General features: G+C 42.4%; 2 protein-coding genes across 5 annotated transcripts; one reads left to right on the top strand and one right to left on the bottom strand.

The window, feature by feature from the left end:
* Window positions 1-3,825: 3,825 nt before the first annotated feature.
* LOC147437688 (UDP-glycosyltransferase 76E1-like) lies at window positions 3,826-113,890 on the top strand. 3 transcript variants are annotated; one of them, XM_086487188.1, is made up of 5 exons: window positions 4,298-4,436; window positions 4,722-5,045; window positions 5,164-5,244; window positions 5,391-5,553; window positions 111,859-113,890. In XM_086487188.1, the coding sequence occupies exons 2-4, from the start codon at window positions 4,754-4,756 to the stop codon at window positions 5,537-5,539; spliced, it is 522 nt and encodes a 173-aa protein (XP_086343314.1). In that variant the 5' UTR covers window positions 4,298-4,436; window positions 4,722-4,753; the 3' UTR covers window positions 5,540-5,553; window positions 111,859-113,890. The 3 variants fall into 3 exon arrangements, with proteins under 3 accessions (XP_086343312.1, XP_086343314.1, XP_086343313.1); XM_086487187.1 differs by lacking the exons at window positions 4,298-4,436; window positions 111,859-113,890 and adding an exon at window positions 4,464-4,643 and having other exon boundaries at window positions 4,722-5,244; window positions 5,391-5,526; XM_086487186.1 differs by lacking the exons at window positions 5,164-5,244; window positions 5,391-5,553; window positions 111,859-113,890 and having other exon boundaries at window positions 3,826-4,436; window positions 4,722-4,858.
* An 18,295-nt stretch (window positions 113,891-132,185) lies between these two features.
* LOC147437689 (DNA (cytosine-5)-methyltransferase 1B-like) lies at window positions 132,186-139,725 on the bottom strand. 2 transcript variants are annotated; one of them, XM_086487190.1, is made up of 12 exons: window positions 139,177-139,725; window positions 135,783-139,009; window positions 135,537-135,695; window positions 135,218-135,431; window positions 134,966-135,077; window positions 134,736-134,883; window positions 134,315-134,512; window positions 133,645-133,923; window positions 133,399-133,560; window positions 132,911-133,129; window positions 132,695-132,815; window positions 132,186-132,557 (listed from the first exon to the last, which is right to left on the bottom strand). In XM_086487190.1, exons 1-12 carry the CDS (start codon window positions 139,289-139,291, stop codon window positions 132,454-132,456), a joined length of 5,058 nt encoding a protein of 1,685 aa, XP_086343316.1. In that variant the 5' UTR covers window positions 139,292-139,725; the 3' UTR covers window positions 132,186-132,453. The 2 variants fall into 2 exon arrangements, with proteins under 2 accessions (XP_086343316.1, XP_086343315.1); XM_086487189.1 differs by having other exon boundaries at window positions 132,533-132,815; window positions 139,177-139,719.
* Between the last annotated feature and the right edge of the window lie 4,454 nt (window positions 139,726-144,179).

A 144,179-nucleotide genomic window follows, 5' to 3' on the forward strand; every position in this document is an offset into this window, starting at 1 on the left:
CTTTTAATCCTTCAACATCATTCCAAGATGGATGACTAATCCATTTGGTGCTTGGGAGACGTAGCTGCCGCAAGCATGTCTGCTCTTTAGTCCATATCATACTTCCAAAGTTGAGTGACAAGTTCTACTTGGTGTTTGGGAGACGTTGTCACCACAAACATGATCCTAAGCATGCATACTTCTTAAATTTGTGCACAATAAAAAGAGAACTAGCCTTATGAGACAAAAACATTGTTCATTTAAAATGCATTTTCATATGCTTACTCTAGTGCAGCATTGTCAGCATTGACAAGGTTCGTAATCGTTAAGCTAGGTTCTTTATATCCATCTAGCATCTTTAAAAGGATAATTCTTTAACTTAATAAGATAACGTCAGATAATCTTACCGTTTCTTAATAACTTGTCTTCATGTCATAAGATGGACTCAGATTGAAGTACTTCTTCTTGATCTTCGATTTTTGGAGGGTCTGCAACTATTGCTTCTTTTGATGGCGCTCCTTTGTAAGGCTTACGTAAGCTCTCATGGAAAGCATTGTGTATGAGCCAATGGTTGGGAAACTTTAATTGATAAGCCATCTCATTGATTGGCTTAAGAAGTTAAAAAGGACCACAATATCTTTTTGCTAGTTTAGCATAATACTCTTGGTGGCCAGAAGGATTCTTGCCTGTAGTAATCCTTAGATGAGCCTTGAGAAACTTTAGCAAGACCCAATGATTTTTCTTAAAGGCTAAGGCTCTTCTGTGCTTATTAGCAGCAGCCCTTTTTGCCTTTGCTTTGAGATGGATATAGCCTCTTTAATCTTTGGTAAAGATTCTTGTGAGTCTCTGTTATATTCATTAGTAGTAGTGAAGATCTTCCCATGTAGTTTAAGTAGTAAAAGACTTTTGGATCTTCCCTCTTTAACTTTGAAAGGTGCTTTCCCCATAGAAGTATGTACAATGTCATTGTACGCATACTCTATAAGAGGTAGGTACTTCTCTAATTGAGAACGTTGATCTACGTCCATGACATACGCTTTTAGTAGATTCAAAATTGTTAGATTACTTATTTCACTTTGGTCATCTGTTTGTGGATGATAGGCCAAAAAAGAAATTTAATCTAATTCCTAGATTCTCAAAGAGACCTTTCTAGAAATTACTGGTCATTCTAGGATCTTTGTCTGACACTATGGATGCTGGAAATCCATGATGCTAGAAAATTTGAGATCTAGAGAGGGTTGCCAATTGATGTGCCTTAATAGTCTTTTTGACAGGCATAGAGTGTGTTTTCTTGTTAAGCCTGTTGACTAAATAATCCAAGTTGCTTCCCTCGATCAAATCTCAACTTTTGGTATACCACACATTTTGAAACATACTCTTGTAAGTTTACTTTTCATAGTAGACCAACAGAAATACATTTCTACTCCTCGAAGAGTAGACTATGGAATCCCTCTTTGCCCCTCATAAGGAGAAGTATGGGATTCATACATGAATTTCTTATTGTATGGGTGATCAACACATAGCCTATTGCCATTTGAAAGATAACCATCCTTCAAGGTGAATGATTATTTTTTTCTTCCCTAATGCAAAGGCTGTAATTACATATTTAAAGTCTTGGTCAGTAGCATACTTATCTATCATAAAAGATAGATCATTTTGAGTTGCTATAGACACCACATTTACCCTTGGTCGTTGTGAAAGTGCATCGACCACTTGATTGTGCTTGCCGACAATGTGAGCAATATGAAATTTAAATTGCAAAAGAAAATTTGCCCACCTCATTTGTTTGTCCGAGAGCTTGGTTTGTATCATGAAGTTCTTGAGGCTGTGTGATCCATTCGTAGGATGAATGGAGTCCCCAAGTGATAGTGTTTCCATGTGTTTAGGGCATAGAATAGCTAGTAGCTCTTTTTCGTATTTGCCCAATACACACTTGTCGAAGTTGAGTCTTTGACTCTCATATGCTATGGTATGCCCTTCTTGAAGCAAAATAGCTCCAAGGCAATTACAACAAGCATCACATTGGACCTCAAATGGCTTTGAGAGATCTAGTAGTGTGAACACACGTTGAGAGATAGGATTCTCCTTAAGCTTCTTCAAAAGCTTCTTGCACTTTTGTAGTCCATGAATACTTAACGTTCTTTTGTTAAGTCATGTAATGGGCTTGCTTTTATCGAGATTTTTTTTTTTAATGAAGCACGTATAGTATGCACACATACCTATGAAGCTTCGTACCTCCTGTAGATTCCTTGGATTAGGCCATCCTTTTATTATCTCTAACTTTGTTGGATCCATACGGGTGCCATCTTTAGAGATAATGTGACCTAAATATTGAATCTCTTGTAGGAAAAATCACTTTTGTTTTGATTGATGAAAAGCTTTTTCTCTCTCACAACTTGGAAGATCACCTGGAGCTGTCGCTTGTACTCCTCAAGAGAATTTGAATGGCCTGAGATTTTTGTCCATCATGAGTTTGAATGCGTCTGGAGCATTTGTCAGGCCAAAACTTGTAAATTATCAAATAGATCTTCTACCCATGGCATAGAAAATCTATTTTTGATATTAATCTTATTTAGTGTTCCATAGTCGACCCCGGGAGATTCACTGTGTTTTTCTGTACGTGAGTGTACAATAGGGGGGTTTTTAGATTTTGTACATAAGCGTATACAATAGGGGTAGCCCCTCATTATTTCATACTCATACCGTACACATAATGAAGGGGGGGGGGGGGGGGGGGGGTTTACATTGGGGCTACATTGTTGCTAAATACACTAAAACTTATGTAAATTTCCTCGTTTTCTTAAAGCCAAGCTCAAACCCCTCTAACTTGTCTAAATTCCCAAAATACCTTTCAAAATTTTAAAATTCCCAAAGTACCTATGTATTTACTTTGGTATGATTGTTCAAGCTTTTCTACTTTTTATTCCTTTTTGACAATTGAGATGCATTTTTTAGTGCTTAGCATGTAATTTGTCACATATTACCTCACAAAACAGGCGATTATGTCCAAAATAGTGTTAGAAAAAAACCGGGGTCCAATGTATTTTAATCGACTGAAATCCTAAAATCCCTGTTAGATTTTGAGCTTGCCTTGAAGAAAACCGAGAAGTTTTCACAAACTTTAGTGTAACTACCAACAAAAGATTTAAATTTTGACCTAATAACCGGGAGAATTTCAAGCTTGCCCTTATTTTCTTCGGTTAGGAAAATTGTATTTTTCTAGCCTTGGTCCAAAAATAATGAAGTGATTCATCTCCAAAGCCTACATAACCAATCTACGGTACCCTAACAAACTTTCGGCGCCACCACTAGGATCTACGGCCATAATAAAAAGTAATCTAGGGTACCCTAATTTTCTTTCATCGTCGTCACTGGGATCTACAATCCACAAGCCCCTGTCGTAGATCCCACCCTCCCATGCTTGTGCCACTTAGGGTGAAGTCAGACGCGATGGCCGATCACGTCTGAGTTGGCATACCATGGCCTGAGTGTCCATAGAAGAAAATCTGCATGCTTCCACATAGCCTGTCACACAAGGCGGCACCTGTTGGAAGCTTTGCAATCGTATGCTGAGCACTGATTGACTGATCGAAGCCATGGGCGAGGATAGGCGACGATGACCCCTCGGATGTTTTTCTCCATCCCTGGTCGTGACTCAACAGTCCAACATGGACCTTTTTCTCCTTGGCCACCGCCTAGTGTGACTTGAAAAGCTGAAGGCAACGAATTTTATTGGCTGCTCTCCCTTTCATACGATGACCGCCGACCTAGTGTGACATGGGCCTTAGTCTTGAGAGAGGCCTACCCTGTGGGGGTGTTTGAAAATCGAGAAGGGGGTTTTGAAAATCGAGGATGAAAGTCATGGAGGGCATTGGAGCCCATGTGTAGACGGGCAAAGAAAGCAGCTGTGCGGAGAGGGAGTCGAGGAAACGGCAATGGCTCGTGAGAAGCAGGAGCAGCAACATGTGGTGGCGATGCCCTTGTTGACACCAGGACATCTCAACCCGCTCATGCGCCTCTGCAAGCTGCTAGCCAAGCAACAATCTGACATCATCATCACCACTTCCGACGCCGCCGATGCCTCGCCTCTGGCACAGGAGCACCACAATCCTTACCCAGCTATAACCCCTACGGCTGCTGCTGCCCCTCATTCACTTGTCCGCCGCATCCGCCTCCCGCTTTGTGGCATCGACCTCTCCAACGGCTTCAAGCTCTCCTTGCTGGAAGCCTATGATGCCTTGGTCTCCATTGCCCCCGATCTCGAGCAGCTCATCCTCTCTCTCAGCCGACATGGCCCTCGTGTCACCTGCCTCCTCTCCGACTTCAACATCACGTTCCCTACCCAAGATGTTGCTGACAAGCTCGACATTCCCCGCATTGTGCTCTACCTGTGCTGCGTTTCACGCCTTCTGTTCACCCATTACCTCACACTAGGGGAGCTCTATCCCTTGAAGAAGGTCTCTCTCTCTCTCTCTCTCTCTCTCTCTCTCACACACACACACACACACACACACACACGCGCGCATGCACGCACACACACGCACTCACGCACGCATGCAAAGTTCCTTCTAGTTTAGTGGCTACCATCGTATCCTCAAAAGGGCATCAACGTTTGTAAAGTCAAGTTTGCCTTTGCTGTCCTTGAGGTCTCAAGGACATTGAAGGTGAATATTTTCATTGTTTGTCTCTTAAGATTTTAAGGCCTAGGCCACCCTCAACATGTAGAATTTGGTGCCTTGCAGTGAAGGAGGCAACAATAGCAACAAGTGTAGAAATGCAAAAGCTTTTTTGGGAACTTGCTGGTCTACCAACATTACGCAACGAAGATATTCCTCATTTCAGGTATGTCACAAATGAAACAGTCTCTTTGTGGACCAACTCAACCAAGTCATGGCAAGTGTGCGACACTCGAGCCCACGCTGTCGTCGTCAACAGCTATGAAGATCTTGAGGCTTGTGCCATTGCCACTCTATCTAAATGTTGCAATGTTCCGATTTATGATGTGGGGTTTTGGGTAGAATCTCTCAATGAGGAGAGCGCCACTAGCTTGTGGGAAGAAGACAAAGGTTGCTTGGCTTGGCTAAATCAACATCCCATCTCATCTATTCTATACATCTCCTTTGGGAGCACAACTATCCTTTCCAAAACCCAATGTGAAGAGTTTCTGAATGGCCTCCTTGCCAGCCAACAACATTTTCTTTGGGTTCTTCGAGCTGGGATGGTGGATGACATCGACTACTCCTCTAAGGCCAAAATTTAGTACAGGTTAGCCAACATGCAACTTTGGACATTTAACTTCACTTTTCAAACAAATAAAATTTGATTTTCCGTGTTACAAAAGCTACTAGCTATTGTTTTTTGCTTAATTTTACAATGTCCTTGGGATTAATTGCACCCGGTTGTTGTGCCAGTTACGCTGCAGCCTGCTACGTCTACTGCAAGAGCTCCTGAGTCTGTTCTGAGCTGCTCGATGCTGCGTCTTGGAGGCTTGGAGCTTGCTGCGCGTGCTGCAGCCAAAGACACAAGAGGTTTCAAGCTCTGTCGAAATCTCGACGAGTGATATATAATAGCATTGTGAGTAATTAAATTATATCATGCCTTTGAGCTTCTCCATTTTAATCAATCATCTTGGTCTGCCTGTATGCATCGAGTGATTCCTCTAGCATAAGTTAGGTTGTCATTTGTGAGCAGCATGCTCCCATGATTGTGAGGAATTTGGTAGAGCAAGCAGCACTTGCATTGATCAATAGTGCCCTTTGCCAATTGAGCTTCCAGTAGACAAGTAGGAAAGCTATGTGTAAGGACTGATAGGACAAAAGACACCCTAGATTTATAAAATCTGGGTACTCTTCAATCTTATCACACTAACGACTCAAATGAATTTTAAACAAATTAACCTAGAATGATGCATTATGCCACTGAATTGAGTGTGATCTTCAAACTTCTCAATTTGCAACCTTTTTTCTTCCCCAATGGATGCTTCAGAACAGCTAGTTGAATAGGATTGTGCCCACGAACCCACCCACATCTACATTTTGTAGGGGTTGAACCATAACCCCTTGTCATTACCACAACCTAAACAATTGGTTTTCCAAAGAGGAACAATAAGATGCAGCTTAGAAAAGTTTGCCATTGGGGAAAAGCTTGTCTCAGCTTAGCCTTGAGTACATTACATAGCGAGAGAGAGAAACGCAAAGAGGGGAAGGCGGACAAAGATCAACAGGGGTAGCCCTTCAGCCCTTCAAAGGCATTTAAAAGTTTTGGGTGTGTATCATGCGTTTTTATCATACGTTTTTATCATAATGCATGATGGCCCAAAGTAAGCCACATCCGCATCCTAGATATTTCAAGCATCGACAAGTGTGGGCATGCAATGTTGGCTCGATGCTCATATTGGAGGTTAACTCACCTAAGAAGGTTGCCAACATAAAAGCCTTGAGCTAGGCCTTAATGGATTAACATTCGATACCCCCACATACTAGATCACATGCTTTACCTAGCCACTTGGTCAAGCCTTCCGCTCGACCACCTTAGTCGGTCTCGTAATTTCATGACCACTTTATCGTGAGATTGATTTCTCAATAGGGCATGCAAGAGATAGTCACATTAGCTTCAACATCGTACTATATATATATTAATAATCCTTTAAATAATCTATAAGAGGAAAGATAATTGTAGCTAAACTATTTGTGATGCGCTCTAACTAAGATATAGTTTTAGCAATCTCCAAAAATGGTATAATGGTAGGTACTTGAAAGAATCCAACACTTATTTTCTCTTGTGTGTTACATCACTGACGCACCTGTGCGTTTGATCTACATCTTGATGATGGCCCCAACGTAGGTGTCACTTTGCAGTGCCCTGGGGGTTTTGAAGGATCAGACTAGCATCTCCTTAGCCAAGGTAGCAAGTGCAGGTTTTGGTTGACCTTGAAGTAGCTATTGTGAAGGCTACGAGCCATAATGACACTCCGATGGAGGAAAAATACGTGCAAGAGGTTCTCCACTTGATGTCCTATTCAAGGTCGTATGTGAGTTCATGCGTCCAGGCTATTTCCAAGCGCGTGAGTAAGACTCATGGCTGGATTGTCGCCATCAAAGCCTAATGCTTTCCCATCACCTATTGAGAGATGGAAATTCTGCTTTTGAACAAGAGCTTACACTCTCTGGAAACGGGGTCTGCGTGTCGTGAATGCTTCAGATTTTTGAGATGAGGCTCATTCAAATGGTTGGGATTTTTTTGCATTTATTCATGCTTATGGCCTCTACTTAGATGAACGTCTGGATTGCACTCGATCGGTTCGTTTGCATCTTGGCAAAAGACACGTCTAGCATACCTTGGGTCTATGTGTCACACATACATAGTGTCTTTATTTTGTATATAATTACAAATATAGTCTCAATTTGTCACATGGTCATATGACTTGACCGGGTGTGCCATCTTGAGCTATCGATTTGCACCTTCAGTTCTTCTAGTTTCCAAAGTGAAATATGGTATACCAATGCCACATTAGGTTAATGCAGGAGCTTTGATGCAAATATAGTATCAATTTGTCACATGGTCATATGGCTTGACCGGGTGTGCCATCTTGAGCTATCGATTTTCACCTTCAGTTCTTCTAGTTTTCAAAGTGAAATATGGTATACCAATGTGTCACATTAGGTTAATGCAGGAGCTTTGATGCAAATATAGTCTCAATTTGCACATGGTCATATGGCTTGACTGGGTGTGCCATCTTGAGCTATCGATTTTCACCTTTAGTTCTTCTAGTTTTCAAAGTGAAATATGGTATACCAATGTGTCACATTAGGTTAATGCAGGAGCTTTGATGTGATAGTTTGACGTTGTTACGTGCAGCGGAATGATTGTTTGCGCTTTGCTCAAGATGAGTGCTCCGAACTGTGCTCAAGGTTCCTTTTAATTCTTATGGAAGGGAGAGCCTTCCGTTCTTAATGGAAAGTGCTATGATCATGAACAAAGTGAGTGGACAATGTGCATGCAAGTGTATGAGTCTGAGAGATAGAGAGAGATACGACACAAGAGACGTTGTAAAACCCTCCTCCGAAGGCTCCACTCTCGTCGGCGAGAGTAGTCTACTTATTGATTGCACAAAGTGGTACAATGCGTATGCAATGGACTGATGCAACTTAAGACTATGCGATGACGACGATGACTTTAGGGCTGAAATCTGTGATCTTCTAACTGCTGAATTTCGAGGCTGTTTCGGTGGCTGAAAATGATTGTTTTGGCTGCGTTTTTGAGGGTTGAAAATGGGGATCTTTCGTCCGAGTTACGACCAATTGATATTGTGCTAATTCTTTCTATCTTTTGTGGTGCATATGCGCTATCAACTACCTCATTTGTGTGCTAATTTTTTTGATTTAATGCTTCTTTTAGTGCTATGCTTCATTATGGCTGAGTCTGCCCTTGATCTCCGGAGTCATGACAAAAACTCAGTATGTTGAACTTTGTGTTTATGTATGCTCATGTGCGTGTGCGTGTGGTGTGTGTTGTGTTTGGGAGCATTTGTTAGTACCTAGTTCTACACCCACTATTGGGCACTGACGACGTTAGTGGGGATGTCGTGGTATTTAGTCAATACTATGCATGATGGAGTTGATGGTTATATTGTCTTGTGGGTGACTACCATAGGTCTATACCTTGCACTTTCCTTTAAGGGTGAATCTGGGCTTATCCTGGATTCATCTAGGTATATATATATATATGTAGGTTGACTTGAATGCTTCTTCTTTTTAATAGTATATCTATATAGTCATTATGGCAGAGGGTAAGAAGAAGGCATTTCTTTAGTCTCTAAGGTCAACTCTCTGCAAGGTGATTAGTCAATTACCGGAGAAGCAGGTACAAAGTATTGTGCAAAATGAGACGCTCATAGGCAAAATGCTTGAAAAAGAAATTGTAAGTGCGGTCTCCAAGGAAACCTTTGCTACAAGCAAAGACAAAGCTTGCCAGTTTGCGTATAGTTACATTGGTAACATGGAGAAGTACATCCATGATTTATATGAAGCTCTTCACAAAGGTGTTCATTCGATAAAGCTCAAAGGCTTGGGATTTGGCTTGGTGTGTAAAAAGAGAGAAGAGTAAGCATGCCAAAGATATAGATACACAATATGTGTTATCTGAAAAGATACGAAGGGAGCAAGTAAACCAATCAAGTGGCAAAGATGAGGGATGACTATGCTTTGAAAATATTGACTTAGAATTGTGCTCAGTACCTAGATAAAAGTATTTGCATAAAAAGATGATGTGCTCTATGAAAGATGTTTGTCCGACATGGCATGTGGACCAGTGAAATGTTGATTAAGGGATGCGCACTTCATTTAGGAAACTTTGTTTAGACATTTCATTTTGATGTTTTGATTTATGTATTTTATTTACACGGCAGCCATATGACATGGACATGCCATTTTGTTGATTGTGTAGTCTGAGAAGCATGAGATACTAATAGTTGGAATGTAGTTTGATTTTGAGGGTTCTTAAGTTAATTTGGTAGGCTACTTTTATGTTTCATTTTGTGTTTGCTTTGTACATGATCGCCTATCGATGTGGACGTGGCCTTTTGGTAATCATGTGATTAGACTTTGTGATTGGAGGTTTCCTATGTACTATGATATGCAGGTCATACTACCACTTTGAAGTTAGATTACTTTGACTCTATTGAAAATGTGCTTGATTTTAATGTGTAAGATAATCCTTAAATCCCATGTGGGAGCCCAAGATGAGGTGGACATTTTTTTTGGAAAAAGAAATTATGTGATGAAAATCCCATGTGGGAGCCCAAGAAAAGGGTGTACTGGTTTTTTTGGAGAAATAGGTCTCCGTACAAAGGAGACTTTGGCAAATCTTTTAAGATTTATATTTTATGTACAAACTCAAAATTAAATACAGATGGTGCTTTTTTAAAAGTTTCACTTTGCTTAAGCATAGACGTGCATTCATATCACATATAATTGTTTTTGTTCAAAAAGATTAATCTTTTAATGGGTTGTTTTGTAATGTGTTTTGATTTGATGAGTGAAGTTTTTCATGGTTGTTTAAGAGTATGCATTATTTGTTATTTAAAGAACAATCTATTTCAATGTGTGCCTTAAATCCCATGTGGGAAGCCTACTAAGTAGGTGGCTACTATCATATGTTATGAGATTGAGATTTGTATCAGTTTACCTATTCGTTTTTTGACAAATTACATTGAAAACGATTGGTTTATTTTAGTTTAGTATTCATTATATTTGTTGCTTTTCATGGTTTGTTCTCTTAACATCTATTGCAAATGAAAACACACTACACTATACACTTGTTGTTCATTTGTAGTTCATCATGTATTTTTACAATAGCATGTGCTTCTAAATTGTTATGTTACTAGTATACATAAAATAGTGGGTCATTACATTCCGTACAAAATCCGTATGAGGGGGGATGGCTCATTGCGAGAATGTCCGTATCTTGTCCGTATGTAGGGGGGTACGTTAGCATGTAAGATACCGTACATAGGGAGGTTTCTCTAATTTTGAAGCACGCAGGTGACATCCCCCCATTACTAATAGTGAATCCCCCGGGAAGTCGACACACATGTGATATGTGTCATCTTTCCTTTGCACTAAAAGCAACGGTGAACAAAATGGAGAGGAACTAGAGCTCACCATCCCTTTTTCCACCAATTCATGCACTTGCCTCATGCTCTCCTCTTGTTGAGCTTGTGAAACTCGATAAGGAGGCTTGTTAGGCAGTGAGCTTTTTGGTAGGAGCTCAATTACATGGTCATCATCCCTCATTTTAGAGGTAGCTCACTAGGGATGTCATCAATGAAAACATCTTGGGATCCATTTAGGAAATTAGACAACTCTAATTCCTCTTGATTCCCTTTATTGCAAGGATATGGTGTTCCCCGACTCATTAGCACCTATGTACATGCTCTTTTCCCTGTAGGTTAATTAGATTCTCCTTTCAAGGAACTTCATGTTGAAAGCCATGCAGTTAAACCATGGTGCCCCAACGATAACATTCTCATGTTTGAGAGGGGAGATGAAGAATTCCTTTTTGTCCACATAGCTTTGGACATGAAGCCTTAATTTTCCAATTAAGGAAGTAACCGAGATGTCTTGTCCCTTGATAGCTCCATTGGCTTTCAATGCATCTCCCATCTCGTGGGCTTGTATGCTTAGCTTAGTGGTCAACTCCGTGGGTATGAAGTTGGTAGTTGAACTAGGGTCAAACAAAATAAAGGCATCATGCTCTTGCATCTTTCCCCAAGCATAGGAAAGGGAGAAATCCTTGGCAATGAGCATCCTCTTTTGGAGCTTCAAACATAGAGACTCTAGGAGTCTCATTACGGGCAATTCTCTTGGGGCAAGGACGATAACCATGGCCTTGCTCCCCACACTTAAAATGTTTGTGGTCCTTATGAAAAGATTCTAGCTCTTTAGGAGAGAGTTTATATTTACCTTTGTAAACTCCCTTCTCCTTGGACCGATTGTTGTTTTTGTTGGAATAGCATTGGTAAGAATTTTGAGCATTGGTTTTCCCCTTGGCATCACTTTTGTCTTTATTTTCCATGGGCTTGACATTCTGTCCAGCCCCTTGTTGGAAATTGATGCACGAAGAAACCATGGTGTAGTGGATTATTTTGGTGATAGAACCAGGCCGTTGAGAGTTGACATACTTGGCCATCTCTTTGGGTAATCCCGTACAGAATGATTGCTTTTGCTCGACAAAGTATATCTTTTGAAAGATAGTAGCCTTGAGATATAAATCCCAAAACTTGTCCACATATTTGTGGATATACTCATGAGAGAGAAGCTTTAAACTTCATCATTTGGTAAGCACTTTGTCCTTTGCATCACTTGCAAGGAATTGCTTCATGATGGAAACTCGTAGAGTTTTCCATGTCTTTGGGGCTTTGCCATTTCCACGAAGGCTAGCCCACCATTGACGAGCTGATTTTTGGAAGTGCATAGGTACATGGCGTAGCTTGGAGGAATCCATGAAGCCCTCGTCACCAAAGGCCGCATGAGAATGTTGGATGAAGGCCAATACTTTGTCGGTAGCATCAAAGGTGCCATCACATATGAGAAAAGAGATACTATGTCCTCCCTCTTTGAACTTCTTTAGCTTTTGTGACCTTCGCCATGCAGGGTAAAATTTGCGATGTCCTCCCCTCTTGTATTCTCTAGGAGGATAGCCATAGCTTTCATCGGTAGAGGAGGAAGGTGAAGAAGAAGGAGAAGAGGGTGACCTATTTCTTGCCCTTTTCTTCCTTTTTGTTTCCTCTCTTCCCCTTTGGAGTGACGAGGAGAAGGACTATGGGTTAATCGTTTCCTCTTGGGAGGAGTTGGCAACTGTTTAGTCCGCCTTCTTCGAGGAGCCACATCTTTGGAGGAACTTAGGGATTCATTACTTACTTGATCTTTGGATCCCTCCTCTCGTATGGGAGAGAGTCTTCTTTTGGGGGTCTCATCAAGAGGCTTCCTAAGCTCTCTCTCCTCTTGGAGAGGAAAGGAAATCCCATAAGCACGAAGTTGTTGAGCAACTTCGGCTTGCAAAGCGGGGTTTGCCCATAGCTTGTTGCAACCTAGTAACAAGATAATTAACAAACATGGGGGCATCATCATTAGCACCTTCATGTGCAAAATCAAAGTTATCATGTTCATCCTACTCTCTTGGATATTGTCAACCATGTTAATTAAACTTATGTGTTTACTTAGTGAATGTTTTGGCAATTCAAAACCTTAGTTGCTACTCCTCTTAGCCTTTGAAAATAGGCACTTAAGTATCTACACCCATGGCTCGAATTGGTTAATTATAGAGAGTAGTGGAGTGGGTCTAACATAGCGAACTTGTCGAGGGATAGCTCCTTTCGGACTTCTTATGGCTCAATAATGGTAAAGCCGTAGGCAAGTCTAAGAAGACTCCATTATTAAGACCAAAGCTCCCGAGGTGTGCACTATATCCCACATAGTGAGCTCAACAAAACCGATAATAGATACTAGTCCCACTTACCTTAATATAATTAACAAAATCAACCATTTATAGGCTACTTAAGGACCTCTCTTCTTAAGCAAGAAAAGAAAAACCAAATGCTCTGATACCAATGTAATGGAAATGGTCTATGAACTTTGAGAGTAGCGGAATTAGAAAATTAGATAAAGCACTTTTGTGAGATTACTTTGTGAGCATAGCGGGTGGACTTAATTGATGGTACCAACATAAACATGGTACTTAGTTAACTTGACATGAACAATTCTTTTGCAAGAGAGAGAGTTTAGAGAATATGACAATAGTTGAGGACCGGATTCATATGGATCCGGTTCCCCCTCCAATAGGCGTTTGTATTATAGTTTCTCCCATCAAGAGAGACTTGGTACAATACAATTTTTGTGTTCCTTGTGACCTAGGTGATGCAATGAAGATGTAAAGCTTCATGCATCACAAGCATAACATAAACTTTGTAGAAATCATTAACTATCCCAAGCCTCACTCCCAAGGCCTCAAACACCTTCGAAGGTGGAGAGAGCTAGCAGGGAATGAGGGTAGGGAAGAGGAAGAAGAAACATTCCATAGGAGAAAGAAATAATTCCGCACTTATCATCACTCTTCTTGCCAGCATACATAATAGCATAGTAGTGAAGATGGAGAAGACGGCAAGCTTAAGCATTGAAGCATGGCTCTTGGTTGGATTTGCATTCCATAGCCAAGAGTGTTGGTGTAGGCTCTCACTTCTCACAAGCTTGGAGAAGGAGGTGGAGTTCCTCAACTTTCACCAAGTGAGAATGGATCCACAAAATGAGTGTGTGTGTGGTGTATAGCCCCCTAGCACCCCCCTTGCTTGCTTGGGGCGAGTTGCAACTTTTCCACATGGTGCAAGCTCATTGGACCCCTCTCCCCCTAGACAATCACATGTAGCATGCAGTCAAGTACATGGGTAGTCTTTTGACAAGTGTCCTCCTTACCCTTTAGAGAGAGAGAGAGCTTGAAAATATCTAGATATTTGATGGATGGAACTAGAAGCTCATTGGATGGCTCTTTAGCCCAACCGATAGCATTCAAGCACACCAAGTGGTTAAGCTTAGTGAGAGTCTGACATGTGTCCCATGTGCCCTTCTAGAAAAGGGGTGCCCTTTGGGTGAGTGGAAGGTAAGGTCAAAGATTCCCCTAACTTTGGGACTTTCATGCATAGGAAGCTTCTCAAGCAACTTCCTCATTAAGTTTGTAGGGTCTCTTTTTCACTCAAGCACCTTACCCCCCATGCATAGAAAGCTTCTCAAGCAACTTCCTCATTAAGTACGATAAGTACCTCAAGTACCTTAGTCATCAAGCATGACAAGCACCTTAGGTGGAGTTCCCACCTCAAGCTCAACCCTAGCTTGCCTAAGGTCAAAGGCAAGTTTAGGTCGGATTCCCACCTCAAGCTCAGCCCTAGCTTGCCTAGGGTCAAAGGTAAGTTTAGGTCAGGTTCCTACCTCAAGCTCAGCCCTAGCTTGCCTAAGGTCAAAGGACTTTTAAACACTAACCATTGGAGGTGTTTAATGAAGCTAACCCTAAGGTATTTTAAGCTCCATTAATTGCATGTTGTTCTTTGATAGACTACCTCCTTTTGGACCCGTATTGAGATGTAACCATCTCTCCTCTTGGTCCCCTGCTGAGATAAGTCTAGAAGCACTTATTGCACATTGCTCTTTGGTAGACCATATCCTTTTGGACCCGTATTGAGATGCAACCATCTCTCCTTTTGGTCCCATGCTGAGATAGGTCTAGAGGCACATGTCTCAATTCTAACTCTTGTTCCTGTTTATTCTCCCACATTAAATGATCAGTTTAATATGAGAAAATCATTTGGGTAAGCTAGATATTAGATTTTATGACAAAAGTCAAGCTTTACCGCATTCATTTTGGCTTGAGGCCATCATGTGTGCCACTTATGTACTTAACACGTGTCTTACAAAAGCTTTACAATCTATGACTCCTTATGAAGCATGGCATGATAGAAAGCCTTCTATTGAGCACATGTGCGTTTTTTGTTATTTGGCTTATGCTTTGGTGCCACAAACGTAGTGCAAAAAATTGGATGATAAGTCTTTCAAATGCATTTTTGTTGGTTATAGTGCTGAAAGAAAAGGTTACATGTTGTATCATCCGCAAACAAAGCGTATCTTGGTCTCACGGGATGTTGCATTGGTGGAAGATTCTATGCAGCCCTTGTTGTCATGTACTAGAGACAATAATGTAAGCTAACATGACATTTATGACACTTTGTTGCCGTGGTGAAAGTTTGAATGTAAATTCCAATGAGGCAAATGTACAACCTATGGGGGTTTCTAAAAATGTTACAGATCAACCTTTTATTGATGCAAATGTACATGATATACTTGATGAGGCAAGGGATGAGAATGAGCGGGCTAGAGGTATGCCAAAGTGGATGGTGCATACTTTGCATGACAATAAATTGGATGCACCTTTGACTAGTTGTACTCGTTCATGTTCTCACCATGCATCTTATGCATCAAATTATTATGCTTTGGTTGTGTCTAGCTTTTGTGATGTTGAGAATGTTGGAATTAGGGTTGCAGGGAAACGCACACAACTTGGAGAAGACGAAGGAAGCTCAAGGCATACAACAGAGAGTGTATTACTTAGTGTGCAATGGAAAGATAGATAGCCCTAGAGTAATGGGCGTATATACAATGCACGGGGGGAAAAACCTCCTAAATGGGAAAAAATCCCCCGGCGGTCCTAGTGTGTTCACACACATCACTACCACATGTATATAGTAACAAATCCCCCTGGGAGTGATGCGGTGAACGAGGGCTAGCACGAAGAAAAAAGAGAAGTGCCAGGCCCTAAGGACAGGATCAATCCACAAAGGGGAGCACGCCCAAAACTTTGCCGTAAGCTTTGAACTTCTCACAAGACAATGCCTTTGTGAAAAGATCTGCAAGGTTGTACTGTCTTGGCACTAAGCCAAGCTAATCTCTCCTGCTGAGAGCCTCTCCCTGACATAGTGGTAATGCACCTCTCAATTTTCATTGTGCGAGCATGAAAAATTGGATTCCTTACAACTGCCAATGTGCTATGATTGTCAGTGTAGATGATGTTGGCAATGTATTGTCCAACACCCAAATTAGCCATAAGGCGTCTGAGCCATACACACTCAATCGTAGCTGTGAAGACTGCCCTGTACTTAGCATCACAATTGGAAGTGTCCATAGTAGGTTGCTTCTTGCTCAACCATGAAATACATGAACTGCCAAGCATGAAACAAAAACCACTTGTGGACACTCGCGTGTCATAACAACCAGCCCATTCTGAGTCGAAAAAAGCATGTAAATCTAGAGGTAATGACCCCCCCTTGAGATAAAACAAGCCAAGATGCAAAGTGACACTCAAGTATCAAAAACTCCTCTTGATTGCCAGCCAATGCTTAGACCCTGGGCTATGCATAAATCTGCTGACCTGTGAGATTGCAACTGGAATATCCGGCCTTATGTTGCATACATAAATGAGGCAGCCAGCAACAGTTTGGTAAAGAGTGACATCAACAAGATCACCATCATCATGTAGACTCAACTTCAAACCTTTTTCCATGGGAGTGGCTATAGTTTTGCAATCCTCAAGTCCAAACTTACATAGCAATGTCTATATGTAACTTTTCTGACAACACAAGGCAATACCACCATCACACTACTTAAATTGTGTGCCCAAGTAATGACGCAACAACCCCAAATCTTTCATCTTGAAAGTAGCATTCAAATCAGCCTTAAATTCAACATTATGTGCCTCATTGGGACCAACGATCAGCAAATCATCCACATAAAGAACAACAATGAAAAGTACATCACCCTCATGCTTGACGCACAATGTGCTTTCTGTTGGACTGTTATTAAAGCCTCGTTTGACCAAATGAGTGTCAGCTTTCTCATACCAAGCATGAGGAGATTGCTTCAACCCATACGAATCCTTGTTACATCTGCACACTTTGTCCTCTTGTCCTTTCTTGACAAAACCGTGAGGCTGCGTTACATAGACTTCCTAAAAAATGTCACCATTTAAGAAAGCAGTAACAATATCGGATTGATGTACATCCCAACAAAAAATGAGCTGCCAATTCACATAGAAAACGAACAATAGTAATACAACAAGTGGGAGCAAAAGTTTCTTTATAATCTATGCCATTCTACTGTGCATAGCCTTTTGCAACAAGTCGAGCCTTATGGCGATCAACCTCACAATCCGGCTTGCTTTCATCTTGTAGACCCACTTTGTACCAATGGCCTTTTTGCCAGGAGGCAAATCATGTAAATTCCATGTGTCATTTTCTATAAGTGCATCATATTCTGATTGCATGGCAACCATCCAATTTTTTGAATTATGTGCTTGATCAAAAGATAGAGGTTCCTCTATATCACATAAGCTAGACACAGCCAAAGCATAACAATCTGATGCATAAGAGGCATGGCGAGAACCTGAATGAGTACAACTAGACAAAGGTGCATCCAATTTACTGTCACGCAAAGTGTGCACCAGCCATTTTGGCATACCTCTAGCCTGCTCATTTCCAGCCCTTTCCTCATCAAGTACATCATGTACATTTGCATCAATAATAGGCTGATCTATAACATTTTCAAAAACCCCCATAGGCTGTAAATTTCCCTCATTTGAATTTACATTCAAACTTTCACCGTTGAAAAGAGGCAATAAACTCATAAATGTCCTATGAGCTTACGTTACTATCTCTAGTACATGACAATAAATCTTCCACAAACACAACACCACGTGAGACAAAAATATGGTTTGTTTGCGGATGGTGCAACCAGTAACTTTTCAGCACTATAACCAACAAAAATACATTTGACAGCCTTATCATCCAATTTTTTGCACTATTCTTGTGGCACTAAACCATAGCCAAACAACCAAAAACACGCACGCACTCAATAAATGGCTTTTTATCATGCCATGCTTCATATGGAGTCATAGACTGCAACACTTTTTTAGGACACGTGTTGAGTACATAAGTGGCACACATGAAAGCTTCGAGCCAAAACAAATGTGGTAAAGCTTGACTCTTGACCATACATCATGCCATTTTTGTAAGAGACTTGTTTTTCCTATCAACAACACCATTTTGTTGAGGTGTATTCAGCACTGTACATTGGTGTTTTATCCCACAACTAGTAAAAAATGCATTAAATTCATGAGACATATACCCCCCCCCCCCCCCCGACCGAAACGGAGGGTGCCCATAGTACATTTCGTACATTTTCAGTCATAGCAAGAAATTGCTTGAAGCACATAAACACTTCGGGCTTAGCTTTCAACGGATATACCCATGCATGCCTAGAGTGGTCATCAATGAAAATCACAAAGTACAAGTAATTTCCCAAGGATGGAGTTTGCATAGGCCTACGAACATCACTATGCACAAGTTGCAATCTGCATGTAGCACGAACTGACCCATCCTTTGGAAACTTAGCATGTTGCATTTTACCCAAAATACAGCCTTCACAAACATGTTTTACAAGTGCTTCAAGAGGCAAAAAAGAAGCAACCGTATTAGAGTATTGCAAACAAGCATAGCAAACTGGTAAAATTCGGATGCCCAAAATGTGCTTGCCATAGTTTTGCAGTTGAAACAACCCTTGAATCTGCACAAAATTTTATCCACACTTGTGATACAAAGTGAGTTTATACAGCCCATGATGCAAAAGGCCAGATGCAACAATTTCATCACCAAAATTGAGATAATGAATTGTACATCTGTCATCCACAAATTTGACTAGGAGACCAAGTCTGGCTAGTGCAGATAGAGACAAAAGGTTCTTTTTTATCTCAAGTACATACAATGCATCAACAAGTGTGAAAGAACTGCCATTTGTAGTAGTACGCACAATCTTTCCAACTTTTTGAATAGGATAAGAGGCATTGTTGGCACAAGTCACCGTATTCCCATGAGGGACAGACTCAATAGAGGTAAACAAATCATGGTGTGAGGTAATGTGCTTTGTAGCACCATTGTAAAAATTCCACACATATGAATCTGCAGAGCAACTGACATACATGCATCATGGACAAAAGGATCATAAGTGCACTCTGCACTAAATGCCCATTTTGCATATCACAATCTCCTTTGACTGAAGAATCTACAATCATTGCACTTGTATTGCACCCCGTAGATCTAGCCTCTTTCTTCTTAGCCTCTTTTGCCTTCAATTTTGGACACTGCTTGATCAAGTGATCATTAGCTTTACAATAATGGCAACACATCTTCTTTTGCCCCTTATCGCTATAATTGCTAGAGGAAGTGCTGCTAGCAAAAGCATTAGAAAGAGAAGTTTTGCCACTCGTAGCAGAACCATAAGAAGCGATTACATTGCTGTCCCACCTTTCCTTTGAGCTGCAATAAAAGCATGTCCAACTGCACGCTGCCTAGTCTTGTTTTTATTAGAAGGTGACTCTTGCAACAACAATGTGCATAATGCATCAAACTTGACAACTTCAGGATTTCCTTGGGTCATAAGTCTCCATGTACTAGCAAAAGTCTTCAGGATTTCCTTGGGTCATAAGTCTCCATGTACTAGCAAAAGTCTAGTAAGAATCTGGCAAAGCATCAAGAACAGCCTGCACAAAGGAACTGTCAAAAATGACTTCTCTTGCAGAAATTGGCTTCTCATGAACATCCTTGACACCAACAAGGAAAGTGTCCATTTCATCTTCCTCATGCATAATCTTTGATTCCAGCTCTTTACGTAGCAAAGCAATTTTAGCCCCATCGTGGCTTGCATAAAGACCTGCTAGAATATCCCAATCTTGTTTTTGCAGATTTTGTTGAACGGATGTGAGGAGTGATAGTGCGCTTCATAAACAATGCAATCAATGCATGAGCCCACGCATCTCTTACATCCTAACGAGCATGCTCAGCCGTAGGCAATCAGCTCAGCTCTGACAGCAGCAACCCTGACAACAAAACCTGGAGCATCCTCAACATCGCCCATATCCACAGTACCAGGACGTACATCAATGCCCCGCACAATGTTCCAAACTCCCTTTGACACAAGTACATGTTGCATCACGTACCCACATAGGGTAATTGTCCCCATCCAATTTGTCCTCAGCAGGCAAACATCTTGAACACATCTGTGTTGTTGTCAGCCATGGAAAATGCATGCACCTGATGTGAAAACTACCCAAAATGAAGAGAAACTGAGTGAGATCAGCACGTGCTATACAACACAACCTGCAATAGATTGCATGGGACATGTTATGTAGTAATTGGCATTGACAAAAAATCTGCACAAAATGACAAAATTGCCTGTGCAGACTTAGTTGTAGTGGAAACAGAGATCAAAATGAGCCCAAAATGAAATTTTGAGCAAGAAACCTCTTGCTTTCAGGCACTCTACTTTATTAACTTGACATTTTTGGCAATGTAAGACATAGTCTTGAACATACCTGTATAAACCTCGCCAGTAAAACTGGTGTCATATGAGTGCATGTTTTCTTTATGCCTGGATGCCTTGCACTAGGATTGTAATGACATTCATAAATAATTTGGCACCAAATATATGCATCCATTGGTACACAAACTCTCCTTTTGTGGAGTAGGACCCATTATCTATGGAAAAAATCTTCCATCTCTACAACTCATCACTCAAAAGAGGAGAATTGAGTGTGCAGGAAAAAGACACATTGCCAACATTGGAGTGAGAAGAATCCCTCATTTTCACATGGCTTCACACTTTACTTTGGAGTATGTTTAATCATGTACATATCTTCCCTTAAGAGATTCCAAAAACTCACTTCAAAGTTCTTTAAAGAGGAGAGTTAATCTCAGGCATACGGCTAGAGCATTAGCTACCACATTGTATCTTCCTTTACGATGCCAAACCTTAGCATAGAATCTTAGCCCACTTGGCCTTTTGACCCTTCAAATTGGTTTATTGTGTAAACCATTTTATACTTTTATGGTCAAACACAATCTCAAATTGAGCCCCATACAACTAAGGTTGCCACATTTTCAAAGCAGACACTATGCATAGAGTTCTCATTCGGACGCATAATAATTTTGTTGTGCAGAATCAAGTTTCTTGCTTTCAAATGCAATTGGTCATCCCTCTTGCAAAAGGATTGCTCCAATAGGACAATTACTAGCATCTGTTTCTAGCACAAACAGTTTCATATGGTCCATAATAGCTAAAATAGAAGTTGTATGTCATGCAGAGGGACTGCTCCAATAGCACAATTACTAGCATCCATTTCTAGCACAAACAACTACTTATAGCATTTGTTTCTAGCACAAACAATTTCATAGGGTCCACAATAGCTAATAAGAGTTGTATGGCATGCCAAGGGTAGGTCTAGGAGGGCACGACCCTGGAAAAGTGCCAGACACACTTGCAGTACAGGGGTCTATATATACCTAAGAGCGAGAGGGCCAAGGGCTTATATATAGGATTTGGTTGGGTGGTTATTAGCAAGTCCATCTCCCCTCTATCTTACATTGGTATCATAGCTTAGGGAAAAGGGGAGCTATGGAGGAGGGGGAAAAGTCTTGCATGAGCTTTGCATGGTGCATGCTTGAATTCTCTCTCTCTCTCTCTCTCTCTCTCTCTCTCTCTCTCTCTCTCTCTCTCTCTCTCTCAGCTTTCATGGTGGATGGGGTGAGCTGAGAAAGTTTTTGAGAAAGGTGCACGAAAGTACCCTTGTATACACAACGGCTAGGCGACCTGCAAGTTTTTGACTACGAGTGGTACCATATCTATATGCTTCTTAATGGGGAGCAACTTTTGCTTCAGCAACAACTCGTTTTGCCACTTGCTTTGCTCAAAGCAAGAAGATTTCTCTCTTGTTGCACCTTCTGTGTGCTGCCATCACTGGAGTTGGGAGTTTTTTGAGTTCAAACTCAAAGAGCACCCTCAACGCAATAAAATTTTGGGTCCTTTAGGGAGGTAATAGGTGGTTTCCACCCCCTGTCTGTAGAGCGGTACATGGTACACAACAAGCTTTGAAAAACTTCCCCAATATCGACATGAAGTTTTGCTTTTGAGTATGGATGTTCAAAGCTTGGCAATATCACAATCTTGCTGAGGAAAACACACAGCATCTTCACAAAGGGAACTACTTACGATCAAAGTAGCAGAATCCCAAGGCTTTTCACAATGGAAATTGGCAAGGTGATGAACCGACGATATGATAAGGCAAGGGAATTTGATTTTGATGTTGGAAATTGCATTTCAACACTTGGTATTTTTGCATCGACAAGGTGCCGAAGGCCGAGAAGCGACCATGCAAAAGTTATCGATTTCTTTTTTATTAAAATTTGTCGGATTAATATGATGACAAGGCACGTCGTCACGGGTTATTCACAAGATATGTAGTTGGATTTTATTTTTATTTTTGAGATTGTGCTCGTTAGTTATGGCATGCAAAAGATGTGTGTGCACTCTAAGCACTCAAAGCTCAAGCACGCCTTGTGACATTTACCATAAGAACCGCATGTTTACTGAATACATTGTTAGCAAAGACCAACGACTATTTTGAAGACCAGAGTCAAGCATGGCTTGAGTACAAACTGCATTGATCTGAAGCGTGGCTAGACTTGATGAAGGATGCAAAGTTTCTCGGCATGGTCGCCTACTTGTCACCGTTTCTAGAAGTTGGCGGAGAATACTTACCACGTGGCACTATTGGCCAATTTTAGTTGAAAGGGTTTGTGACGGTTGATTCTCTTTGCCAGCTTATTTGTGTCGGTAGGCACATCTTTTGGCTATGAGCACAAAAGTACTTGTATGAAACATGGCTTCAATTTTAGGCATCTTGCATTGAGGCTTCCAAGAGGGGAGATTTTGCAACGGGCCTGAGTGAGGGTGTCAATATGACACAAGCCAAGAGGGAATACAAGGTACATACGATAGCTCTCCCTTTATCGATATACATGGCTATGAGCTAGATTCCAACAAGACAACAAAATCACGCTAAAATTTACTCTCAAGTGATTTTTTACCTCAAAAATTCAGGACAACTAGCAACAACAAGGCGCCTAGGTTAGAAATTTCAAGTTTTCTTGTTTGTTTATGTTTAAACCTTTGATTTGGAAAATATTGTCTGTATTCCTGAGAAGCTAGGCTTCTAACTTGTGCCAAGGTACTACCTATTGACTTGAGATTAAGGGACACTAGTACACATGTTTGGGAATTTGGCAATGTAGGGATATAAGTTTACATTTTATGTAGGAGGATGTTGAATTGTGATACATCCATGCTGTTGGACAGATACGCCGCGACGGACGTCAGCACATCGAGAACTCACCTAACAAGATTTGTCAGCTAAGGACGAAGCTCGACCCGCAGGCCCGTGGAAGCAAGCATAGGGTGTCAACCTACACTCGACCGACTCCTAACTAATTCCTACAGAGGTCTCTACCCAATGTCTAAGCTACAGCCTTCATGAGTGCATAAGAGGAAACTTCCTACAATGCTTTCTAGAGCCGAATACCCATCAAACAATCTCGAAACGCCATAGAACCTAAAGGAGACCCTACTAACACCAATAGGTCGCTCTCCCTAAGGTCTATGAACCAAAACCCCAACCCAAAACACCCGGTGCAAAATCACGTAAGATGTCTGGCCGAAATTTGCAGGTCGTCGTTTCTAAAAAAACTAAAGTGCCTAATGTGTAGCTCTACTCAATGCGAACACGTGGATATGCTGCAATGCAAAAATGGACAACGTATGCTCACCGAATCACCGGATGAAGCTTGTAGATGGAGCTCGCAAAACCGGACCGTACGCGCGCAATGTAGGTATTGGCACGTAGCTCTCGTTGGGGGCAACACACTGCACTTCTCTGCACTCGATTTCGACCACCGGTGCGCGCGTAGCGTCAAGATGAAGCTCTCACTCTCTCTCGTACACAGTACGCTCACTCACAGACTTTAAACTTTTTTTTTAAAATGACAAAAGGTTTTTCATTAAGGTCAAAAAGTGGTATAAATACCTTACAATTCTGAAACCCTAATGTTTCAATTTAACCATCTACTCAATCTAAATGTCAAAAGTGGGATACAATTTGGAAACTTTTATAAGCCCCAATATTTACAAAGGTGAAATGTTTGGTTTTCTCAATAAATGATTAATTACAAAAACTAATAATCCGCCAAGCAGTCATTTTCCGTAGGGTGTGTCCAGCTTCTAACACTTCCCCCCTCCTTGTTTATGTCGTCTTTGACATGGTTGTTGAGCTGCTTCTTCATCGTAGGCTTTCTCTCATCTTGAGCAGTGATTCATATCTTGCATGTGGAGCCAATAGCGTCGGGCCGAATATATCTGTGCTGATTGTGAAGAAGCCGGTGTAGAAAGCTTCTTCAAAGGCCTGGAGGTGATAGGATGGCAAAAACATGATTTTTTGATACAATGCATGTATCACCTCCTTGGAAGGCTGACCAGACAGATCGTATGCACATCTATATGTATCTTGAAAGAAGAAGATACTGTCTGTCGCCTGGCCTGGTTTGAACGTCTCAAAGACTACCAAAAGTATTTTGCAAATCTTTCTCATCATAATGCAAGATAGGTCAGGCGAGCCAGTGAACAATTTGATGCCACTCGTTAGGGTTTTCACCATGTATTGCTCACTTATTCTCTCGCCCGCCTTCACATCTGGCAGCTTCGGGTAATTTAGCCAAGTAGGTTGGCTTCTTTGCAATAGTTCATGGGCCTTCCACGTCCGCATCCTTGGTAGTGGGCCAAAACTTAGGGTGCCTCTACCAGATGGATTAGATATTGTGGATACTTTGTCAGCCATTCCTTTCTCCACCTAGGTTGAGAGTCGACTATCAACTTTACCCCTTCAGGCTTGGAGATGTCTGCTTTGTACATTGGCACCGTTGGCTCCTCTCTGATCTGCTTGTTGATTGTGGGAGCTTCATATTTCAGTAGAGGATATGCGAGAGAGGGCTGTAGCCATTCACGCCGTAGGTTGCTGGCATCTATCTTCTCAATAGTCATTGATTTAAAGACCCTCTGCTCCCATTCTAAAGCTTCTCTAGCTGTGTCTTTGACTGCTGCTTCTATTGCCTTTTACATCTTCTCTTCTTCTTCTTGTGTCAGATCTTGTAGCTCTTGAGAGGGTCCTACAAGGATTTCCTCTTGCATGGTGGTGTCCACAGGATCTGCCACATTCTCTAAGTCTATTCCCTCCATGGCTGCTGGCCCTGTGCTAAACTGCTCTTCGGTTTGCTGTTGGCCTCTCAGCTCTTCTATTTGCTTCTGAAATGTCTTCTTTTCTGCTACAGCTTGTTCTCCCATATTCACAAGGAGGTCGTTTAGATCTGCATTTATCTTTTCCGCCTCTTCGAGTTTTCTCTTGATGGTTTCTAGCTCATTTTGCATTACTTTGTGCTCTTCTTCCATGTGGGTTTGCATGACCACTGAACCCTCGGCCATCATCAGCCTCTGCTTTCTCTCTAAGGTTAACTCGTTTTGGATCTCTTTCATTTGTTCTTCATAAAGCTCCGTCTCTGAAGTGGTGTGAGTCGAGCTAGCAGCTCTAACTCTGGCAGGAGATGCCCGTAGCCGCTGTGGATGGTTTGATCCTTGACTTTAATCTGGTCTTTTAATTCGATTACCTCATCCTGGCTAGCTTCCTGTTGTATCTCTGCCTTCTCTTTGGCATTCCGCATGGCTTCCACTTCCTTGGACTCTTCAGCCAGTTGTAGGGTTAGGTTGTCCCTTTCCCTCTCTGCATCTGTCAATGTCTTACTGAGTTTTGTGTATTCTTCTTCAGGTCTTTGTAGTCTTTGAGCTGCTGCCTGATTTTCTCTTTCCATCTCCCGACATCTTTACAATGCCGTGGCTAGACTGGCTTGCAGCTCTGCTTCTTCTCTATGTGCCCTTGGATTTGTTTTTGGAGAGAGTCAACTTCAGATTTGATCAGAACTTCATTGGCTTTGAGATTAGCCATCTCACTTTCCGTGGCCATTGATTATGCCTTGAGCCCGGCTAGCTTGTTCATCACCACATCTCAATAATTGGTGGGTGGCTACAGGTCCACTATATCAGTGGCCATCTCTTTTAGTTCCACTAACCGCAGGCTCTGCATCTGTTCTTGGGCCCTGTGCTTGCCAAGTCAAATGCTACTGTCGCTGCCTGTTCTCTTGAATATCCCGCAGCTAGTAGATCTTGACATGTGCTAAACCTTCTTTCCTCTGGATCTATCTTTTCCTCTTTCTGTTCATCTTCTTCTTGCTGCTCTTGCTCTTGGCTCTTTTCTTGCTGAAAATATTGTTGTTCATCCTCCTTTTGTTGGGTTTGTGGAGGGCTACTAGGAGGTGGTGACGGCGATGGGCTGGACTCCGGGCTTGACGGTGGATTCTTCTTGAAGTCCCGGTGAAGTCCCAGTCCGCCTTGGTTTTCCGCTCTCTTTCCTGGCCTTCCTGCTCTTCTAGCACTTGCCGTAGTACTTCATCCACTTCTTCTTCTGTAAATGGGATGTTTTCTGCCGTAGTATCCAGGATCTCAAAATTTTTGATGTAATCTTCAAACCTATCTCTGTGCACCCTTTGGGATGATCCCGACATGGCTTCCAAGGACGGCTTCCATAGCTTGCTCAAATCTCCCTCGAGGGCTCTTTCGCTCTGAAGCTTTCCATTAGCCGCTCTAGCCGTGCCGCTTTCTGTGATTTTGTCTCTTTGACCGGCACTTGTACATATTCTTTCTTTCCCTTCTTCAACTATGGTTGCTCCTCTTGCACAGTCTCTAACCGGCGCTTCAAACCTGTTGCTACCCTGGGTGCTTTGGGCGGTTCATCCTCTTTATCTTCCTTGAGCCTTAGCTAGTCATTCTGTGATGGAGGGTCAGGCTATCTTCGCTTGGCGTGCAATCCCATAAACCACTTTCGTGATCAGCTCACCCGACACAATGTAGGTGGGATTCTTGTTGCCCATATTCACCAGATTGTCATGGATATAAGTAGCATAGTTGATCACCTTTGGCTTGCTCTTCTGCATTGCCCAGGTGAAGATTGTGGCAATGGCTCCAGGCGGAATTTTGTACTTTTGTGGCCGCTTTGTACACATATGGAAGTACTGGTTATAAAGTTGGCTCATGATAGCCACTTTAGGGTTTGCAATGTCTTCAAAGGTGTAGTTGCTCTTCTTTTCAGAGTACACCTTGACTTCATCTCTTCTTTTGGTTACACTATCCCCTTTGTTGGAGAGGTCTAGTGCTGCTGCCACCACTCTCTTTGTGATTACAATCACAGTGTCTGGCTTGCCCTGCAAATCTGTAACTCTGGCCACTCCATCTTCTTTGATTATAGTCACAAACTCCCATACTCTTTTTATGTCAATTCCTGCCTGCACAGCTTCAAAATAGTTATGGAGATCTATTTTTTTCAGGTACTCTGCCATCTTGCTTCTGACAAACTCATTGAGCTCCCGAGGTAGCATGGGTAGCTCTATTGCATTTCCTTCCGTATCTTTGAACACGCCTTGGTAGATCTTCAGATCATTCGACTCTAGCAAGTCCTCTTGAATCCACGTGCTGGTTGGCTTTAGAGTTCCTTCTGGTATGACAAACGGCTCCACTTCTTCCAAGTAATCTTTTATCGTCATTCTCTTCTTCTTTGCCGGTGATTTTGTAGCTGCCATAGATCCTGTTGCACTCAATAGTCCGAAGTTAGCGTTTTTTCCAGATCAGCTGAGAAACTGAGTTTTAACTATCCAAATGACTTGAAAATTGAAAATAAAACTTAGAAGGAAGTTTGGAAACCCTGCATGTGCTCACAATATAATTCTGGCCAAATTTTATCATTTAGACATCCTACGCGTAGGATGTCTTTTTCATTAGTTTTTGGTGAAACTTGGCATGCTGGTGGCCCTTGGCCTGTGGAACATGGCTATGTGATTGGAATTGGGTTTGGGTATCAAAAAGTGCATTTTTCAGGCTTTAGGCTCACAAATTGGGTAGGATGTCCACAACAGGTGGCAAATGATATTCAAATGGATTGAAATTTGATATATGGGCTCCTTGCACCATGGTAATGGCTTCCATGATGTCATTTCTTGCACAGAAGGTCAAAATCATGCTCGAGACATCCTACATGTAGGATGTCTTTTTCATCAAAATAGCTTGAGATTTATTCTGTGGGTAGCTCTTGGCCTGTGGAACATGGCTATGCTCTTGGATTTTGATTTGGACAAGAATTGGTGTTGGTAAGACCCTGTGTAGTGTTTTTGGGCTCAAAAAGTGCATCTTTGAGGTGATGGGGGCCAAAAGTGATGGGAATGGCTTGAAACTTGATATATGATCTCTTGAAGGTGATATGAAGAGATCTGGAATTGTAAAACACCATCTGTGGGCCAAAAATGTCATTTAGACATCCTACGTGTAGGATGTCTATTTCATCATTTTTTGCATGTGACCACACATGGAAAAAAGACATTTAGACATCCTACGTGTAGGATGTCTATTTCATCATTTTTGCATGTGACCACACAGATTGGTTGGCAATGTGCCCATGAATGTATTGTGCAAGTTTCATGTGATTTGGACAAGTTTTGGAAGGTCCCTGGCCTATTTTTGCCTCTATGCCATGACTTTGCGTTTTTTCATGCATATGAGGTCAATTGTTGTCCAATTGTGATGAAACTTGGTGGCTAGCATGTAAAGGCTATTTAGAAACTTTGTGTGATGAGAGATGTTGGGGTTGGTCCCCAAAAATGGCCTTGAGACATCCTACGCGTAGGATGTCTCCTGATGAAATTTTTACTGAAAATGCTACTTGTGCCTGCCTTGAGCCCCCCTGAGTCCCTTTTAAGCCATATTTCAACAAAAAAGTCAAATAGATAGAAAGTAACTCCCTATGTGGATTTCAGAGCCTCCGAGCCATTTTTTGACTTTTGGAGTGCTTTTCCGCGATGAGATTTCTTGATGTTGGTCTCCATAGCTTCCCTATCCCTTGGGAATCCTTGTCGTATGGTTTTTGTCGACTTTGGCTTCACAGGAGCTCCATTTGGCAATTTGTCGCTCTAGAAGCACCCGTGGTTGCATTTTCATGTCTTTGATGACTTGTGGTGGTCTACCACCATAGGACTTGGTTGTTGATGGTCTAGGAAAGCCGCTCGTGAAGTTTGGTGGCAAACGGACATGCGGTTTGGCCGCGAGAGCTATTTGACGCTTTGTGTATCTGATGCCGTTTCTGAAGTTTAGTGCCGCTTCGGGTCACATTTTGGTCATGTGGGCTACATAGACTTGTTGAGCATGCCGAGATGCTCCTACCCATGAGTTTTGGTAGCATTTGGGCGCCTTTCTGTCGATCTCCCATTTGGTGGCCTCTTGCGGGAATCTAGGAATTAGGGTTTTTCCCGATGGTTTTCTACTGCCTTTGGGCATCCAAGAGTGGTCTCCTACACTAGGGTAAGCTGCCGATGAAGCTTCATTGATTTGGGTTAGCCGTTAGGTGGTCACTTCTACTTGTAGGTCTCTCCTGCTCGCTTTCTGTGTGAACCCTACGCTAGTTTTCGCGACAAAACGACAAACATGCGCGAAAAGCTCAAGGTGGTGAGCCTACCTCTCATGTCTGGAGCTCGTCGGGTGGTCATGTGCGTCGTAGAAGCTGCTGGAAGTCCTGTTCGCTCTAGGTGGCAAAAGCTCTCTCTCAAAAGTCAATAGTGGAAATGAGCTTAAAATGAAGTGAAAATTTCTTATAATAGGGGTCCCCGAACCACTTTTCATGAAATTTGACATGTGCTCCCAACTTCTTGCGAGATGCGGTTTAGGCTCAAAAATTTCTTGATTTGGATTCCATTTGCCTAGTTTTCGAGAAATTTGACGTTTCGGCTAAAATCTGGCCAAAACACGCTTTCCGCTCCAGTCTCATAATTGCACCCCCATTCTACCATAGGTTGTCCTATAGTCACTGATCATCCCCATATTTTTTTTTTCATTACGATCATTTTTCACCTGCTTTTTGTATTTTTGAAGTTTTTTTGCCAAAAATTAGTAAAATTAAAAGGAAAATAGCAAATTAAACCCAAAAAATCCCCAAAAATTAGAATAAATCAAAAACATCCCCACAAAACCTTTTATACACTCACATGCAATTTTTATGGCTGGATTTCTCCATTTTATCAATATTTTGTACGAAAAATGGCTATTTTCAATTATATAAACACACATAGGAGCTTGATTTGGCGTTTGGCCCCATATACTTGTGGATTCATGCTGTATAAGTGCATATGTACTTGGGTTAGTCCAGAAAATTTCGTAATCAAACAACAACCCTAGCCACACAAGTTTTATGTGGTTGAGGATGAGAGCACACAACACCCCATGTTGTTGGGACAACCTTGGCAAAAAGACTATAATGTGCAGATAGATTGGAATGCGAATGCAGTCAAAATTCAGACAGCACACGAACAACAGGTGATATCCTTTGCTCAGCAACCCCGGAAGAATCAACTGCCAGCAATGCAATCACTGGACAAAGAACCAAAAGGAAGGGTGCCACTAAAGAACAACATGATACCCAATGCGAACAAACAGGGAACGCCAACCATGTTCACTACAAACATAAAACAACACCGACCGCAGTGAAAAGATCAAGGTTACCAACACGAGAACGACAGGTATGGGTGCGGAAGGATATAAATGACATGGCAAACAAACCACAATACAACAGAAGAAATCAAAAGGAGAAGACAATTCAATCAAAAACCAAGGGAATAAGACAGATATGGATCCCAAATAAAATGCTCAGCAACTACTTAAATGCAACTCGCATTTGGATCTCGAAACCGAAGCAATAGGAACTCCCTTCAGTACAAGCAACATCGCACATGAAACCGGCAAACCGATCTATGTGGGTGCAAAGCAGCAGCAAAACCATGACAACCGAGGAAGTAGCAACACACCTAGAAAAACCGGCAAAACAAAGCTACATATGGAAAGCCAAAGAGACAAAGTCTATGGCCAATTCAACCAAGAAAATTCTCTCCAAGGAGATGACTACGGCCATATCGATAGTAGCGGCAAAGCAAGCGACTTTTGCAAGAACGACAATCAAACAAAGAGCGGCGGAATTACAACTTTTACTTGCAAAGAAAATCCGCCTACCAAATCAACAACAAACAGGACACCTCAACGGCGAATGCCAATAAGCATATTGCTTATACCCTTCTCTTGCACAACATTAATTTTTCCATGCATTGATCGAGTCTGCATCATATAGGGCCACATTACACGGCCAAGCATTAGCACAATTTTTTCAACCCATGCACGACACATACTTCGAGGCGATACCTTGTCGTTCGGGAGGACTCCGGCTAGGAGGGTGGGAGCCATTTCAATGCGGACCCAATGGTGGAAAAAGCAAAAAAGGGCATGTTTTTCGACTATTTTTAAATATATTGATGTATTTGTATATGCAATATAATCTAGCCCAATGATTTCAGCGAATGTGATGTACTACTTTCTAGCACTTGTGTAGTAGGATGTAGTTGACCTGTGGGCTTGATCTATTTGTATAATCCGTAAGATATTAGATTTGCTTGAGCTCCAGAATCAAGTAATGCCGTCGATTCAACTTGATTGCTACCCACTTTGACTGCAATTATTGGCTCCACTGTGTCTTCCTCAAAATTCATTAGTCGAATAGCATTTATTCGCAATGGTGATCCACACTGTTGTTGTTGTCGTAGAAGCTGTCTTTTTGCAATGCGTTCTTTTGCTTCTGCTTGAGCTTCTCCTCGTATTCTCTGTTTTTCCTTCATTCGTTGTTTTTCTTGATGGATTTGTTGAAGCATATTCTGTGTTAGTGGTAAATGATATTTCTTTAATCGACACCCACTAATCTAATTTGGCATTTCTTCTCCTGCTAATGTAGCAAGCTTGACAGCTCCACTTTGTGATAAATCACTAATCACAAAGGGTCCCATCCCTCTCTTTTTAAGTTTCTTGGCATGTTGTTTCAAGGTATAAACAAGTACATAATCACATGTTTTGAACTCTTTCGTGCGGACATGCTTGTCAAAAAACTCTTTTTGTCTTCTCTTTTTAGCATAGATAGAAGCTACAACTCATAAGCGAAGTTCATCTAGCTTTTCAAGATCCTATATTCTTGAAGAGAGCTCATGCCCTGTCCATTCTAAGCATTTCGCTACTCGTAGAGTTGGAATTAAAAACTCTATGGGTAATATAGCATTTAGGCCAAACACCATGTTGTACGGTGTTGTTCCTATTGATGTTTTGTAAGCTACCCTGTATGCCCATAGTGTTGAGTGTAATTGCTGATCCCAGTCTGTTCTTGACTCTGATACAATTTTAGTGAGAACCGTGCATAGTGTTTTATTTGTGGCCTCAACTTGTCCATTTGCCTGTGGATGATATGGAGCAGATTTTCTATGTATGACCATGAATTCCTCTAGCAGATATTCAATGACTTCACTAAGAAATGTGTTCCTTGATCACTGACAATTTCTATTGGTAAACCGTATCGTACAAAGACATTCTCATACAAAAATTGTGCAGTGGTTCGTGCATCTGCTTTTTGTGTTGCCTTGGCTTCCGCCCATTTTGTGAGATAGTCCGTTAGCCACAATGATATATAGGGTATGGGTGCGATATGCAGGGAGTGAAATAGGTCCCACAAAATCAATGCCCCATTTTGCAAATGCCCTTGCTCCCATCATTGGCCGTAGTGGCATCTCATCTCTCTTTATAGGCACCTTGGTGCGTTGACAAGCGTCACAACGCTTTACAAACTCTTCAACATCCATATGCAATGTAGGCCACCATATTCTTGCGTTTAAGACAATTTTTGTGGTCTTATTGCCTGAAAAATAGCCTCCACTTATTCCGCAATGTGCGTGTTTTAGAATCAGCAGGTATTCACGTTCACTTGCACAAATTCTAAGTTGATTGTCCTTTCCTCGCTTATAGAGTTGATTTTCAATTAAATTATAGTCACGAGCCTCCAACTCTATAGCCCTTTTCCGTGCTCTTGTTATGTTTTCAGGAAATGTCCTTGTGGCTAAGAAATCAATGATATATTCACTCCATGCAGGTGCAATGTTTACCTGAAACAATGTCGTGTGATCCACTGGTCGTTTGGCACTACATATAGTACAATTGTTAACAAAAGCATGTGTGTCAGCGTACATAGTTGGCCAATAAACCCCTAATTGCTTCAGTCTTTGGTGTGTTTTCAATGTTGAACAATGAAATGCACATCTTGGACATGTGCTTCTTCAAGATAACATTCAAATTCTTTCGGATTTATACATAATCGTAGAATTTGGTCCGATCCTAGATGATACAGCCGTCCTGCAATCAACTGGAAGTTTTTTTTTTCGAATTGTTTGTTGTTTGGATCTGTCTTTCTTGTTATCAAACCTACTTCCAAAGGAAAGAATGCTAACAATTTCCTGAGACCATTTGGGTATCCTTTTCAATATTGAAAAGATACGCGTCAGGTATGTCATCATCTACTACTTCAAGAGCTTTCCCGTTGTGTATCCTTGAAAGATGATCCCCCGTAATTGAGTTTTACCCTTTTTGACCACCACTCTGAAATCAAACTCTAGTAATATAATAAACCAGCATACAATTCTCCCAGTATTGCATGGTTTATCTACCAGACACAAAAGAGCTTGATGATCTGTGAAGAACACAAATTTGTTTGCGAGCAAATAATGCCAAAATTTCTTTACAGCATAAATCATTCCTAACCCCTCTCTTTCGGTGGTTGTGTAGTTCTTTTCAACACTATTTAACTGTCGTCTTGCATAACAAACTGGGAAATCCATTGTTCCGTCTCTAGGTTGAGCCAGAATACTCCCGATTGCATATGCAGAAGCATCAATGTGAACATGGAATATCTTTTCCCAATCTTGTGCTTTAAGTACAGGTGCTGATACAAGGTTTTCCTTAAGCTTTTGGAATGAAGTTTCACACTCCTCAGTCCAGTCAAAACTGACTAACAAACGATACAGAGGTTGTGCAATGACTGTATACATATATATGAATCTTCGATAATATCCGCAGTGTCCCATGAAGGATTGCATTTGTTTTGTATTAGTAGGCCTGGGCAGGTCTACTATGACTTTGATTTTATCTAGGTCAGTGGTTATGCCATTTCTTGAGACAATATGTCTTAAGATGCGGCCTTGCCTAACCATAAAAACGCACTTTTCCGGGTTAAGACAGATTCGATATGTTCTGCACTCCTCAAATACCTTTTGTAAATGGTCTATATGTTTCTCACGTAGAAGAGAGTGTACACAAAGATCATCCATGTATATTTCTAAGAATATTCTCAGGTATTCTTTGAACGCATGCGTCATTAAACTTTGAAAGGTAGTTGGGGCATTAGTTAAGCCGAAAGGCATAACTCTATACGCATATATTCCCCATTCTGTGGCAAACACTGTTTTGTGTTGATCCTCTATTGCAATTGCCAATTGGTTATACCTTGAAAATCCATCTAGAAAGGAATAAGCCCGTTTCCCGGCCACCCTCTCATGTACATGTTCTGTGATCAACAAGGGATAATTATCCCTTATGGTGGCTGCATTTGCCTTTTTGAGGTTCACACACACTTGCAGTTTTCCGTTCTTTTTGGGGACAACCACAATGGGTGGCACCCAATCTGTATGCTCAATTTCATAGATGAATTCATCATCCATCAGCTTGTCAATCTCCTCTTTGATTCGTTTAGCAAATGTGTCATTATATGTATAAGGACACTGATTGCTAGGTTTGGCATCTGATTTCAAAGGAATTGTATGTTGGCATATCGATGGATCAACTCCTTTGAGGTCTTTGTAGGACCATGCAAACACATCTTTATACTTCTTGAGAAGTTGTGTTAGCCGTTCTTCTTCTTCAGGCTCTAAGTCAGTTGCTATATAGACCGGATGAGGCTTCTCACCTGGTTCAACGAGGTCTATTCGTTTTGTATTTTCCGGCCCATCATAAGATTCCTAGTTTGTTCTTTCCCTGACTGGTGGTGTCATTATGATTTTTCTATCCTAGATGGTGAATTTCCGATAGTGTGATGGTACATTCATGTTTCCGTTTTCTGACTCCTCCTAACCATCACTTTCTCCCTTAGTAGTCCATACCTCTCGTAAAGACCATTTTAGTTCTTGGTATTTCTTTTTACATTCCAATTTGGTCCACTCTGGGTCTTTTGTTGTGTCTTGTTTTGATTTTTGAGATTTGTTTGATTTTGTTTCTGATTGAGCTTTCCATCCTTGTCTTATTTCCTCTCGCGTTCTTTCCCTTCGCACTCTCGAGAATCTCCCTGATATTTGGTCTTTTACACAATCCTCTGCTTTGACAAGCATTAAATAGCGAGTTTTATCTTTTATCTTGGGCATCAGGTTCTCTCTCGCTTTGTTTTCTGCTCGTTTTCTCCTATAGCGTTCCTGGCGTCTAGGGTGCTGATTGGCAAAATCATAAAACCTGATATTCTCTGTTTTCTCCCCACGCTCACTTGAGCTGTCCGAACACTCATTATCTGCATTGTTATTTACCTCCAGATGCTCAGAGGAGTTATAAAACTCTTTTTGGATATTCGATGATGTCCATGAGCTTGTATCTTCACATTACAACATCCATCTTCGTCTTCATCACTTCATCAGCATATTTATTTGGAATCTTTAGAGAATCTTTGAGGAATCTTTATGGAATCTTTGTGGAAGCGTTGTTGAAAGGTTGACCTTTCAACGCTCTCCCCCTCCGAAGTCTTGTCGACCCCGACAAGACCCTATGTCTGCAGTGGCCTTGACGAGTGCTTCATGTTTTGGTGTTGGTTGAATCTTTTGTTGTTGCAGTTGCTTCTACTAGATGCTTTGTATGTTGTAGAGTTACCTTTTTCTTGTACATGTAGTGTAGTTGAAGCCATAGCTCTCCCCCTCCGATTGGTTGTTGTAGCATGAATAAGTCGAGTGAGGTTTGTTGTTGTAGCAATTCTTTATCTTGGCAGCTCTGTATTGTTTGTTCTTTGGGTGTCATCTTGCATGTGTACCTGTAAACTTGAAGCCTTTTTTTGAATTTTTTATAGGCCGCTCCCCTTTGATTTTCTAGCTTATGAGCATGTAGTTGTTTGGGGATGTCGTTGGTCTGCTTTTCTGTGTTTTTATAAGAAAAATAGTAAAAATAAAATGTGGCGTATATTACAAAATTAAGGTCTTGGATACCTGGATAGACTAAAGGAAAAAACCCAGTGGGAAAAAAAATTCCTTTAGTCACCATTAAATGTGAGGCTATATGTACTTATGTTTGATGTAACCGAGTTTTGTTAAGTTAAAGTACTTATGGCCGTATGGCTACTATTACTGGATATACAGTGGATAAGTGTTAGTAGCTTTAAGTCAGAGTCATTGTTGTTGAGCAAATGCTCATGAAACCTGTTACCACTTCGTCGTCGTCATTTTTTTGTGTAAGTGCATGGGTGGAACACAAATCGTGTCAAATGCAAATTTCCAATGATGGGACATTATATATGCTTGCACAGATAGATGCATGGGAAACAATATGCGGTGCGAGAGGAGTTTGAATGGGTGCTTCCAGGAGTGAACGTAGCTAGAGAAGCAAAAATATATTTGACTTCAAGAGCTGCCGTTACTCACAAGAAGGGTTTTTGTCGACGAGGTTTTTTCCACTCTCCTCACTGTGTTCATGTGCGTGAGTGTTTTCCGGACTACTCCGCCACTCCACCATTTAAAATAGTAGACTTTGACTCTTATGCTCGCCTCTTCCAGCATGAGTGACATGACTTTATGTATGCTCAACTCTCCAGCTTGAGCTTTAATCTAAATATCGAGACTCATAGACCACAAAGAATATTAAGACATGAAGCTTGGGTCTAATGCTTGCTCATTTAGTGGCTCAGCTGTCCGACTCTTGACTCTTATGCCATTATTTTTATGGCGACTCGACTTACTCTCGGGAGCTTTCGACCAAGAATAGGTTTTGAAATTCAAAACTCCCATCCTCGAAGAGAGGATTTGTAAAGGACCATACTAGCAATATTGGTTTCTTTTGCCATACCTGGGTGACCTTGGTTGTCAAAATTTCTTTTTGTTGTTGTTGGTCCCTTGGTTGAGAAGATTGGCTCACTCCATTCCCCGTAACACTTTGTCTATCATGTCTTGACATTTCTTGAGAGCTAGAGATGACTTCAATCTTCTTCGGTATGTGTGGTTCTTTTGGCACCCATTTGTATTTGCATCGTGTGATTTGCGTGTCTTTGCAGATATCCTTTGCCTTGACTGTGACAGATATCCTTTGCCTTGACTGTGACATTGTCCTTGATTTTGCCTTCCGTGAAATTGCGATTATTTTCAAGCTGAAGTCGTTTGCTTGAAGAATGTTTACCTGGCATCTTTGGTAGCCAGATTCTCCGATTTCCTTGATAGTAACCTTGTGCTTGAAGAATTGTAGATGGCACTTCCCATGATGTCATTGATGTCGTATTGAGATGTACAAGAGTGCCATTTTTGGGATTATTTATCGATGAAGTCCTATGTTGGTATGAAGGCCAGTTGCATTTGAAATTTCATGCATCCCTTTGGCGATCCTTGTTGGTTGGTCTCCTTTGGCGATATAAATATGAGCTTTGTTGCTTTTGGTGACGCTTTTTGAAACCTTTATCCACCACATAAGCCGAGGTCTGTGGTTTTGGTAACCAAAGTTTCTTTTGACTCTCATAATAGCCTTGCTCTGCTAAGCTATAGTGGGAGGCTATCCATCCCATGTGTTTACCTTTCATCAATTGGCTAGGCTCATTTATCCATATTGGGTCCTTGACCTTTATTTCTTTAGCTTTAATGTAGACCTTTGAAGACCTTTGTTGACGGTGATCTCGCAGTGTAGGATATTTCGGTTGAAAACTTTCTTTGGAGTCTACCTTGGGCGTGCAAGCGTATTGACCGTTGATATAGAAGCATTGTCTTGAACCTGAGTGGGTTGGACTAAAGACTTTGATTGAAGAGGATGCGTGTGTTGGTAGGACATTTGTGTGCTAACTTTAGCTTTTCCTTTGTCAGCAGCCGATAATCTTGGAGCAGTAGTAGGTTGGATTTCTTGAGAGCTAGTCGTGATGACCATTGTTGAAAATTCAGGTTCTTCTTCAACTACCGGTCCCGTCCGAGCCGGGCCCCAAAGGTCCCCTCCCCGACGCGCCCAGATTCTGGGGCGTCACACTTGGTATCAGAGCTCCAGAAACGAGCTCCTGGAAAAGAGCCGAAGACCGACGTGCCCGACGCGCACGATCCTCACGACGACTCCAACCGCAATGGCCCGGGTCGTCAAAATCTTGGTGAAGAGAGCTCCAGAAAGCAACCACACGCCCTCCGCCCCGTGACGCGTTCCCTGAACACCGGGCCGTCACCCGTGACCCGCGCCGGCCCCGATCCGAGCCGGGCACCTCCATGAGAAAAAGAAAAGATGCGAGCCAGACAGGGCTCCCCGTGACGCGTCCAAACACCGGGCCGTCACCCGTGACCCGCGCCGGCCCCGATCCGAGCCGGGCACCTCCAAACACAAAAAAAAGCAAAGATGTGAGCCAGACAGGGCTCTCCACATGAAGAGAAGGCAGATGCGAGCCAGACAGGGCTCTTTATAACAAAAACAGGAAATCTCCAAAAACGCGATGAACCAAGCCAACGATGTTCGTCGCGCCCCGGCCACGTTTTGTGGCCCATGCTGAGCTGAAGATCCAAACGACGTCCAAACAGGGACCAACTCGCAAGTGCTGCATTGCGACGGAACGCTCTTTCAGATTCGGCTTTCAAGAAGCCTCCGCGCGGGCCAACGCAGCAGGTGGCTCCGCGCACACTGGGTTACCTATTCGGGGAATGCTCAAGTACGGGGAATTCTACTTGGGTGTTCAAAGCATACTTTTTCAGCCTTCTGCCAAAACCCCAAAAATACACACACTCACTTTATTCTCAAAAGTACAAAAACAAAGCATGCCTACTTACTTGCATTTGGGAACAGTTTTGATCACTTTGCACTTATATGCACCCCTTTGTCCCCACGGCCTCATGCATAGCCAAGCACTCTTTTTCCACGTTCGACGCGGTCGTCGAACTCTCTTCAAACGGGGGTGTATATAAGGGGTATGAGAATTTAATCTTCTTGTTGGCTGCCAAGTAACTGATGTCCTCTTTGCTTTTGGTACTTGTCTTGGACTTTTGTGCCTTGGAAGCTTTGTCATCCTCTTGTATGTTGAACTTCTTTGTCATTTGACTGGTTGTAGCATGTCCCAAGTGCTTACTATCTTCTGCTGTAGTAGCTGCTTGTTGGTGTTCATTGCTAGTTTCTGACTGTGACGTCTTGATTCTTGATTTTAGAAGCTCTCTATCACTATTTAATTCTTCTAGCACTTGAAGGTGATTCAATGGCGACTTTTCTTCTTGGAAATGTTTTGAAGCTTGTGTAGCAGGATGTTGAGGTTTACTCTCTTCTTCTGATGCAATGGTCGCCATGGCCTTTGGTTTCCATTGCTCCATGGGTTTTTGTAGAGTCTCTTCTTGAAAATATTCATTCATATCGTGTATTGCCTCCTTGGTAGTCAATCTTGGGCTTAGCCATTTCCTGTTCTTTTGTGCATTGTATGTCTTCAGTTACATCTTCTTTTAGCTTCTCATACTCTTTGATTTGTTCAATCACCAATGAAGAGTCCACAATAGAAAATTTATTTGGTAGACTTTCAGCTTCATCCATTGACTCTATTTGCATGTCTTCCACTTGTGATGTGGCACTAAGATTTTTTGTTACCTCTGCCACCCCTTCTTGTGTTGGATCACTATCGTCAGAATCTTGGCTTCTTTTGCTCTCGAACCTTGACTATGAGCTTCATCTTCATCACCTTGTGGATGCTCTGACTTATCCTCACTGAGGTTCCTTAAACGATCTTGAATCAGCTGATTCAATTGATCTTTTTTGAAAGCCTGATTCTCTATGATAAATTCGTTGACACCCTTGACTTCAAGCAACTATGTCTTGAGCCTATCTTTTGTGCTCTGCGACAAGATCTGCTTCTTTTCCGGAGATCTTGTTGGGGATTCCTTCTTCCGTTCCCTTGTTGTCACTGTCTGAACTTTGCTTTTGGCTTGTTGCTTCTTCTTTTCCATGCAGAGCTTTACTGGGCAGTCCTTCACTAAATGACCAATGGCACATTGGTCGCAATATGTTGTTATCTCAACATGTGCACCCTTTGGATGAGGCAGTTTTCCATAATACTACTGATAATGGTTTCCTGTGGTATCTAGATACAGATATGACCTCTTCTTTGCATGCATGAACCTGTAGATTACGACTGACTTAGGTGTATCCACTAGCTTTATCCTTCATCGTCTTGTCCTTGAGAAGCTGAAAATGGCTTCCATTATTGCTTGCATACAAGATCAAATCACTATCCATGCTTTCTAGCAGTTGTGATGCTGATTCTTCCATCAGTATATGGTCTTTGACGTGGGGCTTCTGCATAGCCTTAGGGCTATGTTTCCGAGTTGATTTTGGCGAGTTCTGCACCGAGGGTGAAGGCAAACCGAATTTTTGTTTTTAGTTTTCCTTGATGGGGCTTTTGGACGGGGTCCAAGTATGTGACATACAGGTTGCCCACGATTGCTAAACTCATCCATATTTTTCACATCGGCTATTTCATAGTCCCTATCATATTTGTCGACCACAATGACATCTTGACCTGACCTTCTACATTGGGCATTGTGAATTTCCAGTGGTCTCTCCTCCGGCTCGGCATCTTCCAATGCTTCTTGAAATTCCACTTGGACTCCTGAAAAAGACACTGCTTCTTGTAAAGCTGGACTTCTTAATCCCACTCTTGAAGAGATAGGGTCTCTTTGTTGAGTTTGAACTCCCCCCATCGGAGAGGGTTCCATATCTGATGTTGGCATCTGTTCAATGCCTAATGATATGACTTCTTGTGCTCTGTTAAGTAGCTCTTGAGACCGAGCTAGTTCTTTTTGAAGTTGTGCTATCTTCATAGGTGATACTTCTGGCGTATTCCCTGTTTGTGCAATTTGGTGTGTTTGTGCTTTGTCTTGTGATGGTGCAGTGCACGAGACTTGTACCGTGTCTTTCCATGTTGTGCCTTGTGTTGTGCCACCCATTTGTGCAGTGACAGTTGTAGTTGTTAACTCTTCCAAGTGCATAGTTAGAGGTAAACCCATGACGAGAGGGTATACATTACCACCTTTAGACATGTAGTCTTCTCCTCTTGAGCCAAACGCTTCTGCTATAAAGTAATGATTGTTTTCTACAAGAACTTCATGACTTGTGACAGCCTTGTAGTATCGACCGTCTTCATCTCCATAGAGGGTACCAAATTTCTGTTTTCCATCTTGTGCTTTGTACAGAAAAAAACTTGGAGGATATGTGTAGATATCTGTAAGTTGATCCTTGTACAACATTTCTATCTCATTGTCGATGTATTTTCCGTGCCTCATGTAAATTGATCCCAGACAGTCTTCCATGAAATTTGGATGTGGGTGTAGTACATTCTTCGCTGTTTCAACTTCCACATATTGAGATGTTCGAGTTTCCTTTGTATCTTTCTTTGTCTTGATGTACAAATTCCGATTGACATCCTCATAGCATGGCAGTCCTTTGTAGTATCCAATCAAATAGATCCGAATTTGCTCTCTTGCAATATCTGTGGATGTACTTGAAGCTTCTTCCTGACTGGTTTGATTCCTTTGAGACGCCATTGCTTTTGTCTTGACTCCCTTGTTGTACCTGTTCAGTGACAGCTCTAATTGCTTGCCTCAATGCTAATAAAAATTATTAGCACCCTTGTGTCGGTCTTTTTCGCTTGGGTCCTTCAGCTTTTGTGGGTGCCTTAATCTCTGAGTTTTCTGAACTGGGCTTGGCTTGCACTGCTCTAACTTCTTAGCTCCCTTGCTTGCCAGGGCTGATACTGTCTTGTCTGGCTGCTTGCTTTGCCTAGAGCTTTTTAGAAGGCCTCGATCTAGTGGAAGCACTCTGATAAGTTATGCAACTTACCACTATACTGCAACGACTGCTCCCTTTTTAGCGATTCTTGAGTCGAGCTAACCTGTATTCACTTTAGCACACAATCTACAAAATTCTATTTAGCTGGCAAACTTTTTCACAATGAATGCAAAAATCCTTGATGTACCTTTGACGGCCACACTTGTTCCTTGAGCACCTTCCAACGGATGACCAATGGTTTTCCCAAAAGATAATTTCAATCTGCTAACTTAGCAGTCTTCAAAACCGTGACCGTTTCCTCACAATTCTTTCGAACTGTCGGTTTTAGACACCCCTGACTTCCGGATCTTTGGACGGATACGCCGCGACGGACGTCAGCATAGCGAGAACTCACCTAACATATAATGTCAAACTGAGGACGAAGCTTGACCCGCAGGCGCGTGGAAGCAAGCAAAGGGTGTCAACCTCTACTCAACCGACTAATGACTACTTCCTACAGAGATATCAAATCTACATGCCATCGGTTCTGTGAATGTGAGAGTCTCTTATGATGATGCCACAAGCCAAAAGCCCATTAGACGTTCTCGAAACGTTACGAAACTTGAGGGATATCCTATCAACACCAATAGGCCACTCTCCCTAAGGTCCCTGACCAAAAAAACCTACTCAATACCCTTCGTGCAGAAAATGCGTAGGATGTCTGGCCGGTTTTTGCAGGTCGACTTTTCCGAAAACTAAAGTGCCTAATGTGTAGCTCTACTCGCTCTGATCGCGTGGATATGCTAAAATGCAAAAACGGACAATAGTTACTCACTGAAACTCCAAAAGTAGCTCACGGGTGAATCTGCCAAAACACAGACGAGCGTGTGTGATGTAAGCATCAACGCGTAGCTCTCCTTGTGGGCAACACACTGCTGCTCTCCGTTTGCAATTCCGACCACCGTAGCTCCTGTAGCACACACACATAGTCTCTCACTCTCTCGCAGTCTCCCAACGACACAGAAGATCAGATTTATTAGAAGTCCCCTTACAAAGCTTTAGGTTTTGGCTTATATACTAAGCCTTAGAAAACCTAATGTCCAACCAAAATGACCTGATTTTTCCCTAGGCTTCTATAGAGCTTAATTACAACACTGTGAGCTGGCTTTGCTCATCCAACAAGCATCTTTGGCCAAAATACAATTGTCGACTTAAAATATGAAGTTCCCGTAAACATTACAAAAGTGGCCGTAATGGCTCAAAATAATAATAACGGGATATTCAATGATATCCATGAGCTTGTATCTTCACATTACAGCATCCATCTTCATCTTCATCACTTCATCAGCATCTTTATTTGGAATCTTTAGAGAATCTTTGAGGGATCTTTGGACGGATACGCCACAACGGACGTCAACATAGCGAGAACTCACCTAACATATAATGTCAAACTGAGGACAAAGCTCAACCCGCAGGCGCGTGCAAGCAAGCAAAGGGTGTCAACCTCTACTCGAGCGACTAATGACTACTTCCTACAGAGATATCAAATCTACATGCCATCGGTTCTGTGAATGTGAAAGTCTCCTATGATGCTATCGCAAGCCAAAAGCCCATTAGACGTTCTCGAAACGTTACAAAACTTGAGGGATATCCTATCAACACCAATAGGCCACTCTCCCTAAGGTCCGTGACCAAAAAAACCTACTCAATACCCTCCGTGCAGAAAACGCGTAGGATGTCTGGCCAGTTTTTGCAGGTCGACTTTTCCGAAAACTAAAGTGCTTAATGTGTAGCTCTACTCGCTCTGATCGCGTGGATATGCTGAAATGCAAAAACGGACAACAGTTACTCACCGAAACTCCAAAAGTAGCTTGCGGGTGAATATGTCAAAACATAGACGAACGTGCGTGATGTAAGCATCAACGCGTAGCTCTCCTCGTGGGCAACACACTGCTGCTCTCCGTTTGCAATTCCGACCACCGTAGCTCCTATAGCACACACACACACTCTCTCACTCTCTCGCAGTCTCCCAACGACATAGAAGATCAGATTTATTAGAAGTCCCCTTACAAAGCTTTAGGTTTTGGCTTATATACTAAGCCTTAGAAAACCTAATGTCCAACCAAAATGACCTGATTTGTCCCTAGGCTTCTATAGAGCTTAATTACAACACTGTGAGATGGCTTTGCTCATCCAAAATATGAAGTTCCTGTAAACATTACAAAAGTGGCCGTAATGGCTCAAAATAATAATAACGGGATATTCGATGATGTCCATGAGCTTGTATCTTCACATTACAGCATCCATCTTCGTCTTCATCACTTCATCAGCATCTTTATTTGGAATCTTTAGAGAATCTTTGAGGGATCTTTATGGAATCTTTGTGGAAGCGTTGTTGAAAGGTTGACCTTTCAACATGAGGTAGTTGTGTAGGTCGCCCTGTAGGGAGGTTAGCAGATATTGGCCACTCTTGAGTGTCTCAAAATACTATCCGCAATAGCTGGTAGGCTTTCTTTGGTGGCCATTGAGGTGCATACCAAAATGCTAGAAGACAGGCAACTGTTCAGAGGATGAATGTTTAGTTTGAAGCTTTAGCCAGCCCACAAGTTTGTTGGATTCTACTTCAAATTAAATACTTGAAGTTTTGTGAATTTGTTGAATTGGATTCAACAACAAGTCAAAGGTCCATATCACCATGAGAAATTTAAAGTTGAAGATTCAAATATGGCATCAAAATTTGACATGTTTGACAAATGCGGCCAATTTACATCACCAATTGGAGAATTTTTGGCTTCCAAGCCTCCTAAGACTTTTAAAATTCTGACGGATTTTTGACCGCCACAAGTACATAGAAGATTTTCTTTGAGAATGTGGTACAAGACTTTGCAAATTGTTTTTACCAATCCAGTGTCATAGACTTACAATTTTACGGTCAACACTATTATTTATGTTTTGTCAAAGCTTTGTTTTAGCCTATAAATTGTCAATTATTGCCATGTCAAAAATTTGTATGGGTTATAGACACACTGCCATGAAGAAAAGTAATAAGACCTCCCATTTTTGTTAGGTTGAGTTCTTGTTGTCTCACTCTGATTGTTGTCCAAGGGAAGTGCAGACACACACACCTATGTTGTTGTCAGGGAGGGGGCTTCTACTTATAGTTTCAGATGATTGAACTCTGTCGTGGTCTATATAAAGTCCATTGTCCATGATTTGGGCTTGAGGGGGGATTGTTGGGTTTCTATGCCTTGGTTCAACTAAACCCATGGGAACATGCTCTTATGGCATGTAGACAAGATAAGTTTATTAGAGTTTTTGCATGGCAAGTTTACCCTATATATGTAAAAGGCTAATCAATAAAATATAGTGTTGTTTTGTGTGTCAAAGCTCTCTCTCTCTCTCTCTCTCTCTCTCTCTCTCTCTCTTCGCTTTTCTTCCTTATCTGCATGCCAACAGCTCCCCATGGCTCCTCCTCCTTGAGATCCTCCATAGCTCGTCACCTTTGAGGAGAGTATGAGTTCAGTTTCCTTTGCCTCATAGTGAGCTTGTCTATGGAGGTTCTGAAGCTTCCATGAAATGGTCTTGATGAATAATTGAAGGAGGAAAAAAGGGTCTTTAATAGGGCAAACATGCACTATAATTATGCAAATGGGTGCAAGGATACACCTAATCATCACACACATAAGAGTTTTGAGTTGATATTGGTTCTTTTTTAGAGTGAAGCTCTCATAGCTAGAGTTTTATTCATTTCAAGTGTGTCTTTTGCTTCGAATTGATAGTGATTTGCTTGATTTTGCTATGAACTGTTAAGGCGGTTACGCCACTAGCGGAAGCTAAATAGCGAGAACTCAACCAACAACAGAATTTGTCAGACGAGGATGGAGCTTGACCCGCAGGCGCATGGAAACAACTAGGTGGGTGTCAAATCACGTACTTGACCTTCTAATGACAATCACTACTAAGGAAATCAAATCTAAGTTTTAAAATACGCAAGTGACTGAAATCCGTACTACGAACGAATGCTATACGAAACAGGATCTAGAATCATTGAATCGATCTCAAACTCAAGGGAAAGTCTATACACTAGGTAAGAACAACACCCTAAAGACTTGAACTGCAAAATCAACCTATAATCACTCCGTGCGGTAAACGCGTATGAAGACAGGCCGAAAAATACAGGTGACCGAAACTTCACCCCGATGGTACTAATGCGTAGCTCTACTCGTTGTGGTTCTATAGATATGCTGCACGCTCCATTCCAACACACGAGTTGGAAGAAAACTCACACCGAAGCTCGTAGGAACTTACCACACATAGAAGCCGATAATGCGCACTCTTGGTATCTGTGCGTAGCTCTCGCCGTTGCTAACACAATGGCGGTGGCGCTTCTCCAATGGCGGCTCCGTAGCTCGCGTAGCAAGTAGATAAGACTCTCTCTCTCTCTCACTCTCTCTCTCTCTCTCTCTCAGACACAGTCACGGCGCTCAAAAACTCACTTTGATTAATAATCTGAATCTCTTTAGGTTACAAAAACTTTGGCTTATATACCTCAGCCTTGGAGGTGAGAACATCTCTAACTAATTACATCAGCAAGTGAAATTACTTCGGAATTACAAGCTGGAAACTCAATTGAGTCCCGTTACTTAATGAATGGCTCAAATCAAAATTAATGTCGGAAAGACATTTATTACAATCAATGGTTACAAAATGATGAGTGTGAGCAAAAATGTGGGTGTGATCCTCTGCTGGCTCAACACTCCCCCCCTCCGCGTTCATGTCGTCCCTGACATGACTTTTATGCTTGGTCAATAAAGTCCTGTCGTCTTGAGCATCTGCAAATGTGATTCGTATCGTAGGTTGCCGATGGTCAAGGTTGGGCCGAATATTTTGCGTTCGTGGGTGAAAAAGCCGGTGTAGAAAGCTTCTTCGAATGTTTGCATGTGGAAGCTAGGCAAAAAATTCACTTAGATTCCGACAGAGTTGTCACATCATAGGTGAATAAAAAAAGAATCTTCTAAAATATGAGGAATCTCATGGCATGCTATATATCAGTAGATGGAGCTTGAAGAGGACATTCTAGCTGTCAAACCTCCGCCAACTTTGGAGTTTGTTTGCAAAAATTTATCCATACACCCGTTTTGGTAGATTGTAAAGTCAAACTCCTTAAAGGGTCCCTTTGTGAGTCCAAATTTTGCCTAATGGACATCATACCACATACATGGGTGGCGTTCAAGAATGTGTTTAGAAAGGAATTTTCCCCCAAAAATGAAGCAGACAAAAATTGGCCTGCATGGGACCTCCATGGGACAAGTACTCTATGCATCAGCATAAGACACTGCTAGAGTATATCTTGCAGTTTCGTGATGTGATTCTCAAGCTGGAGGGTCTAGACGCCTTCCAGCAAGTGTGTGGGTTCATCTGTGGGTTAACACCAGAGCTTAAGAAGCACGTTAACACCCAACTCACACCTAGGAACCCAAGACAATTGAGGAAGTTATAGTGCAGGTGCATATACATGACGATCCAAATGAAAAAGCATTGTATAAAACACACGTTCCTGACACGTCACATGCAAATGCACGAACACCTCATGCACAATAAGAGAAAATTTATAGTAGATGCATCTCATGCGTCCAAGAAGACCAAGGGGCCTAGGGACCATCTGATTAGTAAAGACTTTGAGAAAGCAAAGAAAGAGTAAACACGAAAAAAAGGATCTTCACAAAGCCAAATCTGCTATCCAAGGTAAAGAGAAAGCGGTGCACATGGTGCAGTTGCTACCTCTCAAGTCCTCTTCTCTCTTTCTCAATGTGGAAGTGACACACACCAAAGTCGCGTTGAGTTTTTTACTGTGTCCTCAATGTGGAAACCGACCTTTGGTCCACATGAGCTAGTGCCTATGCATGGGTTTATCCAAGGTCACAAGGTGAGAATCTTGGTAGACAACAATTCTTTGCATAATTTCATTAATTATAAATGAGTGAAATGAATCAATATTCCAGAGACTCCTAGTTCCTACTAATTATGATCAACGACAATGATGTTGAGGTGTGGAATACACAAGTAAAGGATGTAAAGTTGGAGATTCAAGGGTGTCATACTTCCTTGAATTTCCAAGTCGTGAATATGGATCGAGCAGATAGGTTATATGGATTACGGTCATCATAAAAGCATAGCTATGAGTATGATGTTTGAATCCAATGGTATACACATGCTGCTCTTGGGGGGAAAGATATTCCTTCCTTGCCACTTATTTTTATAATCAAGCTTATGAAGCTCTCTTCTCAAGATGAAATAGAAGAACACTTTTTGTGTTACTCATTGTGTCATTTTTTGTTAAATGTTGATAATGGTTCAATAAATGGAAATTCCTCAATGCTGCATTTTGCTCTCTCTTCTCTTTACCTTTGGCTACTTCTCTATCACCAGAACAAGCAAATGTTGCTAGTAGATTAAAAGAACTATTAATGAAATACAAGGATGTGTTTCCAGATAAGAAAGTAGTCGCACTAGATTTTATTGGGTTTGCAACAAGATATTACTTACAAGGAGGCTCTCTTAATCTATTCATGTCGTCCCAAGAATTAATTTTCTTGAGAGCGAGGCCATGCCTACTTGCTACACTTATTGAGTGATTTAGTACTCACAAATTGGTTCCTACTCTAAAAACAATGCTTTTATAGACACTCCTAGTGCTATAGAGAAAACAAGAGATCCGCTCAAGTGGGACTCCTAGTTCTTCTGGACATTCTTTCTATCTGAAATGATGTACCGCATCTATACACTGTTGTATAGATAAGCCTAGACAAGTTTAAGATCATCAAAAACTCAATTGGATGGATGCACTAGAAACATGCAGTGTTAAAGTAACACCTAGAAAACCATTAAGGACAAGATTGTTTCTTGTCCATTAAAGTCGATGGGTAGTCCATTGGGTAGATATGTTCCATCTTGAGAACAATCACTTATGGATTAAAAATAGCTAGCCCTTAGCCACTCTAAAATAGATGTCTCTTAGCCCGTGTGGCTCTTAGCCCTTCACAAACATAGCCCTTGTTGTGGCTCGTAGCTCTTGTGGCTCCTAGCATGTATTCCAATTGTAAATAAGTATTCAGGTTAGTGACCAATGAATATTAAATCTTGTGACATCATTGCCAATATTTGGCTAAGTGTCAGAGTACCTTGTCTTTTGACTACGCACAGCCAACACATGTGTCACGTGCCTACTTATGTTGTGTTCATTATTTCTTTAGAGAATTAGAGAAAGCAGAGAGCGAGAGAGAGAGAGAGAGAGAGCATACTGGGCTGAGGAAATTTTTGGAGCATTTTTTACTTCTGTGAATTTGATACCTAGCTTGTAGCTCATCCTATAAACATACAACAATTTGCTTGCACAATGCTCTCTGAAAGAGATGTAGAAAAAAATGTAAGTCGCATCTTGACCCACCTACCTTGTATGTGGTCATGATTATAACAGTGTGACTTAACTAGAGCACTTTGCATGTGAATTAAGTCCTTGTGATTTAGGTTACTTTTAGTGTTGTTGTGTGTTGACATTAATTGAAGAAACATAAAGAAAGATCGTTTTAAACAATCAATAACTTGCCTTGTCCTTGACAGAGTAGCTGGTGGTATAGAGGAAGCGTAAACAATGAGATGCCCCTAGAGATGATCCGATATCTTAAGTGTCGTACACCCTCTGTATTGGCATGTGCTAGAAGCTGGACACACCCTACGGAAAATGACTTCTCGGCAGATTATTATTTTTTGTAATTAACCATTTATTGAGGAAACTCGACATTTCACCTTTGTAAATATTGGGGCTTACAGAAGTTTCCAGATTGTATCCCAATTTTGACATTTAGATTGAGTAGATGGTTAAATTGGAACATTAGCGTTTAAGAATTGTAAGGTATTTATACCACTTTTTGACCTTAATGAAAAACCTTTTGTCATTTTAAAAAGAAGTTTGAAGTCTGTGAATGAGCGTACTGTGTACGAGAGAGAGTGAGAGCTTCATCTTGACGCTACACGCTCATCGGTGGTCAGAATCGAGTGCAGAGAAGTGCAGCGTGTTGCCTCCGACGATTGCTACACGCCAATACCTACATTGCATGCATATGGTCCGGTGTTGCGAGCTCCATCTACGAGATTCATCTGGTGCTTCGGTGAGCATACGTTGTCCGTTTTTGCATTGCAGCATATCCACTCGTTCGCATTGAGTAGAGCTACACATTATGCACTTTTAGTTTTTAGAAACGACAACCTGCAAATTTTGGCCAGACATCATACGTGATTTTGCACCGGGTGTTTTGGGTTGGGGTTTTGGTTCATAGACCTTAGGGAGAGCGACCTATTGGTGTTAGTAGGGTCTCCTTCAGGTTCTGTGGCATTGCACCGGGTGTTTTGGGTTGGGGTTTTGGTTCATAGACCTTAGGGAGAGTGACCTATTGGTGTTAGTAGGGTCTCCTTCAGGTTTTGTGGCATTTCAAGATTGTTTGATGGGTATTCGGCTCTAGAAAGCATTGTAGGAAGTTTCCTCTTATGCACTCCTGAAGGCTATAGCTTAGACATTGGGTAGAGACCTTTGTAGGAATTAGTTAGGAGTCGATCGAGTGTAGGTTGACACCCTATGCTTGCTTCCATGCGCCTGCGGGTCGAGCTTCGTCCTTAGCTGACAAATCTTGTTAGGTGAGTTCTCGCTGTGCTGACGTCCGTCGCGTCGTATCCGTCCAACATTGGTGCCGCTGTCGAGGACAAAAACCTTAGGTAGGTGACCGAGACTAATCCTTGAGGATAGGGATTATTTGGCTTTCCAAGAGTCTTGTTTTACATTAAGATAGGATCAGAGGGTGGAGGACTCTCTAGGTCTTAGAGGGAGTCTAGGGAGCGTGTGCCTGGCCTAGATCCTTCGACTTAGGTAGGCTTGGGTAGACTTAGGTAGTTTTTAGTTGAGTTGTGGTGTAGAGAGTAGGAGTTGGAGTGGTAGAAGCGGTAAGAGGAGAGCTTGAGAGTCCGGAGAGGCTAGGAAGCAACCAAAACACCATTATCACCATTTCACATGATGAGTAGGAGTAGAGTAAGTAGGACATCATGATTTAAGATCTAGAGCACTTCATGCATGTATACTTGCTTGTTAGATCATCACAAGGTTGTAAAAGACGCAAAAGTGTGTTTGAAAGCTAGAGTGAAGTCCAAAATTTGCTGTGAGTGTTTCTGATTGAGCTGCAGAACATCAGGAGCACTTCTGTCATGAGAAAAATAAATTTTAAGCTAGGAGACATCCTACGCGCAGGATGTCTACATACTAATCTGGTGGGAATTTTGGAATTTTGAGTTGACCAGTGTGTTCAAAAGGTAGGTTTCACCCTAGTTTCACCTGGAAAGTGAAAATTTGACCATATCTTGACAGGATAAGGCCAGATAGACAGAAATTGCCAGACATCCTACACAAATTGTGCAAGGATGGTTGCATCTGAATGATATATTAGGTGACTGAGAGAGGTTTCATCTCATTTGGGTGAGGAAATTGGGTTCTAAGCAGACTTTAGCACTTTTGACTGAAAAAGGCTAGAACAACTAAAATTGGGGACTTTTGAAATCCAAACCAAAATCTAAGCATACCACTGGGTTGCTGACATCAAGGGGAAGCTGTGGATCAAGTCTAGGGTCAAACTGGCCAAGAAGACATCCTACGCGTACGATGTCATCTGTGTGATTTTGCACTCCAAACTCAGTTTTGAGCATACCAAAGTGATCAGCACCTTAAGGAGAGTTTGTGCTTTGCATTTGAAGCCATTTTGAGAAAAAAGACATGCTACGCGTAGAATATCTAAAGCAAAATATTCAAGCCAGAAACTGACTGTAGGCCTAGCAGGGTGTTGTATAGCCTGAGGCAATCCTCCTAGTCACTTTTGGTCCAAATTGGGGTTGATTTGACTGGTCAGACCAATAGCAGGCTGTCGAAATAGATTTCTGATCCATTGACCAACTTATAGGTGTCCAAATCAAAAAGTAAAAATAGTTGTGGACTCGGCACATCAAGGAGAACCCATAGTGCAAAAATCCAAGCAAAACAGAGCAGGAGACATCCTACGCATAGGATGTCTATTGGGGCTTAGGGAAGAGAAAATTTGACTGAGGACATTCAGTGAGGTTACATTTGACTTGAGGATTCCAGAACTTCTTTCAGAAGTGAATTTGGACCTTGTTTGACCTTTTGACGGAGCAAAGACAGAATTAAGACTTTTTCAGGTAAAATTGACCGACATCCGAGGGAAGTAAAATTCCAGATTAGCAGACCTAATCCATAACATCAGCAATGTAAAAAATAGAGTAGTGGTTGAGGTTAACTCTCCAGTTATACCAATCATTACTAAAACCACCTCTAGCGGTTAAATGCTTTGATTCGATTGCCAAAATTAAACGCTTGTGTACAGGTATATTCAGCGGCAAAGCAAGAAGTTGTGCGGAGACTGATCCTTTGCCAGGTGAGTGGTTGGATTTGTGTTAAGTTGCATTGCTAAGTTTGATGAATTTAAGATCAGGAAGATACATTTTTGTAGACCAAAAGGTAGCAGGTGACCAAGGTAGCTTAGTGTCCACCGAGGAGAGTGTAACTCAAGCAAGGCTAGATCCACTAGCACCGATTATTGAGGAGGGTAGTGATACGACAAATCCTTCTTCATGATGGGTAGTCAACAACCAAGAGGTTTCACCTATGACGGACCAATGCCAAGGGGAAGCACCTCCCTAAATCCCTTGAATGATTCCAAGTTCACTGTAATCTTCTTAGAAGGAACAAACTTGAGGGGAGCCCTAGTTTATTCTGACTATCGAGGACGCAAGTGTATTTGTATTGAAGAAAGGCCAGCACAGAGACTGCAGATAATTCGAGTCTATGATGATGGAGATAGATTCAGAGACGAAAAGGGGAACCACTATCTGACAGTTAGTAACCCTGAGGATTACAACAGATATGGAGATAACGTGGCAAAAGGAAAAATGGTTTCAGAAACTCAAGAACCACCTCCAAACATTTATCGACCTGGAGCGCTTTTTATGTATGATAAGAAAACAACCAGGGTTTCAACCTATAACGAGAATGTGGGAATTTACAAGCATGAGAGCGAGGGAATAGTCTCTTACTTTCGATGCAAAGAACGCTACTCAAACGAATTAAGCAAAGACAAGGTTCTTTACTTATTCTCTTATGATATCGTCTCACTTTGAGATGATTCTTCATGGAGCTCCTCTTGGCGTTGCTCCTTCATGTCAAAGACAATCTCCTTATGATTGTCATTCCTACAAATTAGCTTTCCACTCTCCCAATCCTGCAAAGCTCGCATTTTCATTAGCCATGGTCTCCCTAGGATAAATGGATAACCATTTCCTTTCCTAGACATAATATAAAAATCCACTGCCTTCTTAATGCCAAAGGCCTCTACAAAAACATTTTTACAAATGCCGACACACCTAGCTTTGCTATTGTTTGCCATCTTGACTTTAATTTCAGGTGTCTCATGGATGTGCATGCCTAGTTTTTGCATGAGTCCCTCTGTCATGATGCAAATTTGTGCACCCCCATCCACTAGACCTTTCCTAACCAATCTTCCTTTGATGTAACAATCTAGCACAGGTGTAATATCCTCATTCATTTCAGCATGTGCAATTTTTACAACATGCACACTCTCTTTTACCTTTCTCCTAGTGCTAACTGCCTTTGTTAAATCCCTCCTAACTTGTGGGCATAATGCAAGAAACTAAGGCCATGAGATATCAGGACCCTTACCTCTCATGTCTTCCAATACATTGTATGGAGCCATACCATGTCCAAGAGGAAAGTCTTGGAGATTGATACGACGTCGAGTCCTCTTAGTTTCCTTGGTCTCCTTTGCCTTCTTTTCCATGATCACTTTGTGACGTGACTCCTTCTTTCTCCTTCCCTTTTCCACGGCCACGCTTAATGCCATTTGCTTCCATGTCAACCTCTTTTGAGTTTTTCACCTCTACTACATGCACATTTGGGTCTGGCAAAGGTGGAACTCCTTCCACTCCTTGTGGATGTGGTCTTGCTCCATTTGGCCTTTGTAGAAGCCGTGGTTGCTGTCTAAATCCTTCACCTGCATTCATCACTGGGTAATTCAAGTTAGGTATCCCTGGCTCCCCACAGGGCCAAGGACAATTATACATCCCATGTCCAGACTCGTTGCAATTCCAACATTGCAAGACTCTCCTAGGTCGTGAATCTCGCTCTTCAAACTTCTTTGCTTGTCCCTTTGGACCTACAGCTTGTGCAAGGTGAATTGACAGGCTACTTAAAGATTCATTCAACTTCTCGATTACTTCAGCTGTTACCTCAGGAAGCTCCCTAGATGTCGATGCTTGTGACTTACCTTTGGGTCTAAGACCTTCTATTGGAACCTCTCCCCTTAGGCACTTGAGTTTCCTATACTTCTTGGAAGCTCTAATTTCAGCTGCATCATAGGTGGCAGGTGCATCCGCCTCCACCTTTACCTTAAGATCAGGAAAGAGTCCAGCTATGAATCTCTCCTTCTTTAGAAATTCTGCACCATCACCAGGGTTAGCAACATTTCGTATCCATAGAGCCCAAAGACGTAGAAACTCTTGCTTGTATAAGTAGTAGTCATATAAATGTTTTTTCTTATGAGAAACAATGTCTTGCCATAGTTTTTGAGTGTTTTGGGGATCAAAGAAGTATCTCTTGAAATGATTCAAAACTTCTGTGTAATTCCCCTTAACTTCCTCAGGCAAAGAGTCAAACCAAGTGCTAGCATCTTTCCTAACGACCACCTCAAACATTTCTACGTGCTCTTGATCAGTTACTATCCTCTTGATACGGCAAGACATCTTGAAATTTGCTAAAAATAATTCTGCATCCTCTCCAGGCTCTCCAAAGAAAAGAGGGTATCCGGACATTTGGCGTTGGCTTTCCATTATTATGAAAGATTACAACACGAGTTGCAACAAGGGATACAATAGAAATTTCAAACCACTCGCTTGCAAATGAAGAAGTAAGAAAGTACCACTCTAGGTTTTCTTCTTCAGCTATCCAAGATTCAATGAGGTCTCGATTTGTTTGATCAAAACAAAAGGGTAGACTATTTATGAGCTCTAAGAAGGGTAAAAATTCTTCAAAGCTAATGCGATCTACAAAAATATCTAAAACTTCATTTTCTGGATCTAGAAGAGCAACCACGTCCCAAGTAATGAATTGCACTTGCTCTACAATTCCCAATGCACAAGCGGTTTGTATAAAAATTAGATCTTCATGCTCGTCGAAGGCTGTGAGAAAGTAGCAATTGACTAGGAGCTCCTTTCCTTCGAGTTCCACATAGTCGGAATGAGGCAACCTTCTCACAATTTCATAAAGAACATCCTACTCAAGTCCAATCAAGCTTGCAAGATTTAAAGACTCCACTTGTGCTACAAAACTCCTGGACAAAAACTCCTTGGGATTATGGTTAAATCATTCATAAACATCAAGAGATTTACATTGTCTCTATGAACAAAGTGTCATAGAAAGTAGAGAAGGATGATAATTTATACAAATTTGCAATCTTCTCTATGCTCTCTTTATTAAGACAAGCCCTAAATAGCTCCCTATCTCCTTTGTTGAAAGTGAAAGGAAGACTATTAATAAGACGCAAATGAGGGAAAAATTCACCAAATGTGAGTCTATGAAGCATGAACTTTGGCCGCAAGTTTCCTGAAGAGTCTTCCTCAATGGTGAAATGCACTTGCTAAACACCAAATTTCACTCTATATACCAATCTTAGGGCACACACTATTTGGATGAATGTACGGTCTTCCTTAGTACCCAACAACAAAAGGAAAATGGAATCCACACGCAGGACCTTTCGTCTTTGCTTCACCACCCTCTTGTTATGAGGGAGACGCTTTACTACCTGCTCCTGCAACTCAATCGGTAATAGAGCTAGATCTCTAAGGATTGAATTTTCACTACACACACACTCCTTGTTAGAACAAATGATTGTTTTTTTATTTTTGTAACAAACGTGGACAAACAAAAAGCCAACATACACACTATTTTGTTTGGCTGCACTTCATTTTAAAATAAAATGAACACATGTACATCAAAAGAAGTGTGGTAGTTGATGAGAGGTAGAATGACAGGTTGTGGAGATGCAAGAATTTCCCCTATTCTTTCAGCCCCAAACATAAACACCATACGCTGCTGAAAATGTATCTTTCTACTAAGTGCAATATTTATCCTAATATGTGGTGTGAAGTAAAAAGGAAAAATTTTTGGGCCATTATCCATGCTCTATACATAACCTAATGTCTAAAATAGAACAAAGATATATACATCGAAACTAAGATCGTACCTAATGAGAGGCAAAATAAAAGGATTTATCGAAGCGTTTATTTCAACTAACCTAAGAGAACCTAAAATTCTACAAATTACGCGTTGAAATTGCAACTTAGTACTAACAATTATGTGTACCTTTTGCCTTGCAATCGGAATGAAAGGATCATACAAATTCTCGTGCCATTACAAATAGCCCAACGACAAAATTTTGTGATAAGGATGGCTATGCAATTGCGTTTTAGGAATGCCACACTACCAAGTCTCTTCACCTTGCCAACTGAGTTTTGAGAGGATTACCCTTGAAGCTCTGCCCACTAATAACACGTGAAAAGTGACAAGCTATGGAGGATCCCAATGAAGAGGGGCCATGGGGAGCTATTGGTGTGTAGAGAAGGAAGAAAAGCAATGACATGCACATGTGCGTGCACGCGTGTGTGCACACACACATAGAGAGAGAGAGAGAGAGAGACTTCGACACACAAAACAACACTATATTTGATTGATTAAAAAACTTTTACATTCATAGGGCAAATTTGCCATGCAAAAACTCTACTAAACTGATCTTGTACTCATGCCATAAGAGCATGTTCCCACGTGTTTAATCAAACCAAGGCTTGGAAACCTAACATCACCTCCCAGCCTCTTCCCAATGTATAGGCAACCCTTGAGCCAAGTTTAGACTTAGCTCCCTGACCTCTAGGCCCTTGGCCTGACATGACTCTCCCCTTGGAGAAGCGTTTTTATCCTTGAAAATAAAAGTGGGAAATTTCTTCTTGAGAACACTAATGTTTTCCCAAGTGGCACTTTTCTCAAGTCTATCTTTCCACTTGAATAAAGCTTGTCGTCGTACATGATAACGTATACGTAGATCATGGTAGTTGAGTATATGCTCAGGTTCATGCGACTAAGTAGGAGGTTCAATGAAATCAACCAAAATCTACTAATCAATAACATTGCCATCCTTATGTAATCATCTACATAAACAACTTACATGGAATATTGAATAAATATGAGAGTGTGCAGGTAATGAGAATTTGTAGGCCATATTACAACCTCGCTTATCTTAAAAGGCCCTCGGAGGTAATTTAGGTGTTGGCCCAATTTTCAAACTTTCCAAATGCTCTGGCACATCCAAAAATACCTCTTCCCCTTCCTTGAATGTTAGTGGGTTGTCACAATCGAAGGTCTGTAACATAGCTATCTGGCACTAACATATGGTCAATACTTAGGGATGCAACTTGGATGGGACATAGACTCTTGAGGGTGTCAGCCTCAACAAGTGAACCTACGAAAGAAATCTATCTATAGCAACAACAAATCTATCACTCTCTCCTCAAGCAATCTGCCAATGTCTTGTCTCACTGCTCTAGGTCGCCATGCTATTTTAACACTCAAATGAAGTTGAAATGCTACAAAAATTTAGGATCTAAGAGCTCTAGGGGCACTATCCTACCAAGTCTGGTCGCAATCCATCAAGGTACCAAAATCACGATCCATCATTATCAAGATTCTGAAAGCTGCGACAAAACTATCCATAAAGGTCGCCCTAGGGTCTAGTAACACTCTCCAATGGTCGAAACGTCAAAAAACAACCATTTATGCACTAAAAATAGTAGATTTAGCTTGTAGACAAGCCGTCTCGTGAACCACAACAGAATCGAGAATGATTACACTTAACTTAAAGAGCAAAAGATAAGGAACACAATGCAATTTTTGAAAACAAATTTGGATTATTAGAGCTTGAGAAAAATCAATTACAAAGTGCTTGAGAGTAGCCGCTCTCAGTCGTATGCTCAAAAGCTCCAAAACTTTTGATAGGGATACAACAAAGGGTTGTGTTCAAACTCAAAAATTTGACCTTCATACCTAGGGCTCTTTTGGCCACTGGCCGGCTTACAAGGATAAAAACTTAGAATCAAAGATTACAACTCAGATTTTACATAGATATGGCTTAGTAATCATTCAACTCAATAATCAAAGTTTCTCTTAGTTACAAGGCTTTCTCCAAAAAAAAAAATTAGGTGTACAAAAATTATGGCTTTGTGAAGAGGTGACTGACTGGGAGGGTGTCCATTTGGTCTATGTGCTAACATCCCCCCCTACCTAGTTGCACGTCCTCATGCAAGCTTGATCGCCAGTAGTCAAAACTTCTCTTTTCTAGTGTCTTGGTGACCATTCTGAACTTCTCAGCTCTGGCCACCATGTTGGCTTGGATTGCTAGATCTTTGAATGGGTTGTTGAGGATCACACTTTGATGTTGTGCCGTCAAATCCTTTGTCATGGGGTTAAAGATGGTGGAATCCATCTCAAAGAACCCGGCCATGAATGCCTCTTCAAAAGTTTTCATGTAGTGTGAAGGCAAAAACATGACCCGAGCATACATCCCCATGATGATATTGTGGTTAGGGACTTCTGTCTCTAGGTTCCAAGCAATGCCTTCTATACCTTCAATGAACACTTGCCAAGGGTGCCTTGATGCTTCAATATCTTCAAAGGTTGTGATACATGTGATGATCATCTTGGCAACTTTTACCAGCATCTGGCATGTGAAACTGGGAACATCCAGTATTTGAGTGATCACTACCTATAAAGTGTGCACCATATACAATTTCATTGGCTTGTAGTGTCTGATTGTCTTTGATAACACTGGATAGTTTAGCATTGATGGTTGCTTGCTTTTCCATGTGTCATAACTCTCCCAGGATTGCCTTCTAATGATAGGGAAAAATGTTGGGTCGATCTGGAGGTGTTGTGGTGCACTTCAATAGGTCGTTTCATCGTGCGGCCACTTCTTGAACCACTTCTTGCACCATAGAAGTTGATTTTTTAGGATAGTGAGCACTTGGTCAGGTGAGACTAACACATCTTTGTAATCGCCTTTGTTATTGGGATCAAGTGCTGGTAGGAGCTTTCTTTTCCACAATAGAGCTTCTTGCTTCATAAGCGACAATGGAATCATGTCATGGCCAAAGTTCTTGACCACTTAGTCAAGCTTTATCATCATCAAAGGGGCGGATTCCAAGACCTTAAGCTCATATAGCATAAAATCCTTGTGTGATGGGTCCAAAATCTCCTCTATCCATCTCCCCTTTGGCATCTGTTAACTCCTCATATTCTTCAAAATCATGTAGCTGACCGTTTGTAGATGTACTTGGTAGATCTACTAGGGGAGGTTTATCCTTGTCATTTCCACCATCGATGCTGGTGTCTGTTGAGCTGGTACTAATGTCTTGATTTCAAGGCACTGATTGCCATCTCTTTTCCGTTAAGCTCTTGTGTATGTCTTATAGCTTGGGAAGCTAAATTGGCTTGTGCCTTAGCTAGTTGTTTCTTTAATTCTTTGATTTCTTGGTCCTTCTGAAATTGTATGGCCATATGGTATGCTGTCATGATTTGGGCAGTCATACTTTTCTTGAGCCAACTCTGTCTTCACTATTTTGAAATCATCTAACATTGCAATTGGTGTTTGTGAAGTAGAGGTTGGAGTTGATGTGTCTTGTATTACCAGGAACTTTGAGAGGGTGTACTTCATGACATCATATGCATCACTCAACTTGGTATTTTGGTATTGCTCCTTCTCTAGCTCCTCTTTTAAGTCTTTATTGTTCCACTTGCATCTCACTATTTACTACAATATGGTCTTGTAGATCACAAAAGTAACCTTCTGCTTCCCTTATCTCTCATTCCAGTACTTCTTGTAGGTTCTTTGTGTCCTTATGGAGGCCATCTATTTGTTGTTACAACCTTGCATTCTCTACTTTTGCTGCACTTGCCTCCTTTTTGGAGTCTTGAGCATCTAGCTCCCTGAGTTGGGACACTATCTGCTAGCATTTGAATTGAAGTTTGATTTCTTCCAGATGATCTTCTATTTCAAAATCATGGACCAACCTATCTATGTCTTCAATCACACCTCTTGAGTGCGGTGATAATGGGCCTCTTTTTTGGTTTTTCTAATGTTGTTGGTCTTCTTGCACAGAGTCCTTCTGCTCCATCTAAGCCTTCTCTTCACCTTTTGATTTCTTTTCAAAACGTTCTTTGTCTTCATTGGCAGGTGGCAATGTTGTCACCCTTGGGGAGAATTGTTACTACATCTCGATAGGAGTGTCTTGTTGGTTATTGCAGTCGTATCCTCCCATGACAGTGCTTCTTGTGTTGTGCTTTGGCCCTTGGGGGAGTCTGATGAAGACTTTAAATCTTTTGTTCTTTGTTTTTTGGAGCCCTCCTTTGCTTGATGCTTGGATTTTCTTTTGAGTACTTTATGAATATGTTGATGAAAAGTGCCGACAAGCTCTACCTCTTCTGTTGCTTTCCTTCTTCTATACTACCCGATCTTTTCCATTTGTTTAGATTTTGTTTTCTCTAACTTCTTGTCCAGCTCCAAATCATCTTTGTTATTTGCACTTGAGCTTGCCTCATCGACCTTCTTCTTTTCTTCAACCATTTTCTTTAATCGTTCCTCCGGTAGCCTCTAAGCTTTTTCCATGGATCTTTGGGTGTGCGTTATTGGTATCTGCTTGATGGTTCTGTGCTTTTTTAAAATAGAGGGATAGTAATGTCATCCTCTTCTTCTCCCTCTTTGACTAAGCCCGCGTTCATGTATGTTTTATTGCAATGATTGCCCTTCAGATTAGCTTTGACTAAGTTTTCCAAGATGTAATTGTCAAGATCACACCTGATCACTCTTTGCTTGGCCAACCCCATAGAAATTACCAGTACTATGTGTAGGTTGGGCTTTGCATATCCCGGTGGTTTCTAAACCTTCAAATGATGAGAGATGAGCCTCAAAGGTAGCACCATCTCGATGTAGATGGGGTCTTTGTAAGTGAACTTGTGCCCTTGTTTCTTTATAAGGTTGGAGAAGGTTATGATTCCCCACTGGTATGTGTAGAACTTGGTTGATCAGCTAATCAGTTATCTTGACTTTGATCGTAGCTCCATCATTTTTGGTTAGTGTTGCTTTGCCATTATACTGAATTGAGCTCATCAGCTCGTGTGCTCTTCGGAAATATGTTCCCCATGGTGGAAGTCGGAAGAATCTTTCTAAGTGCAAGGACCCTTCAATCACTTCCCTTTTGTTGGTGCAATGTCCGCAACTCTCTGGGGAATATGGTTGTTTTCACTTTGGTACCATCAACCGCTTGGAAATTGAAGATGAACACATTGGCTAGAATCTTTGCTAATTCTTCTTCAGAGATGTGTGGATTCTCATTGGACGAGATGTTGATGACTTTGTGGTGCCTCCCACTCCTTTCGAGATCTTCTACGAGGAATTTTGGTATCATAAAACCAAATGGTTAGCTCCTGAAATTTGTCAAAAGGTCATCAAAAAAGTCAAAAAAACACAAACTTGACCATGAAAATGAAAATGAGCATAACTTGATCAAAACAAGTCCAAACTTGAACAAACTTCACTAGTGCATCTAGGACCATTACAGACACTAGGTCATGTGGTCACAGGTCAGATTTGAGTCTAAGGTACATGAATCGTGATCCATGTCGGAACACATTTTGGACTTCTAAAGACACCATCTTATTAAGAATGACATGGGGATGTTATGGTTCAAAACCTTTTGAATTTGGATCATTGGTTGTAGACTTATGCTTCTTGGAAATTTTCTACAGACTTAGAGAAATGTGGCACTTTGGCTAGGGTTTTGAAATCCAAATGGCTTGATACTTTAGGGTTAGGATTTTCTTGATAAGTAGGACTTGCTGGTAAGGTTTTGGCATAGAAAACTCAAAAAGATACATGGATTGCGATCCCTGTTTGGCAGCCTTTTGAGGTGAAACTTGGTGCATATATTTGGCCTAATCTAATACATTAGTGAAATCTTTTCAAATTTGGACAAGTTTTTTCCAAGTTTTCCCTATTTCCTAGTTTATGGCCTAATTTGGTTCTACTTTTCCATAGTTGGTTTTTGATGACATCTTTGATCCCTCCTTGTAATTTTTTTATTTGAGAGATTTCCAATGTGATGATTGAGAGTTGAAGAGTATTCCCAATCCTAGCTGTCTGTTGATTTTCACCTTTGTTGGGTTTTGTTTGGACCTCCCAAGCCTATGGGCAAGTTAGACCCATTTTGCAAGCACTCCTTTGCACTAATCTTGATACATTGAGCTCCACCTCCCATCAAAACTTTGCCAAAATCACAAAATTTTGTCAATTGCACTCTGAAATTGCTGGAGATTGACATATGAACCACTTGATGAACCAAACACTAAAATTTTGACATATACTACCATCATTGACCTATACCAGCAACTTGCACTTAACTCTTGGCAGATTTCCTCTCGGGGTACATGGATCGCGATCCATGTTTGGTGGCCATTTTTTACAAAACTTTGTGGGATGGCTTTGGGCATGTTCCCTAAGCTATTAGTCCACTTATTTCTGAGTTTAGATCATTTTTCCACATCATGGGTCGAAATGAGCATTTGAAGAATAACTTTCCAGTTTCCTTTGAATTTTGGTTGACGATTGGTCCATTTTGCCCAAAATTTGCATGGCACATTCCCCAAGGCTAGATCTAACTGCTTGCACCCTTTTTCCCTTGTTTTGGGATGTTGGGGGACATGGATTGCAATCTGTGCTAAACAAAATTTTTTGATTGTGATTGTAGCAGTGCCCAAACCCTTTCAAGAGCAACATTTTGCACCACATATTTTAGATTTTGGAGGTCGGGAAACATGGATCACGGTCCATGTTCCACCCCCTCTGGCAACTTTGATCACATTCCTTGATTCTGTTCAATGAGGGGAGCAATCTAGTGAAGAATTGGAGCTGGACTTCAACTATTATCCCAAATGACCCCTGATAGTTTGTGAGACTCCCAAACTTTATTTGATTGATACAATTTTTTGTGATTATTTTTTGTGCATTTCAAAATTTGCAAATGTTTTTACACTGATGAGAGAAACATACGTGTGAAATCTGGTGAGGTGTGGGTGTCCCGTGTGGCTGTGGCAAAAATCCGATTGAAAGCTCTAGAGCTTGTGACCTAGACCTAGTAAAAAAGTAAAAAATTTAAGCCATAAAACAAAGAGTACACACATGATCTTTCATCATCTTGTAGCCTTAGCTTTTGCAATAAGCTTCTCTAGCTAATGTTACTCCCCCCTTCCCATTCTGAGTCGTTCTAGACGAAGATTTGTGCAATTGTGCATGGGCTCAAATAATGTTTCTATGAAAGGGCGTGGAATGTGGCCCTATTATGCTTATGGAAGAGATGCAATGGGTAACACTATGTTGTGTAAGATGTGGGTATTGAACAAATTGATCAATGGTTTTTTGTTGGCGAGGCTCCATCTAAACTACTTTTTTCGAACAAAAGCTGTTGAAGATGGTAAGCATGTTCCTTGATGGTTGGTTTAGTGAGTACTGTTGTTGGGTTATTGATTTGGCATGGCTTAGCCCGAGTACCCACTTGTAGACATGGTGTGGAGACTGTGAAGATTGTTGTTGTTTTGATTTTTTGGGTCTCTTTTGCTAGGTAGATTCTTGGGCGGTTATTGTCAGCTCAAATTTGAATTTGGGAATCCATCTATACCCTAGTTGGTGTGATGAATAATTAGTTTGCTGTGTGGATTTCTTTTTCCAAATATAATTGCTTTGCTTGGTGGTTGCTCCTCTTAAGCTTGGCTACACTGAGTGGAAGAGTGATTTGAAAGTGTTGCTTTGGGTAGCCATATTTGCTTTGGCTTGATTTCCATGATGGATGTCTTAACCACACTTGTTGGATTTACATGATGGTTTAGGCTTTATTATTGTTACCATATACATGTGGTAGTGATGTGTATGAACACACTAGGACCGTCGGGGCATTTTTCCCCTCTTTAGGAGATTTTTTTCCCCATGCATTGTATATATGTCCATCACTCTACGGCTATCTATCTTTCCATTGCACACTAAGTAACATACTCTAAGTTGTGTGCCTTGAGCTTCCTTTGTCTTCTCCAAGCTATGTGTGTTTCTCTGCAACCCTAATTCCAACAATTGGTAGAGCAGGTTGCATCCTCTCGGGCTTAGTCGCTAGCAGCTCCAGCACACGCTTACTCACTTTCACCGATTTCTGTGAGCTTTGACGAGTGTTTGCGGGTCGATAAATTTTTTTGATAAGCTCGTAGAGCTATGTCTACTCAGATTCTGGTTCGGACTCATTTTGACCTCCATTTCCACTACAACCAGGTCTGCACAGGCAAATTTGTCATTTTGTGCAAAATTGTTGTCAGCGCAATTACTGCATACCAGGTCCCATACAATCTGCTATGGTTTGTGCTATATAGCATGTGCTGGTCTCACTCAGTTTCTCCTCGTTTCGGGCAATTTTCATATCAAGTGCAGACATTTTCCATGGCTGACAATAACACATATGTGTTCAGGATGTTTGCTGCTTAGGACACATTGGACGAGGACAATTACCCTATGTGGAGTTACATGATGCAACATGTTCTTGTGTCAAAGGGCATCTAGAATATTGTGCAGGATATTGATGTATCTCTTGGTTCTGAGGATGTAGATGATGTTGAGGATGTTGCAGGTCTTGCTGCAAGGATTGCTGCTATTAAAGTTGTTTTGCCTACGACATAACAAGCTCGCTGGGATGTAAAGGATGTGCAGGCTCATGCATTGATTGTGTTGTCTGTGAAGCGCACCATTACTCCTCACATTCGTTCACCGAAATCTGCAAAACATGCTTGGGATATTCTAGCAGGTCTTTATGCAAGCCGCAATGAGGCTAAAATTGCTTTGCTCCATAAAAATCTAGAATCGAAGATTATGCATGAGGAAGATGATATGGACACTTTCCTTGCTAGTATCAAGGATATCAATGAGCAACTTATTTTTGCAGGTGAAGTCATTTCAGACAGTTCCCTTGTGTAGACTGTTCTTGATGCCTTACCAGATTCTTACCAGACTTTTGCTAGTACTTGGAGACTTATGACCCAAGGAAATCCTGAAGTTGTCAAGTTTGATGCATTATGCACATTGTTGTTGCAAGAGTCACTTTTCATAAAAAATAGGACTAGGCAGTGTGCAGTTGAATAGGCATTTATTGCTTCTCAAAGAAACGGTGGTAACAACAATGCAACCACTTCTTATGGTTCTGTTGTTGCAAGTGGCAAAACTTCTGTTCCTAATGCTTCTGCTGGCAGTAATTCATCTGCAAATTCTAGCGATAAGGCCAAAAAGAAGATGCGTTGCCATTATTGTAAAGCTAATGATCACTTGATAAAGCGGTGTCCTAAGTTGAAGGCCAAAGAGGCTAAGAAGAAAGAGGGTGGTTCCACTGCAAATGCTGGTTCCACTACAAATGCAGCCATTATTGAGTCTTCTATGAAAGGAGACTGTAATGCTGATGTTGATGTAGAATGGGCTTTTAGTGCAGAGTGCACTTACAATCCTGTTGTCCACGATGCATGCACGTCAGTTGTTGCAGATTCACATGTGTGGTATTTCAATAATGGTGCTACAAAGCATAATACCTTACATCGGTGAAAATCAATTTCGATGACGAAGTGCGAGCTCTCCTTATACTATCATCTCTATCGGATAGTTGGGACAGCCTTGTGATGGCTGTAAGTAATTCTATTTCTGGCAAAAATACTCTTAAGTTTGATGATGTTGTGGGTGTTCTCCTAAGCGAGGAAATACAAAGGAGAAGCGCAGGAGAATCATCAAGTGTTGCACTGTCAATGGAAACAAGAGGAAGGCCTAAGGAGAGGTTCAAAAACCAAACGGGTCGTGACCGCTCAAGACGGAGCAAGTCACGCACAAAGTCAGTTCTTGAATGTTGGAATTGCGTCAAGAAGGGCCATGTCAAGAAGGATTGCTGGTCTAAGAAGAAGGAGACTGAGTCTCAAGACAACAAGCCAACATCGGAGGCCAATGTGGGAGGTAGAGTAGAGCAAGATACTCTAATTCTCTCATTAGACAATGTGTCTAATTCCTAGATAGTAGATTCCGGGCTTCATTCCATGCGACACCACACAAGCAACATTTCCAAGATTACACCAAAGGTAATTTTGGGTATGTATACTTGGGAGATGATGAAGCTTGTGAGATTGTCGGCAAAGGTACAGTTTCTGTCAAAACTGCTAACAGAAATGAATGGAAGCTTAAAGATGTTAGGCATGTTCCTTCTCTTTGGAAAAATTTGCTCTCTATAGGACAGTTAAACGATGAAGGTCACAACATTGCATTCGGAAACAAACGGTGGAAGACCTCAAAGGGATCTTTGGTGGTTGCCAAGGGAGAAAAGGTCGGTACACTTTACTTGTGTACTATCAGCATGCAACCTTTAGCTTGTGTAGCAACTACAGAAGTTGACAATGCAGTGTGGCACTACCGGCTTGGGCATATGAGTGCCAAAGGAATGCGAATCCTTCAAACAAAGAAGCTTTTGCCAGGTTTGAAAGAAGTGGACTTAGAGTTCTGTGAAGATTGTGTTTATGGTAACCAAAAGAGGGTAAAATTTCAAAAATCAAAAAATGAAAGAAAACATAAACAACTTGATTTGGTTCATTCTAATGTTTGGGGTCCTGCGAGTACACCATCACTTGGTGGCTCATTGTACTATGTAACATTCATAGACGATGCGACTAGAAAAACATGGGTTTATGTCATGAAGAATAAGTCCGATGTATTTTCCATATTTCAAAGGTGGAAAGCGTTTGTGGAGAATGAAACAGGTACCAAGGTTAAATGCCTCAGATCCGACAATGGAGGCAAATATTGCAACCAAGCTTTTGAAAGATTTTGTGCTAGCAATGGCATGCAAAGGCAAAGGACAACCCCAAGGACATCTCAACAAAATGGAATTTCGAAAAGGATGAACAGGACAATCATGGAGCAAGCACGAAGCATGCGCTACATGCAGGCCTACCGCTTGAGCTTTGGGTAGAAGCTGTAAGTACGTCTGTGTCCTTAATCAACCGGTCACGCTCAACGGCATTGGATGTGGGAGTTCCAAAAGAGGCATGGATAGGTAAACCGGTGAATTATGCATTTCTCAAAGTGTTTGGGTGTGAGGCTTTCATGCACATAGATAGAATCCTAAGATCAAAGCTAGATGCAAAGTCCAAAAAGTGTTTCTTCATTGGCTATGGAGAAGGTGACTTTGGGTATCACCTATGGAATCCTGGAGTTATCCACTGTCAAGAATAGCCTTGGAAACTACTCCTTGGAATTCTACCGGTAGCGTGGTGTTTCCGTCTTCTCCCTTGCAATATTCTCCAACCTTATTCAATGGTACTGGCCTAGTGTTTAGTTGAGGCCTGTCTAACTCTCTGATCCCTTCTTGTAGCTTCAAGGTGGGGTCTTTCACTCCAAATTTTTCTAGGCATTTTCCTACTGTGGTCCACATGTTTGGCCTTAACCTTAGGAGTTCTGCTAACATGTTTGTGCATGCCACCGGAGTGGATAACAACTCAATCAATCCTTGCAAATCCATCACCTTGTTAGAAGAAAGTCTTTGAGATGGGATTGCTCTCACTTCCAACTTAGCTTCGTACTCTCCTAGGTAAGAGGGTAAAGTTCTCAAAGAGTTTGGTTGGCTGTGCCCCGAACTAATGGATCCTTGGTCTCCCCCTTGTGAATGTATCTCAAAGGTCATCTGAGATCTTGCCTCAAATTCTTCAATAGGAGGTAAGATCACATTCTTTTCTTTTTTCGTGCTATTCATGTGGTTGCTCATCCTATTAGCCTCATTGGCGTCACGGATTTCCTTCCACGGATCATCTAGACCGTTACAGTCCTTACCCATTTCTGCCAATATTTTAGGCTGGAACCTGTCACTTGCCCCATCGGTGGTATTTGGCACTATGATAGGCTCTCCTCTGGACTCATAGTCACTAGTGAGTCTTTCCTTTTTTTCCTCAGGTTTCTCTGGCGTTGGTTGGATAGGGGTTGGAGCTGGTGCCTCATGCCAATTTGCTGGTTCTTCCATCAATGATTGAGCCGTCTTGATGGAGGGTCCATGGAGGGTCGCAACACTACTGTCTGTAGAGGAGAGTCGGGTTTCCTTGAGGTGGAGTCAACCAAAAAGTGGACCGACCTTCGAGACACTTTTGTACTACTCGAGCATTGTGAACAAGTAAGTCTGTAAATATTTAACATCCAACCTTAGAGAACTAGTGTTATGGAAGCACTCATGTAATTAAAATAATGTGGCTCTTGCAGATGGTATTCCATCCTACAAGGTCTACATCAAACTGGTGGTATGTCATAGAGGTAGTCCCTCAATGTACATGGATGTATGAGGGCTACAATTTTCCAATCACCTTGGCAATTGTGGAGGAGATCGGAGAGGATGCTGATACAGAAGCCACTGATGTGGTGCCAGACGAGCCTGGCACTACTACTCTCCATGCGAAGGAGCTACAAAATGAAACGGAGGACATTTGCCTAGATGGAGAGCTCTATATAGACATAGGGATTTATGCTAAGTTATGCGAGGATGAGAGAGAGACCTCTTAAAGACATAGACATTGTATATGAGCAATTATGCACCCTTTTGTCATATATATTATATTCACGGGTAGTTTTGCCCATTCTTGTCTCTATGCTAAACTTGTGAAAGTTAAATTGCGAATCAGATTATAACTTATTCGGATTTTCTTCTTCATTCATCATTAAGATGTGTTCTTGCATCTAATGTAGGTATGGATGATGATCAGTTTCTTACTTCCTTGGACCTCGAGAAAAGGAGGTGGTACAAGGACCACCACTGCTCTGGATCACAATCGTGTCGTTCCACTCTTTCAGAGTCTTCGCTTGCTTCAAAGCAATCAACATGCTGTGAGAGTTCGATGTCAACTAGACAATCTACGTACTCTTGTAGGCACCAACGCTCTAGTGGTGGCGATGATTATTGTGGAGGAGGAGTGGCCCATGCTTCCACACTGCCTCGTAGTCGTTGAGGCTCCTTACATCTCCCTTCTTTGCCTGCCCCCACACTAGCCACGACTTTGCCCTCTACTCTAGGTTTTGTGCAGCTATTGGCCATTCGTGGCTACATACCACTACCTACCCCTCCGGGACTCACCCCACTTGACACTCCTCGCTTCGGGGCCGAGACTCAAGTGGAGACACCTACAGCCCATACCCCCATCAAGACGCCACTCAAGACCCCTATTGAAATGCATGCAGTAATGATACCCAGGTTCACGCGTCACATGCGAGAGAGCTTGCCGTACTCGAGTGACATCAACGGTAGCACAATGTCAAGAAGGTGATCTCGCGTATGCGCGACCTTTGCTCTCAGATGTTTTGGCACTACATATTGAACATCTAGAGTGAAGTGCCAAATGAATTAAAAGACGGAGTCATCAGCATGCTGCATGACAAGTTTTCGATGTCAAATCGGGATGAGCGCTTCTATGAAGACTTGATAAAGGTGCAGATGCGCGAGTACTGCAAGCACAAGCGCTCTGAAGTACAGAAAGCAATACAGCATGGGTGGAGCAAGAGGCCAGATTAGCTAGCCAAATAAGATTGGAAGAATACAAAGCAAGCAACACGCGAGAATCTCGACAAATGGAAGCAACAAAAGGAGGCAGCCAGAGCGCGAGTAGAAGCAGGGAGCTCACACCACTTGGGGAGCGGCGGATGGGCATCATTTGGGGCAGACTTTGTAAGTGTTTTTTCATTTCCCTTTAGGTTTGGTAGTTATGGGTATTTGTATTTTAAATTCTAACATAACGTTTTCTTTGTATGTTTCGAACAGTGGTCGATGATTGGACATGACCCCACAATGTACGAGCGCAAGTATGAGGGCCAAAAGGGCTTAAACGCCCTTATGGACATTTTGAGTTCTCGCTCCAGCTTGGTTAATATTTAACTTTACTCTCTTACATTTGTTGTATTTTAATAATAACCTAAAATTTGATTGTTTTGTAATTATATGTTTATACTTACAGAAAGTCTTATTATTATTTTTTTGCAGAATTTGATAGATACGCTGCTGAAAGCGATGAGATGTCAGATTAGTCAACGTTAAACTAGTCGTAGCTAGATAGCACTAGTTTTTTCTTTTCATAGCATGTATTAGGAGATGACGTTGTCAGGAGTTTTTTGGAGAAAGAGATTGCGCATATGTACATACACATGCATGGTGCATCAAATGAAGAATTGCCCATTTTCCAGAGCCAGGTGGTTACGTGGGCCCCACATGTGTACAGGTAGGACAGCATGTACATAGTGCATCGATTTTCACTATCACCAGTACCAGTATGTTTTTTCTACAATAATGAGAAGTTTATAGCGCGTAAAACTTCTTGAGGAAGCTATCCACGGGCCGACGACATGAGGTAAGCAGGTGCGTCAGATGGCATCTAGTGGCGTCAGGAGGGCGAACGGGGTCAATATTTGCACGCGGATGAGGACGGACACAACATGGGTGTTTTCTTGTGAGAGTTATGCAGAAAGGTCATCATTAGAACCACTTTTTGGGGCCACTTCACGTGGTTGCGAGACGCATTATTGAAAAGAAATGAGTGCCAGGTGTGCGGATGATGCAAAAAGGTGACAACTATGCACTGTGAGGTCAGTTTTTGGCATGTTCGGGGTCCATTTGAGGTCATCTAAAAGGCCAAGGGTGCTCAACTAATAAAGCTAAGTGTGGGAACTGAAAAAACTGAGAGAAGACCAGAAAAAACGTGGAGAAGAGAGGAGGAACAGCCGCAGGTGTGTCTTTGCTCATTTTGGAGCTTGTTTTGGCCGTAAACTGCTCATCCGAGGTCGGATTTGAGCACTTTGACATTGTAGACTGGGGTTTTGGGCCGTTCCGGACGCGATGGTGCTATCCATTTTGCCAAATTCCTCACTCTTTTCCTGTTGTTTTTCTGTGTAAGTTTCTCCTATGAGCGAATTTTCTGCTCTAGTTTGTGATTGTATCTGGCTTATTTTACCCATATTGTGTGGCTATTTGCCCCATTGGTGTTGGCCCAAGCTCAATTGTATCTAAACATCAGAAATTATCCTCTTTTGAGCTGAGTTTTTTGGGTGTGTGTGTGTGTGTGTGTGTGTGTGTGTCTGTGTGGAGTGGGCAAGTGGATAGTCTCTCTCCTCTCACTCCAGAGGTGTGTTCCCTGTCTCGGCCAGGTGTGTTGTCTAAGCCGAGTGGTGCCCCATAGTGTGTGTATGTATCTTCCCAAGAGTGTGTGTCGGGTCGTTATAGAGGCGCTGTGTGTGTTTTCATCACGCTCACATTCTTTTGGCGCCCCCACGGAGGATCTTCTTCGAGTACCTTCTGCTTCGAGCTTCAAGCTTCGAGATTCGGGATTACAGGTTATAGGTTACAGGGACAGGTACAGGTACAAGTGATTCACACAGGTACAGGTAGCTAGAGTACAGTGATATACTAGCAATGATGTCACTTGCAGTTGTTGTGGGTATGCATCACTTGGCGCCTAGTTGAGCGCATTGTCTGCTGGATTGTACGTTACTTGTGGAAATTGCCATTGTACACATTTGTGGAGCCATACTTGGTTGTATTTGGCAGTCCTAGCCATTTCTGAGACTTGGTCTGGAAGATAGTCATTTCTGAGACTTGACTATATGCGATTTGCATTAGCCTTCGTGTGAGGGTCGATAGCGTGAGGTTTTTATTGAGCTGGCGGATTCTCAAATGTGGGGATCCTTTTGGTGATACAGGTAGCTGGAGCACCCTTTTTGTGACCTCGCCATAGGCTATGTACTAGTGAGTCCTACTTGATGCTCGGGTTCTATTGTTAACAGTTTATGCATACATAGACAGTCTATATTATGGGTTCCTACTGCTCTACTTCTGGGGAAACTCTGTCGAAATTTTCCCAAGTTATGATGGCTGGTTTTTTGGTATTTTGAGCCATTTATGCTGTTATGCTGCTGAAATTTTGGCAAAATCAGAGGTTGAGTCAGGTGTGCCTTCTTGGGAGCTTCATGGTTGGCTTTAATGGATGATCAAAATGGCCCTCAATTCACTCCATTTCATTTAACTCAAAGAATCCAGATAAATGTTCATGTGTCTAGGAAGATTTTTTTCCAGCAGCGCATAGTCTTTATGTTCGGGCCAAGAAGATTACGAGAGATCTTGGAATGTCCTTTGCCTGTTGTAATTCCGATGATCAACTATGAAAACTCATTTGATGTGCATGTGTTTGTCCTTATCTAAAGTTGAGCTCCATTGAAGTTTCTGGGGATTGGGTAGTCAAAAGTTTTGGGTTCTTGCACGTGTGTTCAAAGGGGTTCTCAAAGCATTGAAACTTGGGTAGCCATGGCTTTCTCTTATCCGGAGTTTCATGGAAGAAGTGATGAAGATGTGGAAGAATTTTTGGAAAAGATGGAGGTTGCCTGCATTAGCAACCAGATTCATGACCCTGCGCAGATGTTACGCCTTCTCCAAATTTGTTTGAAGAGTAATGCACGAGTTTGGTCTAAAGCATTTGCAGAGGAGTTGCATGTGGATGATCCACTTGTAAGGTTGAGTTGGGACAATCTACGACATGGGTTGGAAGTGGAGTTTGTGAAGATAGAAGATCCTGACAAAGTGTGGCAAGAAGTACAGGCTTTGGTGCAAAAGGAAGGTGAGCCAGTAGATGCGTACATACGTAAGTTTTCATTGGCATGGGAGCGAATGTGCAAGGCCTTAGCACCACAGGTACCCCCGCCTGACATGATGAAGAAGGACAGGTTCTTAGCTGGTCTTTGGGAGAATATACGTTGGAGAGTGGAGCTAAAGAAGCCTAGGACATATGAAGATGCACTAGAGGTATCAAGGAACAAAGAGTGGAAGTTGAGGAAAATGAGCCAGTTAGGGGTGGAGTCTTTGCCCATGAGGTCTGAATTTCAGCCTATAGAGTCTATACAAGGTCGCATGTCAGGGGTTCATCATGAACCAGTGGTTCCTGTTACTACTCAGGTTATGCCAGCAGTGGTCACTATAGCAATGCAAGATGATGGGCTAAGGCAAGACATGAGGCAAATGGTAGATTTGATGAAGAATCTCAGCCTAAACATGCTAGGTCAAGTGGGAAATAATCGAGGTCGAGGGAGGTTTGCAAATCAGCCAGGAGGTGAAGAAAGGCCTAGGAATGGTGTTGGACAAAGCAATGGTAGGTTTTGGAGGCAGATGCCCACATGTTATAATTGTGGAGAGTTGGGTCACATCAGCCCGCAATGTGATAAGCCACCAAGGATGGGGGGAGACATGTATCCATTGCCAAGACAGGTGCTAACTAGGTCAAATGATTATGGCATCGAACTTAAGGGAGACGAAGGAAACAGTGGACTGACCCAAGAGGAAAAGGGAAAGACAAAAGTGCTAAGTGTAGTCACCTTGGAGAAGGCATCAAAGCTAGAGGATACATTAGTGATGCCTATTGGGAAGAGGACCACAGAGGATAAGGAAGGAAGAAGTGCCCCAGGTCCTAGTAAGAAGAAAGGAAAGAGCCATGAAGGCGAGGATGTCAAGGCCAAGAGGAAAAGGAGAGCTCGTCGAAAGTTTCATGTTTCAAATTTTCCACTAGGGGATGGGCAATTAAGCTATGACTTGAAGGAGGATCTAACGAGCAGGAAGGCAGATGTTACTTTTGGGCAGCTTATAGAGATGGTGCCTAAGCTAAAGCGATAGTGGAAGAGGATGGTTAACCCAATGGAGAAAGAGCCAGAGAGAGATTCAGTAAAGGTGTTGGCAATGGATGAGCTACCAGACATTTGTCCAATAGTAGATGTGTGGCATAAAAGGAAAAATTTGGGACAGGGTTATGTGGATGGCGGAGCCCAAATATGCGTCATAACACACTCATGCGTTGAGAAGATGGGTCTCACAGTGGCTGGGGTGTCAGGTTTTCGGATCATATTGGCAAACCATCAAAAAGTAAAATGCTTGGGTGTTGTAAAGAGCTTAGAAGTGGAGGCATATGATGCAAAGGCAATGGTTGATTTTCATGTGATGCCAGCAGGGTTGGGAGCATATCCTATTATACTGGGCAGACCATGGTTACGCGCAGTGGGAGCTGTTCAAGATTGGCGACATGGTACGATTAGCCTCTATGGAAAGACAGGTACCAAGAAGCTTTATAATATGGACACAAGGAAACGATTAGAGGAGCTTTATGAAGATGAGGATGAGTCTAGTGATGAAGACTCTTCCACGGTGACAGATGAGGACCGTGATAGCACTACCAGCAGTGATGAGGATGCTGATGTTGCATTTCTTTTGATGGACAAAGAAATGCAGGAGTTTGGTTTAGTTGCATTTGCGAATGAGGTTGAAGATGAAAGTGAAGGGCCTTATGAAGTGATTGAAGGGCTGATGCAAACCAAGGTTGAGTTGTCAAAGAAGCAGGAATTGATGACACAAATGATCGGTGGAGACCTCTCAGCTATGGAGAAGGATATATATATGCACATGCTGGCTAGTTTTCCTGATTTGTTCATTACTTCATATGAAGAGATCAGAGGGTTCAAGGGCGAAGAGATGCATATAGAGCTGAAAGAAGGTGCTAAGCCAGTGCGGCAAAGGCTAAGAAGGATGGGTCAAGAGCAAATGGAAGCCTTGCGAGAAGAGGTGGACAAGTTATTGAAGGCAGGGTTCATAGTCCCTGTGGAGACCACAGAATGGGTGAGTCCAGTTGTAGTCAGTCCAAAGAAGGATGGGAAGTGGAGAATTTCTGTAGATTTTAAGCCCTTAAACGCAGCCACTAAGAAGGACCCATATCCTCTTCCATTCATCGATCAGATCTTGGATTCAGTGGCAGGTTATGAGAGGTACAGTGTGTGTGATGGTTTTTCAGGCTATTTTCAATTGAAGATTGCTCTTAAAGACCGCACAAAGACCGCTTTTATTACGCCATGGGGCTGCTATTGCTACACAGTATTGCCATTTGGGTTGTCAAATGGACCTTCCTTCTATCAAGAGAGAGCAAATTGGGTGTTGGAACCATTCATTGGTAGTTTTGTTAAAGCTTTTATGGATGACTTCTGTGTCTATAGCAGTAGGGCTGAACACCATGAGAAGCTGCAGATGGTATTGGCTCGATATGATGAATGTGGAGGACAACTAAATCCAAAGAAATGTCATCTAGCACAGCCAAGGGTGAAGTTATTGGGCCATATGGTGTCAGAAAATGGCATTGAGGCTGATCCAGATACGGTTAAGTCTATTATTCTTCTTCCATCACCTACGAGTACGAAGCAATTGGCAACCTTTATACACAAAGTGAAGTACATGGCAAGGTTTATTCCATTGTCTTCGCAGGTTCTTTATCCATTACAACAAGTGGCAAAGCATGATCCATTGCAATGGGATGACAAGTGTGAAGAAGTGTTTCAAGAGGTGTTAGAGGTTTGTCAGCCATGCAGGCTCCTGATTGGGAGAAATTTTTTTATGTAAATCCCTCAGTAGGGGATGATGCCATTGGAGCCATGCTATTGCAAAAGGGGAAGGGAAGCCATTATATGAGGCCGGTGTATTGTGCAAGCCGAGTGAAGTTGGTAGCGGAGAGAAAGTTATCGGAAGTAGAGCTAGTGATGGCCAGTGTAATATTTGCTTGTCGACGATTTCGTCATTACTTGCTACCACGGCCTTTTGTTTTCTTGACGAGTTATGCCTTTTTGCCACAGTTAATTAATGGTACTAACATGTCAAATGTGGTGAAGAAATGGGTAATTGAGCTGCAAGAGTTTGAGTTCTCTTTTCTAGTGGAAGATAGTACAAGGGCTACCCTAGCTGATTTGTTGACTTACAAGGAGAATCCCCTTATTGTTAAGGAAGAGGTGGTGAGAAAGGTAGTTGAAGAAGTGCCACAGATCAGCAATGCACATGTGTTGTTCTTTGATGGTTCATACAGAAAGAGCCACGATGCAACTTCAGGGGGTATAGCACTTTATGATCCAGAGGGGAAGCTAGTATGCAAGAGAGGGTTCAAATTGGATGCTCATAGTAACAATGAGGCTGAATATGCTACTCTGGAAGCCGGATTACACATTTGTTTGAAGCATGGGGTTCGAAGGTTGAGCATAAAAGGTGATGCCTTGTTAGTGGTGAAGCAAGTGCTGGGTGTGTGGAAGAGCAAGAACACCTCATTGAAGGACATGTGCTTCAGAATTAAAGGCCTGTTAAAAAAGTTCGAAGCATGGAGCATCAGACACATTGAACGTGCCCTAAATGGAGAGGCACATGAAGCAGCTCAAGGCATGATTGGGGAGCTATTTGTGTTGAGGACCACTTTACCTCTTTATCATGGCCGGGAAAGTTTGGCTCAAGAAGAGGAGTTTTTGCTAACAGGAATCATTCCAAAGGAGATTCAGAAGTCTAAGAAGTATGGCTTTGTGCGTAGAGCATACAGGTACAAATTGATTGGTGATGTCTTATACATGAAAGGGGCTGATCTCGTGTTGAGACGTGTACCTTGGCGGGAGGAGCTTTACAGAGTGTTGGAAGAGAATCATGAAGGCGCATGTGGTGGCCATTTTGCTCTAAAGATCACCTTGCATAAGATTTTGCAAGAGGGGTATGTATGGCCTAGTTTGCACAAGGATGTTCACCATTCGTGTAGGTCTTGCAATAGGTGTCAAGCATTTGGGAAGAGAGTGTTGAAGCCAGAGCTACGAAAAACCATTATGGCGTTTGATGTGTTTGAAAAGTGGGGGATTGATGCAATAGGCCCGTTACCTATCACAAGCAGAGGCAAAAGCTATATCTTGACGGCAGTGGACTATCTCTATAGATGGGCAGAGGCTATAGCAGTAAAACAGATCACTGCAAAGGATGTGGCAAAATTTGTGTATGATGAAATATGTTGCAAGTTTGGGGTGCCATTAGAGCTACTTTCAGATAAGGGGCCAGGATTTAGAGCTAAACTGCTAGACTTCTTATGCACAAAGATGAAGATTAGGCACCAGCATACCACTCCTTATTACCCGCAGTGTAATGGCTTAAATGAAAGATTCAATGGTGAGTTGGTACAAATTCTTTCTAAAGTGACAGAGCACCAAGGAAAGAATTGGGATTTGGAATTGCCTAGTGCATTATGGGCTTACCTTACTTCGGTGAAGACAGGTACAGGGTTTACTCCATTTCATTTGGTGTATGGAAAGGAAGCACTATTGCCGGTGAAGGTAGAGTTGCCTGCGGTCAAGATGTTAGAGAAGTTGCTTGGGCCGCCTAGTGATGCATTCAAAGAGAGACTCTTGCAGTAACAAGAGGTCCAGTTGGATAGGATGAGCGCATTGGAGCATTATGGGCAAATGCAGGATAAGGCTTTGGCAAAGATAAATGAAAAGGTCAAAAGTAAGGGTATCAAGAAACATGACTTGGTTTTGCGCTACAACAGTAAGCTGGACAATACCTTCCAAAACAAGTTTCAAATTAAGTGGGAAGGCCCTTTCAAGGTAGTGGAGTGTTTTCCAAATGGCACATATCAGCTGGCTAACCTGGATGGTGTTCTACATAAGTCAAGGGTAAATGGATTGCATCTTAAATTGTATCATGCTAGATTGATGATGGTGGAGCAAGATGATCTGTCTGTGGATAAAGCAGTGTCGGTGAGGGATGAGGAGACCTGTGATGCGGCGAGTCTCATATCTCTCTTTGCTGCTGCTGATCATGAATGATCTAGCAGGCTAGGGGAGGGGCAAATTATGTCAGGATTTTTTTGGAGCAAGGGATTGCGCATATGTACATACACATGCATGGTGCATCAAATGAAGAATTGCCCATTTTCCAGAGCCAGGTGGTTACGTGGGGCCCACATGTGTACAGGTAGGACAGCATGTACATAGTGCATCGATTTTCACTATCACCAGTACCAGTATGTTTTTTCTACAATAATGAGGAGTTTATAGCGTGTAAAACTTCTCGAGGAAGCTATCCACGGGCCGACGACATGAGGTAAGCAGGTGCGTCAGATGGCATCTAGTGGCGTCAGGAGGGCGAACGGGGTCAATATTTGCACGCGGATGAGGACGGACACAACATGGGTGTTTTCTTGTGAGAGTTATGCAGAAAGGTCATCATTAGGACCACTTTTTGGGGCCACTTCACATGGTTGCGAGACGCATGATTGAAAAGAAATGAGTGCCAGGTGTGCGGATGATGCAAAAAGGTGACAACTATGCACTGCGAGGTCAGTTTTTGGCCTGTTCGGGGTCCGTTTGAGGTCATCTAAAAGGTCAAGTGTGCCCAACTAATAAAGCTAAGTGTGGGAACTGAAAAAACTAAGAGAAGACCAGAAAAAACGTGGAGAAGAGAGGAGGAACAGCCGCAGGTGTGTTTTTGCTCATTTTGGAGCTTGTTTTGGCCGTAAACTGCTCATCCGAGGTCGGATTTGAGCACTTTGACATTGTAGACTGGGGTTTTGGGCCGTTCCGGAAGCGATGGTCCTATCCATTTTTCCAAATTCCTCACTCTTTTCCTGCTGTTTTTCTGTGTAAGTTTCTCCTATGAGCGAAGTTTCTGCTCTAGTTTGTGATTGTATCTGGCTTATTTTACCCATATTGTGTGAGCTATTTGCCCCATTGGTGTTGGCCCAAGCTCAATTGTATCTAAACATCAGAAATTATCCTCTTTTGAGCTGAGTTTTTTGGGTGTGTGTGTGTGTGTGTGTGTGTGTGTGTGTCTGTGTGGAGTGGGCAAGTGGATAGTCTCTCTCCTCTCACTCCAGAGGTGTGTTCCCTGTCTTGGCTAGGTGTGTTGTCTAAGCCGAGTGGTGCCCCATAGTGTGTGTATGTATCTTCCCAAGAGTGTGTGTCGGGTCGTTATAGAGGCGCTGTGTGTGTTTTCATCCCGCTCACAACGTGTACGTCAATTTTGTAACTATTGGCCAACGATGTATTTTTCCAATAATGACAATTGTGTTGTAACTAGTACATTTTGGTTAAAGCTTAACAATCAAGTGATTTTGCCTATAATGTATAATTTTGGTAGTGTATTACTTTTGTCAATTCACTTTCATCGATATACTTTTGTCAGTTTTCATCTTACTTTTGGAAACATATCTTCAATATGGTTGATGAGGTGACAGGGCAATGTATGCCCTGCCACCAAAAAAATTTACTCTTGAGCATCGCTATATACGTCGCTATTTTTGGACCTGCAACATCTCTATATGCACATAGCGATGTAGATAGCGAAGTTCTCTTTGCGACGCGTATAATGATGTCGGGAAAAAAAATATCCCCGTGTATTTTCATTGCTAAAGCCGTTACAAGTGTGAAGAACCTCTTGTAGTGTCAATATGTTCATTTTTCAATAGAGAATGCACACATAAGTCATCCATGTAAATGTCTAAAAATTGTCTTAGATATTCCTTGAACGCGTGACTCATTAGCCTCTAGAATGTGGCAGGTACATTGGTCAAGCCAAATGGAATCATCCTATAAGCAAATATGCCCTTTGTGTTGATCCTATAGCTGTATTGTGAGATGATTATAGCTTGAAAAGCCATCAAGAAAGTTGTAAGCTTCCTTGTCCATAACTCTCTCAATCACATGATCTGTGATGGATAAAGGATAGTTATCTCTTATCGTGGTAGTGTTAACCTACTTGAGATTCACACACACTCGTAATTTTTTATTCTTTTTGGGCACTACCACAATTGGCGACACCCACTCTGTGTGTTCAATCTCATAGATCTCTTCTTTAATCTTCTTCGCAAATGTCTCATTATAAGTATAGGACGTTGTTTGTGCGACTTAGCATCACTCTTAAGGGGTATTGTATACTCGGATCCACTCCCTCAAGATCTTTATACAACCAAGCAAACACATCTCTATAGTGTTGGAGAGTAGCTATTAAAAGGCGCTCTTCCTCTTTAGTGAGTGGCTATGTAATTCGGTCTCGGTTCTTCCCTTGATTCAGCTAGGTCAATTCTCTCGGAATTTTTAGACCCATCATAAGATGAACCTGGTTCCTTAAGTTTCCTCATTGAATCACAATTCATCTATCTTGGATGGTGTACTTTTTATATTGAGAGGGTACATTAAATTTCTCTATATTGGGACTCCTCTTTACTTTCCATCTCTATTGTCAAATCTTCTTTCAGAGTTTGTTTTAGCTTTTGATATTCGTATTTTTGTTCAGTTTTGGAATTTTTTTGTTGATGTTTTTGCTTTGTCCTTGGGTTTCTTTTTGTTTTGCCTCTTTGGGTTTGTTTGTAGAGACACTAATTTCAATGACTTTCTTGTGATTTTGTCCCAGACAAAGTCATCTATTCCCACGAGCATAAGATGCTATGTTTTGCCCATTAATTGAGGCATTGGTTTCTCTTTTTTGTTCCACTATTTTCTCACTCATTTGGTTCAATATCTTCTTTGTCTCCTCAATTTTTGATTTGGAAAGTCATAGAAGACTACGTTACTTCACATTCATGTACACATCTAGATTCTCCAGTATTTGCTCCCACCCAAAGGGTTCAGATAACTCCTTTGGAAATGACTCTCGTATATAACTCTTATCCTCTACCAATTGCCTTAGGATACAATTTTCCTTTTTCAGGCTTCCATATTTAGATACTCCACACATTCAAATATGCGCTTGTTTTATCAACCAAGTAGGTAACTGCGTTCCAGAATCCACAACTACATCAAAGTCTTGTACTGGGATCCAATTTACATCTCTATAACTATGGTCCTTTGTGCTGACCCTTGTTGTTACGCCTTTATGCCTTAAGTAGAGGTGGTCATAGCCCCAAACTTGAACCATTTTGAGTTAACGCATGAATGGTCGTCCCAAAATAACCTCAAAGTTGTTGCTTTGTCTAGGATACAATTATTAGTTGTTCAAGCATCTCCAAGGGTATCTCTACAAGTCAGCCTGCTAGTTGCAACTTCATACATGTCTTTTTGAGAGCTTTCCTTTCCCATTTTTCCGAGCTTTCTTTCATAGTGATGGCTACCCCAGCCCCCACTATCAAGTATGGCTATCATTTTCACTCCTTTGTACTTGAGTGGTAAGGTGGTCTTTCCTTCTTCCCCTTCACAATAATCATCCACCTTGTTCACTAGTGCAGGTTTTTCTTTTGATTTCTCAAGTTGAGTTGTAATCACGTTTTCATTTGTGGGAAAATGTTGCGGAGGGATTTTAAACCCTATCTCTTCCAAGTTTTTGCCCATTTGACCCCATAAATGTTGTATAATCTTTCGGAGTTTTGCGAGAGTAATAATGCATCTTATAGGAGATGACATCAATTCGTGCAAGCTTTTTGTGGCCATCATATGTGGCACTGGACTCCATTGAGATGACAACCCTCACCTTTGATTTTTTCTCGTGTTTCCCTACAAAAGAAGGTAAAGTCCTTAATGTTTCTATCACCATGGATACTTTCATCCTTGCATCTCCCTACAACAACTATATATTTCCGGGATAAATCCCATGTGTTAGGAAATATGACGTAGCTAAGTAGATAATTGAGTAGATTACTTAATGGGGAGAGAGATAATTTACACACACAAGAGATTATAGAGTAGAGAGAGAGAGAGAGAGACTACACATGATATACATGGTTCACCCAATGTTGGCTACGTCCACGGGAAAGCAGCCAGTCAATGGCTTTAGTACTTCAAAACAAGAAGTAGGTTACAAAGGGATTATACCCTTTTGGAGCTCCTGCCTTGCTTCACTCTCACCACCACCCACCTTGTTGCATCAACTTCACACTATGAAATTTGTGTAGAAATGTCCTCATTTTAAAGGCCAAAAGGGCTGACCTCTCTCATGAGAGGCAGCCATATGTAGCCACCCTTGTGTAGATAAGTCCAAATCGGACCCTCCAATCCACCCATGTGTCGCCGCCCTTGAGAAGACAAGTCCGTTTTTGAATTCGGCCACCGGCCATTGACTTCCAACCACCGGTCAACCAACCAGTCGTTTTCTGACCACTTTCCGACCGTTGTCCGACCATAATATTCCGGCGAAAATGAATATTCCGGTGAGATGAAAATTTTGGTTTCCGGCGAGTGATTTTATTTTCCAGCAAGTTATTTTTCTTCGCGCACGATGGCTTCTCCTCATAATGGGGGCCTTACAAATGTGCGTTTTTACCACAAAAAATTACAAGGGGTAAATCAGGCTCCATACTTAACACATGATCCATGTTGATTGTTGAGATTGGTGATGAATATAGCATGGCACTCCTATCCTTTCTCTTATTGATTGTCTCCCATAAGGATTGTGGCCACGGCTTGTCCACTTTAGGAATTGGTTGTACCTCCTTGAAACTTGGTCTCATTTGTTTGTTTGCAGCCACCCTTGTATCCAATGGCATTTCATTCCTTCATATGGTTGGTTCTCATGTTTTTTTTTTATAGTGCGCTTCCATCCTCTTTTTTAGATATAGGCACTACTTGTTCAGGGATGCTCAATATTTCTGGTTGCTTAAGAGCTTGAGCTTTCTTTATGAGCGTTCGCACATTTCCAACCATCTTGTTTCAACTTCTCAATTCGGATATGTCAACCATCATGGTTCTAATGTTTGGTTGCTTTTTAGTCTTGCCTCGTAGGCTTGCATCATGGCATCTAAATGCTCATTCACTTTTTCTACTAAGACTGAACCATCCAATACGGTTTTTGACTCTTCCACTATCTTGACTTTTTTTGTGTTCTCTTGCTCGTGCTTAAGATTTTCTCTCATTTGATGTAGTTTTGTCTCTAAGGTCGTCTCTTTTGTCTCTTTTTTCTTTGATTTTGTCTCTTTTAGCTTTCCAAGATTTTTGTTGAGTCCTTACTGATAAAATTTCAAACTCATTTTGTTCAGGAGGTTTTGGTTCATCTACAATTGACAGGTTTTTGGCTGCTTCCTGAGCTCGATCTCTAGGCACCACTTTGACAAGAACTGACTCAAATCCACTGGAACAAGATAAAACCCAATGAAATTGACAATCGCTTTCCCCTTGTTTTTTGGGTACTTTGCACAATGTTGGATCCGGTGTTCTTTTCCACAACCCTCACAAAACCCAAATACCTTTGTTCTCTCTCCCTTCTTTGGACAAAGTTGTGTCCAATGGTTACCTCCACATTCATAGCATGGACCTTCCGGCTTGGCAATTGGTGGTGCCTCCATTGGTTGTATCGTCCTAGTAGGATACCCTCTAGGCTTGTAATTTTGGGTTGCTACTATGAACATGAGCATATTTTTGTCCGTTGTGTACTAGTTTCTCATTGTTTGAGCTAAACATGAAGTTTTTGTAGCTTCGTCTGCACTTTCCCAGACAGGGCAGTCCTTCATGGTATACGCTACTTTCTCATGTTCCCTTATATGAGTTTCTACAAGCTCCTCATAATAAATAGTTGGTGGCATCATTTGCTGGCTCATGAGTTTCTCTACTAGCTGCACGTATTAAGCAATGATTGTCTTAAGATAAAGGTGGTTGTTGGCCAAACACAAGTTGTGGTTTGTATCTCCCTTGTGCTACAATTTTGGGTCCTATGTAGTACCTCGGAGGTGGTGGAAATTATTGCACTACTGAGGGTCCATACGGTCTTTCCCTCACATATATCCGATCATAAAAGCAATCATTTGTGCTGTGGTTGGTGTATTTTTACTGGATTGCACACCACTTCAATGCTCTTAGTACATTTGCTGCCTGTGGCTGCCATTGTCGCAAATTAGGATTTTGCTGATAAACTTTGTTCATCCATCGAATCACTTTCTTGACTACTTGATCAACATTTTGTGTGATTGAAGTAGGAGCACTACATGTTGTAAATAACTCACTAATGGTTGAGGAGGTACTACTCGTAGTTTACACACACAAAGAGAGAGAGAGAGAGAGAGAGAGAGAGAGAGAGAGACGTAAGTTACATGTAACCTACACACACAAAGAGAGAGAGAGAGAGAGAGAGAGAGAGACGTAAGTTACATGTAACAAATTGAGATTTGCACAAGGAAAAAAATATCCATTAGATCTCATATTGTCGTATCATTACACCCAATGAAGCAACAAAACCATGTGTCAATATCTACCTTCGTGTCAACATGAGGAAAACACAAAAAGACATCAATAGAATACCGCATGTCAATAGCAACCTCTGTCAGGACACGGGTCTTGTACCCTAAGAACTAGGCTAGGCAAGAACTACAGCCAAGGGCCGGGCTATGCAGTGTGGACAGGGGATTCGTCTAGGGCAAGGGGCTAGGAGCCCACCTATAAAGGGAGGTTGGGAGGAGGATCCACGAGAGCCTAGTTGCCTAGTTTCTTACACTAGTATCAGAGCTTGGGACTCTCTTCCACCCTCTCTCTACGCGTGGTCATCTTTGGCCCCTAAAGGCATGCCCCTTTTGTGAGAACCGCTGCTTTTTAAGCCCTTTTCCAATTTTAGCCGGGCTCCTTGCCAAATCGGGCAGTTCTACCCGTTTGGGAAACCACTGTGTGGTGCACAATATCGCGGGGAGTTAGGCTTGAAGGGAGCGCCCTGTGGAAGAGGGGGAAGATATACGAGTTCGCGGCCGTAGCCGGCCTGTGCAAGCAACAAGCTCCTCATCATCTCCCTCATCAAAACTTGCGCGCTGCCTACGTTTTCTTCTTCAAGAATTTGCCTCCTTTTCACATGGCAAGGCCATTAAGTAAAACAAGTTTGAGTCTTGGCCACTGAGTCTTGGCCACTCTCAGCGGCCCTTCCCACGAGTACATTAGCAACTCAAGGTAGTCGGGCAATCCAGAGCACGCTTCAACCGCCGAGGAAAGCCCCTCGATCATCACGGCTTCAAATTTTACTCAAATACTGCAGAAAATTCCACAACCTGCGTGTTCGGGTGGAAGATAAACAACCACAATTCGTTGTTCGGCAAGACTAATTCAGTATTCCGAGCAAATCAAATTCCCCCGACTGATTTTTCGTTTGCATACGATGAAAATCCCGTCATCGGCTACTCTGAATTGATTTACGTTTTCAAAGGCGTCCTCGGTTCCAAATCAATTATTGATTGCTCGGTGGCTTGGGATTTACAATCCGACTTCGACCTAGGCGTTCGTCTCAGTTCAGTTAATTCTAGCAATCTGCTATAAGTTCGATTAAGTGCTGAGACGATTCAAGCTACGACACGGAGTAGCTATACTTTGCAAGGGCGACAGACATCAGGTATTGTTTTCTCTTTTGTTTGCACAACACAGATTCGCCACTGAGTGCGGAAATTGATGATCAACACATGTTTGACTTTGAATATATCGAATGGGCTCCACCTGTGGATGTCATGGGGCCGGATACTCTCACAGAGAGTACCCTCGTGGCAACAGGGATGGATGGTGCAAACCCAGGTGATCCATCTCTGTCTCCTCGTTTGTCAACCCCTCCTCCACAGAGCGTGTTGGACATTCTAGAGGATGAAAGTCAATTGCCATATGCCAGGGAGTTTGTCACTCGACAGGACTGGAAAACTTTTGATGCCCGATTTCGCAAGCTCGCTGTCAGGGTTCAAATCTTGGTTACACAAGTAGAAAATCTTACACAATTAATTTACAGAATGCTACCAGAATTAGCTCTCCACTTGCCAACAACCCAGGGGGTTGCCAATTTACCATTTATGACCAAAGAGGTCCAACATGTCCACAATACTTCGCACGACCAACGTGGTCAAGAAGCGCCTATCACCATCCGAATTTCAACGTGCAACAAGTCAAAAATTATGCTTTATTAGCTTAGGAACACATCAAAAAAAGCAGTGCCCACATGTTGGAAAACTTCAGCATGATGCATGAGTTTGTGCTTTGACATAAACTCCAGTTTTGGTGCACGGCACAGTAGTTATATGGCTTTTTCAATATGTTATGCATAGCCATTTTCTCATACTTCAATGTGGAATTTTCAGCGTATTGTACGTTTGAATTGGGTACTGTTAAACCCCAATTGTTTTCTGCCACATTCATTTTTGGCACGACCAGTCATATCATCTCGGCTTATATGATCTGCCGAAAACATTCTGAGATGCAGGCAAGATCACTGAATTAGGGTGTATATGATACATGTGTCCTACAACTCACGCTTTGCATTTACGTCGGATAGTACCCAAGTTTGGGGCACCTACATTATTCAGGATATCATCTCATCGAATCCTTACCAGTCTAACCGGTGCAAGGCACTTAGGATGTTGACTTCAACAGTTATCACGGTAGCCATGGGCTCTCATTTTTGTATGCAAGGCATGCTACCCAGATGGTATACAGTACGCTCTTACAAATCACTATGTCAAGGACACTATTAGTTATGCATTGTTTCCCATAATTTTCGGTTGCTATCCAGGCACACAAAACAACCTCCAAACTTTTACTGGATTCACAACCCATACACGGTAGAAAGCCAAGATCCGACTTGTGTTCCCTCTTGCGATGCGAGCATCATACAGTCAGATGGTTGCACGCTTACAACATGCTAGTGAGGTGGATTCCATTCTACCGCCGTCGGAAAAATGCTTCCGCTCTCACACCCGACACTTTGTCAAGGATAAGATACGTTCTGGATTGTTTTTGGGGTTGTTGTCAACATACAACAACACTTATTTCACAGGCAATGTGCCACTGCTAAGTCATTTTCATACAATCACGACCCCTACAAGGAAGGTAGATCAAGATGTGATACCTCTCTCAATGAGCGAGTCATACCGGACACTTGTGGAATGCTTATATGATAAGCTGCAAGTCATGCATAAGATGCGTAAGAGCACACAGCTTGGGTGCACACTCTCAAACTTAAGGAAAGTCCCTCAGCCCAGCATGCTCTTCTTTTCTCTCTTTTTCTTATTTCTTTCAAGAATAATGAAACTCTTCTAAGAAGCTTTTTCTACATATTCTGCTGGTGAGTCAGCTTGAGCCAAGGTGCTCTAACTCACAGCTAGCACATGGCTAAGATACTACTCAAATTAGTCTTCATCGGTTCGTCGATTGCACACTATTTTGCATAAGGTCTATGAGCCAAACAGGCTAAGAGCCGATTTCATGACAAGGGTAAGACCCAACTATTGGCATTCCTTGGGTGATTGTTTTCAATATTGAACAGATCTATCCAGGGCAATATACATCGACGTTAATGGACAAGCAAGAGCCTTGTCATTATGGATGTTTACAGTGTCATTTTTGCACTACATGTTTTCAGTGCGACACTCACGTTGAGTTTTTGATAAATCTTCAACTCACAGTAGCTGATATCTACAAGGATGTATAGATGCAGCAATCAGTTGAGACAGCATGAGTGTCCACAAGAGCTAGGCAGTTCACTTACGTGGATGTCCTGCTCTCTCTATAGCACTACGGAATGTCTACGGACATATTGTTTTGGGGTAAGACCCGGCGGGTGATTGCTACATCACCCCATAGGCCTTAAGGATCACCGTTTGATCTGCATTAAGGATCGCCATTGATTTCTCCTAGTTATACTTTCAAGGAAATAATTCCACAATCTACCAAGCAGTAGCAGACGAGCACACTTTTCAAGTTGATTCCAATCAACCTGTACACGGTTGACTATGTTGGTTACCGTTATCTGCTCGTTGAGCAATTTCTACAAAGAGTCTTATCAAGGGGTTTGACTACGTAGATTCTAATCCAAGAGCTTGGATTGCAAAGGCAACAACCAGGCTTCCCATTGCAATGTTGTTTGTTTTTTCAGGTAGGGGACGTGCTCCTCTCCATTTGAATATGGGTAAGTGAACATTACGTTCAAATCTCCACGTACGGATCTATTGATTTGGTGTTATTCCATTTTTAGGATGCTTTGCTTGGTTTTTCAAGACATATAAGTACGCTTGAATGTTACAGAGCCATGCCAAGGGCATGTCAGCACAAAGTATTTTGGGCCAAGTGTCCAATCTATTTTTTTGCCTTATGCTGTTACGAACCTACTTGTAGGGTTCAATTTGGCACATGTTGTCACATGGGATACAACATGGTCTAGAAACTCCAGGAGTTCGGTTTAGCCAGTGTGGAGCAAGATAATGAGGGTCCCTCTCTCTCTTGTCGCGGAGTGTTTTGCAATTCCTCCACACCCAAGTACATCTTGTACTTGAAGGATGTTCTTTTTTACACATCCTTACATGAGACATATTCCACATGTGGAGAATATGAGTCTCTGGACTGACACTGGAGCCATTATTTCAATTACGTGTCACAACAAAGTCCCTAGGTGTTGGTCACATCTGTTTTCTACACCATTTTTTAGCACGACGTATCAGGAGAAATTTCGTGGCCAAAAATTTTCGGATACTTAGAATGACTTGTTAAGGTACAAGTACTGCTAAACAACATTACAGATGGTTGTTTATACATATAGCAAGGCTATAAGCTGTTAATGAAAAAGTTTCATTGTCTGTATCTAGAAGTGAGCAATGTTTCACCATTTATTGTGATTCAGACATTTCAGCAAAGCTTGCAAAAGATTGCAAACTAAAATTATTTAGTTCCTTTTCAGAACTATTTACATTCCTTTTATTGTGTGCTAGGCGCATCACATTTGCCATAAGTATTGGCAAGGATCATTGTGGATATACAGGCTCGGGTTAGTTTTTGCTAAATGCATGCACACTAGGTGTTATGGGCCCTAGTGTTTAGCAAGGGCTGATTTGGAACGGCATGCATATTCCACAGATTGTTGCTTATGAAGCATTTTGCACTCTATGTGCACTATCTCTATGAGATTACTTTTGGATCCACTAATCACCAATAGAGATCATGGCTCGGTTTGGGCATTTCTGGATTTTTTCAAGTTAACCACGATGGTTATTTCGGACATTGTCGATTCTTCACCAATGTTAAACACTAAGTGTGATTTCCCGTTTACCAGTCATCTGGGACGACTGTCTATAACCCGTGAGGAAAACACACCTCAGTACTGTCAATTATCCAAGGGGATAAGCAGATTACAAAGATTACAAAGAGTAATCTTGTGCTAAAGGATCTGCTAAGAGCATACGTTAGCACAACGCATTTCTAGATAGATGATTTTCTCCCTATTTTCGACTTTAAACACCTCTTGTGGTGGTGTTGGAGATTGTGTCAATACTTTCATACGTCAAGGACTTACCAGGTGTGCTGACAGAGTACCTTGGCATGTAACCTTCATTAGGGATGAACATGTAACGGACTTTCAAAATGCTCAAGCGAGTTGGTGATCGTGCCTACAAGCTACTACTACCATCACCATCTCATTCATCCGGTGTTTCATGTTAGCCGTTTACGAAAGAGGTTACATGGGGACAACAACGGCATTGACCAACAAGTTTTGGTCGACTACATTGAACCTCCTATGTTACCGCATGAACCTGAATGTGTTATGGATTATCATGAGTTGCGTACACGCCATCATGTACAACAACAAGCCTTAATCAAGTGGAAATACCAACTTGAAGAAGGTGCCACCTGGGAAAACATTAGTGTTCTTAAGAAGAAGTTTCCCACTTTTGTTTTCGAGGACGAAAACTCTTCTTTAAGGGGGGAGTAATGTCAGGACACGGGTCCTGTACCCTAAGAACTAGGCTAGGCAAGGATTGCGGCCAAGGGCCGGGCTAGGCAGTGTGGACAGGGGATCCGTCTAGGGCAAGGGGCTAGGAGCCCACCTATACAGGGAGGTTGGGAGGAGGATCCAGGAGAGCCTAGTTGCCTAGTTTCTTACACTGGTATCCGAGCTCAGGGGGAGAAGAAGGGTGGAGCTATGGCGGAAGAGCAGGCATGGATCTCTTTCCCCCTCTCTCTCGCTTTCTCTCGATCTTTCTCTCCCTTGGCGTTCATGGGACCTCAGCGGTTAGGTGCTGCCATGGAGTGCTTTCTTAAGCCATGAAGGAACAGTCAATGCTATTCATGCAAGGTACATGGAATGCACCTTGCATGCCATGCAAAGCGTTGTTGAAGCTCGACAGCAAAGGGCCGCAAGAAATGACTCCTGTGCAAGAGCCGAAGAAGAAAGTTGCAGCGCGGGATACAACCCTACACATGGATCGAGGCTGGATTCGACCTGCAGGGATCTACTCGCTTTTTGGCTTGATGGGATTGCCTTGGGTCCGGGACCATATTTCGTCACAAAAGGTGTGCCTAATACCGTATGCAGCACCGGCTTTGATCTCGTTTTTCCCTGCGCAACAGTTTTCGCCATCGTTGCCATACATTTTACTGGTTTTTATTTTTATTTTGATTCACACCACCATTAAGTGGCGTCCGATGGACCAAATCCATGCCTTCAATTAAGCAAAAGGGGGGAGGGGGGGGGGGGGGGGGGTTCCCACTCCCCACCTGCTCTGCAGTCCTTAACCGAATTTCTGATTATGCATAGCACCATCTTCGACATGGGCTACAAGGCAGCAGGACTCTCAGCACGCAGCGTGGAATTCTTCATCAAGAACTTATGTGGAATAAATTTAGTATGACACTTTGGAACGATCGAGGCTCTTACGAAAGGATTTTTTGTTGATCAGTTCGAGGATCATGGACGCTCATATACATGAGCATTGTAGCCGATGAGGCAAGTCGACGTAAGTATCTAATCATGCAAAGTGAAAGGAACTGGCAAGGCGGGTCGGCATCAGTCAGCACTACGTTGTGCACACCATACATGTTTGGACTCGCCATTGGCATGCAAAGTCGGATACGACAAGGTTGTATCTGCACTAAACAAGGGGGATCGAAGTATACCTTTCCTCATGCTTGAAAGGGGAATCCACAACATGCCCGATGACAGAAACATTTGTGCGAGTAAGTTATGACGGCATGGAAGCAAGACGTCAAGGCACGCCATATCTTGGTATGCGTGTTCATGCATGCTACCAGAGATCGACACCATGGTACTCCAAGTCGTCACGCAATTCATGAGGTATGCAGTTATTTTACATTTTTGATTCAGATGTGATTGCTTGCTATGGCAACGCCAAGGTCTAGAATCTCAAGGAGATTGGCACAACCTGTTGCTTGTTGACATAAAGGGAGCCAAGGTGCTCCACAGTGCTGGCTCCTTGTCGCCGCTTCTAGCAGACGGCGAAGAATACGAATACTTACCACGCAGTGGTATTCGCAATTCCAGGTACACTTTGCAATTGCAATCAAGTTACATATCTATTGCAGGTACTTTCATTATTCTCCATACGATGTAATTTTCAACACAGTCGATTTGTTGTTGCCATGATAGCTATATCATGACAGGAGCATACGTTGGCTATGAGCACAACAGCTTGTCTGTGAAGCAAGGCTTCAATTTGTGGGGGCATGTTTTTCGGCATGGTCGACTCCTTGTCACAGTGTCTAGAAGCGGACAGAGGACGTTTGCCACACATTACTAGCTAATTTCAGTTGAACTCACTCGATAAGGTCAACTCTTTTTGTCCTGATATCTGTATGTCAACAACCGCTTCAGTTGGCTATCAGCAAGGCTTCAATTTACGCATCTTGCAACGCAACTTCCCACATTTGGTATAAACTATGAGCATAATGTTTACACTTTACTTGGCAATTACTGTCATTGTGCAAAGGAAAGTGCTTTGGAAAATTTATACGAAGCAAGGCTTCTCCCTTGTGCCGAGATCCTGCCCATTGATTTGGAATCAAGGGCATTGGCACACAAGTTTGGGGAACTGGCTAAATAGGGAATGTCAACTCACACAATCCCTACCAGTTTATAATGTGCAAGGCACTTATAGTTTTGGTTCTCACGCTTCAGACCGTCATAGTAGCCTAGGGATTACGCTTTTGCATGCAAGGCATGCTAAGCAGGTGGCATGGATTCCACCACTTCATGTAGTATGCTTTCGCTACCACACTCGCAACTCTGTCAAGGACAGAATAAGTGATGGATTGTTTAACCTGATGGTTGGTTGCTATCAACATCCAACAACACTAAAAGGAACCCCAAATCTAGGACTTATGTCACAGGCAAAGTGCCAATGCTATGTCATTTTCATACAATCACGACCCTGCAAGGAAGGTAGGTCAAGATGTGGTGGTGTTTTTGTTTGTTACCTATCTCAATGAGCGAGTCATACCGGAAAATTGTGGAATGCTTATACGATAAGCTCAAGTCAGGCATAAAATGCATAAGAGCACATAGCTTGGGCACACTCTCTAAAAACTTAAGGAAAGTTCCGCAGCCCAGCATACTCTTCTTCTCTCGTTCTCTCTCTCTTTAAGGGAAAAATGAAAATCTTCTAAGAAGCTTTTGATACGTGTTTTGCTCGTGAGTCAGCCTAAGCCAAGGTGCTCTAACTCTCAGCTAACACATGGCTAAGATGCTACTCAAATTAGTCTTCATCGGTTCATCCATTGAAACCTAATTTGCATAAGGGCTATGAGCCACACAGGCTAAGAGCCTGACCAAGGGTAAGACCCAATTATTGGCATTACTTGGATGATTGTTTTCAAGATCAAACAGATATACCCAGAGAAGTACACATCAACATTAATTGACAAGCAAGAGTCTTGTCATTACGGATGTTTAGGGTGTCATTTTGGCACACATTTTTTCTGTGCAACACTCACGTTGAGTTTTTGAAAATCTTCAACTCACAACCGCTGATCTCTACAAGGAAGTATAGATACAGCAATCAGTTCCGACAGCATGGCTGTCCACAAGAGATTGGTAGTTCACTTGTGTGGGTCTCCTACTCTCTCTATAGCACTACGGAGTGTCTATGGACATACTGTTTTGGGGTAAGACCCGACAGGTGATTGCTACATCACCCCATAGGCATTAAGGATCACAGTTTGATCTGCATTGAGGATCACAATTGATCTCTCCCAGTTATACTTTCAAGGAAAGAATTCCGCAATCTACCATGCGGTAGCAGACGAACACACTTTTCAAGTTGATTCCACTCAATCTGTACACGGTTAACTATGTTGGTTACCGTTATCTGCCAGTTGAGCAGTTTCTACAAAGAGTCTTATCAATGGGTTTGATTACGTAGATTCTAATCCAAGAGCTTGGATTGCAAAGGCAACAACCAGGCTTCACAGTGCAATGCTATTTGTTTTTTCAGGTAGGGGACATGCTCCTCCCCATTTGAATACAGGTAAGTGAACATTACGTTCGAATCTCCAGGTATGCATCTATTGATTTGGTGTTATTCCTAGTATGCTTTGCTTGGTTTTTCAAGACGTATAAGTACGCTTGAATGTTACAGAGTCATGCCAAGGGCATGTTGGCTCAAAGTATTTTGGTCCAAGTATCTAATCTAAAAGCAATCAAATTCATAAGCATTTATTGCCCTTTTTGGAGTTTACGCATGTTGCGACTAGGTAGTCTCTTCATGTATAACTCATGTTCTCAACCTTGAACACTCATTAGGGTGGGGTTATTTACTGAGGATGCAAATTGGTACCAAGTCAAGGACTTAAATTGGCTGATGAGTTATGTCAGTGTTAAAGCGGTTACGCCGCTAGCGGAAGCTAAATGGCGAGAACTCAACCAACTACAGAACTTGTCAGACGAGGACGGAGCTTGACCCGTAGGCGCATGGTAACAACTAGGTGGGTGTCAAATCACCTACTCGACCTTCTAATGACAATCACTACTAAGGAAATCAAATCTAAGTTCTAAAATACGCAAGTGACTGAAATCCGTACTACGAACAAATGCTATACGAAACAGGATCTAGAAACATTGAATCGATCTCAAACTCAAGGGGAAGTCTATACACTAGGTAAGAACAACACCCTAAAGACTTGAACTGCAAACTCAACCTATAACCACTCCGTGCGGTAAACGCGTATGAAGACAGGCCGAAATATACAGGTGACCGAAACATGACCCTGATAGTACTAATGTGTAACTCTACTCGTTGTGGTTCTATAGATATGTTGCACGCTCAATTCCGACACACGAGTTGGAAGAAAACTCACACCGAAGCTCGTAGGAACTTACCACACATAGAAGCCGATAGCGCGCCCTCTTGGTATCTGTGCGTAGCTCTCGCCGTTGCTAACACAATGGCGGTGTCGCTTCTCCAATGGCGGCTCCATAGCTCGCGTAGCAAGTAGATAAGACTCTCTCTCTCTCTCTCTCTCTCTCTCTCTCTCTCTCTCTCTCTCTCTCTCTCTCTCTCTCTCTCTCTCTCTCTCTCTCTCTCTCAGACACAGTCACGGCGCTCAAAAACTCACTTTGATTAATAATCTGAATCTCCTTAGGTTACAAAAACTTTGGCTTATATACCTCAGCCTTGGAGGTGAGAACATCTCTAACTAATTACATCATCAAGTGAAATTACTTCGGGATTACAAGCTGGAAACTCAATTGAGTTCCGTTACTTAATGAATGGCTCAAATCAAAATTAATGTCGGAAAGACATTTATTACAATCAATGGTTACAAAATGATGAGTGTGAGCAAAAATGTGGGTGTGATCCTCTGCTGGCTCAACACTCCCCCCCTCCGCGTTCATGTCGTCCCTAACATGACTTTTATGCTTAGTCAATAAAGTCCTGTCGTCTTGAGCATCTGTAAATGTGATTCGTATCGTAGGTTGCCGATGGTCAAGGTTGGGCCGAATATTTTGCTATCGTGGGTGAAAAAGCCGGTGTAGAAAGCTTCTTCGAATGTTTGCATGTGGAAGCTAGGCAAAAACATAATCCTTTGGTATAGGAGGTGTAACACTTTTGGAGAAGGCTGCAATGAAAGATCGTACATCATATCAGTCACCGTGTCGGCCGTCGATAGTAGACTCGAGGTCGTGGCTTTATCTGGCGCGAACACTTCAATGCAAGCTAAGAGAGTCCTGCAGATTTTCTTGAGCATCTGACATGAAAGGTCAAGAGAGCCAGTAAAGAGCTTGATGGTGCCCGTTAGGGTTTTCACCATGTAGGCTTTACCTATTCTCTCTCCTGCCTTTGGTCCTGGCATCCTGGGATAATTAAGCCAATTTGGCTTCTTTTCTGCAATCCTGCCATGCTCTTTCCAGTTTCTGACTCTTGGCACCGGGCAGAAGGTTGCATCCTCCCGAATCTCCTTTGGTGCCTCCACCAAGTAGATGAGGTAGGCTGGGTATTTGTTTAGCCAACCTTTCCTCCATCTAGGTTGTGAATCTACTATCTTCTTTGATTGTTCCTCCTTTGTGATGTCGCCTTCCTAAAAAGCGACATACTGCTCCCCTTCTAGTCTCTTTTTCGTCTTTAGCACTTCAAATTTCATCAAAGGGAAAGGCAGGCTGGGTTGCATCCACTGTTCATGGAGCACTTTTGTGTCTAGTCCCTGAAGTCTAATGGAGATTAGGAGTCTCCTCTCCCATTCCATTTCTGCCTTGGCACTCTCCTTTGCTGACTTTTCTATTTGGTCATGGAGCCTTCGTTCTTCTTCTTCAGAGATTCTTGAAGTCGAGGCCACCTCTTGAGCTGGGGCTGGATCTTCAATTGTGGTTGCCTCTCCAGTTTCTGGTAGCTCTATGGCTGCTCCACCTGATTCTTCTTGTGGTGTCTCTGTCTCTCTTCTTTGTTGCTCTTGTAGATCTTGGAGCTGTTTGCGGAGGGCCTCATTCTCTGTTCGTAGTGTTTGATTTTCTAATGTGAGCCTCTCCTCTGCGGCCAATGATCCCTCCGCAATGTGCAACCTTTGCACTTGCTCTAATCTTAGCTCTCTTTGTAAGCTTCGGACCTGGTCTTCCAAAACTGGTACGATAGCTCCTTCTTGTTCGGTTCCTGCTCTGCTAGCTCTAGGGGTAGACCTGAGTCTAGTGATTGTTCTTTCTTGGAGCTCGACTCTTTCCCTTAGCTCAATGAGCTCATCCTTAGCCGCCTCCAACTCATCCTCTATCCGCTCCCTTGCTTCCTGTTCACTTGTTACTTCTCTTGAAGCCTCGGCTAGCTGGAGTACCAAGCCGTCTCTCTCGTTTTCCGCGTCATAGAGTGATGCTTTATGACTTTCAGACTCAGTCATAGCATTCTCTAAATTTCTCTGCAACTCTGCTTCCCTTTGTTTGGCTGTCTCAATCTCTACTTCCTTTGCCTTGGACCTTTCTTTTATCTTGCTGAGCAGTTCATGCACCATGTGCATGTCGTTTTCATCATCATCTGTCAACTCCAAAGCTCTTTCCGCCACCACCTCCACTGGCTTTGGCTCTTCTAGTACTTTCGGTTCATCCAATTTCTCTTCACTTTCTTTTTTACTCTTTGTCTTTTTCTCCGTCCCTCTCCGTTCATCTTGTTTTGGTAGGGTGATCCCATAAACTGCCTCAAGGGCCTCTTCTTTGGTGTATCCTATCTCTACCAGATCCTCATAATCATTTTTCTTTTGCTGAACTGGATCTATCTTCTTTTCTTTGGTCTCGGCTTCTGGCTTTTCCAAAACATCTGTGTCCACCTCTACTGTGGTCTCTTCCACAATTTTTTCCGTCTTCTTCGGGCTTGGTACATCAGTCATAGAGGGATGTTTGTCCTCAGCTTCCTTGGCTTTCCCTTTGTCGGCTTGCCCATCTTTCTCTTGAGGCTTAGTAGACCCATCTACTTTCCTTTTCCCCTTGTCATCTTTTTTCAGCTCAGCTTTCAATTGTTGTACCTCCTCTTCAGTGTATGGTTCGACAGGTTGCTGCTCTAAAATAGCCTCTGACTCCTCATAAGCTTTAATATATTGATCGTATTGATCAATATGTGGTCTGGCCGAGCTAGTTCCAACCTTAGTGGGGTCTGGCACCCACTTTTCTTCAAAGTCACCCTTTAGAGCTCTTTCCGCTCTAAAATGCTCCACTAATCTTTCCATTCTTGCCGCTTTCTGACTTTTGGTTTGCTTGGGAGCAACCTTCTTCTTTACTTTCTTCTTAAGTGGCTCGTCCACATCCTCTTCAGGTTCTGAAACTACTTCTAGTTTCCGGCGTGCTCTTGTGGATGCCCTCTTGGATACTTCGGGTTGTTCTTCCTCCTCGTCGGCTTCTCTAAGCCACTCATACTGGGAGGGAGCCTTTGGTCACTGATCTCTAGCTCCAATAGCTTCATAAGCTATTCTTGTCAGAATTTCCGCTCCTCCTATTTATTTTGGCTTCTCGTTGTGCATGGCAATTACTTGCTCGTGGATGTGTTGAGCGTAATTCACCTCTTTTGGCATATTGCTCTTTAATGCCCATGTGATGGTGGTCGCAATGGCATGGGGTGGTGTCGTATACTTTTGTGGTCTTTTACTGCAAACATGAAGAAATTGGTTGTACAGTCGGCAAAGGGTTGCCGCTCTTGGGTCCGCCATATCTCCATAGGTCGCATTCTGTTTCTTGGGCCCATAGACCTCTATGGCCTCCCTTCTTTCCCTGACCGAGCTCCCTTTGTTGTGCAGCTTCAATGCGTCTGCAATTAGCTGTGGAGTGATCTGTAGTTCTACATTTTCTCCATCCATGGCTGTCACTGTGGCTTTTCCATCCTTCTGAATGGATGTTGCCAACTCGTACACTCTTCTTGTATCCACACCTGATGGTCTCGAGGTGAAGAAGCTGTGCAAGTCTGCCCTTTCCAGGTACCTGCTGATGTCTTCTGATCTGCTATAATCTACCAATTCCTGTGGGATCATCGGTACATCCACCGCTTGCCCTTGAGGATCTCTGAAAGTCCCCTTGTAGATCTTTATTCCCTCTTTCTCCAATACTGCTTCCTCCACCCAAGTTTTGGTTGGCTTGAGGGTTTCTGCTGGAATGTCAAAGGGTTCCGCTTTTGCAATAGCATCTTTGATTGTCGGTCTTTTTCTCTTCGTTGCCGATGACTTGGTGGAATCCATGGATCCTGTAACTCCAATTTCAGAAGTTAGCGTCTTTTTAGTACTGAAAGCCGAAGTGAAGCTTTTAACTATCCAAATGACTTGAAAATTGAAACATGAGCTATTCAGGGCCTAAGGATGCAAGGTAGGTGAAAATATATGCAAAATGGGCTCAAAATCATGCTGGAGACATCATACGCGTATGATGTTTTTTGTGTCAAAATGACTTCATATTGGTTGTGCTTGTAGCTGATAGTGTATATATGATTATCATATGCTTGGATTTGAGTTTGGATCCCATTTGGTCAAGTTTTGGCCAATTTAGTCCAGTTCCGGCTCTTGGCAAAATTTTGAAAGGGAATTGGATTTTATAATCCAAATTGGATAAAACTTGGTGGTTCACTTTCAAATGGCATGTAGATCACTTCTGTTTGGTGGTTGAAGCCCTGAGGTGCCAAAATCACATAGTGAGACATCATACGCGTATGATGTCTTTTAGTGTATTTTTGGACCAAATTTCTCTATAAGCTTGGATTTGGCTTTAGATAGGCTTATTCAGTGGATTTATGAAGTTTGGATAGATTTTGGGCTAAAATTGGCTCTGGAGACAACATACGCGTATGATATTTTTTTCATCAATTTTGCATGGGATTGGTTCTGTGGACTCCCCATGTACTAGTGAAGGACTGTCTCTACTCAAATCTTGGTTTGGACTTGAGTATGTTGGATTTGGGCCAAAAATAGGCTTTAGGTGAAGGATTTTCCCTCAATAGGGCTACTGGGGTGATCCTCTTGACCAAATGGTTCCAAATTTCATATGTAGCATGTATTAGATATATATGATGGATGTATGATGACAAATGAGCAGTTTTGGCTCTGTAAGTGCAAATAGACATCATACGCGTATGATGTCTTTTGTGTCAAAATGGTGCTTTTTGGTTCCAGATAGCTTGTAGATGTGTTTAACAACAATCCTACAAAGTTTCAATGAGTTTGGTGTTATTTTGACAAAATTAGGACCAAAAATCAATTTTATGGCCTACTTTGCGTCTTTTTTGTTTTCCTTGGGTTTTCTAACTCCAATTCTCATGATACTTGGTTCATAGGATGTGAGTAACATGTGGAATGAGGCTATGCACTCAAATGTTGAAATGGATGTGAAATTCATGCTGTGAGACATCATACGCGTATGATGTCTTTTCTTGAAATGTTGGTCTTTTTGTGCAAAGAATTCTTTGTGCTAGTGCCCTAAGCCCTGCTAACTAGTTTTCAACTTAAAAAGTCATCAGTTTAGCTAAAAAGCCCCCTTATAGGCATTTCAGTCTCCGAAGTCGTCTTTTTGCCTTGGAGTTGAATTTCTTCAACTTTTCTTCTCGAGAGTTGCATTTCCAGCTCATTGGATATGTTGTGAAGCCATCTATTTGGTTGAACTTGACTTTGGCTCCCCGTTCTCCATCTTTCTCCCTTTGGTTGCCCGAAAGCGTCTTTTTCACCATCGGTAAGTGAATCAGCTTTCTTTTGGGTTTTGCTTGCAAACATAAGTCATCAATAGTTACTTGAAGCTGCTTGTGAAGTTTCATTTCATTCGGTCGTCAATTTCAGCCGTTATGCCAAAATGACGCTTTGTGTGTCTGTCGTCGAATCGGTTGTTTTGACCCACTTTTGGTGGTCCAAACCTGGAGATACTCCATGGTTGCATTGCCCTCGATGTTGTTAAGCTTCCTGAGAAGTTTTGTGTCGTTTCGACAACTTTTTCCTGTTTGCCTCTTGCAGGCTCTGTTGACCTAGGGTTTTTCCAGTCGTTCTTTCTCGAGCTTTGAGTGTTAGAAACCCATCTTCTATACTAGGGTAACCCACCTATAAGTTCTTGCAAGGTTTGGTTAGGCGGTTGTGCCACTACCTAGCATTCTACCGCATTCCCCGTCTGCTCTTGTTTCTTGGTTTTGCTCAGTTTTCGCGACAAAAGTTAATGATAAGCATCAAAAGCTTATGGCAACGAGTCTACCTCTCATGTCTGGTGTCCTCTGAGCTCTCGTAGCAGTCGTAGAAGGATGTAGAAGGTTGGATGCTCCTGTGTGCTCTTTGCTCTCTCCAAGTGGGTAATAGTGCAAATGAGCTTGTAAGTGAAGTCAAAAATACTTAACTTTGGACTTCCTGGATCACTTGTTACCAAATTTGACATGTGCTCCTATCTCGTCGTGAAATGCACTTTAGGATTTGAAATTTCTCAATTTGGACTCCGTTTGACCTTTTTCTGAGAAATCTGTCCACTTTGCCAAAATTCTGTCATTTCGGGCTTTCCGCAACTTTTCTCGAATTGTACTCAATTTTTACCATGGGTTGCCCTTGTCATTAGGATCATCACCATCTATTCTTTTCTTTTTTCTGATCTCGTTTCACCTGCTTTTTTATTTTTATTTTACTTTTATCAAGAAAATCATAAAAAATAAAGGAAAATAGTAAATTGAAGCCAAAAAATTCCAAACATACACAATAAATAGCTGGTAACCCTGTGTATATGAATATACACTTATTTGTGATTTCTGGACTTGGATTACCACTTTTTAGCTCCAAAAACACTCTTATTTACTGATATTTACACATCTAGAGACCCAAATTCATCATTTGATCTCTTCTTGTTGCAAAACAAGGTATATAAGGGCATAAATATTATCAATATCCGCAATCAAACATAAAAATTGCGAAATCATGTAAGACACTGCCCTTGTAATATAATTTTTGTTTTTCTTTGTTTTTGTCGCTTGTAGCTGCTTTGTAGCTCCTGTATACCTGTATACCTCCCCCCCTCCTAGTCTGAGTCCTCCTGGACGACTATGAAGTGTCTGTGGGCGAAGCATTGTAGTTTTTTTGGTCATAAGTTCCCAATGCAATTGTAGAGCGATGATACAACAGTCTTTCCAATAAAGCTGCTCTTTGTTTGATTGAAGGATTGGTGGTCGGGTTTTGGGTTGGTTTTGGCACTTCGGTAGTAGAATCAATAGATGGATTCTTCTTTACCTTGTTGTTCTTTTTTACAATCCAAATCTGCTTCCGCTTCGCTTGTGCTTGCCACAAACTCTTTGCGACCCAAACCTGCTTTGTTCTTTGTGTTGATTTCCTCGCCTTGAAATACCTAGGATTTTCCGTGGATTGTACTGAAGGGAGTTCCTGTTTACAAATCCTTGGGATCCAAATTTGCTTGCTATAGCTTTGTGCCGTCATGAACTTCTTTGGAATCCAGATCTGTTTCACTGTCCATGATTGTCTGGAATCACTCTATTGTCTGGTATTGAAGATTCTGTTTTCCACCTTTGTGTTCTCTGGCACAACCTTTTTTGGTCTCCATACCAACTTTGACTCCGTTTTTTCCCAAGGTTGAGCTGTTATATTATTGCTTGTCTTCCTTATCCAATGTTGAGAGTTCCTCGTCGAAGAGCAATCCAGTTGTATCGAAACTTTTGGTTGCCATTGCTTCTTCTTTTTCTCTGGTTGTTGTTTACCTTTGTTCTTGGATTCTTCCTTTGGAGTTGGCTCTGCTCCTTTAGTGAACTTAACTTATTCACTTTCACCTTCGTATTTGATAAGCACTGATTTAGAACTCCAGTCAATCATTGCATTGTATTGCTTCTGCCATGGTTGTCCTAGCAATAATGGATGTTGTGTAGCTTGGTCTTCAACCACGTAAAACACATGAGGATACACATACTGGTTAATCTGTATATGTAAAACTCTGCATCCGACAGTTTTGATTGAATTCTCATAGTAACTCTTTAACTCTTTCTTGGAAATTTGTAATTTAGTGTCATTTGTCAATTCCCAATTGATACAACCTTCCTGCAACCAATTGAAGATTCTTGGATTGCTGAATAGCAATATGTTTCTGGTTGTATTCTCTTCTATCAAACTCTCCTCCATAGGTTAATAGGGTAACGACATTTTGAGACCACTTCGGTATCATTTCTATGTTGAACAAGTACGCGTCTGGCATGTCGTCATCTACTGCTATAGGGTCTTCTCCATTCGTCAATCGCGAAAGATGATCAGCTCTAAGATGTGTTTTTCCTTTCTTTACTACTACCGTGAAGTCGAATTCCAGTAAGATAATGAACCATCTCACCATTCTCCTAGTATTGCATGGTTTATTCACTAGGTAGAGCAAGGCTTGGTGATCCGTAAAAAATACAAACTTGTTGGCTAGAAGATAATGCCGAAATTTCTTCACAGCATATATCATTCCTAATCCCTCTCGCTCTGTTGTGGTGTAATTCTTCTCTGCATTGTTGAGCTGTCGACTGGCGTAACAGATAGGAAAATCCATGTTTCCTTCTTCTGGCTGAGCCAGAATGCATCCTATTGCATATGCCAAAGCATCTATATGCACATGGAATATCTTCTCCCAATCTAGTGATTTCAAGACTGGAGCAGTAATGAGTGCCTCTTTCAATTTCTTGAATGATTCCTCACACTCCTCTGTCCATTCAAAGTTCACTATTAGCCTGTAAAGTGGTTGGCCTATTATAGCGTACATGTAAATGAATCGTCTATAATATCCGCAATGTCCCATAAAGCTCTGTACTTGTTTCGCATTGGTTGGTCTAGGCATATCCACTATAACTTTTATCTTCTCTAAATCCGTGGATATTCCGTTTTGTGAGACAATATGTCCCAGAATTCTGCCTTGTCAGACCATAAACACACATTTCTCAGGATTGAGACAAATGCGATATGTCCTACATTTCTCAAATACTTTTCTTAGGTGTTCTAGATGCTCATCTCTCAGAAGAGAATGTACACATAAGTCATCCATGTATATTTCTAGAAACAACCTTAAGTATTCTTTGAAAGCATGCGTCATCAGCCTTTGGAAGGTTGCGGGAGCATTGGTTAGACCAAAAGGCATAACCCAATAAGCATAAATTCCCCACTCCGTTGCAAAAGCTGTTTTATGTTGATCTGCCGGTGCTATGGCTAGCTGGTTATATCCTGAAAAACCATCAAGAAAGGAGTATGTTGTTTTCCCTAATACACGCTCTAGAACATGATCAGTTATCGGCAGGGGATAATTGTCCCTGATTGTTGCAGCATTCACTTTCTTTAAGTTGACACACACTCGGAGTTTTCCGTTCTTCTTGGGTACCACCACAATTGGAGATACCTTCCTATCCTCTATTGTGAATTTCCTGTAGTGGGAGGGAACATCCATGTTTTCCTTGATTTTGGCGTTTTCGTCCTCTCCACTCTCAATTTCTGTCGTCCAAACTTCTTTCAGCGTTTTCTTGAGCTCTCTGTACTTATTTCTACGTTCTAACTTGGACTCCGTGTGTTCTCTGTTGCTTGTTCTTTTCTAATTTTTCTGTTTCAGTTTTCGTTTCATTCCTTTGAACTTGATTTCTTGAGCTTCTTTTGTCTTTTCGTAAGCTCTTTTGATCATTGCCTCTCATTCTTCCAGAAATCTTGTCCTTAACACAATCTTTCGCCTTTACTAGCATTAGGAATTGATTTTTTCCTCTTATTCTAGGCATCGGATTGGTTCTAACCCCCTTTGTTTTTCTCTTTGCTCTATAGCGTTTCTGGCGTTGTTTAGTTTGGTTCGGGAAATCATAAAATCGGACTTCCGTTATAGTTTCTTCGTTTCCGCTTGAATTGTCCGTTGACTCGTTGTCTGCTTCATTTCCCCACTCTGGATGATCGAGAATGTCGTGAAACACCTCTTCTTCATCTTCCTTTTCCAGTGTATCGTTCTTTTCAGTTTCTTTTTCGAGTACAGTTCTCAACATGAAGTACGGAACCACGTCGTACCCGTCCTTGTCGCAAAATTTCGTTGTGGGACCATTCGGAATTGCACAAACATCTAGGGTTGCTAGAATGTGTGTCCATTCTAATGGTTCAAGCATGTCCTCTGGAAAGGGTTCTCCTATATAAGTTTCGTCTTCGATAGCCCTTTCTAAAACATATTCTTCTCGCCTCAGACTTCCACATTTCGAGGCTCCACACATCCATAACTCCTTGGGCTTACCTAACCAAGCTGGAAATTCGGATCCCGCCAAAGTAGCTGAATCAAATTCCTCTACCGGTGTTCGGTTCACATCTTTGTAGCTATGGTCTTTCAGGTTCACACGTGTAGTGGTTTCCATATTTCTCAGGTATATGTGATCGTAGCCCCAATCCTGGACCATTTTCAACTGTCTCATGAATGGTCTTCCCAGTATGATATCATAGTTATTCTCCTTGCCAAAATCGACAATAGCAAAAGTATGTTCGTATTCAATGCCACAAGAAGTTACTACGACATTCTCTAATAACCCCATAGGTTTCTCCATGTGTCCATCTGCTAATTGGAGTTTCAACCTAGTCTTCCTTATTGCCGATTTCCCCCATTTTTTTCAGATTTCTTTTGTAGCAATGGCTACCCCAGCTCCGCTGTCTAGTATTGCCATCGTGTTCACTCCTTGGAATTCAACTGGTAAGGTTGTATTCCCCTCTTCACCTTCGCAATACTCTCCAACCTTATTTAAGGGTACAGGCTTAGCGTTCTTTTGTGGTTTGCTCAGCTCTTGTATACCCTCTTGCAGTCTCGATGTTGGGTCTTTTATCCCAAATTTCTCCAAGCATTTTCCTACAGTGGTCCACATATGTGGTCTTAGCCTCAAAAGCTCAGCTAGAGTGATAGTGCATGTCACTGGTGTTGACAAGATCTCTATCAATCCTTGCGAGTCCATGACTTTTTCTGATGAAATTCTTCGTGAGGGAAGTGCTCTAATCTCGGATTTTGCTTCATACTCTCCTAAGTATGAAGGTAAGGTATTCAATGAATGAGGTTTGCTCTCCATTGTTCTAACAGGGCCCCCATCTTTCCAGTAAGATTGCAGATCCAAGTCCACTTGAGATCCTGCCTCAAATTCCACTATGGGAGGATTCCTGATGTCCTTTTCCCAATTTGTCTGATTAGCTTGGCAACTTAGCTCGTTTGCAAAGTTTGCCTCTCTCACTTGTTTCCAAAATTCATTGTAATCCTCATCTCTTCCATAAGACCTCTGTATGACTGGATGAAAACTCTCTATCTCCTGATCGGTTGTGTTCAATACTATGCGGTCATCCTTGTGTGTATTTTCAGGCTTTTCTGCACTGGGAGTCTTTTCAGCTACCCGTGAAATGATAGTCTCTTGCTGAATTGGGTTTTCCGTTCCACAATTCATTGTTTCTCTTGGTGGTTCTAATAAGGCTTGTGCAGTCTCGATCATTCTCTGGCACATTTCAAGTCTCTGCTCTTCTCTTGGTGGTTCTAATAAGGCTTGTGCAGTCTCGATCATTCTCTGGCACATTTCAAGTCTCTGCTTTTCCAATTCCCCGCTTGGGTATGTCATCCACCTCTGTTCTTGTGTTTGGTTGTTCTTTAACCTAGCTTCGTAAGCTCTCATCAGTGCGTCCAATGGTTCGTGTACTTTGTCGACTAGCACTGATCCCCCTGAGCTTAAGCTCATTGTCTCTTTGATACTCTTTTGTTTTGTTTTTTTCGGGCTCATCTCTCGTTTCCCGTTTTGATTACAGTTGCCACACGGCCAAGGGGTATCGGCAGTTTCCCCACAAACCATGGACATTCAAAGTCTCATGGTCACGTCGGTTGGCTCATGTAGCGTATTTTTGCACCTGTCATGTGTAGAAATTTACAAGTGGAAGGTGTATAAAATCCCTATGTATGTCACAAAACATCTCTTGGAATCTCTTGATCTCTCGGACTCTATCTAGGGCGGGATTGCAACAGGACTCCAAGACATGCATGGACGCAGACATAGATGTGCTATAAGGGATGAAAGATGTACGCCATGATTCTACAGAACCAAGGCTTCTCAATCAGACATGGATTGTTAATCTAATGCACGGAATCACTAGGGAACGTCGATCGATTTTGCAAGGCATCCAACGATTCTTAGTCAATGTTTACAGGCAAGCTTGCTTGGCAACCATGGCAAGCTAGACAGTGCCTATGAACTATTGGCTTACAGCATTCGACAAGGCCGACCGGTAATTATAATTTTAAGCAATTATTTACCATAAGACACATTACAAGAGCAAGGCTCCCTATATCAACACTCCAATAAACCGACTAGTGTTTTACGTTGGCTGTTAATATTTGGTTCTCTACTCGTTGTGCAAACTTGAGACAGAGGAAAACACGATTTCTGGGACCACGGCTCCATGCATTGGAGGCATACTCATTTCCAAACTATTGCACCTTGCTAGGGAGCAGGAAGTATAGGTACATGAAGCATCAAGGAAAAAACATTGACATCCAGAGCTAGGAGCTGAATGCAATGTTGGCCACCATATGAATTTTCACAATGCCAACTTGTCAAGCAAAGGTTGGTTTGAACAAGAAGTATCTTTCTCACTATCAGGAAATGATAATTCTCAATCATTAGCAAAATTTGGCAAGGCCAATTCGTTATGAAATTTTGACAAGGTCAAACTTTTCCTGCTCGGACAGGTGTATCACCAAGAGCATCGATTAGCTATGAGCACTAAAGTTACATTCTTGTCTCATCCATTTGATGAACTTCTGTAAAGCAAGGCTTCTATTTATGCATCTTGCACTTCACCTCTCCACATTCGGTCCATGCTATGAGCATACGAACTTGGGCCGGACTTGACAATATGCTTGCAGGTTATTTCATTACGTGACAGATTGGCGTATATGATACAAGGGACGTATCTGTACATACGACAACTCCCACTCGTGCAGCAGATATGGCTAGGGCTATGCACCATTTTTAAGCGATTTTTCTTCCACGGAATATCGGGCCAACTGGTTACAACAACGATCAAGTTAGCCAAGTTTAAGTTTTTCTTGTTTCTTCCTGTCTAAACTTTACTTGGTAATTACTCGCATTGTGCAAAGAAAAGTGCTTTGGAAATTTCATATGCAGCAATGCTTCGGGTAACTAGCAAAATAGGGAATATCAGCTCACAGAATCCCTATCAGTCTAAACCGTGAAAGCCACTCATGGTTTTGATCAGCTCACAGAATCCCTATCTGTCTAAACCGTGCAAGGCACTCATGGTTTTGGTTCTCACAGTTGAGTCCTGCACTCTCGGCAAGGGTTTACCATACTGGATGCAAGGCATGCTACTTAGGTGGATTCAATTCTACTGCCTCATGAGTTACGCTTCCGCTATCACACGCGCAACTCTGTCACGGACGGCAGACTAAGGATGGACGGGCGGGCAAAGTGCCAATGCTAAGTCGTCCTCATACAATCACGACCCTTGTATGGTAGGTGGATCGCAATGAGTTTTCTGTTCTTTGGTTACCTCTCTCGACGAGAGAGTCATACCAAAAAAACTGTGGAATGCTTATAGGATAAGCTACAAGTTAGGCATAAGATGCGTAACACACAGATTGAGCACACACTCTAGAAATTTAAGGAAAGTTCCTCAGTCCAGCATGCTCTTCATATCTCTCCTTCTTATTTCTCTCGAAGAATACTGCATACTTTCTAAGAAGCTTTTGCTACATGTTTCACTAGTGAGTCCTCGTGAGCCAAGATGCTATAACTCTCACCTAGAAATTGGGCAAGATGCCATCCACATTAGTCTTCATCCATTCGACGATTGAACACTAATTGCCATGGGGGCTATGGGCCACACACGCTGGCTAAGAGCCATTGTTAAATCTAGGGTAAGATCCACTTGTTGGTATTCCTTGGATGATTGTTCTCAAGATCGAACAGCTCTACCCAGTGGGGTACACATTGACATTAATTGACAAGCAAGCGTCTTGTCATTACGGACGTTTACGGTGTCATGTTTGCACTACATGTTTTCAGTGCGACACTCAAGTTGAGTTTTTGATAATCTTCAACTCACAGCAGCAGTTGATCTCTACAAGAACGTATAGATGCAGCAATCAATTGTGACAGCATGCCTGTCCATAAGAGCTAGGTATTTCACTTGTGTGGATCTCTGGCTCTCTCTATTTCACTACGAGTGTCTATGGCATCCCTGTTTTGGGGTAAGACCCGACGGTTGATTGCTACATCTCCCCATAGGCATTAAGGATCACAATTTGATCTGCATTGAGGATCACAGTTGATCTCTCCCATTTATACTTTCAAGGAAATCATTCCGCAATCTACCACACGTGGTAGTGGATGAAGACACTTTTCAAGTTCATTCCAATCATTCTGTACACGATTGACTATGTTGGTTACCGTTATCTGCTAGTTGAGCAGTTTCTACAAAGAGTCTTATCGAGGGGTTTGACTACGTAGATTCTAATCCAAGAGCTTGGATTGCAAAGGCAACACCCAGGCTTCCCAGTGCAATGTTGTTTGTTTTAATGTCAGAACACGGGTCCTATACCCTAAGAACTAGGCTAGGCAAGGACTACGGCCAAGGGCCGGGCTAGGCAGTGTGGACAGGGGATCCGTCTAGGGCAAGGGGCTAGGAGCCCACCTATAAAGGGAGGTTGGGAGGAGGATCCAGGGGAGCCTAGTTGCCTAGTTTCTTATATTGGTATCAGAGCTCAGGGGGAGGAAGGAGCTATGGAGGAGGAGGAAGCCTTGCACGGAAGCATGTTCTCTCTCTCTCTCTCTCTCTCTCTCTCTCTCTCAGATGCTCTCTCTCTCTTCCGCTCTCTCTCGTGATCGGAGCTTTCGACACCACCATGGCCGCAGGAATCGGCTTTGTGTAGATACGGCTTGTCGAGAAGCGCAGGTGTTAACCCTCACGGCTCACGGACACCCATCACCTACGATGGACGCGTATTATGTATTTGGTAGAGTCAGGTACCGGGCTTGTCGGACCAATAGGGAAAGGTAGAGTGATCGTCGATGAGAGGCGCACTTTAACTTGGACATTCAAGGGGTTAGTTGGCTAAGCATGGGCGCCCAAGTGTGAATGGGGTGAGCTCCTATAAAAGCCAACTAAACCTAATTTTTACTCATTCTCTCATTTGTGCAATTGAAGAGTGCTCTTGCTCCATCTCCATCTTCTTCTTCTTCACCTCCTTGTGTGTGTGTGTGTGTGAGAGAGAGAGAGAGGGAGAGTGTGTGTGCGATCGAGCATTACGAAGGCACGACGGCGGCGAAGCGGTTGAGCGCGGCACGACTGCAGCTTCTTCTTCATCGCGGCGAGGAATCCACCACGAAGGCGAGCGTAGAGCGGTGAGTGACACACCCTTTGTTTTCTTGAGCTTGCTAGTTTAGGCTTGTTGTGTGCTTGGAGCCGTTTGTGGCTCGCATACGGTGTATTGGCAAGTCCCTTGCTTCGACAGTGCGGCAAGGAGCGCACATTTTTGGCGCCGCTGCCGGGGATATGCCCTACATTAAGCTCGATTAGCACTTTACGCTTCCTTGTGGTGCAATTTCTATCATAGGAAAGGCAGGGAAGGAGTGTGTGGAAGATTTCTGTTTTTTGCGTTTTCTGCAATTGCTGTCAAGTTTCAATTTCTGCTATCGTCTGCGTTTTTGCTGCATTTTCTGCAATTTCTGCGTTTTTTCTGCATTTTCTGCAATTTCTGCGTTTTTTCTGCATTTTCTACAGTTTCTGCGTTTTTTCTGCATTTTCTGCAATTTCTGCGTTTTTTCCGCATTTTCTGCAATTTTTGCATTTCTGCGTTTTTTTCAATTTCTGTATTTTCTGCATCAACAGAAAAAAAATAAAAAAAAATCTGAAAAAAAAAAGTTTTTTTAGAAAAAAAAAATAATTTTGAAAAAAAAAATAAAAAATAAAAGGAAAAAAATCCAGAAATTAAGCCCAAGCCCAAGCCTCAGTCCTCAATCTTATGATATATACTAGACTCACTCTTATATATATACCCTACTCCCTCAAGAGAGAATGAGAGCATGTGGGACAAGTCCTCCACTCTCCTCCTTTCTCTTCCCACTTGCACCCTTAGACTTTCTAGTTTAGGCTTAGTTCCTTACTGGAAATTAACAGTTTTAGGGATTCCGAGGGCATAGAGTGACCAAACGGAGGGCTGTAAAGCACGGCACGACCCTCTGACCGATACGCTCGTTTTGAGCTATCACACGGCCCATTCCACGACACGCTCTAAAAATTCTAGCAAAAAAACAAACAAAAAACACGCTAAAAACTAGTCACAAGGCCTCCTAGAGCAGCTTTTTGACACCTTAGGGTATCAAAAGCACATGCACTTACGCTCTGGGCGGGTGCTAGAACACGAGCATATTGAGGGTGCCTCTGTTCATACGGACACCCATTACCCATCCACGATAAGCTCTAGACCCTCAGCGGGGACACAAGGTAGCACCACCCAAGACCCTAAAATAGCCGCTAGTGATTCCTCCTCCGACTCAGAAATCATGGAAGCATACCCTACCCAAAACACTGAGAGAGAAGGCCATGCACCTCCCGAAGCTCCACAGCCTAGTACTAGTATGTTTAGCCGTTTCATGGAAACATTAGGTAGAGCTACTCGCTCGGAACCTGATGCAAATGAAGCACACGAAGAGGATGGGTTGGACTCTGACACACCTCTACGATACCCCATTGAGTTAAATAGTGCCTATGGAAAAGTTCTATATAACGCCTTATTGGACACGGGTGCTAAATACAATCTGCTATCCTATGGGGTGTGGTGTCAGTTAGGGAAGCCACCTCTATCTGAGAGTATTATCCAAGTCAAGGGTGTCAACAAGAAAAAAACTGCGGTTTTTGGACTCTGGCACACTTCTGTCAGTTATGACAATGGGGTGGTAGCTCAAGACTTTTTGGTCATGCCTACTGGAACTATGGAGGGTAATATAAACCTAGGCCGCACGTGGATGATAGCCACCAAATGCACTATTGATTGGGGGATTGGGGGTGTTACAACGCAAAAACCAACTCTTAGCCCTACCACTCAAGCCATAGTCCCTCAGATATTGCCCAAGGAAATAAAACCCAAGACATTGCATGTCCAGGAGGTTGAACCATACGTCCCCATAGCCCAACTCTCTAGAGCTTCAACTGATGTAGTTGAAAGAAAGCTTGAGACACACAAGAACCATCCTAATATAACAGAGAAAACATACAAGTGGGTCCCTAAAGCTTCTTTAGTGACCATAGCTAGTGCAAAAAAACGGAAACCTAGTAAGAACCGTACCACTCGCTCCAAGAAAAGTAAGAAAATGTTGCGATGGATCCCTAAACGACTATTGGAAGCCCAAGGCTACTATCAAGGAAATGATCAAATCTGGGTGCCCAAACGTAGATTGTGCTCTTACCTATCACCTGACCCAAGTGAGCCCAATCCCGTAGCTCCAAAACGAATCAATGATCGTGGAAAGAAAAAAATCACAGAATGCTACACACCCGCTCCCGAGCTAGTTTGGGTACCAAAGAAAGAACGATTTGTTCCACTTAGCTCAAGAAGGGGGGAGTCCCATGAAGCTTCTAGCTCCTCATGTAATACATCCATAGAGGTAAAAGCTTCTACACAGCCTCCATCTATAGTAGTGGACCTCTATGAAGCTACAAAAGAATCCACACCTCCCAGTGTTCAAGAATCACCTAATGAACCACTTCAAGTTCGATTCTGGGAGAGTACCTTACCACCGTTGCAACTTGACAAGGCACCTAGGGTAATAGAAAACTACTGGCAAAAATCCTCACCTATTACCAACTGGAACAATTGGTTTCAAAGGGTGACAAGCTCATTTCAAACGGTATGATCTACCCAAGGAAGGGGGGAGTGTTTGCTGATAGTCATCATTCATTTGTTTCCCTCTCAACCTTTTTCCCTGACCTCTCAATTCCAATCTTAGGGAATGTATATATATAGCCTTATACTCACAAAAAAACAAAAATAGTAAAGAGCAAGAGCGCCTAGCAATGAGAGAGCACCCTATCAGATCTTACATATAAGTCCAAATTCACCGTGTCAAGTCAAGCAACACACAAAAACAACTCTTATGTTTTAAAGGCCTAACCAAATCTATCTGTCTTGTCAGAAATGGCTACTTCACCAGAGGCATGCACTTCTATTTTTGATGAAAGGTATCCCTTGTCTTTTCAACAAGTGTTCTACGTATGCTACCCTATACTTTCTTGCGAATGGGATTTGATAGAGAGCCTTGCATGTGAGAGAAATTTTGAGGAGTTAGAATGGCTGATACATCTATGGCTAACTAGTGATCCCTACCCAGTGGCGAATGTGTCTCCAATGGCACATGCTTATTCTTTTGCACAAGATGAGTATCCACGCATCACGAGGTTCTTGATTAGCATGCTTGCACAAGAGGATGATGAAGAGGAACTAATAGAGACCGAGGAAGACTATGGCCTCACGGACAACGATTTTATTTATCTAGATGATGAGGATAGAGGCCTAGCCTTAGGGTGGCCACCCGGTTTATATAATATCCTCTTTCCTTGATTCTAAAAGGGGTGACAGATAGGTAGGTTAGGGGTCTAGATTGTGTTTTGAGTTTGTTTTTTAGGAGTTTTAATTTTTCCCACTGATGTGCCTCCTGGAGGTATTCCTTTTGTTTCCTAGTGTGTACAGGAGCGTGTTGCTATTGATAGGATTTGGACCTTCATGGAACCTTCAAATCAAGCGCGACCATCAACACAAACAGGTGTTTCTTGTCCATTAGCATTGCCCTTATCTTTTTTGCATCCATGTTTGTCTGCTTTGATTGTGATTGGTAGCATAATATTCACCGCATTGGCTTAGTATCAAACATTTAATTCAATGTAATGTTTTGTCATAATCACTTGTCTAGGTTTAAAAATCAAGCAGTCCGACTAAGCTAGTTTGACCAAGCTAGGTATTAGAAATCTTCTCTTAATACCATGGGGAATGCCTTCCTAATAAACAATGGTTACTTAGGTTCTTAATCCGATTTAGGCAGCATTGTATGAAATGTACTAGGGCTTTCTAGTGGGCTTAACCCTATTGACCTTTAGCTTAAGTATTATAAAGGGAGTTTACTAATGTGATGAGCCTGGGGAGGGTAACAGTGTTATATGACCCCCCAAAGTTACAAAATTTAAATGCTGAAAATGAACAAGCAAAAAATCAAAGTGCCACAATGTAAAATTTTAAGCTGGAAGAGAAATCTCAGCTTGATTTGGTACTTCACTCACATGTATTGCCTATGGTACTAGAGCCCTAGAGGTTCCCAGCGTGGGCGCTTTTCCTTGAAAAGCAAAAAACCCAAGGCATACAAAATAAGCACCCACTTCAAAATTGAATCAGTGTGAAAAGACCTTGGGGGGTCAAAGAAAAAGTAATCAGTCAGGTGATGATTTCATGAGAAATTCCTTTTATGGTAGCTTAACTACAAGGTTTTTTAGATATAGCCTCTAGTCAGCCCTTGAACATGAATACTTGGCTCTCGCGATTAAACAACTTAATTGACCACAGAAAGTTAAGAAGCTTACCCATGGTATTAATATTCGATCTCTAGTGCTTTTCGATCGTCAAATTAGCGACCCCAGACTTGTTTAATTTTTTGCCTTTACATTTGTTTATGCATTTGATTACATTGCAATTTAATGTTCATTGCTACCAAATTGTTTGAAATTCTTTTACCAATCAATTTTTCTATCTAAAACTGCATATGCTTTTTAAGAGAATGCAATTACTGTGCCAATGTTGTTTGATTTTGCAGTGACTGAAGAAGGCTAAGGACATTCATCTCAAATGCTCTTCCACCTCGACGCACCAGCTTCAACTCAATAGCTTCCGAGGACGGAATCTACATCAGGAAGGGGGGCATGTTAACCCTCACGGCTCACGGACACCCATCACCTACGATGGACGCGTATTATGTATTTGGTAGAGTCAGGTACCGGGCTTGTCGGACCAATAGGGAAAGGTAGAGTGATCGTCGATGAGAGGCGCACTTTAACTTGGACATTCAAGGGGTTAGTTGGCTAAGCATGGGCGCCCAAGTGTGAATGGGGTGAGCTCCTATAAAAGCCAACTAAACCTAATTTTTACTCATTCTCTCATTTGTGCAATTGAAGAGTGCTCTTGCTCCATCTCCATCTTCTTCTTCTTCACCTCCTTGTGTGTGTGTGTGTGTGAGAGAGAGAGAGAGGGAGAGTGTGTGTGCGATCGAGCATTACGAAGGCAGGACGGCGGCGAAGCGGTTGAGCGCGGCACGACTGCAGCTTCTTCTTCATCGCGGCGAGGAATCCACCACGAAGGCGAGCGTAGAGCGGTGAGTGACACACCCTTTGTTTTCTTGAGCTTGCTAGTTTAGGCTTGTTGTGTGCTTGGAGCCGTTTGTGGCTCCCATACGGTGTATTGGCAAGTCCCTTGCTTCGACAGTGCGGCAAGGAGCGCACAGCAGGGCAGGAAGGGCCGCTTGCGGGAGGGGGAGATGAAGATCGACCTGCACCAAATCTGGTGGGCCTGGCACCAACAGGGTGTGCCCCGACAAGGTAAGAAATTTTTGTCACAGGACGGAGCCCTGTAGGGGTGTGGTTGGGACGGCACGACCGTTTTCGTCTCCTGCGCAGCCTGCGTTTTTCCACCATGGCTGTGAGGTGAGAAGGAGTTCACATGTTGTTGTTTTTTTTAATTTTGGACACCCTAGGGTGCCCAAGGGGCCCATCCCACCATGGCAAAGCTTTGCGACATCTCGGCTTCAAGCAAGGCCTTCGCCTACCCCATTAAGACGGTTGCACACATCCATAGCAATGCAGCCCTGCGTTCGACAGTTTTTTGCATAATTTTTTTGGAGACTCGCTAGGCCGCAATGTGTCAAATACATCATGAATTTGACAGCTAACGTCGTGTTGCACGGCCGATGCGGTTTTCGGCCTCGATTGAAGGTGACATGCGTGGGCTAGCTTGCATGTATCACTAGATAACATGCATCGGCCATGCAGCAAGAAACAAATTGCAAAGTTTTGAAAGATCGCCTTCCTAAAAATGGTTTGGGATTTGATGGTCAAGTAGCAATGATTGATCACAAGACTATGCGAAGATGGTGCACATTCTCAGGACTGCATGCACGAACCATGCAAAACATAATGCCAGTCGCCGAGATCGAACCAAAGTCGAGGTGAGTACCTCACAAGGTAAGCAATAGCTTTTCTTTTGTTTGATAATTTTTGTACGGCATACTGCATAACAACATATTGCAAAAAAGGTGAGTGCACTTTAAGCCCTTCAAGCAAAAGCATGGCTTGTGACAATTATCATATACATTACATATTTGTTGCATATAATCTTGAGAAGTATCCAAATCAAGTGCAGCTTGTGTACAAATAGCCTCTCTAGCGTTACAACGAGTTTGGCATGACCTATAGCTAGACCTTGCTAGACAACTTCTACGAAAGCAAGATACATATGGAAAAGTTTACAGGCCACTGCTGGCCTTATCTACTCAAGGACAACCATACTCATGCTAAGCAGGTAAACATTCATACCTTGCAAGTATATTTTTGGCTTCACAATATGATGTACAAGTAGACAAGGTCCTTTTTCTTTTGGGCATGATCGACAAGGTCGAGTCCTTTTGCTATGCCATTCGGTCGTCAATAGCATTTGTTGGCAATGAGGCCAGACAAACTTCTGCGAAGCACGGCTTCACATACTACATCTTTCATTGTGGCTTCCCACGTTGGCATATGCTATGAGCATACACAATGGGGAAGGAATAGGCAAGGTGTTTGCAGGTGAATTCAGTTTTGCAGGTTATGGCATTATGTACCAGACGAGTGTATACGACATACGAGGGCGTCAGTGCAGATATGGCTATGGGCCGTTTTGGACGGAGTTTTTCTCCCAACTTTCATAACAACTGGTTGCACCAACAACAACCAGGTTAGCCAAGTTGAATTTTTTCTTGTTTTTTCATGTTTACACTTTACTAGGCAATTACGGTCATTGTGCAAAGCAAAGTGCTTTGGCAATTTTATAGGAAGCACGGCTTCAGGGAACGGGAAAAATAGGGCATATCAGCTCACAGAATCCCTACCAGTTTAAATTCTGCAAGATACTTACAATTCTGGTTCTCACATTTGAGGCCATCACTATGCGCAAGGGCTTACCATTCTTTATGCAAGGCATGCTAGGGACGTGAATTCAATTCTGCCGCTTCATGCATTACGCCTCCGTTAACACACTCGCAACTCTGTCAAGGATAGAGTACGGATGGATTGTTGGTTGCTATCAACACTCAACAATACTAAAAAGAATCTACAATTTCGTCTCGATTCACCGGCAAGGTGCCCCTTTCAAGTCATCCTCATACAGTCACAACCCTACACGGTAGCCGGTCAAGATTTAACTGGTGTTTTCTGTTGCCTCTCTCGATGAGAGCATCATACAGACATATTGTGGAATGCTTATAGGATAAGCTGCACTTCATGCATAAGATGTCTAAGAGCACACATTCTGGGCACACACTCTACAAATTTAAGGAAAGTTCCTCAGCCCAGCATGCTCTTCTTTTGTCTCTTTTTCTTATTTCTTTCAAGAATAACGAAACTCTTCTAAGAAGATTTTGCTACATATTCTGCTCATGAGTCAGCTTGAGCCAAGGTGCTCTAACTCACAGCTAGCACGTGGCTAAGATGCTACTCAAATTAGTCTTCATCGGTTCGTCGATTGAACACTATTTTGCATCAGGGCTATGAGCCAAACAGGCTAAGAGCCGATGTCAGGACAAGGGTAAGATCCACCTATTGGCATTCTTTGGATGATTGTTTTCAAGCCATACCCAAGGAAGTATACATCGTCGTTACTGGACAAGCAAGAGTCTTGTCATTACGGATGTTTACAGTGTCATTTTTGCACTACATGTTTTTAGTGCGACAGTCAAGTTGACTTCTTGATAAATCTTCAACTCATAGTCGTTGATCTCTCTACAAGGAAGTATAGATGCAGCAATCAGTTGAGACAGCATGGCTGTCAACAAGAGCTAGGCAGTTCACTTGTGTGGATGTCCTGCTCTCTCTATAGCACTACAGAGGGTCTACGGGCATATTGTTTTGGGGTAAGACCCGGCGGGTGATTGCTACATCTCCCCATAGGCATTAAGGATCACAGTTTGATCTCTCCCAGTTAGACTTTCAAGGAAAGAATTCTGCAATCTACCACGCGGTAGCAGACAAATTCAACTTTCAAGTTGATTTCAATCATTACATACACGGTTAACTCTGTTGGTTACTGTTACCTACTAGTTGAGCAGTTTCTACAAAGGCCTCTCCGTTTGAATACGGGTAAGTGGCCATTACGTTCAAACCTCTAGGTACGCATCTATTAATTTGGTGTTATTCCATTTTTAGTATGCTTTGCTTGGTTTTTCAAGACGTATAAGTACGCTTGAATGTTACAAATCCATGCCAAGGGCATGTCGGCACAAAGTATTCTCGGCCAAGTGTCCAATCTACCTTTCTGCCTTATGTTGTTACGAACCTACTTGTAGGGTTCGATTTGGCACAAGGAAGTAATGTCAGGACACGGGTCCTGTACCCTAAGAACTAGACTAGGCAAGGACTACGTCCAAGGGTCGGGCTAGGCAGTGTGGACAGGGGATCCGTCTAGGGCAAGGGGCTAGGAGACCACCTATAAAGGGAGGTTGGGAGGAGAATCCAGTAGAGCCTAGGTGCTGCCATGGAGTGCTTTCTTAAGCCATGAAGAAACGGTCGATGCTATTCATGCAAGGTACATGGTATGCACCTTGCATGCCATGCAAAGCGTTGTCCAAAGGCATAACCAGTTTTCACATCTTATGAAGTTACTTGAATAATGCAAGGAAACCTTGGCGTAACTTTCCATGCAGTTGTGAGCCAGATTTCCTACTCGCCTGAGTATCTTGAACAGTCCGTTACATGTTCATCCCCTATGAAGGTTACTTGCCAAAATGCTCTATCAACACACCTGGTAAGTCCTTGACGTATGAAAGTATTGACACAATCTCCAACCCCACCACAAGAGGTGTTCAAAGTCGAAAATCGTACTTAAGCAAATTCTAGAATAGGGAGAAAATCATCTATTTAGAAATGCGTTGTGTTAATGTATGCTCTTAGCAGATCCTTTAGCACAAGATTACTCTTTGTAATCTTTGTAATTTGCCTATCCCCTTGGATAATTGACAGTACTGAGGTGTGTTTGCCTCACGGTTTACAGACAGTCTTCCTAGATGACTGGTAAACGGGAAATCACGGTAGTGTTTAACATTGGTAAAGAATCAACAATGTCTGAAATAACCATCGTGGTTAACTTGAAAAAAATCCAGAAACGCCCAAACCGAGCCATGACCTCTATTGGTGATTAGTGGATTTAAAAGTAATCTCATAGAGATAGTGCACATAGAGTGCAAAAATGCTTCATAAGCAACAACCTGTGGAATATGCATGCCGTTCCAAATCAGCGTTTGCTAAACACTAGGGCCCATAACACCTAGTAGGCATGCATTTAGCAAAAGCAGATGCGAACCTTTATATCCATGGTGATCCTTGCCTTCAACTTGTCGCAAATGTGATGCACCTAGCACACATTAAAGAGGATTGTAAATAGTTCTGAAAAGAAAGTAAATACTTTCAGTTGCAATCTTTTGCAAGCCTTGCTGAAATGTCTGAACCATAATAGAAGGTGAAACAGTGATCACGTCTAGGTACAAACAATGAAACTTTTTCATTTCTATATGTGTAAACAACCATCTGTAATGTTGTTTAGCAATACCTGTACCTTAACAAGTCATTCTAAGTATCCGACAATTTCTGGCCACGAAATTGCTCCTAATACGTCGTGCTAAAAATGGTCTAGAAAATAGATGTGACCAGCACTTAGGGACTTTGTCGTGACACATATTTGAAATAGGGGGCACCAGTGTCAGTCCCAGAGACTCATATTTGCCACATGTGGAATATGTCTCAACTAAGGATGTCTGAAAAAGAACATCCTACAAGTACAAGATGTACTTGTGTGTGGAGGTAGCTCTAAACACTTTACGACAGGAGTGAGAGGGACCCTCATTCATTGCTCCACACTGGCTAAACCGAATTCCTTGAGTTCCTAGACCGTGTTGTATCCCATGTGACAACATGTGCCAAATTGAACCCTACAAGTAGGTTCGTAACAGCATAAGGCAGAAAGATAGATTGGCTACTTGGCCCAAAATACTTTGTGCGGACATGCCCTTGGCATGACTCTGTAACATTCAAGCGTACTTATACGTCTTGAAAAACCAAGCCAAGCATACTAAAAATGGAATAACACCAAATCAATAGATGCATACCTGGAGATTCGAACGTAATGTTCACTTACCCGTATTCAAATGGGGAGGAGTACGTCCCCTACCTGAAAAAACAAACAGCATTGCAGTGGGAAGCCTGGTTGTTGCCTTTGCAATCCAAGCTCTTGGATTAGAATCTACGTAGTCAAACCCCTTGATAATTTGTAGAAACTGCTCAACTAGAAGATAATGATAACCAACATAGTTAATCGTGTACAGATTGAGTGGAATCAACTTGAACAGTGTGTTCGTCTGCTACCGCGTGGTAGAGTGCGGAATTCTTTCCTTGAAAGTATAACTGGAAGAGATCAATTGTGATCCTCAATGCAAATCAAACTGTGATCCTTAATTCATATGGGGTGATGTAGCAATCACCTGTCGGGTCTTACCCCAAAACAGTATGTCCATAGACACTTCGTAGTGCTATAGAGAGAGCAGAAGACCCACACAAGTGAACTACCGATCTCTTGTGGATAGCCATGCTGTCGGAACTGATTTTTGTATCTTTACTTCCCATTAGAGATCAGCGGGCTGTGAGTTGAAGATTTTCAAAAACGCAACGTGAGTGTCGCACAAAAAAAATGTAGTGCCAAAATGACACCCTAAACATCTGTAATGACAAGACTCTTGCTTGTCCATTAACGTTGATGTGTGCTTCCCTGGGTAGATCTGTTCGATCTTGAAAACAATCACCCAAAGAATGCCAATAATTGGGTCTTACCCTTGGTCAGGCTCTTAGCCTTTGTAGCTCATAGCCCTTATGCAAATTAGTGGTCAATGGATGAACTGATGGAGACTAATTTGAGTAGCATCTTAGCCACGTGTTAGCTGAGAGTTAGAGCACCTTGGCTCAGGCTGACTCGCGAGCAAAACACGTATCAAAAGATTCTTAGAAGATTTTCATTTTTCCCTTAAAGAGAGAGAGAATGAGAGAAGAAGAGCATGCTAGGTTAAGGAACTTTCAGTAAGTTTTTAGAGAGTGTGCCCAAGCTATGTGCTCTTATGCATCTTATGCCTGACTTGAGCTTATCGTATAAGCATTCCACAATTTTCCAATATGACTCGCTCATTGAGAGCGGTAACAAAAAAAAACACAACCACATCTTGACCTACCTTCCTTGCAGGGTCGTGATTGTATGAAAATGACGTAGCATTGGCACTTTGCCTGTGAAATAATTCCTAGATTTGGGGTTCCTTTTAGTATTGTTGGGTGTTGATAGCAACCAACCATCAGGTTAAACAATCTATCACTTATTATGTCCTTGACAGAGTTGCGAGTGTGGTAGCGGAAGCATAATCTTTGAAGCGGTGGAATTTATGCCACCTAATTAGCATGCCGTGCATACAGATTGTGAAGCCCTTGGCTAGAGTGACGGCCTCAACGGGAGAGCCAAAACCATTAGTGCATTACACAATTTAAACTGGTAGGGATTTTGTGAGGTGGTATTCCCTATTTTGCCAGTTTGTCAATCTTGTGTGCCACTGCTCGTGAATCCGAGTCATTGGGCAGTACCTTGGCACAAGGGAGAAGCCTTGCTTCATGAAAAATTGTCAAAGAACTTTGCTTTGTACACAAGCATTAGTTTCCAATGTAAATGTATAAACATGGAAAAAAAAAACAATACTAAACATGGTCTAACCTGGTCATCCTGCTGTAACCAGTTGTCTTGAGATGTGGGAAGAAAAACTCGCTCAAATGTAGATCTTCATCTCCGTTGCGCGAGAAAAAGTCGGCCTGAAATATACTTTATGCATAGGGAGAACTTTCCCAAGGGCGTGTGCTTATAGCATGCCCCAAACAGGAAACAGCTTAATGTAAGAATTTTAAATTGAAGCCTTGCTTCCTTCAAAAACAGGTGCAGTAAAAGGCCATGCATGTCTCCTTGAGTTTGCAATTTTTCCATGTTTCATTCCAATCTTTAAACAAACCCACGTTTTGGTACGTACAGTAATTTTCACAAGCCATGCTTGTGATGTGCATGCCTAAAGTGTATGCACATTGTATGCACGTCTATTGTATATTGTAGCTATCAAACAGATGCTGCATAACCAAAAAATCAATTGCATACCTTATTAAGTACACTTACTAACGAAGCTTGCTGCCGGAAGAATCAAATGAGTCACCAGCAAGAAGAAAACCAAGAAGTGATTTGCCGGATAATAATGTTCTGTTCAGTAGAGACACTGTCACTACTGCTTAGAATTGGAAGAATAATCGGCCTTGCCAATCATCGATGCCGTATAAGGCACAGCCATGCCTGAGTTGCCTTCAGTACGAGGCAATTGTGCATCAAGAAATCCGTGTAGAGGGTATCTCGATCGGAGGCGTGCTCCAGGGTCCACAGCATGGTAATGGCTGATAGAAATTGCATATTTCCTTGTATGCACCATGCAGACGACCTTCAGCAAGTATCAATTCCGCATGAATTCATGACCGCGCTATTCCTTGGATAACCATAACTGGAAATTCCGGAAGCGTTAAGGATGTTTGCCGATTTCAAAGAGAACTCAATTCTCTGCTTGTAGCTCCACGACCTTGTCGACCATATAATTGTGCGTGCGAGTTTTCTTGAATCTTTTCTCCGTTGCCAACAGAACATGCAAACATTCATAGTAATCAAAAACTATTGTGTACTTCTGCTACCCACGCGACTTCATCAGCAAATTGTTTGTCGGAACCCTATCCGGCTTCATGAGGTGTGCATCCAAACTCTGCTCGGCTTCACCGGGTGTGCATGCACCCCAAACTCATGGGTGCTGCTATGCAGCCCGCATGCCTTGCATGCCCTTGCATGCAGCTCGAACCTGTTTGTGCTCATGCTCACAATCAGTCGAAGCCCACAACCTCCCTCGTCCTGAGTCCTTGCCACGACTCCTTGAGTCCCTTCAGTGTGGGAGCAACCTCCTAAAGGTCGAAGTGACCTAGCTTCTATGAAGTTGCCGTCGCTATGGCGGGCTGCATGTTGTCGCGCTGCAGAGGAGAAGCCCTCGCGTGCAGGGTTTCTCGACCACACACGGCCCCGTGACGAGCCCGCAAGCGCCTTCTACAGCACTTCCAACGAGCCCTATGGTGGCCCTTTTTGTGCAGGTCGACGCGCAGACCATCCCGCCTCAAGGTACCATTCCCATGGCTGCCTTCCCACCTAGCAAGGGATGCTGCACACACACAGCTTGGCCTTGATCTCCCCGCCTGGCAAGACATGCTCTCCACGGTTCTCCATGAACAACCGAGATAGAGAGAGTAGCAAGGGATGCTTCTTCTTCGATCGAGAGAGAGAGAGAGAGAGAGAGAGAGAGAGAGAGAGAGAGATCTGTGCTCCTTGCGTCAGCAGAAGAGAAGGGATCCATGCTCCGCCTCCATAGCCCAGAGCTCCTCTACTTTGATACCAGTGTAAGAAACTAGGCAACTAGGCTCTCCTGGATCCTCCTCCCAACCTCCCTTTATAGGTGGGCTCCAAGCCCCTTGCCCTAGACGGATCCCCTGTCCACACTGCCTAGCCCGGCCCTTGGCCGTAGTCCTTGCCTAGCCTAGTTCCTAGGGTACAGGACCCGTGTCCTGACATTAGACCAGTGAAAGGACAGGGGAACTGACATGCTAATCTCCACCCAACCATGCCCTATATAGGCCCTTGGCCTTCTAAATATAGGGACCCCCTTGACTGCATGTTCGTCCTGGCCCTTGGCCCGGACTGGTCCTACCCTTGTCCTGACATTACTCCCCACTTGGAGAAGCGTTTTCGTCCGCGAAAACACAAGTGATGGTATCTTCATAACAACACTAATGTTTTCTACCATAACATCCTACATGGATCCAACGGTGCATTTGAGAGGAACCCGGTTCAGTAGGAGGTTCAATGAAACCAAGAGTAACATCTTGATTTCTACATTGTTGTCCATTTGTAACCATCTGATGGTACCGGTTCCTATCCAAACGTAGTGTGTAGACTCCATTTAGAACGCTCATGAGCATGGTAAACGAGTTTTTCACAACACAGGTGTACCAAAATAGTACCTCTTGTCACTTTCCATGAAATTCCATGAAAGTGACTTGCTGACATAACTCATCAGCCAATTTAAGTCCTTGACTTGGTCCCAATTTGCATCCTCAGTAAATAACCCCACCCTAACGAGTGTTCAAGGTTGAGAACTTGAGTTATACATGAAGAGACTACCAAGTCGCAATATGCATAAACTCCAAAAAGGCCAATAAATGCTTATGAATTTGATTGCTTGGTGCTAATGTACGCACTTTGTAATTTGTCAATCCCCTTGGATACTGACAGTACTGAGGTGTGTTTCCCCCACGGTTTACAGACAGTCTTCCCAGACGACTTGTCAACGGGGAATCACAATAGCGTATAACATTGTTGAGGAATCAACAATGTTCAGAATAACCATCGTGGTTAACTTGAAAAATCCACAAACACCCAAACCGAGCCATGACCTCTATTGGTGATTAGTAGATTTAAAGGTAATCTCATAGAGATAGTGCACATAAAGTGCAAAATGCTTCATAAGCAACAATTTGAGGAATATGCATGCAGTTCCAAATCAGCCTTTGCTAAACACTAGGGCCCATAACACCTAGTGTCCATGCATTTAGCAAAAAATAGATCCGAACCTATATTTCCATGGTAATTCTTGCCAATACTTATGGCAAATGTGATGCGCCTAGCACACATTAACAGGAATGTAAATAGTTCTGAAAAGAAACTAAATACTTTCATTTGCAATCTTTTGCAAGCTTTGCTTAAACGTCTGAACCATAATAGAAGGTGAAACAGTGATCACTTCTAGATACAAACAATGAAACTTTTTCATTTGCTATACATATAAACAACCATTTGTAATGTTGTTTAGCAATACATGTACCTTAACAAGTCATTCTAAGTATCCGATAATTTCTGGCCACGAAATTGCTCCTGATACGTCGTGCTAAAAATGGTCTAGAAAATAGATATGACCAACACTTAGGGACTTTGTTGTGACACATATTTGAAATAGGGGCGCCAGTGTCAGTCCCAGAGACTCATATTCGCCACATGTGGAATATGTCTTAACTAAGGATGTCTGAAAAAGAACATCCTACAAGTACAAGATGTACTTGTGTGTGGAGGTAGCTCTAAACACTTTACGACAGGAGTGAGAGGGACCCTCATTCATTGCTCCACACTGGCTAAACCGAACTCCTTGAGTTCCTAGACCATGTTGTATCCCATGTGACAACATGTGCCAAATTGAACCCTACAAGTAGGTTCGTAACAGCATAAGGCAGAAAGATACATTGGATACTTGGCCAAAAATACTTTGTGCCGACATGCCCTTGGCATGACTCTGTAACAATCAAGCGTACTTATACGTCTTGAAAAACCAAGCCAAGCATACTAAAAATGGAATAACACCAAATCAATAGATGCATACCTGGAGATTCGAACGTAATGTTCACTTACCCGTATTCAAATGGAGAGGAGCACGTCCCCTACCTGAAAAAACAAACAGCATTGCACTGGGAAGCCTGGGTGTTGCCTTTGCAATCCAAGCTCTTGGATTAGAATCTAAGTATTCAAACCCCTTGATAAGACTCTTTGTAGAAACTGCTCAACTAGCAGATAACGGTAACCAACATAGTCAACCGTGTACAGGTTGATTGGAATCGACTTGAAAAGTGTGTTCATCTGCTACCGCGTGGTAGATTGCGGAATTCTTTCCTTGAAAGTATAACTGGGAGAGATCAACGGTGATCCTCAATGCAGATCAAATTGTGATCCTTAATGCCTATGGGGTAATGTAGCAATCACCCACCGGGTCTTACCCCAAAACAATACGTCCATAGACACTCTGTAGTGCTATAGAGAGAGCAGGAGATCCACACAAGTGAACTGCCGAGCTCTTATGGATAGCCACGATGTTGCAACTGATTGCTACATCTAGACTTTCTTGTAGAGATCAGCTGTGCTGTGAGTTGAAGATTATCAAAAACTCAACTTGAGTGTCGCGCTGAAAACAAGTAGTGCAAAAATGACACCCTAAACATCCGTAATGACAAGACTCTTGCTTGTCCATTAACGTCGATGTGTACTTCCGTGGGTATATCTTGAAAACAATCACCCAAAGAATGTCCGTAGTTGGGTCTTACCCTTGTCCGGACATTGGCGTTTAGCTTATTTGGCTCATAGCCCTTATGCAAAATAGTGTTCAATCGACGAACCGAGAAGACTAATTTGAGTAGCATCTTAAGCCTGTGCTAGCTGTGAGTTAAAGCAAATTCGCTCAAGCTGACTCACGAGCAGAACATGTATCAAAAGCTTGTTATATTATTCCCTTAAAGAGAGAGAGAGAGAGAGAGAGAGAGAGAGAGAGAGAGAGAGAGAGAAGAAGAGCATGCTGGGTTGAGGAACTTTCCTTAAGGTTGTAGAGTGTGTACCCAAGCTGTGTGCCCTGACGCATCTTATGCCTGACTTGCAGCTTATCCTATAAGCATTCCACAATCTGTCTGTATAACGCTCTCATCGAGAGAGGCAACAGAAAACACAAGTTAAATCTTGACCATCTACTGTGTAGTGTCAGGACTGTATGAGGATGACTTGAAAGGGACACGTTGCCGTTGAATCTAGTCGAAATTTTAGGTTCTTTTTAGTATTGTTGAGTGTTGATAACAACCAACAATCCATCCGTACTCTGGCCTTGACAGAGTTGTGAGTGTGTTAGCGGAAGCGTAATGCATGAAGCGGCAGAATTGAATTCACGTCACTAGCATGCCTTGCATAAAGAATGGTAAGCCCTTGCAGAGAGTGAAGGCTTCCACCGTGAGAACCACATCCATAATTACCTTGTACAATTTAGATTGGTAGGGAGTCTAAGAGCTGAGATCCCCTATTTTGCCAATTTTTTCAAGCTTGTGTGCCATTGCCCATGATGCCAAAGTCATTGGTCAGTACCTTGGCACGAGGGAGAAGCCGTGCTTCGTGTAAAACTGGTCGTTGCTGTAACCAGTTGTCCCGAGAGTTCATAGGAGAAACTTGCTCACAAATGGCTCATAGCCATATTTGGCTGTCGGATAGATGTCTCATAGCCATACCTGTTGGCCCATCGATGGCTCATAGCCATATCTGTTGTGCGAGTGGGAGTGGTCGTATACAGAACGAGTGGAAATTTTTCATATACACAACTCGCCCTTTTGCGCCATATATGCCCGTCGGGTACGAAATAAAATAACTTGCAAGCACATTGCCTAATCCCTCCCAAATCCGTATGCTCATAGCATATGCCAAACGGGAGAAGCCGCAATGCAAGATCCCAAAATGGAAGCCGTGTTTCACCAAAATCTGTAGTTCTAATTGATTTTGACATACAGAGAACATGTGAAAAAGAATCGACCTTGTCGAGCAATTTCAATTGGGATGAACTAATACTGTGTGGCAAGCATTCGATAACAGCTACTAAAAATAGTGAGAAGGTGTCGGCCATTCCGAGTAACTTGTCCCCTACTTCATGTCGAGCAGCAGGATGTGCCAATCTCCGTGAGAGTCCAAAAACACAACAAATTGGTATGCAGTTGCTTCAAATTGAACTGCTAATGAGTTGTGCTTCAAGTCAAGGAAAAATTTTAAGAAACTTGACCACGTCGATCCGCCACCTTGTGGATTAGGACGCCATATTGAAAGCATATAATTTTGACAATTCATATCTAGTGCAAGCAGATAAACAAAGCATACCTGGATTGCAATCGTTCAAAGTGCCAACCTTGTATGGAGCAATTTGTCGTCGCATTGGCTTGGATCCTCCCTGGCGCTTTGAACCTCCCCCAAAGTAAAGAAGGAGTTGATCGACATCACGTGAGAGATTACGAACCCTTGTTCTATAAGCAACCGCTCCGATTTTCTTTGAAAAACAATCAAATTTTCTGTGTTGGTGGCATGTGTTACATGCCAGTATATGTAATCTTGTCGGAACTTATTTGCCACTCCAATTGCTTTGATGGAAAATTTGGCATCCCAATTTGCATAAGAAAATCCAAATTTATATCCAAGTTCCGTCCGCTATGAGAGTTGTATCGACAACTTTGAAGTTCAATGGGCCCAGTTAATTAATCTTTGCTTCGTTTTTACCTTGGTCGACCTTGCTTATGCCGAGTGCCTGCCCTTGCTGTGTATGATGCTTGATCGATTCTGGCTACGGTGTCAAAACATGCCTTGCATGCCCTTCTTGCCGATGCCTTGCATGTGGTGCCTTCCTGTGGGTAAGGCCCCTAGGGTGGACTTTGGAAACCCTTAGGGCGCCCACCCATTCTTTAAAAAAATGTATGAGCAAGGCGATGGCGGCTTCTGCGCAGGAGAGAAACCGGCCAAGCACGCGCTCCAGATGCCAAAACCAGGGGCGGGCGTAGTGTCGAAAAAGGCACAGTCGGGCAGGGTGAACCCGTAGAACCGCTCTGCGAGAGTTTTGGAGGTGGCCGACCTCGCCTCAATTTCCCTCGTTAGGGGATGTGCCCGCGGCCCTTTGCGGCTTGCCTTCCACCCCGGCCACCTGTGTGTCTTCCCCTTGTTAGGGGCTATACCCGCCTTCAACCCCTGCTAAGAACGGTAGCACACCAACCAACAGACCTCGGCTTCTCCTTCCTCCCCAGCTTGGGACAGCATCCCACACAAAATCGCCTTGCTTCTTGCATGCAACATGCAAAAACCCCTCCCCGGCTTGAGGAACACGCCCCTCCATAATCGTCAGAGAGAGAGAGAGAGAGAGAGAGAGAGAGAGAGTACATGCCTTGAGAAGAAAACCATGCCTTCTTCCCCGCCATGGCTCCACCCTCCTTCCTCCTCTCCATCTTGCTCCGATACCAGTGAAAGGACAGAGGAACTGACATGCTAATCTCCACCCAGCCATGCCCTATATAGTCCCTTGGCCTTCTAAATATAGGGACCCCCTTGACTGCATGTCCGTCCTCGCCATTGGCCCGGGCCAAGTCCTTAGGGTACAGGACCCGTGTCCTGACATTACTTCCCCCTTAAGGAAGAGTTTTCGTCCTCGAAAACACAAGTAGTAACATCTTCTTAAGAATATTGGTGTTCTCTTTATTGACGTCCCATAAGTGAGCCAGTTGTCTATATGACCGATAATTGGTGCAGTGAGGAGGTTCAATGAAACCAAGAGGAATATCTTGATTTTTAACATTGTTGTCCGTTTGCAACCACTTTATAACTCACTTGAGTGCTGTAAAGGAGGAACCACAACTAAGAGTTGTCCAAAGGCATAACCAGTTGTCAGATCTTCTAAAGGTACTGGGGTAATGCAAGGAAACCTTGGCGTAACTTTCCATGCAGTTTTGAGCCAGATTTCCTACTCGCCTGAGTATTTTGAACAGTCCGTTACATGTTCATCCCTAATGAAGATTACTTGCCAACATGCTCTGGCAGCACACCTGGTAAGTCCTTGACGTATGAAAGTATTGACACAATCTCCAACCCCACCACAAGAGGTATTCAAAGTCGAAAATCGTACTTAGCAAATTCTAGAATAGGGAGAAAATCATCTATTTAGAAATGCGTTGTGTTAACGTATGCTCTTAGCAGATCCTTTAGCACAAGATTACTCTTTTTAATCTTTGTAATCTACCTATCCCCTTCGATAACTGACAATACTGAGGTGTGTTTTCCTCACGGTTTACATGGTAAACGGGAAATCACGGTAGTGTTTAACATTGGTAAAGAATCAACAATGTCTGAAATAACCATCGTGGTTAACTTGAAAAAAATCCAGAAACGCCCAAACCGAGCCATGACCTCTATTGGTGATTAGTGGATTTAAAAGTAATCTCATAGAGATAGTGCACATAGAGTGCAAAAATGCTTCATAAGCAACAACCTGTGGAATATGCATGCCGTTCCAAATCAGCGTTTGCTAAACACTAGGGCCCATAACACCTAGTAGGCATGCATTTAGCAAAAGCAGATGCGAACCTTTATATCCATGGTGATCCTTGCCTTCAACTTGTCGCAAATGTGATACACCTAGCACACATTAAAGAGGATTGTAAATAGTTCTGAAAAGAAAGTAAATACTTTCAGTTGCAATCTTTTGCAAGCCTTGCTGAAATGTCTGAACCATAATAGAAGGTGAAACAGTGATCACGTCTAGGTACAAACAATGAAACTTTTTCATTTCTATATGTGTAAACAACCATCTGTAATGTTGTTTAGCAATACCTGTACCTTAACAAGTCATTCTAAGTATCCGACAATTTCTGGCCACGAAATTGCTCCCAATACGTCGTGCTAAAAATGGTCTAGAAAATAGATGTGACCAGCACTTAGGGACTTTGTCGTGACACATATTTGAAATAGGGGGCACCAGTGTCAGTCCTAGAGACTCATATTTGCCACATGTGGAATATGTCTCAACTAAGGATGTCTGAAAAAGAACATCCTACAAGTACAAGATGTACTTGTGTGTGGAGGTAGCTCTAAACACTTTACGACAGGAGTGAGAGGGACCCTCATTCATTGCTCCACACTGGCTAAACCGAATTCCTTGAGTTCCTAGACCGTGTTGTATCCCATGTGACAACATGTGCCAAATTGAACCCTACAAGTAGGTTCGTAACAGCATAAGGCAGAAAGATAGATTGGCTACTTGGCCCAAAATACTTTGTGCGGACATGCCCTTGGCATGACTTTGTAACATTCAAGCGTACTTATACGTCTTGAAAAACCAAGCCAAGCATACTAAAAATGGAATAACACCAAATCAATAGATGCATACCTGGAGATTCGAACGTAATGTTCACTTACCCGTATTCAAATGGGGAGGAGCACGTCCCCTACCTGAAAAAACAAACAGCATTGCAATGGGAAGCCTGGTTGTTGCCTTTGCAATCCAAGCTCTTGGATTAGAATCTACGTAGTCAAACCCCTTGATAAGACTCTTTGTAGAAACTGCTCAACTAGAAGATAATGATAACCAACATAGTTAACCGTGTACAGATTGAGTGGAATCAACTTGAACAGTGTGTTCGTCTGCTACCGCGTGGTAGAGTGCGGAATTGTTTTCTTGAAAGTATAACTGGGAGAGATCAACTGTGATCCTCAATGCATATCAAACTGTGATCCTTAATGTCTATGGGGTGATGTAGCAATCACCTGTCGGATCTTACCCCAAAACAGTATGTCCGTAGACACTCCGTAGTGCTATGTCCATAGACACTCCGTATGTCCATAGACCTTTGTTGCCTCTCTTCTTGGTCCTTAGAGCCATGTTTCACCTCCTTCCCCTTGCCACCTGACTTTTTCACAAATTTCATCTTCACCATGTCTCCCTCTCTAGCCATGGTTGATTTCTCCGATACAAGCTTAGGCTTTTTTCTTCCTGAGAAGGAGTTCGTAGCCATCATGGGACCCATCATCATTCTCACCATTGAAGACACGAATGCAAGCATTATTTACATAATACAAACGATTTGGGCCAAGCACCTCCATCCCTGTGTCCAACAGTGAATCTTGTGGGAGGGGGGGGGGGCTGGGGGGGGGGGCCGGGAGGGGTGATTTGAGATCCCAATGGAAGGAAGTGGATGTCATAGTCCTTGTGATGTCAGGTTTATCTACACATGGCTAGAGATTTTGGTAATTTCCTCAAAAAATAACAAAAAATTTACCAAAATACCCCTCTAATTTGTGGAGATTACTTAAATACCCTTCAAATTTCAAAAATTACCAAAATACCCTTGCATCTATTTTGGTTGGAGTTCAAGATTTTCTAATCTTTATTACTTTTTGACAATTAAGATCCGTTTTTTAGTGCTTAGCATGTACTGTCACAAATTACCTCTCAAAAAGGGAAATTATGTCTAAAAATAATGAAGAAATTCTTCTCCAAAGCCTACACAACATAGCCAAATGGTAGTTTTAGCATCTTGTATCGATAGACAATAGTTCTTATGAAAAGCTACAAATTTTTTCACCTTTCAAGAAATTTCTTGGGAATTTTGGAAAAATTGAAGGGGCATTTTGGGAATTTGTGACAAAATATTGGGTGTTCTATTAATTTTTGAAATTTGAGGGTTATTTTGGGAATTTCGGTAAATTAGAGGGGTATTTTGGTAATTTTCACAAAAATAAACTAGATGCCAACCAAACGGACCTCGCATCCCACGCGCCTGATTCACCACAATAGATCCCATCCGGTCCTTCATTAAAGACCTCGTCGGATAGTCACTAACCTTTCTCTTGAAAGGCAGTAACCTTAACTCCGCAGCCAAGATTTCCATCTTATACAAGCTTAGAGGCGCGAATGCGCACGAACGTTGAAAGCAGTAGTCTGAAGCAGCAAATACGATGTAACTACTTGCGCCTATGTCAATTTTGGCCTAATTGCACCGAGTTATATGCAACTAATAACTATGCCAACTACTTTTATCTTCAACTATTCTGAAGAGACCATGCCTGCTCTTTCAAGGCACTCCATTGCTCCACCTTGTATTCATCAATTTTACTATGGAGATATTCATCAAGGTGCCTATAACCAACAATGATCAAGAGAGTGGCGCCCATATAGCTAAAACACCCCATAGAAGAGGGCACAATCCAAAGTAGCACTCACATAAAGCTATGTGCACCTACAAGGGGATGTCGTGGAGTACCACATGGGCACCCTTCAAGTTTTAAGACATCATACAAGACAAGTAGAATTTATAAGGCTAGACCCACTTCGGGAGATAACTCCTCGAATGTAGGTTTCAAAGACCAACCTCTTAAAATGTTTACAACAGGAAGAAACCATACATATCTAGAAATGAATTGGGTTCTTGGGATTTTGGCTAGCACATATTAGCAGCTTACAAGATAGCCTTGAGAAGGTTTTCATACAGCCCACTTTATGTACAAAAAGGCTCTATCAACGCACTCATTTCCTGTGTTTGCTACATTCCATGGGGCAGTAATCTGCAGTGTGTGCTCGTCGATTGAAATTATCTGCAATTTAGCATATAATTCAAGTAGACCCTATTTGGGCCTCCCACAATGAACATCATCATAGCAATTGGGGTACCCTGGCTCAAGGACAAGCAACTTTCAGAATTGCAGATATGGCTCCAAAATTTGGAATGCAGGGAAAAACCCCATTCTTTCTTGATTTGGCTCATTCTCACTTCAGTGAGCATGAGCTTGAAAACAAAAAGGTATTTTACAAGATGTGGGTGAAGATTCCCACATCAGGCAGAAGTTTGAGCTGCCCAGTAATGGAATTGAGTCCAGTTTGGTAAGAATTTTCTTTCTCAAGCTCATCATTAAGAAATTTAAGAATGAAATTGTATCCAATATTGGGGGGAAAGCTCCAAACGACACACTTCCAGCTTCATCTTAAGCTTGAGGCCAAGGATGTAAGCTGCGATCCATTTTCATACCTAGCTCTGCAGGGGCTTTGAGCAATTTGCAATGCAGCTTTCATGGACTTCACTGCTGCAAACACCGAGTTGGAGCAGAGGAGTAGCAGGGGAGGACTTGAGCTTATTGCATTAAAAACAGTCCCTCCATAGCTCATCAAGAATCTTTCTTATGGTCAACCACCTTCATAGCTCATCAAGAATGTTTCTTACCATCAATGACCTCCTTCAGCTTTTCCCCGAGTGCACGAGCTAATGGTGGTGGCACCGCATTGCCAATCTGGCGATGTTTGCTTTGAATGTTTCCATAGAACTTGTAGCTATCAGGGAAGCCCTGCCACAAAAGAGAAACTGATCACATTCCAAAAGCAGGCAGTTGATTCCTCAATATTTCAATACTACAAAATGATATCAGGATGAAGGGCATACCTGCGACCGAGCACACTCACGAACTGTTACAATGCGATCCTGCTCTGGGTGAAAACACATTCCAACCTTTCCCATCGGCTGAGGATCAGTAACTGAAGTCGGGAAATTGCCTTCCCAATCCAGTCTCCCAAAGAGACCCTTCCATTGATTGTGTCTTTCTGCTGTATTAGGCAGGCACCAAGGTATCAAATCAACAAGCTGCCCCGTTGACAGCTTAACCTGTATGAAAAAAAGATAAATGATCAGCTAGATTGAGTCGATGCATTGTACAAAGGGGACTTTGAATTCTCAAGATTGGGAACTCTCTTGATCCACCTATATGACTATTCATATGCGTTTACCACAAAGATATGTAATAAACCTCTACAAAACTCAGTAACGGTATCAATTTAAAATCTGAATCAATGGCACAAACAACGCTTGTCTTGGTTCAAATCATCTCTCCTGTCTTCAAACAGTTGCATGATATGGTCATCACAAGTTCATACCTTCTCTTCAGGCAAATCTCGCCAATCAGCACCCGGGCGTTTAGGAATACGCTGACAGCGAATATGGTTCAGCTCATTCATCTCTTTGGAGATATGATCATGAAGATGGTTTTCTTGACCTCTAATGACCTTCTGGAACCATGATTGCGGAGGATTCCCATACTGCAAATCACAAAGCATGCCAAAGCCTTAAATCCTTAGGCGATAAAGGGAAAATCATATTACCAATACAGGAGTAGCACATACATTTATCTCTAGCTTGTCTGCACCATTGCCAACTGGTGGAAGGTCTGCAATTGTGTCCCTAACTGTGATTGGTCTTAGAGGAGCACCAGAACCAGTATTCTTTACTGCTGCATACGGAAGGCCACCAGGCAAAACAATATCCAACTGGGAGCTTGCAAATACATGCCTGGCTTCAGGCCAGTCAGGGAGACTCTCCTGTGGAGACGCTGCCCATATGAAGGCCCTTTTCCTAGACTGAGAAACACCGTAGTTTCCAGCTTGAAGTACCCCAAAGCGAACCTACATATCACCACAAAGGATCAGGAAGAAAGTCTTATTTTCACCTTCACCTAACCACAGCCATAAAACACCATATATCTGCAATCAAACATACATATATCTACACATGCTGCACAGAGAGTATATGAACATGAGCCAAACCAAACCAGTACTTCGGGAAACAAATCTAGTGTTTAGGAAACAAATCAAGTGCACAGCTTTAAGCATAAGCTATCCAAACCTGGGTATTAACATGTCAACATTAACACAGCAGAACAACCAGCCAAACCCTCTAACAAGCTAGCATACATTACATACACACGGAGATCCTTGCGTGTGTATATAAGAAGAATAGAAATTCATCCTTGTATGCTGAACTCAATCCTCCATACACATGTAGAAGAGGAGGAACCTGGTAGCCCATTTCCAACAGTGAAGCCAGCGTCAGTCGAAATGTCTGGCCCTTGTTGAAACTGACAAAGTTTCGAACATTCTCCAGCAAGAAATATCTGGGTCGGAAGTAATCAGCAAACGAGAGAAACGATAGTATCATCTCACATTGAACTTTGCTCCATGTTCTTTGGTTGAACCGGTTCATGCCTGAGAACCCCTGCACAAGCAGTTAAGAAGGATGTCAGCAGACAGCTAGAGCACGTAGTTCATAAGATGCACAGAGCTAGGTAAATGAAACATAGGAGACAAGAGTACAGCTTGGGACTTCCCCTTCTTTTGACAAGATGTAAAAGGATGTAGCCATCCTTACATATACAGGCCCAAGGTGAACACCGAAAGCAAGAGAAAATCGCATGAAATCAAAGTCATAACAATTTTACCTGGCAAGGAGGACCTCCAACGATGAGATCAACCTCTCCAGGTATGGGAAGCTTGGCCTTCTGTTCTTCACTGAGCTTTAGACATAAATCCTCTGCTTCGGGAGTTGACAAGCAATCCTCTAAATCACCTCCTTTTTCCATAACAGATCTAATGCCATGTAATAAAAACATTCAGTCTAAGACAGACCGGGAAAAAGCATGAGTTGATTAGATCAAAGCCGAAGAACTACCTTAATATGACGTTACAGTTTTCGCAGAACACGTCTGCCTCAGGATGATTCAGCTTAAAGGCCTCAGCAGCTGGATGCTCATACTCAATGGCCCACTTAGACATGGCCACACCTGCAGACATACATACAACTCATCAAAAGAGTCATTCTCTCTCTCACAAGAGCAGCAGAACATACAAACAACTCATTAAAAGATTCATTCTCTCTCACAAGGTACCTTAGTGTATGGAAAAATTTGGCAAAATTACACACCTGATTGATGTAAGCCCTCGGAAAGACCTCCACAACCTGCAAATATATCCAGTGAGGACAAGGAGGGAGTTGCCTTGACAGGCAGCTGCTCTTTCACCGGCTCTTCAGATTCTATAGCTTTGCCTTTTCGCTTAGCTATAGCAATCTCATCAGTTGCTGACTTGCTCTTCAAGCTGGAGTTCTTTAGGGAGCTTAGCTTAACATTGGCCGGAAGCTGCAAAAATAATATACAAAAATTACAGTATGTCAAAGAACACAGCTCTTGTGCTTGAAAAGCATTCTACATTATGCACCTTTTAGGGAACAGCATGCTACTGACCTGCTTGATGGTACCTTTCTTAGGATCGAAAATGCATGTGCAGAAGAAAACATGGTTAAAGCACTCCTGAGCCACATCATCTAATAACTGACCCTGAACTTCACATTTGCCCATGACAGAATCAAGGGTTATTTCTGCTGTCATCTCGCTATAGTAGACCTAAAAAAAACAAGGTTTGAGGGAGTCAGAATCCTTCATCTCAATATCATTCTTAAAGTGTGAATTTGTAAGGGCAGAAAAGAGTACCTCTCGCACATCTGCTGTGTATGCCTTTTCTGCACTGATATCTTCCGGTCTAAAGAATCTTCTGACAGACAACCGTAAATTCTTCCCATTAAGCTGTTTCGAGCCTTTCTCCACTTTAAGACCAAGAAGCTGGCATACTGCAAATGCACGCAAGCCTCTGTTTCTACTTGCTTTAAACTTTTCAACAGGCTCATTCTCATCTGTCAACGGGGGGAGGACATCCGAGCTGCAATAGAGGAAATCTTTGATTTTATACTCCACCCCTTTGTATCTGAACCCTTCATCATTGGCAAGAAGACGTGTGCACAATCTCTCTTGACTCTCATTTCTCAGCTCACATGCATGGCATGTCCCATTGCCAAGCCCCAGGCTATCATAAGGAATGTTCAAAAAAGCACCCTTGTCAGGGCAGTACATAGCTCTGCAATAAAATTCGATCGGATCACCTGCCTCATTTTTCTTTGCTCCAGCCCTAAACTTCTCGTCATCTGCTGCATTTAGCTTTCTGGTGGCATGACCCCAGGCTCGCTTATTAATGTGCACAATCACAGTACCTTTCACATCTGCCAAGTTCACATCTAGGCAACGATCTGTCAAGAACACTTGAAGGGGGTCAGCAGCATTGCCTAGCACAGTTTGTTGGCCCCTCTCCAAGAATCTACCATGAAGGCATTTAGTCCCATTCTTTTTCTGATAAAAATACTCCACAATAAGCATTTCTGGATCTTCACTTGAATCTTCTGTTTCAACAGTAATAACTCCTCCAATATTGATTTCCTCAGACCTAATCTTAACCTTCGTATAAACTGGTTCTTGAGCAGCAGTTTTTCCCATGGACTTTGAAGCCCAGTCAATCTTCAATTGCTTCTCTTGATTGAACCGCAGTTTACCCCCAGACTTTTTCACATGCCCTGTAATCACAATCTTCTCCTCCTCACTGTCGCTTGCCTCTAAAGCTTCATCCTGTTCATTGCCTTCAGCCTCAGCAGCTGCATCCCCCGTGTCTTCTGCTTCCCCACATTTAGCTGAATCCACAGAATAGTATTCGCTCCAGATCCTGTTTATCAATTTTGTTGTAGTGGCCCGCATTGGCTTTGGCCTCGTTCCATCCGGGCGGAGGCCTGCTCTTGGGTTCAAATTGCGGCCTTTTCTTATCAACTTCTTCTTACTGGTCACAAGCTTGACATGGTGCTTCTGCTCCATCAATGAGCCAAGCCCAGATACAAAAGCACACCGTTTTATTTTCTCATCAGGATATTCGGCAAACTGTTGCAGAATAATTTGTCCATGAACCACTACGTATCTTTCGACGTCATTGACTTTATTTGAGATGAAAGTAGGCTGCCCTCTCTCTATCTCAGCAAGACGTTTCACAACATCTGCAAAAGACAGGCGAGATACTCGCATCTCTTCTTTAAGCATCGCTATGATGTGTATGGCCAACCGTGCAGTTTTTAAAACTGGAGCATACCATCTGGAGTATTGTTTAGAGGGCTGGCCAAGCCGGTACCAAGCACCATCTGTGCGAATTGAAATAAAAAGCATGGATGCCCCAAACTCTATCATCCACTCCTTAATGGAACTAAGATAAATTCTGATTCCTTCAGGAGAATTTGCATCCTGCTGCGTAGAGGAAATCCCTGTGGATGAATTGTCATCCAAGAAGTACCCACACCCATCATCTTCAGTCATGACCCCAGACCCAAAAATCTCAATGTCTGCCTCAGTTCCAGCAAGCATTGGTAAAAGCTCCAGGGATACAAGCCTGGAATCACAATTGTAAAGAGCCCAATCATGAAGCATGCGGCGTGGAAGATCCTCTGGTGATACAACTGCAGTATTTTCATCGAAAAGAACATATTCATCCATCTCCTCATCATCGGCTGAGTAAAAAGCAGGAGCAGGATAGTCATTAGCAATCTCATCTTCATTGATTTTGATGTAAAATTTTCCTCTATTGGATGATTGCTGATGAATTCTACGAGTTTGTCCAGAGGCCTTGCGTTCTTCTTGCTCTTGAAGAAGACGAGCAAGCTTCTCATCATCGTCAATACAATCATTTCCTGATCCTTTTCCTTGTCTTGAGGAAACTTCATCTTTGATTTGAAGGGACACTTGTTTGGACGATGCATTGAGCAATCGGAAAGATTCCTCTCGCCTTTTGTGTTCTCTATCCAATGTAGCTATGGCTGGCAAGCCAGTGAAAAGCTGATCTTTATCATCAGCATCACTATCCAACTCTCGCAACTGGGATGCAATAAAATTACCCTGTGAAACTAAATAGTCTTTTGAAAAGAAATGCCCACCCTTGCCAGCAAATGACCTAGAAAGCTTTGCAAAGAGGTCATCGAACCCTAGTTCAGGATCACCCCCATCTGGCTTGGAGAGGGCTTTGTAGACCTCTACACACACCATAGCTTTTTCATATATGTGATCATACAGCTTTTTGTAAGTCGAAAGAGGTTTCACACACAAATATTCTGCCATATCAGTTATCAACCACACTTGAGCTTGACCCTCGACATAGCCTGCAATATCCCAGGCATCAACTGCAAATCCCTCACAGCGAACTGCAAGTTCCTTATCAGCATTCCCCTGAAAAGGCAAGACAAGACCACTGACATATAAGGGTACCATGCCTATCATTTCAATGGCAGCAACCTTCCCATCTTCATCATGCACAATGAAATCCAACAACTTGCGCTTGGGCTGATCGGACTCATTCCCTTTACCTGATGTTAGCACTATGGCAACTCCCTCCCCTTCAACTAGACGTTCAGGTTTGCTCTCAATAAGAGCATCTGTTTCATCAAGCTTGATACGTTTCTCCTTCAAGCACTTGGCAGATGCTGCGCGCTTGGGTCTCCGCAAATCATTCTCACCCATAACAATACCTGTTTTATTAGGGGTAGAGCTGTCATCCTCTTCACTGTCAGAGGGTTCTGGATCATGGAGCCTTTTCTTGCTTCCTGCTTTCTTATGATGCTTACTATCTGTCTGCGGTTTTCTCTTCTTTAAGAAAACCTGCCCAGAATTGGGGGCTGCAGAGTTCTTGTCCTCTGTGGACTCTCCAAGGTCTTCATTTGGCAGCTTCTTCTCTGCATTGGTGGATCCTGACCTCTTCTTGGTTTGAGTGGGCTTCTGGTCGTCCTCATTTTCAGCAGACTTAGTGGAGAGGGCAGACCCCATATATTTAAGGCACTCTTTCCATGTCCGGAATTTTTCCCCTGGCAAGAATGTCCAAGCGAGCTCAAACCGTGGCCCTCGGAAAAGCTCTCTCTCTCTCTCTCTCTCTCTCTCTCTCTCTCTCTCTCTCTCTCTGTGTGTGTGTGTGTGTGTGTGTGTGTGTGTGTGTGTGTGTGTGAGAGAGAGAGAGAGAGAGAGAGAGACATACCTGAGGGGGCCACAAAGGTTCGACGGATGCGCCCGTTGGAGGCAGTGGTCTGGAGCACAGTGCCACCGTGTTGCTGCCAGTGGGAAACGTCTAGTGCTGTGTCTGCAGCTGCCATGGAAGCTCGTAAAGGGGCAAGGAGGACAGAGAGATCGAAAAGGAAGATTAGCCAGAGGAAGCCATGGGAGGGGAGGGAGACCAAATTGAAAAGTGGGCGGGAGCGAAAAGGGGATTGGAGGGCGGGAAAATAGAGCCCCACCTGAGTGGAGAGCTTACAGATCCACGCGGCTATGGCGGGAGACGTGAAAATCTGAGCGCCAAGTTTTCAAAGAGCAATACCTACCCATTTCTTTTGCTTTCCCCAATTCATAGCTCAGGTCCCTAGTCTTCCCCTCCCAAATGTAGGAGAGGAAAGTTGATCTCGCTTGTGTGAGTGTTTTTGGCTGGACCGTTGGATTACATTCCAAAGCCAAATGTTTTTCCCTACTTTTGATAAGTTGCAGTGTTCATGTTTTAGCCCACTTTTGACATTCAAGAGAAGTGACAAAGATTTGCCTGTGAAGGGCTACTGCAGAAATTTGCCCCTCTTGTGAAGAGCCGGACCAAAGACAATGTATGGCACCTTTTAAGGAAAAAATGGATACATATACATGTACTAGTATGGCCTATCGCCTTCGGCAGCCTCTCTCTCTCCCTCTCTCCCTTTTTATCGCGTGCAAAGGGGCTTTTTTGGTTTTGGACTTTAGCTTTTAGGTCGCAGATTGCGACACGCGTAAAGGGCTTCCCCTTTCGTCATATTATGTTAGTAGATATTATACACTCTGAGGTATAATATGATGATTTTCTTATCAGAGTTGGAAGTTGAAGACCAAATCTCCCAAGTTGCACTTTTATCTATGTGACTTCATACATTTTTGTGTTGAATTTGGCTTTGAAAATTAAGTGCAGATTTGGCGATTTCATATTTTGAAAGGCGCAAAAAAATGTATGGATCATTTGAAGGACAATTTTTTAAAAGTGCCCTTCATAGGCTAGACCTTCCATAAAAAGTAGAAGGCCACCTTGCAAAACTGAAGGCTATTATGATTGAGTGTTTCTCATCATGTTGCGTAGAGTCTTTGGCCAGCTCAAAGCAGATGCCATAGCGTTGCTTAATTGAAATTTTGTCGTCCTTCAAATTATGCACTTGGTAGATAAATAGAGATGTCATTGATACAATGGGAAAAGGAAATGCTTCTCTAGGTTTCACTTCATTGCATGGGAAAGTTCTCAAAGGTGTACAATTTTTTGTGTTTGAAATTAGTTGACGGCCCATGGGTGCTAATATTAGGTATAAGTTACACGAGGGGTAGTGGGGTAGATTCAATCGGAGGTCACCTCGACACTATATACCAAAGATTGGGTCTTCAATGAAGACCCACCAGTGGGATCGACAATCGAATTGGGTCATGTTCTTTAGAATTGTAGGGGGTCGTTGGATGGGGTTCGTATTTATTTTTTATGTCCTTGTTACTTTTGCATGCGTTGGTTTAGCTTATATAGGTGTGAAGTGGAGGGTTGGACAAGCGAACCCACACGGACGCATGGTTAGGGCAGCTACTTGTCATCACGAGGGTCGTGGGTTCGAGGCTCAAGCCGCCAAACCAAGAAGTCAAGGTGAGTAGTCCTTTGTAGGCCGTCCATCCTCCTCGAGATCCCTGCAAAGTTCTACCCACCGTTGATCCCATCGCCTTGGTTTTTTCAAGACCTCAAAACCTCACACCATGCCGCACTTGCATGTCAAGCTTAGAACCTTGGCCCTCCTTACTTCTATATTTCATTTCAATTAGATGGAGTCTTTGTAGCTTAGATATAATATTAAGTTTAGATTTCATATGCCATCACCTAAAACTCTCACACCATGCACCAGTTATATGTTGAGCTTAGAACCTCGGCCCTTAGAACACACTATTGATGCCAACAAATGTAATTTTTTTACGAGTATTTTTTTGGAATTCGGCGAGCAGATTTCAAAAAGATTCTTTCTTTCTCTCAACCCTTCATAGTTGAGGATCCGCTCTTCAACTCTTTCTTTCTCTCGACCCTTCATAGTTGAGGATCCGCTCCTTTTTTCTCTCTCCTGATCCTCCCTCGTCCTCTCTTTTTCTCTCTCATAGAATTTCTTCCTTGGTGAAAACACACCTCGGTCAAACATCTATTATTCACAAATCTCCCTCTTTTCTGTCTCTCTCATGTACACTCATACAAGCACATAAATTGACCCAAAGCATTACACTCACTCTCTCTCTCTCTCTCTCTCTCTCTCTCTCTCTCTCTCTCTCTCTCTCTCTCTCTCAAACATCATAATTTATGTCGAGCAAAAAGTAATCCCACCAACCGGACAATGCTACACCCGAATCTTTTCTACCTCACTTATGTACACCCATATATATGCGCGCACATATACAAGCACAAATTGTGCATCCAAATCATTGCACACACACTCTTTTAAAACATCGTGATATATGTCAAGCAACAAGTTTAACCACCAACTGGATAATGATACATACACTTGAATCATTTGTAACGAGATAAATTTTAAGGGTTTACAATCCAAAATAATACAATCCAATTTTGTCCTGGTAAATCTCCCTCTTTCCCGCCTCACTCATGTACACTCATACACGTGCACAAAAATACACCCAAAGCATTGCACACACACTCTTTTCAAACATCATTATATACATCGATCAGCAAATTTACCACAAACCGAACAATGATAAATATACTTGAATCATTCTCAACAAGCCAATTTGAAGAGGCTACAATCCAAAATAATCTAATCTAGCTTTGATGTCATAAAATATAATACCTAACCAATCCAACTGATTTTTTCATATTAAATTGATCATTTAATGTGGGAGAATAGACACGAACAAGGGTTAGAAAATAGACATGTGCTTATGGATCTATCTCAACACGTGGCCAAAGTTAAAAGGGTTCAAATGAGAGATGATATGTCAAAGGGCAAGGCTAGCTAATGGACCTTAAAGACCATAGGGTTAGCGTCATTAAAGACCTCAAATGGTTAGTTAGTGTTAAAAGTCCTTTGACCTTAGGCAAGCTAGGGTTGTGCTTGAGGTGTTTGATGAATGAGATGCTTGAGAAGCTTGTCATGCTTGAGATGCTAGGGTTGTACTTGAGGTGGGAACCCGGCCCAAGCTTGAGGGGCTTGAGGTGTCACAAAAGTCAACAAGGATCCCTACAAGGAGGGGACGAGCCCTACAAATAGAGGCATGAGAGAGAACACACACACCCTCACACCCACAAGGCAAAGCCTAGTCCAAGGAGCCAACAAGGACACATGTCAAGCTCCACTTCATGTTGCCCTCATGGTGTGCCTAAAGCCTATTGGTTGGCCTCCCAAGGGTTCCAATGATAATTTAGTTGATTTAATTAATTGTTTATGCATTTATCAAGTCCTCTCTCTCAAAGGGGAAAGGGGGACACTTGTCCCAAGGCTACCCTTGTTGCTTGATATGCACCAAGCATATGAATGGCTAGGCTTGGGAAGGCCAGTGAGCTTTCACCTTGACCTAGAAGAGGGGGTCGACCCAAGCAATGAGGGGGACTGCTTGCAGGATATACGCTCCCACACACACACACTCATTGTGTGAGGTGCAAAGTGCAAGAGCTCCATCTCCTTCTCCAAGCTTGTAGAGAGGTTGAGAGCCTACACCAACACTCTTGGCTATGGAATGCAAATCCAACCAAGAGCCATGCTCCAATGCTTAAGCTTGCCATCTTCTCCATCTTCATTACTATGCTATTATGTATGCTAAGCAAGAAGAGTAATTATAAGCAAGAAACTATTTCTTTCTCCTACGAATGTTTCTTCTTCCTCTTCCCTATCCTCATTCCCCGCTAGCTCTCTCCACCTTTGAAGGTGTTTGAGGCCTTGGGACTGAGGCTGGGGATGGTTAATGCTTTTTACAAAGTCTATGTTATGCTCGTGATGCATGAAGCTTTCCATCTTCATTGCATCACCTAGGTCACAAGGAACACAAAGATTGTATTGTACCAAGTCTCTCTGGATGGGAGAATCTACAATACAAAATCTTATTGGAGGGGGGACCACCGGTTCCACATAAATCTGGTCCTCGACTATTATCAAGTTCTCTAAACTCTCTCTCTTGTAAAAGTATTGTTCATGCCAAGTTAATTAAGTACTATGGTTATGTTGCTACCGCTAAATAAGTTCACCCTCTATGTTCTCAAGTAGTCTCACAAAAATGCTCTCTCTAATTCTCTTAATTCCGCTATTCTCAAAGTTTATAGGCCATTTCCATTACATTGGTATCAGAGCTATTGGTTTCTCTTTTCTTGCGTAAGAAAAGAGTTCCTTAAGTTTTCCATGAAAGACTGGGCCTATTTATTGCAATAGGATAAGTGGGATAGGGATCTATTATCTTGGTTGAGAAGGACTTAGTTCGAGGTACACCATTGGGAACTATAGTCTTAATAATGGAGCCTCCCGGGGCTTGCCTTTGGCTTAACCATTATTGAGCTACGAGCAAGCTCAACAGTAACCATAATCAACCAAGCAATGTAAGACCCTCTCCACTAGTCTTTGCAATCAACAGTGTCTAAACCACGGGTGTGGCTGCTTGAGGACTGATTTTCAAAGGTAAAGAAGAGTAGCGACTAAGGTTTTTGAGGGTACAAAAGCACAAAGTAATCTATACATAAGTTTATAGGCCATTTCCATTACATTGGCATTCATGCTTTCGAGATGGGAGAAACTGTAACGGCCAACACAGCTTTCAAGGGACAACAAGCCTCCATTACTTCCTTAATTGGGAAATTGAGGCTTCTGTCCAAAGCTACGTCAACAAAGAAGACTTTTTCATCTCTTCTCTCAAAGATGAGGATGCTATCCTAGGGGCACCATGGTTCAATCGTATGGTTGCCAACATGAAGTTCCCTGAAGGAGAATCTACTTCACCTGCATGGAAAAGAACCTGGTC

Source organism: Adiantum capillus-veneris, chromosome 17 (assembly GCF_014529385.1).
Source record: "Adiantum capillus-veneris isolate H3 chromosome 17, ASM1452938v2, whole genome shotgun sequence".
Lineage (NCBI taxonomy): Eukaryota > Viridiplantae > Streptophyta > Polypodiopsida > Polypodiales > Pteridaceae > Adiantum > Adiantum capillus-veneris.

Bases quoted from the DNA above. Each gene is read 5' to 3' on its own strand.
- LOC147437688 (XM_086487186.1), top strand. From the start codon at position 3,915: ATGGCTCGTGAGAAGCAGGAGCAGCAACATGTGGTGGCGATGCCCTTG.
- LOC147437689 (XM_086487190.1), bottom strand. From the start codon at position 139,291: ATGGCAGCTGCAGACACAGCACTAGACGTTTCCCACTGGCAGCAACAC. The intron at 135,078-135,217 runs GTGTGTAATTTT...GTATGTCTGCAG, and splicing joins CGAGGGCTTACATCAATCAG to GTGTGGCCATGTCTAAGTGG. The intron at 133,924-134,314 runs GTTCCTCCTCTT...GGTGATATGTAG, and splicing joins TGTTGGAAATGGGCTACCAG to GTTCGCTTTGGGGTACTTCA.